This window comes from Erpetoichthys calabaricus, chromosome 14 (genome assembly GCF_900747795.2).
Source record: "Erpetoichthys calabaricus chromosome 14, fErpCal1.3, whole genome shotgun sequence".
NCBI classification, from domain to species: domain Eukaryota; kingdom Metazoa; phylum Chordata; class Cladistia; order Polypteriformes; family Polypteridae; genus Erpetoichthys; species Erpetoichthys calabaricus.
The window spans coordinates 6,051,556-6,195,734 of record NC_041407.2 but is presented as its reverse complement, the minus strand read 5'-3'; the positions used below and the strand labels follow the sequence as shown (position 1 = coordinate 6,195,734).

Sequence of the window (144,179 nt, the reverse complement as noted above, 5' to 3'; positions counted from 1 at the left end):
CAACAGAATCGAGCGCGTCGGCAAAACGAAACCTCCGAGGAGAGAGAAACTCGCTTAGCTGCTGATAGACAACAAACTTGAGTGCGTCAGCAAAACAAAACAGCTGAGAAAGATTACCTCGCTTACCTGCTGATATACAACGGAATCGAGCATGTCGGCAAAACGAAACCTCCGAGGAGAGAGAAACTTGCTTAGCCGCTGATAGACAACGAAGTTGAGGGCGTCGGCAAAACAAAACAGCTGAGAAAGATTACCTCGCTTAGCTGCTGATATACAACAGAATCGAGCGCGTCGGCAAAACGAAACCTCCGAGGAGAGAGAAACTCGCTTAGCTGCTGATAGACAACAAACTTGAGTGCGTCAGCAAAACAAAACAGCTGAGAAAGATTACCTCACTTAGCTGCTGATATACAACGGAATCGAGCATGTCGGCAAAACTAAACCTCCGAGGAGAGAGAAACTCGCTTAGCCGCTGATACACAACAAAGTTGAGCGTGTCGGCAGGACGAAACAGCTGAGAAAGATTACCTCGCTTAGCTGCCGATATACAACCGAATCGAGCGCATCGGCAAAACAAAACCTCCAAGGAGAGAGAAACTCGCTTAGCTACTAATGCACAACCGATGCGATTGATTGAAGTGCCAGGGCTTCTAGAAAATATTGAAATTGTCAGAAGAAAAATTGAAATGTAGAGATGTTGGGTAATTGAAAGGAACTTCTCTGGGCATCTCTCTCCTCTCTCCTAGGAGGATTTGTTTTGCATATGTGCTTACATCGCTTGTGCATTAGCAGCAGGAGGAAATGTAAAAGGGATACTGTTTTGCCGATGTTAGTGGCTAATCGACTTTGTCTTTCTTTGGAGGCTTCGTTTTGCTGACGTGCTGTGGCCTCGCTTGTGCTTTAGCGGCTAAGCGAGTTTTCTGTTTCCTCGGAGGCGGAGCTCTTACCCTGACACCACCTCTCAATTGTGAATTTCCCATTGGGATTAATAAAGTATCTATCTATCTAACTATCTAACTATCTAACTATCTATCTAACTATCTATCTAACTAACTAACTAACTACCTAACTAACTAACTAACTTCCGGGCCGGACAGACACACACACACACTTCCACGCGTAGGCATTTATATATAAGATTGTATTCTTAAAATTGGCAATCTCTATGTATTAGATAAGTATTATAACCACATGAGAAAAGTAAGACACTGTATTTTATTAAGCATTAAGAAGAGTTAAGATTAAAAAGATGTATGCCTACATATTTTTAATATTCTATATGACACAGAAGCCATCAATAGTTCAAAGCCAAAGGTTAGACGTGCAGGAGAACTGGAAGGGATGGGCCCCTCGCTTAGAGAGAGGGAATGTGACCTCTTTGACTGTAAATAAAGGTCGCAAGTGCCGAGCTAATAGGGGAGTAAGGATAGGCCTTGTCAAACAGAAATGACGGACAGAGAGGAGTTTGACACCCCCTCAGCTGAGAAATATTAGTAGAATTAGAGGCAAAATTAGGGCAGTGAAATGATAGAAGTCAGATGAGGATGAATAATGGCTTATGTGATAAGAATTGTAATAAATGTAAGAGAGGCCTATGGCTGCTCCCTCAGTCCATTTGAATTGAAGTCTGTATGTGCACTATACCATAAATCTTGATTCTGCTGCCTGTCCCGAGACTCCGAGTGTCTTTTTTGGGCCTGAGGGTGCCTGTGCTGCCTAATCGGCTTCAACACGAACAACATGCACTTTAACTAGCAATAGACATCAACAGAATGACGACAAATGATGCCAACGTACAGAATGCTGGAACATTCTGTCCACATCGGATCGATGCTTTAGTGTCACAGTCCACCAATTTCCTGGACAGCTGGAAGTATTAAGATGTATGAGTTAGGAGTTAAAAAGCTCATGCCTATATATTTTTATTACCCTGTATCAGCCACAGATCACCATTATTGCTCAAGTTAAAGTCTGGACGTGCAGGAGAGTTGAGAAGAGATGGGCCCCTTGATAAGAATGAGAATGTAAACTCTTGGGTTGTAAATAACTGGCGAGCACTGGGAAAGAAGGGGGGTACAGGTAGGGGTTGTTAGACAGCTATGATGGATAGCGAAGAGTTTGACACCCACCCAGCCGAGAGATAATGGTAGATTAATTAGAGGCAGGACTGGAGCAATGGAATGCTAGAAGTCAGATAAAGGAAGAATAATGGCTGAAATAAGACTTGTAATAAAAGTAAAAGGTGCCCATTGCTGGGGGCTCATTGTTCCCTCTTAAGGGAGTCTCTATGAGCGCCATACAATAAAGCGTAATTCTGATGTCTGTTCTCAAGTCTCCGAGTGCCTTCATTGGGGCTGAGGGCCCCCCAGCCATGTCAGCCTGCTTCAACACTATCCTTGCTCATAATTTACAATTCCAACCTCAAGGTGTTGCCTGTCATAAGGTTCTTATAATTCTTAGCTCATAATGATGCTAATATGATCAGGCTGTTACACTGTATGGTATTATTATAATAATATATGATGATGATAACGTTGCTATTTTTTCATTTAGACTCAACACCACGGTTGCCCCCCTCATCTTTGCTGATCAGTTCCTACAGCTTTCCACTTCGTTGCCCTCATCGTACATTTCCGGTCTTGGGGAGCATCTCACCGGCCTCAACCTTGACCTCAACTGGACCAAAGTTACGTTTTGGAATAGAGACATCAGTCCACATGTAAGTCTCCTAAAAACCGTTATTGAAGGGTAGAGGGCGGCTGAACAAGATCCTTGGGGGGAAAAAACATAAGTGATCACTGGAAGTGGGTGATCAATCGATTGATCAGGGTACTGGATGGAATTCTTCTTGCAATATAGATAAAAAAAAAAATAATAGAATCTTCCAGTGGAAATGAGTGGAAAATTGACAAAAAATTTGATGTTCAAAAAGTTTAAGCATTTTTATGTTTTCGTTGGAAATGATGAAGGCGGGAGGAGTAATAATTGGGCATTAAAACAGTTGGTATGGCGCTGGGAGAATTGCATCGCAAACGAAGGTGACCATGTAGAAAAGTGATATCATTTGTTTTTGAAATTCTTAATAAATAGAGTTATAAAAAAGTGCGGAAACATTTTGAATGCCCCTCGTATGTAAATGTAAAATTATTTTAAGGCCGATCACCAATTTCATGCCACTGGATTGGCCTTTTCTTTTTTTTTTCCCTTTTACAAAACATTTTACTCTAAGCTCCTGCATAATCAGGGACACAGAAGCCACATGTCCTATATTAAATTGTTAACTTTGGTATTTCTTTGATTAAAATATAAACCACTGGTGTTAACTGTTCGTTTTTTTTAGCAAAATTAAGTTCTGTAGGCTTAATGTTCAGTGAGCTAGTGTCATGCAAAAACTGGTTAATTTTATTTTAAATTTAATTTATTTAACTGGTTAATAAGTGCCTTACAGCTGACATGTAAACCACAGAAAGTAAATGGAGGGAATCCAGGTCAGTGTTGGAGTGGTGCTAAAAGCTTTGTCCGAGCAGTAGAACATGAGAAGGATGTCGTTACTTGTAGTAAAGAAAAAACAGTCTGCTCTTCTCATTTCTTCTATAGCTCCTCTGTTTTACGACACCAGTCCAGCCTTTCATTGATGTGGACCCCCAAGTACTTTTAGCAGTTCACTGATCTGTTGACGAATTAAAAAAAAAAAAAATTCAAATCACTCCTAAGTCCTGGCTTGCTTACTTTATGTTATTCTGATTCTTATGGAAGTACACTTTTATTTTTTTTAACATTTTAGAGGAATGCCAATTTGTACGGCTCCCACCCTTTTTACCTGGTCCAGGAAGGTGACGGCTTGGCTCACGGCGTATTTCTGCTCAATAGCAATGCGATGGGTAAGCCAGTTTTGTTTTGTTCCTGTTGGGTGTAATTTTATTTATTTTTTTATTATATAGACCTTTTGTTTGTGCTCCTTTGTGTATCCCATGTTTGCCTTTGATGTGCAGTTCGTCCCTTTGCCCCACTCCGTCTCTCAGTTTTGGCCCGTCACGTCTGACCCGAAGAGCCCTATGGAATCCACGTGACTCGCCACTCTTGGCTGAGCTTTCTACCTGCTTGTATTGTTCGTCTCTCTTTTGTGATGTCTCCTTTTTCTCGTTTGTTTTTTTTGACCTTTGGTTTTGTTTTCTGATATTGTTTTTTTGGTTTAATTTTTTTCGTATTTCCTAATACTTTATTTCTTTAGCACATCACCACATCTTTTTGAGTTTTTTTTTTTCTTTTGATATTTTTGCTTTTTGTCATTTTGAATTCCCGGAGTTACGTTTCTTTTTTTTTTTTGTGATTTTTGTCTGTTTAAAAAAAAAATTTGCACATTTGTTTATTGGTGTCACGGGGTACAGCAGGGGTGAGCAACATCTGGCCTGGAGGGCCACGGCGGCTGCAGGTTTTTGCCCCAACCCAATTTGCTTACTGAGAATCGGTTGCACTTCTTGCTCAAGCGGCAGTTTTCTGCTTCACTTCAGTCATCTCACTTGTTCAGATGCGCCACCCTTGACTGCTTAAACAGCTGCATTCACAGTTTTTTAATGGCTCCCTATTAGCAATAAGACGCAACTGACAAGGGAGCCAGAAGTTTTCCTGTCTATCTTGTTTCCATTTATGCTATTGTTGTGCTATAAGTTGTGTTTTAAAAAATGAAAACCATCTCTGTCCATGCTGCCATTTTCATGTTGTCCACAATATTATCTCCATCCATGCTAAATCAACTGAAGACACATATGACGTAGCTGCTCAGCTATACTAGGGATCCGCACATTTGGTGGAAGCGGGAAGAAGTGTCCTCCTGGAAGGGTTGGTTGTGGCGGTGTCCGTGGGATTTATTACAAAACTTTAGCGACCAGCAGATGATTGGCCTTTTGCGCATTTATGCAGAATTCATCCATCCATCCATCATCCAACCCGCTATATCCTAACTACAGAATTCACACTCTACAAAACACAATGTTTAGATGCATGCAGGTAAGCAACACAACAAGTGTCATGGAAAGCAGCTCCTCTGTGTTGGAGTGTGGTTTTCTTCCATGATGGGTGACAAATCAACAACAACATTTATTGCTAGAGCACATTTTCATACAAATGATGGAGCTCAAAGTGCTTTACATATTGACAAAAGAGAAAAAAGACAAAATAAATTAGAAAATAGAATTAGGGAACACTAATTAACATAGAATAAAAGTAAGGTCCGGTCTAGACGGCTGGAGATAAAAAATAAAATCTGCAGGGGTTCCAAGGCCACGAGACCACCCAGCCCCCTCTAGGCATTCTACCTAACATAAATGACCTCACAATCAGTCCTCATGGTATTCAGGGTTCACATGGAAGAACTTGATGATGACAGTCATGTGGACTTCTGGCCTTTAATCCACCAATGTAGGGACATCATGGTACTTTGATCAGGTGGTGGGGGTGCAGATCGCCTCCACAGAAAATCGGAAAAACAACAGAAGAGAGAATAGGGGTGAGTACGGATTACGGAGCCACCATGAATGATAATGATAATTAAATACAATACAATACAATTTATTTTTATGTATCCCAAAATCACACAAGAAGTGCCGCAACGGGCTTTAACAGGCCCTGCCTCTTGACAGCCTCCCAGCCTTGATTCACTAAGAAGACAATGAAAAACTCCCAAAAAAAACCCTTGTAGGAGAAAAAATGGAAGAAACCTTGGGAAAGGCAGTTTAAAAAGAGACCCCTCTCCAGGTAGGTTGGGCGTGCAGTGGGTGTCAAAAGAAGGGGGTCAGTACAGGGTGGTCCAGATCTAATTATGCAATTATGAATTCCACAGCTGAAACATTGCTTGGCCAGCCAATCCGATGAAAGGACCCTTCTACCCCACGATTCCTGTGATCCTCCATCAGGGATGACATTACCTTAGGCAGGCAAAACAACTTGGCAGGTGGGCCGTGGCACCAAGTGCCACGTTTGAGTACCGAGAAGAGAAACAGAGTAGGTGAGGGTTAGTATCAAATTGTAACTATCATGTTACTGATGTTTTAGTGCTAATGACTAACAACAGAGATGCAGTTTGTACAGTTAATCAGCAGCTCTAGTCAGGGTGTGCTAAACTGAAATAGTGAGTCTTCAGCCGGGATTTGAAAGCTGAGACCGAAGGGGCATCTCTTATAGTAGCAGGCAGACCATTCCACAGTTTAGGGGCCCTGTAACTAAAAGCTCGACCTCCCGCTGTTATTTTATTGATCATTGGAATCATAAGCAGACCAGCATCTTGAGATCTTAATGTGCGCTCAGGTTTGTAAGTCGTGATAAGTTCAGACAAGTAAGCAGGACCTTGGCCATTTAATGCTTTATATGTTAAAAGGAGGATTTTGAAATCTGTCCTAAACTTATCCGGGAGCCAATTAAATTAATTGAATATACAGAGCAACAGGATTAAACTAAAATGAAGCTATGAGAAAGCCATGTTAAAAAACATTAGTTTTTAGCATTGTTTTAAAGTGCTCCACTGTATTAACCTGGCGAATTTCTATCGGTAAACTCGTATTCCAGATTTTAGGTGCATAACAGCAGAAGGCCGCCTCACCACCTCTTTTAAGTTTAGCTCTCGGAATAATAAGCAGACCCTCATTTGAAGATCTGAGGTTACGATTTGGAGTGTAAGGTGAGAGCCATTCTATGATATAGGATGGAGCGCAGATTATTTAAGGCTTTGTAAACCATAAGCAGTATTTTAAAGTCGGTTCTAAATGACGCAGGTAACCAGTGTATTGACGCTAAGACTGGTGTGATGTGCTCGGATTTTCTTTTCCTAGTTAAGATTCTAGCAGCTCCATTCTGCACTCGTTGCAATCGATTGATGCCTTTTTTTTGGGTGGTCCTGAGAGGAGTGTGTTGCAGTAATCTAGTCAACTGAAAGCAAAAGTGTGAACTAATTTCTTACCATCTTGCAATGTTATAAGAGGTTGTGGAGACCAGCCCAGACACAGACAGGGGGACACCGATGGCTTAGTCACCAACACACGTTTACTCGCCATATGTACAATATTTACAGTTACCGCACACAACCCACTGTCCCTGCACCACACACCCTCAAGTCCAGGCCTCTCACAATGCCTCACTTGCCTTCCTTCACCGCCTCCAGTCCTGTTCCACCTGACTCCAGCTGACAAATGGAGAGAGGCGTCCCCTTTTATGTTGCCCCGGATATGCTCCAGGTGCCCTTTGATGAAGTTCCGCCAGCACCTTCGGGTGTGGTGGAAGTGCTGACATCCAGGGCTTCATAGGCATCTGGGCACACCCTGGCGGTGACACCGGGCCCATATAGGGTTGAGCTTACATGCTCTGTTCCCGTGGTCCCCATACCAACCAGGTCCGCTGCCCTCCCGTGGTCCAGAGGAGACGTAGTCCCTCTTCCAGTCCTTCCAGGCCACAAGGTCTAACTTTTGTTCTATTTCTTAAGTGAATAAATGCCGTCCTAGTAATCTGATTAATATGTAATTTACATTTCAGGTCAGAGTCAATAGCTACCCCTAAATTTTTTAATCATAATGAGCAGGATCCAATCACGGGAGGGCCACCTAATAAGCATCAACCAATCACAGCACGATTAGAGCCTGTCTTTTTAAAAGTCTTCTGTTTTCGCCTGTCCACAACTGAAACGATAAGCCAGCTTTTTCAAATACATACAGCTCTTAGGAGTTTAAAAATGGACAAAAGACAAAAATGGAGACTGTTGTCTGTTTTTTTTAATGAAAACATAGTAGTGTGGATGTAGCCTAAGGTGACCAATAAGATGATGATTGAGTACAATTTGTTTTTTAGTTTGCTTACGAATTAGTAACTCAGCCAGCACTGTTAAGTTAAATACCACAGTCTAGAAATCAAACTGTACAAATGAATATTTCTGTGCTGTTTTTATTTATTTTTTATTTTCCTAGATGTTATCCTTCAACCTGCTCCAGCACTGACATGGAGGACCATTGGAGGAGTGCTTGACTTCTACATCTTTTTGGGGCCAGACCCCCAAAGTGTGATCCGGCAGTACCTAGATGTTATTGGTAATCAGCCTACTGTTTAATCAAAATTGCTACCGAAAGGCAGGTTTTGGGGGGCTATAAAATCAGAGGTCTGGCAGATTTACGACATGACAAAGGTGGGAGATGAGACCAAGACCAAACGGAAGAAACTCAAAAGCAGATTTTTTTTTTTTTTTTATTCTTCTAGCTAGCTCGGAGAATACAACTTAAAGGTAGAGCAGCGTGGGCTCCCCTGAGTTTGTATACTTGAGCAGTCGCTTTAACACAATTTAAATAAAAAAACAAAAGGCCCTGAACACGTAATCGGCATTCTTCCAGACACACCACCCTCAAAAAATGCGAAACCTCGTTGGTGATTTTTTTTTTTTTATTGCTGTAAATATTCAGGGCACCGGCCTGCTTAGCTCTATGGCCGCTCGGATCCAAATTCCCACATTTATTTGAACCAGGCAGCTGATCACGCACTTTCTCTCCATGGGATTTTCTCCTGGCACTGCTTTCTTCAAAGACGTCTGTTAATTCATTCACGGTGAGTTGTGGTCTTGTACACGAGTGGGCTCTGTGATGGGCTGCTGCTCTCTCCAGGCTCTTCTTACCTTTCATCCCATAATGTCAGGATAGCCTCTGGCTCTACTGTGACCTGAAATTGGCTTTACTCTGTTAGGAAAACTGTTTCATTATCAGAAATACATTTTATTTCAAAGACTTCTATCCAGGAAAGTGTATTTTGAGCAATCTGTAGTACAAAATTACAGTTTTTCTTGATCTCATGAACCTTGCCCCCCATTTCCCATAGGTTCCGTTAATGTATTAACATTCACGCTTTTAACATTCGAGCCGTTTTTCTAGCAACGTTACCCCTGAGAAAGTTGACTGTACATATATATTTATACAATTCTTATGTATTTCTGTTGTAGGACAAAAGATTTCATTTAGTCTCGCCCAAAACATGGCGTAGCTTGAAACGTGATAAGTTGTGTACTGTACTTTGTTTCTAACTTTCCTATCGTGACCACAAGGGGGTGCCAATGAGCCCCAAACCTCAGACACAATGTCATCGCAACACAATTCTGAGTTCAAATAAAAGCTTTTTTTTATTTTAATACAAACTCCAGCCCAAATACTCAAAAACCAAACAGATGCTCTTCCTCCTTCTTCCTCCAGGTGAGGGTCGCCTGCTGCCTACCAGCTCTGACTCATCCAGGTGAGGCAGTTGGGCTCCTTTAAAGCCGGACCAAGGAATACTTCCAGTGCCACTGTGTGTCCTCTTGGTCAAGTGGAAACCAGGGAGGTCCCCCCCTATCCCTCTAACTGCACCCAGGGCCCATGACAGGGCTGCACTTATTAGATTCCAATTCCCACGTAGTGCAGCGGGTGTCCAAAATGGGACGCCTCAGGAGGACCACTGCCATGTGTCGTATTGGGGGGGGATGGAACTGCTCCTGGCCTCCATCTTCCACTGGTCCATCCTTTATGTTACTCCAACTGGGCAAGAAGCTGTTTCCTCATCCAGCCAGTGTGCCTGTCTGTTCTTCCACTGTGGCCTCCTGTCTGCGCGAGAAATCGTTGTCCAACCCGGCCCGAGATGCCTGTTGTTCTTCTCAGGCACTTGCTCTTCTAACTTTCCACAGTCTGTAGGATGATTTGACTTGTTAGCTGTCTTTCTTATCTGTGTCTGTATAAGCCTAGGAATTTCTTTGTAGAGTTTGAGTGACAAAAGTAGAATGGAGAGTTCACTTGCAACTCTCCAATGGATCTATCCATCCATCCATCCATTATCCAACCTGCTATATCCTAACTACAGGGTCACGGGGGTCTGCTGGAGCCGATCCCAGCCAACAAAGGGCACAAGGCAGGAAACAAACCCCGGGCAGGGTGCCAGCCCACCGCAGGGCACACACACACACCAAACATACATTAGGGACAATTTAGAATCGCCTGCATGTCTTTTAACAGTGGGAGGAAACCTGGGAGCACCCAGGAAGCGAACCCAGGTCTCCTAACTGCAAGGCAGCAGCGCTACCCACTGCGCCACCATGCCGCCCATGGATCTATTGAAGAAGTAGTGTGTGTGTGTATATATATGTATATTTTATATATATATATCTTATATATGTGTATATATATATATATATATATGTATATCTATGTTATATATTTGTATGTGTATTTATGTATATATATGTTATATATTATATATGTATATATATTAAAGCCAAATACTGAAGACACACTCATCACGAGATCTCTGGAACCATGAAGACTTGGGACTTGAAATTTGAAGTGTAGGTTACTCTTGGCCCATAGGTACTCGCTAAGAAACGGTTTTAAAAATTTCATTGTCCAAGCACGAAATTTCTTACCGTTTTTTTAGACCCATGTGTATGTCTGTCCACTTTTCACGAGAGAACTACTTAATGTATTTAGATCGTGTTTTCTTTTTTCTATAATTTTCTTGAACATTCCATTAATTTTATGACTTTCTCATTGTGCTAAGTATCATAGTTCGCTTGCGGTACCGATTTATTAAAGCAAATCCAAGAGACACTCATCGGGCTGCGGGATGGGGGGCGGGGCCCTCCTCACTCACGTGTCTGCCTCGGGGTGTAACCTTAACTCCGCTTAGTTAGCAAACGAGAGAACTACTTAATGGATTTAGATTGGGTTTTTCTCTAATTTGCTTGAACATTTGGGTTGATTCTGCGACTTCTCTCATTGCGCATATCATATCATAGTTCGCTTGCAGGAGTGATATATATTCGCGGCAATCCGAGGCAGAGGCTGCGGGCCGAGGGGAGGGGGATGAGTGACTTCAGGAGTGTGGGGACCCTCCTCACTGTCCTATTTCACTAATACGTGGGCGACGCTGTAGGGGATGGCTAGTATATAATATACAGTAATCCCTCGCTACTTCGCGGTTCACTTTTCGTGGATTCACGACTTCGCGGATTTTATATGTAAGCATATCTAAATATATAACGCGGATTTTTCGCTGCTTCGCGGGTTTCTGCGGACAATTGGTCTTTTTACTTCTGGTACATGCTTCATCAGTTGGTTTGCCCAGTTGATTTCATACAAGAGATGCCATTGGCGGATGGCTGAGAAGCTACCCAATCAGAGCACGCAGTTAAGTTCCTGTGTGCTGCTGATTGGCTCAGCGACGGAGTGCTGCATTAACCAGGAAGTCTCATCTCACTCATTCAGCATTAACATGCTACTGCTTCAGGGGCCGTGTCCAAGCGCCAACAGAAGATGCAAATGTTTGCAGAAAAGGTAAAAGTTTTGGATATGTTGAAGGAAGGGAACAGCTACACCGCTGCAGGACGCCATTACAGCATCAATGAGTCCACGATTCTTTTTATTTAAAAAGGAGGAAGAGCATATAAGGTCTACGGCCGCAGTGTCCTTTAACCAGGGCGCAAAACGAGTTGCAAGTGGACGTGATAAGGCAGTAGTCTGGATGGAATCTGCTTTAGGAATCTTTACAACAAGGTCGACGACGTCATGACCGCCTACAAGCTGCTCTTCGACCGGAAAAAGAATCAGCGGCAGCAACTGCCGATCACAATGTTTTTGCAGCCTCGCAAAAAAGAGCCAGTTCCTACTACTACTACGGATACACCTTTCGGAAACCGTGGAGGAGGTGCCCCAGGAAATGGCACCGCCGTCTGAAGAGACGTTAAATACAGTCATCGGCTGCGCAGTAAAAGTCATCATCACCTTCATCGTCATCATTTTTATTGCGCAGCATATTCATCACCATCATCACGTCATATACCCTGTATAGCTACGTGTACTTCGCTAAACAGTAAGTGTAAACTTATCTACCGATTTCATATTGCTTAGCAGTTGTCCCTGTTATTAATAGAGTAAAGGGTGGGTTGTAAACAATACGGGGAGGGTTTAAAAACGTCCAAATACACGTTAAATAATTAAATAAATATAGTGTCCCTACTTCGCGGAAATTCATTATCGCAGTCGGCCTTGGAACCTACAGTGGTGTGAAAAACTATTTGCCCCCTTTCTGATTTCTTATTCTTTTGCATGTTTGTCACACAAAATGTTTCTGATCATCAAACACATTTAACCATTAGTCAAATATAACACAAGTAAACACAAATTGCAGTTTGTAAATGGTGGTTTTTATTATTTAGGGAGAAAAAAAAATCCAAACTTACATGGCCCTGTGTGAAAAAGTAATTGCCCCCTGAACCTAATAACTGGTTGGGCCACCCTTAGCAGCAATAACTGCAGTCATGCGTTTGCGATAACTTGCAATGAGTCTTTTACAGCGCTCTGGAGGAATTTTGGCCCACTCATCTTTGCAAAATTGTTGTAATTCAGCTTTATTTGAGGGTTTTCTAGCATGAACCGCCTTTTTAAGGTCATGCCATAGCATCTCAATTGGATTCAGGTCAGGACTTTGACTAGGCCACTCCAAAGTCTTCATTTTGTTTTTCTTCAGCCATTCAGAGGTGGATTTGCTTGTGTGTTTTGGGTCATTGTCCTGTTGCAGCACCCAAGATCGCTTCAGCTTGAGTTGACGAACAGATGGCCGGACATTCTCCTTCAGGATTTTTTGGTAGACAGTAGAATTCATGGTTCCATCTATCACAGCAAGCCTTCCAGGTCCTGAAGCAGCAAAACAACCCCAGACCATCACACTACCACCACCATATTTTACTGTTGGTATGATGTTCTTTTTCTGAAATGCTGTGTTCCTTTTACGCCAGATGTAACGGGACATTTGCCTTCCAAAAAGTTCAATTTTTGACTCATCAGTCCACAAGGCATTTTCCCAAAAGTCTTGGCAATCATTGAGATGTTTCTTAGCAAAATTGAGACGAGCCATAATGTTCTTTTTGCTTAACAGTGGTTTGCGTCTTGGAAATCTGCCATGCAGGCCGTTTTTGCCCAGTCTCTTTCTTATGGTGGAGTCGTGAACACTGACCTTAATTGAGGCAAGTGAGGCCTGCAGTTCTTTAGACGTTGTCCTGGGGTCTTTTGTGACCTCTCGGATGAGTCGTCTCTGCGCTCTTGGGGTAATTTTGGTCGGCCGGCCACTCCTGGGAAGGTTCACCACTGTTCCATGTTTTTGCCATTTGTGGATAATGGCTCTCACTGTGGTTCGCTGGAGTCCCAAAGCTTTAGAAATGGCTTTATAACCTTTACCAGACTGATAGATCTCAATTACTTCTGTTCTCATTTGTTCCTGAATTTCTTTGGATCTTGGCATGATGTCTAGCTTTTGAGGTGCTTTTGGTCTACTTCTCTGTGTCAGGCAGCTCCTATTTAAGTGATTTCTTGATTGAAACAGGTGTGGCAGTAATCAGGCCTGGGGGTGGCTACGGAAATTGAACTCAGGTGTGATACACCACAGTTAGGTTATTTTTTAACAAGGGGGCAATTACTTTTTCACACAGGGCCATGTAGGTTTGGATTTTTTTTCTCCCTAAATAATAAAAACCATCATTTAAAAACTGCATTTTGTGTTTACTTGTGTTATATTTGACTAATGGTTAAATGTGTTTGATGATCAGAAACATTTTGTGTGACAAACATGCAAAAGAATAAGAAATCAGGAAGGGGGCAAATAGTTTTTCACACCACTGTATCTCCCGCGGTAAGTGAGGGATTACTGTATATCAAAGCATTTGCAGAATAACTTCAGAACATTTATTTAAAAGTAATTCATAATGGTAGCCATAGACTAACAAGGCAATACGGTTGGCGGCTAACCGAGTCAGAGCGCAGTTTGTGCCGAAGTTGAGGTACTTGCTGTCCTACCCAAGTTGTTTCCATTGACCAGAGGCAGACATCTGCTTTGTTGTGTTTGTGTTTATTACTTAAAAGTAGAACACTCTGAATTGTTTGGAAATGTCTGTTTCTGTATCTATCTTTCTTAGGGTACCCCCTGATGCCCCCTTATTGGGGTCTAGGCTTCCATCTGTGCCGGTGGGGTTATAATTCAACAGCAGTGACACGAAATGTTGTGAAAAACATGCAAAGAGCCAACTTCCCTCTGGTAGGTAAATATTTAAGGTGGTTATTGTTTTTAAAAGAATGTATATATTTATTCTTTTATATGTTACTTGTGTAGTATGTTGTGATGGCAGAGGAAAAAAATGAATCATGTTTTTATGCAGAAGAGAGACAACAAAGCTTCTGGTATAAGTACGGTGACCAATGCAAGACAACAGGAAACGGCAACATCCCTGATAAAATCTCACGTTACTTATGTCTCATTATTCAGTTGTAAACACTAACAGAATGTCAGGTGATATAGCGCTTTGACGTGTGGAGTACAAGTCACAAGAGGTTCTGCTCAAGCTTTATACAGGGTAACACACTGGTGAGGCCTCATCTGGAGTACCAAGTGCAGTTTTGGTCTCCAGGATATAAAAAGGACATAACAGCACTCAAGAAAGTCCAGAGGACAGCGATGAGGCTGACTCAGGGCTACAGGGGTGAGTTGTTAGGAAAGATTAAAAGAGCTGAGCCTTTACAGGACATTAAGAGGTAACCTGATTGAAGTGTTTAAAATTCTGAAGGGAATCATTCCAGTTGATAGAGACGATGACTTTAAAATGAGTTCATCAAGAACACTGGGACACAGTTGGAAACTTGTTTAGGGTGAATTTCGCACAAATGTTAGTAAGATTTTTTTTTCTTTCATGTGGACATGGAATAAGTGACCAAGTAGTGTGGTAGAAAGTAGAACTTTAGGGACGTTCAAAACTGGACTTGATGGTTTTTTGTTTTTTTTTTTAAGAAGAATTAAGTGGATCGGACTGGCGAACTTTGTTAGGCTGAATGGCCTGTTCTCGTCCAGACTGTGCTGTTCTAAAGTCATTCAGTTGTATGCTCACAGTGTTCCAAGCACATGTGTTTTTTTTTCTCTAAAATATTGTTAAATAAACCACTTCTGGAAAATGCTCTTGTTGAAAATTGAACGCACTCAAATGTGATCTAGTATTTGAATTGTAGGCCCGTTTTCATATCCACATTGGGAATACCTTGGCTCTAATACTCTGGAACTGTCATCATGTGTGCCATAAAAAGTATACATATATGCGTGTGTGGCGAGGACAATTTCTCACTGGAAAATAAGGTGGAATGATTAAGATGTCGCATCTGTTAAATGGTAATACCAGTGCATGCTGGCTTCTCTGCAGGATGTGCAATGGAATGACATTGACTACATGGACAGCAGGAGGGACTTCACCTACAACCAGGAGAACTTTGGGGATTACCCTCAGATGGTGAATGAATTCCATGGAGAAGGCTTGAAATATATCATGATCTTGGTGAGTCGGGTGTGGGGAAGCATACCGCCTGAATTCACCAGGATGTCATTTTTGGAACGTATTTAGCCATGAGTTCGGTTTAGGGGGATTTTTTGATGCGCAGGATGTAATGTTCTGTTTATCAACAGAAGGTGTGATCATTGTGATGCTCTAATGATTCTTAAAGACGACACCAAGGGAAGTAAGGGTACTGTAGCCGCCGAAGTATAAGGTGAGATCAAACACAGGTAAAACGCGTGCCGAAAGAAATCTCTCAGTCCAAACGTTCGTTTTAAAAATATTTAGTGAAAATTAAGAGCAAATAATCCACACAAGAATAAAGAAAAAAGTAGTTACACATGTAAAATAAAAGGCAAAAAAAAGGAAAAAATATATCTTCTCTAAATTTAGCTTTTCTTGAGAAACTTTACTTATTTCTATAAAGTGGAACCTCGGATCACGATTGTAATTTGTTCCAAAACTCTTGTCAACATCCGATTTGGTCGTGACCTGAAGTAATTTCCCCCATAGGATTGTATGTAAATACAATTACAGTAATCCCTCGCTATATCGCGCTTCGCCTTTCGCGGCTTCACTCCATCGCGGATTTTATATGTAAGCATATTTAAATAGATATCGCGGATTTTTCGCTGCTTTCGCGGGTTTCTGCGGACAATGGGTCTTTTAATTTGTGGTACATGCTTCCTCAGTTGGTTTGCCCAATTGATTTCATACAAGGGACGCTATTGGCAGATGGCTGAGAAGCTACCCAACTTACTTTTCTCTCTCTCTTGCGCTGACTTTCTCTGATCCTGACGTAGGGGGATTGAGCAGGGGGGCTGTTCGCACACCTAGACGATACGGACGCTCGTCTAAAAATGCTGAAAGATTATCTTCACGTTGCTATTTTTTGTGCAGCTGCTTCCTGAAACGACATGCTGCACGGTGCTTCGCATACTTAAAAGCACGAAGGGCACGTATTGATTTTTGTATCTGTCTCTCTATCTCTCTTTCTCTGCTCCTGACGGAGGGGGTGTGAGCTGCCGCCTTCAACAGCTTTGTGCCGCGGTGCTTCGCATACTTAAAAGCAAACAGCCCTATTGATTTGTTTGCTCCTTTGAAGAGGAAGATATGTTTGCATTCTTTTAATTGTGAGACTGAACTGTCATCTCTGTCTTGTCATGGAGCACAGTTTAAACTTTTGAAAAAGAGACAAATGTTTGTTTGCAGTGTTTGAATAACGTTCCTGTCTCTCTACAACCTCCTGTGTTTCTGCGCAAATCTGTAACCCAAGCATGACAATATAAAAATAACCATATAAACATATGGTTTCTACTTCGCGGATTTTCTTATTTCGCGGGTGGCTCTGGAATGCAACCCCCGCGATGGAGGAGGGATTACTGTAATCCGTTCCGGACCGTACGAGCTGTATATAAATATATATATACGCTTGCTCACGCTCTCTCACTCTCATGCGCTCTTTCTCTCTCTCGCTCGCTGCACAGGGAGAGACTGAACACGTGTGGAAATCATTGGCGCGTACAAACCGGAAGGAAAACTGGCTTGTTCGTCACCCAAATGTGTTGTCGTGAACAGATGCAAAAGTTTGGTGAACTTTTTGGTCGTAACCCAATTTGTATGTGGTCCAAGATGTTCGTGACCCGGGGTTCCACTGTACTTAAAAGTTCTTAATTTCTTCTTCTGTACACCTTAAGCATTCGGCTCTGCGCTTATATTACGAGTTACTTCAAACACTCAAAAGGCCCTTAGGACCTTAGGCACGGTTTAAAACCATATGCCCTCTACACCTTACACATGACAAGGCTGGTCACTAACTGAGGATAATGTTTAGTCAGAGCTGTTAGAAATGGCAAGAATATACCAATACAATTCTACTTATGAGGGTTATAGGAACCTCCCATAGATTATGCTTTGTCATCAGGTAAAACATTTATGAATCTTATGTAACTACTTACAGGTACTATATTTAATTATATTTATTAATTATTATAATCATTAATTATTATTTACATTAATTATTAATTAATGTATTATTTAATTATATTATTTCCTAAAGGTGCTACATTTAATTGATGAATCAGTCTTATTTGATTTATTTTAAGAGACTTCTAAAACAAAATTTATATTAAAAAAAAAAAATTGTTCTTATTTAAAATATATCAGGACCCTGGGATCAGCAGTTCAGGACCTCCAGGCTCCTACAAGCCCTTTGATGATGGTTTGAAGAGAGGCGTCTTCATCACGAACCAGACAGGACAACCACTGATTGGAAAGGCAGGTACTTTGGTAGACAGTATTTTTGGCTCATCTCTTTTTCCTCATTCTCTCTGAGTCCTTTTAGATGCTTTTTATTCAAGAGGGCCTTCTATCATAAAACGCCAGATTGGTGGAGTTCTGCTGAGATGGTGGTGCTTTGGACAGCTTCACCCATCTTAGCAGAGGACTTCTGATGCTCAGTTAGAGAGAAAACTGAGTTCTTGGTCTCCTGTCTGACTGAGGGCCTTCTTTCCCGGTTACTCCATTTGGCTGGATGGCCAACTTTAGGAAGAGTGCTGGTAGCTCCTAACCTCTTCCATTTCATAATTCTTGAGGCCACTGAGCTCCTGGGGTCACTCAAAACTTTAGAAATGGGTCAAACTCCTTGCCCTGATCTTGGCCTCACCACAATTTGATCACAGAAGCCTACAGAAAATTCGGAGGAATCCTGGTTTGGTTTTCATCCTGACTTGCAGTGTGAATTGTCGGACCGTCTATGCACGGGTTCTAAAATGATGTCCAGACAGTTCAGTTTTCCACTGGTGGACTCCAGTCAAGTTACCGAAACATCTCAAGGAGAATGAATGCAAACTGTAAAGGCGCTATATAAATGTTTTATTATTAAACAGGAGACAACATGAGCACAATTTGGATGGCCAAAGCAAAGGGTCTGTATGCTTAAAGGAATATATGAGAGAATACACTTTTTGATTTTTATAATTTGAAACCTTTCTGAAAACGTTTTCACTTTGTTGTTAGGAGATATTGAGTGTAGGTTAATGGGCAAAAATTGCATTTATTTATTTAAATCTGCAATGCAAAGTGTGTAGAAAGTGAAGAGGTCTGAATATTTTCTGAATCCACTGTATAATCTGCCTCATCACCAGTGTAATCGATTGCTTTTTACGGTCAACAATTTAAAGGTATTTTCTTGAGCAGCATGTGAGGGTCAAGTCTGAAGCACCCTTCATACCAGGGGGTCGCCAACTCCGGTCCTGGAGGACCACCGTGGCTGCAGGTTTTTATTCTAACCCTTTTTTTTTAATGAGTGTCGTGTTTGTGCTGCTAATTAACTTCTTGTGAATTCACTTTAACTGAATTGCTTGTTTAAGATTTGTTCCCCTGAATTTCTTCATTGTTCTTCTAAATTTTTTCACTTCTTTCCTCAAATGGCACCCAAACAGAAATGAAATTTGAAGTGAGGGAGCCAACAGAAGATCAACTAAGTGAGGGCCACAAATTCCAACCAATTTCACTCCAACCAGCTGCTTAATGAGGCTTGTGGTTAATTAAACCCGTTGTTTAATTCCATGGCTTGTTGCTGCTCTCGTGGTGCATTAGCAGACATTTCTGACCTTGCTGATTTTTCTCTTTTCTGTTAAAATGTTTTGAGGACCTGAGCAGATCGACATTTCTGAGACCTTCATCTTTCATTATTTTGAGATATTGTGTGATGGACACCAGTTGTTTTGGTTCATTTTGTATCTCATTATTGTTGGGCTGCTAATTAGGAAAAAGAAACAATAAAGGGGTATGAGTCTTCAAGAGCAAATCAATTAAAATTAGTTCAAAAGAAGTTAATTAGCAAAAACAGATCACTCATTAAGAAAAGGGTTAGAATGAAAACCTGCAGCCATGGTGGTCCTCCAGGACTGGAGTTGGCAACCCCTGCTTCATATCGCAAATTTCAACAAACCTGGACAAAGCCGAGAAGCAGATCCTAAGTGAATGGTGCTCCTAGTTTTTGCACTTTCTCGTTGCATGTGGTTCTGAAGGGTCATTTCTGGATATGATTTTTGTTTTCTGAGTTCACCATCCACTTTCTTTGCAGTTTCTTAGGGGGTGTGACTTCTCCCCCTACTGGTCACATCATATATATTAGTATATAATATTATTTTAATATACATAAATGATTTAGATAGGGATATAAGTAACAAGCTGGTTAAGTTTACAGATGATACTAAGATAGGTGGATTAGCAGATAATTTGGAATCCGTTATATCATCACAGAAGGACTTGGTTAGCACACAGGCTTGGGCAGATTTGTGGAAGATGAAATTTCCATCCATCCATCCATTTTCCAACCTGCTGAATCCGAACACAGGGTCACGGGAAGATGAAATTTAATGTCAGTAAATATAAAGAATTACACATAGGAAGTAAAAATGTTAGGTTTGAATACACAATGGCGGTCAGAAAATCGAGAGTACACCGTATGAGAAGGATTTAGGAGTCACAGTGGACTCTAAGCTATCGACTTCCCGACAGTGTTCAGAAGCCATTAAGAAGGCAAACAGAATGTTAGGTTATGTAGCGCCTTGACATGTGGAGTACAAGTCACAGGAGGTTCTGCTCTACCTTTATAATGCAATGGTGAGGCTTCATCTTGAGTACTGTGTGCAGTTTTGGTCTCCAGGCTACAAAAAGGACATAACAGCACTAGAGAAGGTCCAGAGAAGAGCAAGGAGGCTCATTCTGGGACTACAGGGGTTGAGTTATGAGGAAAGATTAAAAGAGCTGAGCCTTTACAGTTAAAGCAAAAGAAGATTAAGAGGAGACATGAAGTGTTTAAAATTATAAATGGAATTAGTCCAGTGGATCGAGACTGTTATTTTAAAATGACGGGAACACAGTTGGAAACTTGTTAAGGGTAAATTTTGCACAAACATTACGAAGTTTTTCTTTACACAAAGAACGATAGACACTTGGAATACGCGACCAAGTAGTGTGGTAGACAGTAAGACGTTGGGGACTTTCAAAACTCGACTTGATGTTTTTTTGGAAGAAATAAGTGGATAGGACTGGCGAGCTTTGTTGGGCTGAATGGCCTGTTCTCGTGTAGAGTGTTCTGATGTTTTAAAACATGTGTCGTATTTTTCACTCCATAGGACACACCTGACTATTAGACACACCTAGGTTTAGAGGAGGGAAACAAGACAAAAATATTCTGAACCAAATGGTGTATTAATATATTTAATAAAATATAGCAGAATAATATTTCAACCATGTAAATTCAACAGGGGCATTAAGAACCATCATCACCGTCATTAACAAATGAGCAGACTTTAAGGTTCAAGCACTCTTCTAGTTTTCTGGAAACCCCAAGAACTCCTCATCGCTAGTGTCAGAATTTATGAAGCTCCGTTTCTCACAATCAGTTTCCAGGAGTACGTACCTATCATCACGTGGCATAACTTGTCCAAAGCCACCAGGGGACGAAGCACGTTTAGACCAGTCCTCCCTGAAGTTGTATCTCCAGTCCAGTCCCATCTCTATTTGTAATGCCACAAAGCCGTTCATCTCGTCTTTTGTTGTGGGTTTCCACTTTGAAAAACAAGAGTGCGGTGCAAGCGTCGCCCGCGATTCAAACAATTGTTCTGCATACCTGTTTGTCTTGTCTGATAGTAGCCAAAAGGCAGCCTCAGGAAAGAACAGCCTGAAGTAGTCCAGCGGCTGGTAATCTGTTGAGTCCAACAGCAGGCCATGCTGTCTTGTGAAGTCCGGTAGCCAGTTTGGCTTCCACGGATCAATGTCGGGGTATTCTTCCCCCACAAATCTTGCCGTAGGTGCGTCAGCTGCCTGAATGCGCTCACCTGGGGTGGCATTGGCTGGTGTCCGATCAGCTGATGTCAGTTCCTCACTCTCTTGCTTGATCTCCTGATCACGCTCAACAAAATCAGATTCTGAAAAATCAGAGTCCGACTCGGCGATAATGCGCAAAACATCATCTGCCGAGTATTTTGTTTTCTGCACTCGCTTCGCTCCTCTCGTGAGACGTCGATGCCATCTCGCCTTTGCTTACATTTCGTAACTCACACGCACGCAAGGATTAGTTGCCGAGTCAATGAGTCTAACATTCCTCCAAGCGGAGAGGGAATGCCTGTGACGTAACGGTGAGTTTTGTCGCCATTAACAGCTGATTGTCGCCCTCTACCCCTGGATGTTGACTTTTGTCAGGTAATACACATCATGGTCTGTGACTCAATATTTGCTCCCTAAGACGCACAGACATTTCCGCCCTTCTTTCGGGGGAAATAAAGTGCGTCTTATGGAGTGAAAAATACGGTATATATATTCCAAATTATTATATTGTTTGATTAAATATTTGTGAGACAATCAGGGGAGACCAGTCCCCCAGGAACTCTAGTATAAGTATCTCTAGTAATGAATCCAAAGAATCAATTCACTTAAACAGGTAGATTGAAAGAATCGATTCATTAAATTAAGCAAAATGCTCACCACTAGCTCACAGTGATTCTTAAACTCTTTTCTTTCTCACGACCCGATCTTCAGTTGGGTTTAGGGGTCGGGGGGTTTACCCATTGCAGAATCGCCGCTGGCAGTCGATTGGTTTTAGTCTTCACATAAGACATTACAAACCATTGCGACCATTTATCATTGAATACAACAGTGAGTCATGGCCCTGCTGCCCTCTAAAACATCGGCTAGCATGGCCTGCATGTGTAAAAAGAAAAATTGTTTTTAGTAGAGTAGATGAATCAAGCAGTATACATTTTAAAAAATTATTTATTTATTTATTTATTTTTTTTTAAAGGTTTGGCCTGGTCCTACAGCCTTTCCAGATTTTACTAATCCTGAGACACAACGCTGGTGGACAGAAAATATCAAGGAGTTCCATGCTAAAGTGGCCTTTGACGGTCTCTGGATTGTAAGAGCACATTTCCTACTCACTTTTCAAGTTGTATCTGTCCTCGGATTTAAAGTTTGATGGGTTAACTGCAGGGTTATCGCCAATAATTTCAACCCTAACCCTAACCTAACCGTATTCTCATTTGAATGGCACGCCTGTGAGAGAGAGAACCTCAACTTAAACTTCAGTCACATAGCAAAACTGAATTGAATTGAAATGCAATGCATAACATATTTGAAGACATTTTAAAAAAATTGCAGTGCTAATTTTGCATTGATGCCTGCTTTAATGGTGCCTGGGGATGAAGGGGCATGGCTAATTTTTATCTGTATGACTGATGAACAAACCGAGGGTGACACAAAACTGATTGTTGGGGCACCAACTTTTAATTTATTTGTTTAAATAAAACAAAAACAGCACCGCGGGCACAACCAAAATAGGCTTTTGTAGCATCTTATCTTGCTTCTTTAAGTCTGGTAGTGAGCTCGGGTCCAAATGATTGCCATCCTTCTGCTGATGCCCGCTTTTAAGACATCTAGTGTAGAAGGTGTGTGGCCAACTTGGGGCATGGTAAGCGTGGCTAGGCTCCATCAATGGTGATCTTTGTCCAAACTGGAGTAGACGAAAGAGAAGACATACTAGCAACTGCACCCCATCTCATCCTAGAGTGGTAGTGGTTACCATAGTGGAGCTGGTAAGGTGGTCCCTACACTTGGCATGGCATCTGTTATGATCAATAGGGTAGAACTGCCTTTGCACTGAGTCAGCTGAAACAGTTTTGTTTGTGTGAGTAATTCTGCATGTACTTCAGTTGTGCATTTTTGTTTTTGGTTTTTCTCTCGCCCTTCCACAAATATCCAGTTTGAGGTGACTGGTGGCTCTAAATTGGCCCAAGCGAGTCAGAGTGGATGTGTGATGATTCCTATTTTGAACCCAGTGCTGCAGGGATAGGCTTTGGCACCCGGCAAACCTAAAATTGGGTTAAGTGGGTTTAACAAATGGTTGGAGGACAACTTTAGATTTTTTTGTAGGTGGCACAGTGGTGAGAGTTTTTCGAGAGGTTTACATACCTTGGCAGTGACATTCATGTCTCTGGTGACTCTTCCTATGAAGTCAGTAGACGGATTGGGAGAACATAGGGAGTCATGAGGTCGCTGGAAAGGGGTGTGTGGTGCTCCCAGTATCTAAAGACTTGGACCTTCGTCCTTTTGCATAAAGTCCTGGTGCTTCCTGTCTTGCTATATGGTTGCGAGACATGGACGCCATCCAGTGCCCTGAGATGAAGACTGGACTCCTTCATGTGTGTCTCTCCGGAGAACCCTTGGGTGCCACTGGTTTGACTTTATGTTGCTCATGGAGTCCCGAATGAGGCACATGACCTGCATTGTGAGGGAGTAACAGTGTCAGTTACGGCACTATGGCCGTGTGCCGTGATTCCCCGAGGGTGATCCGGCTCGTAAGATCCTCATTGTTGGGGACCAGGCCAAGAGGTCGCCCACGTAACACCTGGCTGCTGCAGATAGAGGGTCATTTCTGGAGGGTGGGACTGGACCACATGTCTGCCCGGGGGGTTGCCAACTGGGGGTCCCGAGTTGTTTCGTCATGTAGTGGGTGCGGCAACACCCAGTACCAGTGCATGCTCCCCGACTTGACTTGCACAGTGGTGCCACATTTGTATTCACAGCTTGTGCACTGCTGAGCCAACCAACTGAGGCTGGCACTGTATTAATAATTAAAATTAATATTTATTATAAGGAGCACTGTGGTCTTTTAGTTGGCATACTGCATATGACTAGATTTTCACTTAGTGTTTTTGTTTAATTTGTACCTGGCCTTAGTTTATGTGCAAACCGTCCAGTTTAAATGAGATACGTTTCTTGCTTTGTGACAAATGATGCGTGACTCTCTGTACTTCTCGATTCAGGATATGAATGAGCCTTCAAACTTCGTTACTGGATCATTAGATGGATGTCCCAATAATACTTTGGAAAACCCACCCTACGTTCCAGGTAAGGTTGTCAATGTTACTTAATGAAATATTCACATTTTTCTTTTTTTTGGTCATGGCACTGAAGTACGTGTTCATCCAAAATTGCTGCTTTGAAATAATTTGTTATTAAGGCTTGCAAGCAGAATCTCGGGGTTCTTGAATACCTCCTCATATTCAGGTTGTTTTCTAAACCACACCTTGGACAAAATGTAGAAAATCCATCTGGGAGAAGGTGTGGAGTACGGCCTGACTGGCTGAATCAGTGTGTCCCACAGACACACACACTTAGGAGGGCTCAAAATATACCTGAAATACGGAAATTTGTCAAAAATTCAAATTTGAAATTTCTGCCTCCTTTGATACCCCGTTACTACCTGTGTAAATGGAGAGTCCACACCTTTGTTACAACATTTTGAGAAAGTGTGCTTTGATTGGGGCCTTTGATTTATTGACGCCAGTTTCCTTTGCACACGATAAGTTAATCTATAAACGCTTGTGTTTCAGGTGTTGTTGGCGGAAGACTTGCATCTTCCACTCTTTGTGCTTCAAGCTCACAGCACCTGTCCTCCCACTACAACCTTCATAACCTGTACGGTCTAACAGAAGCCATCGTGACCCACAAGTGAGTAGCCCTTTGCCAGAACTTCCTCAATGAAAAAAGAGATCTGCAATTCCGTATGGTCATTCACGTATCTGGTTAGTTTGTTTTGTGCCATTCAGTAATATTGTCTTCCTCAATTTTAATTTCATTGTGCTGATAAGGTTTTTAGTCAGCAGTTCACAAAGTTCAAATTCTTCAACCATCCAACGACTTATTAGTCGCGTCTACGTGTGGTTCAATAACTTGATTTCTAAAATGCCCCGATTCCGGGTAGAGAAACCAAGTAGACGAGAGGTAGACCCGATTATCTGGCCATGTAAACCCTTAACCGGGTTACTGGCAAGGATTTTGTAGTCTGTGCGGGTCTGTCAGCCTGTGCATGTCACGCTTCCTTCTCCCGACAGAGAATATTGGTCTCAATATTTTCGAAATAGATAAATTTATGCTGATGAACTCAACGTTCAACGCTAATCTCAACAGCACACTCTCGAGAGCGGTAGGGTGACACGTTAAAAGTAACGCGAGTTATGTGGTCCAATTACAGTGTAAAGTAACGAGTCACCTAACGTAATACTCATCTTATACTAGATGGGGAGCTTTATTTCAGTTGCTTTTCTCCTTTCATAGGGTAATATTGATTGTAATATTATTCTGGTCTTGGTCATTTTGTATTAATATGTCATTTTTCAGTTGCTGAGACCTACATGTGTACTCGGAGCAGTTTTTCTAAACGTTTCTCCTGTGCTCTAATAGTATCCATTTATATTGAATTCCAACCCATGCACTCCGAAACCTGAGACCCCTGACTGTTGTTTAATCCTAAAACCTTCTCATTAAAGCAAATCACGGTCATCATTCTGATTTTTTTTTTCCCCCTTTCATTACAACACTTTAAAATGTCAAGTTGAAAGAGCCTCGTCACCCAATGCGCCTTCTCCCACATTTGGGCACCTAATGCCTAAAACAATGAGATTATAATTAAAAATATTCAGGCCACCTTTATTAGGAGAAAAAAAGGGAGGCCGTTTGGGCGGACCCTGACTTGATACTCTGACAATCCTCTTTGTGCCTGGAGGAGTCCACAGGTGTTTATTGTGAAGGCCGTGATATTAACAGTATCCTGCCACTGCCCGTTGGACACCTCCAAAATAATCCAACAAGTCCGCCTTCACCCTGCTGTCCTCTTGCCTGCTTTCTTGCTTGGCTCGATGTCCTTGCCCTGCTACTGTCCTCCTAACTAACCAACCGGTACTCCTTCTGATCTAAAACTGCTCAGCCTGTGCCTTTTGTGGCAGCAAGACACGTCACAATACATTTGCAACGCAGGACTGTAAGGTAATGAAGTGCGCGTACGCCTCAGTGGATTGTCTTCATTCATGAACATTTTTTCTGTTGTAGTGCTCTGATTGAAGCCACTGGCAAGCGGCCATTTGTCATCTCCCGATCTTCCTTCTCCAGTCATGGACGCTACGCTGGTCACTGGACCGGAGACGTGGAAAGCACATGGGAACAGCTCCGGTATACAGTGCCAGGTGGAGGCATAATTTTTACTACATCTTTTTTTTTTGAAAATGATGCTTATGATAAGAAATGCTGTTCATACATCGATGCGTTTTGCATTAATTTGAAGCTTGTGAGCTTGACTTGTTTTGATACCCACTGGCCGTGATTCCCACCCCTACGATTGTGAGCATAGCACAGAATGCCATTACGTTACCTGGTTGTGAGATTTTAAGTAATTATGTCGTCTTTTTCTAGGACAGGCCAGTGGGAAGTCAGAGCCTTCTAGGTATAGGGAGGAAAACAACAGTTGAGTGCTGTTTTGTCTTGGTAGAGTAATATTTTACTCTACTTTCCCCTTTTGTATTATTAATAAGTAGCTTTTGTCAGAACACCTCAGATCTCCCAGACTTACCACTGTTTATAAGGTATTATAGTATATACTTCTCCCCACCTTCCCTTCTACATTTATTACCTCAGGCAATTAGGTGTAGTAAAAGACAAGCAGGGGTTAAGTTACAATTTAAACAATGTATTATTGATAATATTCATAAATAATAACAATATGCAAAGTACATTTGAATACAGGGGGTCCTCGGGTTACAACATCTCGACATACGACGTTTCGAGTTTACAACGCTCACTCCCATAAAAACTTAAAAAAAAAAAATCGAGATGTGTTTCAGTTTACGCCGTTAGTGTCGTACTTACAGACTACATGGCAAAGTGTTCCTTTTGTGTTGCTTTGTTTGCCGACTTTTTGGCCCTTATCATGGCTCCTAAATGAAAGTCATCAGAGTCTTCAGATGGTAGTGCTTCGAAGAAGAGGGAAAGCCATCACAATGGAAGTAAAATTAGACAGAGATCAGAAGGAATAATGGTAAGGAATTTTTTTTACACTCCTTTTTTGTCATTTTTTCTGTTACTACAGTACAATGTACAATACAGTACAGTCGACCCTTGATATACGACCGGCCTGACATGCGAACAACTTGATTTACGACCAAAATTTTTGTTTTGATTTACGACCAACATCTTGCGTTATGACCTGAATGCGGTCACGTGTATCCGCTTGCGTGATTGTAAACAAACAGCCGAGAGTGTTTGTAAGCGTCAGTCGGAGCCCAGATACATGTGTTTGTGGACGTAATTTCGGTCAGTGCAATGATTTATATAATTTTTTTTCAATAATTGCTAAGGAATGAAGAGAAGGTAACGAAGGTAAAGAAATCGATCACAATCGAAACGAAGAAAGAAATTGTGCGGAAATATGAGAGTGGTGTTCATGTGACCGATCTCGCTAATATGTACAGCATGTACACCATCTCAACAATTTTACAAAGAAAAGATTTGTATAAGGAGGCTCCTTCCAAACAATAACCACCGTCCATTTCACTCTCCTCCTCCATCCTTCCTGCAAGCCAAAGATGTCAACTTAAATGGTGAGTACAGTATGAAATTGTTGTTTCTGGTAGGCTAGGCACTTTTTATAACTTTTTGGTTAGTACATTAGAAAAATTATTGGTGTTTTGGTAAATTATGCACATTATACAACCCTTTTTTATTATGAAAAGGTTAAGTAAGTGTTGCTGTGGGAGGTTCGGAATGCATTATGGGTATTTCCATTATTTCTTATGGGAAAAATAGTCTTGACTTACAACCAACTTGAGTTATAACCAGCCCTCGCAAACGAATTGAGTTCGTAAGTCAAGGGTCCACTGTATATTTATGTCCTTTTCCTGTGGCTTAGTTGTGTTTTTATGTTCTAGATTATGATTTTGCAAATGTGTTAGGATAGGTAAGTGATTTAGGCTAGGGTGTGTTTCGACTTACACCAAAATTCAGGTTACATCACTGTTGTAGGAACGGAACTGTGTCGTAACCCGAGGACCCCCTGTATTGGCAACCATACAACCTGATAAATGGTGATGTGTAGTTTCAGGCGGCACAAGACTTGTTAGTTACTTTAAAATGTCTCTGGTTAAGGCATCATTTGTGGTCAGCTTTCTTCGGAACAGGCCGCATGCCTGTCTCAATATGGCTGCCGAGCTGTGCTCTCTATTGTGTTGTCTTTTTCAGTTCATGGTGTGATGGTCTTCATCAGTTTAGCAAGAGAGGGAGAATGAGGGAGTGAGTAAATTTATAAATTCTCTGTCCACCCCCTACAGCCAACAGGATGTCATGGTACTTAAAAGTTTTTTGATACAAGCCAATTCCAAACAGCCATACTTCAGACCAATGGGGGGATAGAACATCTTAACACCTGCTATCCCCCAAGACCATTTGTTTAAGGTAAAGTTTGGCAGTTAGGCAGCCTGACATTGTGTGGGAGTTGAGAGACGTCAGAGAAACATTTACCAAACTTGTTTTAGGCACTTCCCCCTGCCGTAAAATTCAAAGAGACTCGGTCCTGGGGGGTTGTAAACATGAATGCTTCTCACTAATGTAACACTAATATCACATTTGCTTTGCCTAAGTTGCAAATAAAGACATACAAAGTATTTATCCATTTTTTTGCACAATTTCAAATCACAACAAGTGCACCACAGGGAGCATTCCCATAAACACTAACCCACACCCAAGTCAGCCTCATGGAGCGCCTTTAGACTGTGGAGAAAACATAAATAAACCCAGAAAGAACATGACAGTTATATCCAGAAGATTGATTGGCATGTTCATGGCTGCTCCAAGATTCTTGACTTTTTGTAACAACCAAGTATTGTCTCAGCTCTGTTTTCAGTTTCAATCCTGGCGCACGTTTACACTTTCTTCATCCGCCGGGGTGTTGATCTTCGATAATAAAACCTTTTTGTTTATTTAGCATCAGAAGGAAGGCAGGAACCAATGCTGGACATGGCATCAGTCCACTGCAATGCCACTCTCACGTGGCCGCACAGGGCCAGTTTAGAAGCACCAGTAACGTTACCCTGCTCATCTTTGAGATGTGGAAGACCTCAGAAGCTGCACAGACATTTAAAGAAAGTGCAAACTCAACGCAGGATGGGACTGATTGAACCATCCTTGGGGTGGATGCACTAATCACTGCACCATCATGCCACCCTGATGTAAAACAACAGTAAAGGAAACATCTACTTGGAACAAAATGGAGTGATAAGTTATAAACCTCGTTCTCATCACATTGGTTTTTCACACTCATGTAGTGTCTTTGTCAGTTTTCTCCCCCCCACCCAATACTTTAATTAGTAATAGGGTGATTGAGTGTGGCATTGTGCATGAGAGTCATCTGCAGCCTTGTCCACGGTGGATTCGTGTTTATCAGCAGGTGCTTCCTGGGTAGCCTCCACGTCCCATAAACTGCAGGCTTGAGACTGGCACATTATTTCGTGTCAGTCTGATGTGTTGGGTTTAATTGTTGATTCAAAATTGACCCCCCGTGTGTGTGAATCAGCCATGCAGTGGGCCATCACCTGGTGCTGATGGTTACTGTTACAGCGGGAAGCAGCAAAATTTTTAAAGTGGTACTTAGTACCGAGGGTGTTGTACCATGTTAGCCATTGTGAATGTAGTGAGAAGTCAGGCAAAATGACACCTTTTATTATAAAGTGGTACTTATATCAGCATTATGTTAAAGTCGGTACCAGCAGTTAATGCTCCCATACCAGCACCTCATGCTCTGAACTCCTTTTGGGGGTCAACTTCCCTTATCCGACTCTCCAACCTGTCCTGCTCTATTAAGCAATATTTGAAATTAAGTATGTTCTAAACTCCAAGGATAAGCCCCTTCACGCTCTCTATTATAATATGCATATACGGTGGACCCTTGACTTACGAACTCAATTCATTCGCGAGGGCTGGTTGTAACTCAAGTTGGTTGTAAGTCAAGACTATTTTTCCCATAAGAAATAATAGAAATACCCATAATGCATTCCGAACCTCCCACAGCAACACTTACTTAACCTTTTCATAATAAAAAAAGGATTGTATAATGTGCATAATTTACCAAAAACACCAATAGTTTTTCTAATGTACTAACCAAAAAGTTATAAAAAGTGCCTGGCCTACCAGAAACAACAATGTCATACTGTACTCACCATTTAAGTTGACATCTTTGGCTTGCAGGAAGGGAGGAGGAGGAGAACGAAATGGAAGGTGGTTATTGTTTGAAAGGAGAGCCCCCTTATAAAAATCTTTTCTTTGTCGGGATGGTGGATTTCAACATGCTGTACATATTAGCGAGATCAGTCACACGAACGCCACTCTCATATTTCCGCACAATTTCCTTCTTCGTTTCGATTGTGATTGCTTTCTTTACCTTCGTTACCTTCTCTTCCTTCTTTAGCTTCTTTTCAAGCTTTTTTGGGGCCATTTTGATAGCAATTATCGAAATACATTATATAAATCACTGCACTGACCGAAATTACAGGTGCTGGTCATAAAATTAGAATATCATGACAAAGTTGGTTTAGGTTTAGGTTTCTTTATTTAGTCATGTTTACACAAGAAAACATGAAATTTGCCTTCTCAGTTGCATCTAATAACAGGTAACAGACAGAATGAAGTAAAACAGACAAATAGAAATAAGAAAGGCAGTTAGATAAAACATTTACACCAAAAAAAAAAAAAAAAAGGTAACAGGATATATATCAAAACCTTAAACATTATCTCCGATATTTCTTATTGAAAAGTTGTATGGCACTAGGAAGAAAGGAGTTTCTGGAGAAATTTGTGTGGGTTTTCAAAGCAACTATCCTTCCTGATTTACTGAAGTTTAGTTCTACATGTAATGGATGTCTGTCATCAGTTGAGATGATTTCCAGTTTCTTTAGCACTGCCCTCTGACACGCACTAGTCAAATCATCTACATCAGCCCCAATAGCTTTAGCTGCATACTTCGTAATCTGCTGGATTTTTTTTGAGTTTTGGTTTGTCAGACTATTAAACCAGGCAATGAAACTGAAAGTGATCATGGACTGGATCAGACTACGATAGAAGGACAACATGAGGTCCTTGTCTACTTTAAATAGTTTGAGTTTATGGAGGAGAAATAAAAAATTAGATTTATTTCAGTAATTCCATTCAAAAAGTGAAACTTGTATATTAGATTCATTCATTACACACAGACTGATGTATTTCAAATGTTTATTTCTTTTAATGTTGATGATTATAACTGACAACTAATGAAAGTCCCAAATTCAGTATCTCGGAAAATTAGAATATTGTGAAAAGGTTCAATATTGAAGACACCTGGTGCCACACTCTAATCAGCTCATTAACTCAAAAGCCTTTAAATGGTCTCTCAGTCGAGTTCTGTAGGCTACACAATCATGGGGAAGACTGCTGACTTGACAGTTGTCCAAAAGACGACCATTGACACCTTGCACAAGGAGGGCAAGACACAAAAGGTCATTGGTAAAGAGGCTGGCTATTCACAGAGCTCTGTGTCCAAGCACATTAAGAGAGAGGTGAAGGGAAGGACAAGATGTGGTAGAAAAAAGTGTACAAGCAATAGGGATAATCGCACCCTGGAGAGGATTGTGAAACAAAACCCATTCAAAAATGTGGGGGAGATTCACAAAGAGTGGACTGCAGCTGGAGTCAGTGCTTCAAGAACCACCAGGCACAGACGTATGCAAGACATGGGCTTCAGCTGTCACATTCCTTGTGTCAAGCCACTCTTGAACAAGAGACAGCGTCAGAAGCGTCTCGCCTTTGGACTGCTGCTGAGTGGTCCAAAGTTATGTTCTCTGATGAAAGTCAATTTTGCATTTCCTTTGGAAATCAAGGTCCCAGAGTCTGGAGGAAGAGAGGAGAGGCACAGAATCCACGTTGCGTGAGGTCCAGTGTAAAGTTTCCACAGTCAGTGATGATTTGGGGTGCCATGTCATCTGCTGGTGTTGGTCCATTGTGTTTTCTGAGGTCCAAGGTCAACGCAGCCGTCTACCAGGAAGTTTTAGAGCACTTCATGCTTCCTGCTGCTGACGAACTTTATGGAGATGCAGATTTCATTTTCCAACAGGACCTGGCACCTGCACACAGTGCCAAAGCTACCAGTACCTGGTTTAAGGACCATGGTATCCCTGTTCTTGATTGGCCAGCAAACTCGCCTGACCTTAACCCAACAGAAAATCTATGGGGTATTGTGAAGAGGAAGATGCAATACGCCAGACCCAACAATTCAGAAGAGCTGAAGGCCACTATCAGAGCAACATGGGCTCTCATAACACCTGGGCAGTGCCACAGACTGATCGACTCCATGCCACGCCGCATTGCTGCAGTAATCCAGGGCAAAGGAGCCCCAACTAAATATTGAGTGCTGTACACGCTCATACTTTTCATGTGCATACCTTTGAGTTGGCCAACATTTCTAAAAATCCTTTTTTTGCATTGGTCTTAATTGATATTATAATTTTCCGAGATACTGAATTTGGGACTTTCATTAGTTGTCAGTTATAATCATCAACATTAAAAGAAATAAACATTTCAAATACATCAGTCTGTGTGTAATGAATGAATCTAATATACAAGTTTCACTTTTTGAATGGAATTACTGAAATAAATCAACTTTGTCGTGATATTCTAATTTTATGACCAGCACCTCCTATACATCCACAGACACACGTATCTGGGCTCCGACTGACGCTTTTGAACGCTCTCGGCTGTTTGTTTACAGTCGCACAAGCGGATACACGTGACCGCATTCGGGTCGTAATTTAAAACAAAAATTTTGGTTGTAAACCAAGTTGTTCGCATGTCAGGCTGGTCGTATATCGAGGGTCGACTGTACTGTATCAGCTCTCTTGAAGCTCCAAGCTGCCACCATTTTCCTTTGTTCTACAGTGTGTATGTCGGCGTGCAGAAAACTCTTGAGGGAGAAAACTCAATTGAGACATTATGAGCCTTGCCAGGCACCCTGACAGAACTGAAGGATAGTCTAGCAGTCAGGTTGCAGCTGACTTTGGGCGATCGTGTATTTAGGTTCAGGGGGGACAAATCAACTGGGATCCATGGGAGTGACAGGACAGAGTTATCCATAATTATTTGCTTTGGTATCATTTTTGCTACCATTACTGAGGTTCCAAAGGTGGTATTGGTGCCGAAAGTCAAAAGTTTAGTCTATTTCTCTCCTCCCAACCCTGAGTTGAATTAAAGAAGTTTAAAACTGGATGTGTTGAGTATTTTGATCAAGGATCAATGCGCTGCATTATTAGTTTTTGTGTTCTTAGCTATGAAAAGCCTAGGCCTGAAACGACATTACAAGGACACCATTTATTTTGTTAGAGAGGCCTCTTGCCCGCCTGTCCTTCTTACTTGCTTTGTTTCGAGTTTCTGCGGGTTGAGCTGTGACACATGGTCTTCATGCTTTCTGAGGAAGCAAGCGGGGCAAACTTTGTTTTGAGAAATGAAGGTGCGGAGCTTCTTACTGACAGAAGACGAAACAAGCTGCAAGCAAGGCCTTTGCCTGTGTGAGTAAAGGGCAAGCTTTTAAGCTAGCGTATGAAACATATAAGCAATTAAATGGCATTTAGAAGCATTACAACAACAACAACATTTATTTCTAGAGCACATTTACATACAAATAATGGAGCTCAAAGTGCTTTACATGATGGAGAAAGAAAAAAAGACCAAATAAATAAGAATTAAAATAAGGGAACACTAATTAACATAGAGTAAAAGTAAGGTCAGATGGCCAGGGAGGACAGAAAAAACAAAAAAAAACTCCAGACAGCTGAAGAAAAAAGTAAAATCTGCAAGGGGTCCGAGGCCACAAGACCACCCAGCCCCCTCTAGGCATTCTGCCTAACATAAATGACCTCAATCAGTCCTCATGGTATTCAGGATTCACATGGAAGAACTTGATGATGACGGTCATGTGGACTTCTGGCCTTTAATCCATCAATGTAGGGACAGCACGGTGCTTTGATCAGGTGGTGGTGGTGGTGCAGATCGCCACCACAGTAAACGGGGGAAAAAGAACAGAAGAGAAAGTAGGGGTTGGTACGAATTTTGGAGCCACCATGAATGGTAATGATAATTAATTGAATATATAGAGCATCAGGATTCAACTAATATGAAGCTATGAGAATGCCATGTTAAAATAATGGGTTTTTAGCAGTTTTTTTTTAAAGTGCTCCACTGTATTAGCCTGACGAATTCCTCCTCCTCCTCCTCCTTCTTCTTCTTTTGGCTGCTCCCGTTAGGGGTCACCACAGCAGATTATCTTCTTCCATATCTTTCTGTCCTCTGCATCTTGTTCTGTCACACCCATCACCTGCATGTCCTCTCTCACCACATCCATAAGCCTCTTCTTAGGCCTTCCTCTTTTCCTCTTCCCTGGCAGCTCTTTCCTTAGCTCCCTTCTCCCAATATACCCAGCATCTCTCCTCTGCACATGTCCAAACCAACGCCATCTTGCCTCTCTGACTTTGTCTCCCAACCATCCAACTTGAGCCGACCCTCTAATGTCCTCATTTCTAATCCTGTCCATCCTCGTCACACACAGGGCGAATCTTAGCATCTTTAACTCCGCCACCTCCAGCTCTGTCTCCTGGTCAGTGCCACCGCCTCCAACCCATATAACATAGCTGGTCTCACTACCGTCTTGTAGACCTTCCCTTTCACTCTTGCTGATACCCGTCTGTCACATATCACTCCTGACACTCTTCTCCACCCATTCCACCCTGCCTGCACTCTCTTCTTCACCTCTCTTCCACAATCCCCATTACTCTGTACTGTTGATCCCAAGTATTTAAACTCATCCACTTTCGCCAACTCTACTCCCTGCATCCTCACCATTCCACTGTCCTCCCTCTCATTTGCACACATGTATTCTGCCTTGGTGGTCCTACTGACCTTCATTCCTCTTCTCTCTAGAGCATATCTCCACCTCTCCAGGGTCTTTTCAACCTGCTCCCTACTATCACTACAGATCACAATGTCATCAGCAAACATCACAGACCACGGGGACTCCTGTCTAATCTCGTCTGTCGGCCTGTCCATCACCATTGCAAATAAGAAAGGGCTCAGAGCTGACCCCTGTTGTAATCCCACCTCCAACTTGAATGCATCTGTCACTCCTACCACAGACCTCACCACGGTCACACTTCCCTCGTACATTTCCTGTACCACTTTTATGTACTTCTCTGCCACTCCCGACTTCCTCATACAATACCACAACTCCTCTCGAGGCATCCTGTCATATGCTTTCTCCAGGTCCACAAAGACGCAATGCAACTCCTTCTGGCCTTCTCTATACTTCTCCATCAACACCCTCAGAGCAAAGCATCTGTGGTGCTCTTTCTTGGCATGAAACCATACTATTGGTAAGCTATTCCAGATTTTAGGTGCATAACAGCAGATGGCTGCCTCACCACTTCTTTTAAGTTTAGTTCTTGGAATTCTAAGCAGACACTCATTTGAAGATCTAAGGTTACGATTTGGAGTGTAAGGTGTAAGACATTCCAAAATATAAGATGGAGTGAGATTATTTAATGCTTTGTAAACCATAAGCAGTAATTTAAAGTCGGTTCTAAATGACACAGGTAACCAGTGTAGTGATGCTAAGACTGGTGTGATACAGTGGCGTAGCAAGGTCTGGTGGCACCCGGTGCGGAGTTTAAACTTGTTACCCCCATATCCACCAAAATATAAAATGAAATTTATTGAGAAAGCAATTTTTTTTATTCAATTGGTTAAGTAAAGAGGGCATAAAGTTAATTATTTTGTAAACAATTTTTTATGAATAATAAAAAAAGTATGACAGAAGCAACAGGGTTTGTCCCTTGTGAAGTCCTAATCGCCTCCGTCAATGCAGTGGAGTAGGTGGTCCCCATTCAGTTTTGACTTCACAAAACAGACATTTTTCTACGCCCGCAAGTGTCGAGTGGGGGGATTGAGAGGAAAGCTGACATTTTACTTCCAGTACCGAAAATCCCGAAATACTGGTAACCGTAGTCATATTTTAAAATTTTTCAGTTTTTTTTTGTACTTTTCTAGCACTGGTGTACCACTTGACCCTAATTTCAAAATACCCAAATATTGACAAAAAGAGGTTACGAGAGGACACACCACATACTAACCTGTATCCTTTGCTCAAGCTGCGTATGCTCGAAACATTTTCAGCGTAGATCTCCTGAAATTCGTAACCAAATGTCTTCTGATGACTCAGTAAATTAAAACGTGGAACTTAATTAAAGTTGGTTTTCTTATGCTCTGACTTGATTTTGAGATGTTTAGCTCATTCAGTTCAAACTACCCTAACCCTAATTTTATTTTTCCCTCCTACAGCAATTCTACTCTTTAATATGTTTGGGGTCCCCCTTGTTGGCGCAGATATATGTGGGTTTTTGGGTAACACCTCTGAAGAGCTCTGTGTGCGTTGGATGCAATTAGGTGCCTTCTACCCCTTCATGAGAAACCACAATGACAAGCCCAATACGGTAAGGCAGTGTTGCAAGTTTCAGGCTCTACCTACCTTTAGGTCTATAAGGTTGTTCTACTGTGGACAGGCCATTTTTCTGTTATTTTAATCCAAAGCCGCTGATCCAGGTTCAGCTTCATGTCCAAAGAGCCTCATTGGTAACTAAGGCTACTTTCACACTCTGCCCAAAGTAATTACATTCCAATTTTTGGCTCCTCTCTGATTTTTTTTTTTGTTTGACTGTTCAAATTAATTTTGAAGGCAAGCCAAGTCCAATATGAATATATTGAGATCTCTAACCGGAATGTGCCCTACACGTGCAAATTTAATAAAAACGAATTTGTCAGACAGATGACATTTTAGACTGGTATAAACACCAACAGCAAGCCGGCCACCCCAGTACTTCACATAGCATTTCTGTGTAGGACATCTGCAAATATATCCGCTCATGATGGCAAGGAGGAGAAGTAGAAAACGAAAAATTGTAGCTGCTGGTTTGGGCAAAGGTATCACTGCAGTATCTGCATGTGGAAAGCTGTAGACCAGGGGTCTCCAACACGTCACTCGTGAACTACTGGTAGCTCGCAACCCCTTTCCAAGTAGCTCGCCAAAGGGTTAATGAATCCTACATAAATCTGAAAACTTGAGTAGTCAAATTAGGGGTGGGCGATCTTTCCAAAAAATCGTATCACGGCCCTTTTAACACAAAATCACGATCCACAGTCTGAATTGCAATATGGCATATACACTTAAGAGAATATCCGGACTCAAACTCATCAAGACCTAAGTAACTCTTTATTTTCAAATATCAAACAAAGTTTAAGTCAATTGTTCTCTCGTTCGCTAGCTAAGCGGAGTTAAGGAACACACCCCGAAGCTGGCGAATGAGTGAGGAAAGCCTCTTCCCTCACCCCGTTGCATGTTTCTCGGACTCGCGCAAATAAATCAGTACCGCAAGCGAACTATGATACATAGCGAAATGAGAGAAGTCGCAAAATCAACCAGAATGTTCAAGCAAATTATAGAAAAAAAAATGATCTAAATCCGTTAAGTAGTTCTCGCATGAAAAGCGGACAGACAGACAGACAGTAATGCTACTGTGATCTTTCGGATTCATACAGAAATCCTAGAAAATTTCTTTGTCCATGATTTGCTGATAAATTTCTTGTAAAGTGCGATACTTTTGGACGTATGGATTTGTATCCATTATTGTCTGTATAATTTCTATTACGTCGGATTGTTTAACTCTTTCTATTCTATGTTGCATCGCTTCTCTGTGATCATAAATATAAACCTGACCAAATTTTGTTTTTTTTCTAAATTAAACTTGTCGTAGCTGTAATTGTTGCGGGAACACAGATTCTCATAGCGTATGGTCCATTATCGTGTAAATCAACGTTTTGTGCATTGAATGATGCTAATGCAAAATGATTATTGTAGATGAGTATATTTTGCCCGTAGTGTTTGTGGATTTCACTTTCAGCAAACAACAAATCTTTGAATTCTTGCAGATAGGCCTCTTCATTGTGAGCCAACACTACTTTTCCCTGATGGCAACACTAATTAGACGATCTACAAGTCTCCGACTTAAACTTTAAAGCCTTATAATATCTACATACTTCCAACCTATCACCTATGTCCATATATTCGATCTCTTTTTGCTGTTCCGTTATATCACCGAGTAATAATTTCCGTTTGTTTGCACGAATGCGATCTGTACTTTTTTTTTTTTTTTGACACCTTCGAATTTTAGTACTGTCATATTTTTGAACTTGCTCTGCGTGTGTATCGCACCAAGGTTTTTTGTGAGCCTGTCGAATTCCACTGCTTTCATAATCTCTGCATGTGTATGGCGCTAACGTTTTTGTACGTCTTTATGAAGTTCTACTGTGTCTTTCATTCTTTGTCTTTTATTTCTGACCCCGTTTGGACCTGCAAGGTTTTCAGTTCCACTTGTTCTGGGCTTATTATTACTTTCCTTGCCTTGGTCAGCGCCTCACAGGAACATGCTTCCAATGGATGTCAGTATGACGTGACTTGACGGTGGCGCGGGAAGTGAAAGTGTCTCTACCTCTCTGAAGTGTCTGTCTTCAGAAGATCACGTCTCGTCTCTCTTTATAATAGAGAGATATACAGTAATCCCTCCTCTATCGCAGGGGTTGCGTTCCAGACACCCCCCCCCCCCAAAAAAAAAGGTGAAAATCCGTGAAGTAGAAACCATATGTTTATATGGTTATTTTTATATTGTCATGCTTAGGTCACAGATTTGCACAGAAACACAGGAGGTTGTAGAGAGACAGGAATTTTATTCAAACACTGCAAACAAACATTTGTCTCTTTTTCAAAAGTTTAAACTGTGCTCCATGACAAGACGGAGATGACAGTTCCGTCTCACAATTAAAAGAATGCAAACATATCTTCCTCTTCAAAGGAGTGCGCGTCAGGAGCAGAGAATGTCAGAGAGAGAGAGAAAAGCAAACAAATCAATAGGGCTGTTTGGCTTTTAAGTATGCGAAGCACCGCCGGACAAAGCAGCTGCAAGGATGTACAATGTAAAGGTAGTCTTTCAGCATTTTTTAGAGGAGCGTCCGTCAGGAGCAGAGAATGTCAGAGAGAGAGAGGGAGAGAGAAAAACAAACAATCAAAAATCAATACGTGCCCTTCGAGCTTTTAAGTATGCGAAGCACAATGCGGGAAGCATATCACTTGACAAAGCAGCCATATGTAAGCCCAGCAAGGAACAGAGCAATGTGAAGGTAATCTTTCAACTTTTTTTGAGGAGCGGCCGTATCCTCTAGGGGTGCGAAAAGCCCCCGTGCTCACAATATATTTGAGGAGTTTTATTTAATACGTAATACGCGCTGTGGTTGGGTAGCTTCTCAGCCATCTGCCAATAGCGTCCCTTGTATGAAATCAACTGGACAAACCAACTGAGGAAGCATGTACCAGAAATTTAAAGACCCATTGTCACAGAAATCCGCAAACCAGCAAAAAATCCACGATATATATTTAAATATGCTTACGTATAAAATCCGCGATGGAGTGAAGCCGCGAAAGTCAAAGCGCGATATAGCGAGGGATTACTGTATTAGTAAACCTTCAAAATAATGTGCAGTTAAAGTCTCAACCGCATTCGCAGCATTTCTGGAGCTTAGCAGAGCCAGATAACTATAAGAATTTTCACCAAGCAGCTCTGAAAATGTCTGCTTTGTTTGGGTCTCCATACCTCTGTGAGTCTGACGTGAATGTCATGAAATCAAAGTTCAGAATAAGACTGACAGACGGACATTTAAATGTCTCCATAAGAGTGAACCTGAGTGGCTCCACTCCACCAGACACCTCGGTGCCAGTCATCTGACAAACTAAACAACACATCACACCTGCAACTGGACATGTGAATAAAGTGACACAGTGACATGTGACAAAATGATAAATGAATAAGTCATATCTGTGTATTTGGAATTGTTTTGTTTTAGCAGCATTCGTGATTTAATTCAATAGTGTGAGATACACTAGAAAATGCATACAGACGTACACAATGCACTTGCAGGTGAACAAAATATTTTTTGTGATGTTTTAATGCAAAATGTGAGTTATGGACACCAACATTTTGTAAAATGTTCAGGAAAAATAAGCTTTTTCAGTTTGTTTAGGTTGAAATAAGCTATGAGAAATAAACGTTAGAAAACATGAGGAGCTCTTGGCCATTTTCATTTTGTAAAAGTAGCTCTCAGGGGGGAAAAAATGTTGGAGACCCCTGCTGTAGACAGTGTAAGGGGAGCTAGGACTGGTGGGGAAGAGATGTTGGAGGGATTCAATACCCATCCGTGACTGTTGTATTGAATGTTGGAGACATTTGATTACTTACGTCAACATCTGTTCACAAGGCTGTCTCAAGAAAATCTGCACTTATGTTGCACAATCACAACTCGCATAGCAGTTGGGTGGTAGCGGATGGCACCAAAATGCTTATGTCTGCCAGCTCACTATCTTTAAATTGGCACTCTGGCTCCATACTCCAGTCTGTCTTTTCAACGCAGAGATATGCTAAAATCGCAAGTGTAAATTTCCTTTATACTGGGGAAAAAGGGTGCTAAGAATGGAGCTGCCAGGGAAGAGGAAAAGAGGAAGGCCTAAGAGAAGGTTTATGGATGTGGTGAGAGGGGACATGAAGGTGATGGGTGTAACAGAACAAGAAGGACAAGACAAGAAGAGATGGAACAAGATGATCCACTGTGGTGACCCCTAACGGGAGCAGCCGAATTAGAAGTAGAAGCACCAAGTGTAAATTTCCAGACAATTCCGAATCAAGCATTCATACTCGGGTCACATTCAAGTCACACAAGTTGTTATCGAATTCAGTACTACATACAAAGAGGGTCTCAATCCGAGCTGAAACGTTTTGTTTCCATGCGTTTTCTTTTTGCTGTTCACACTTGCATACAAGGATCAGATCTGCGTCACATGTGAGTGAGTTTCGGTTTGAACGTACAATTCCTGCCATTTCTGATTTAATTTTCTTTTTCCCTCCCACAGCCACAAGAGCCATATGTTTTCAGCAAGAAGTCTCAAGAAGCCATGAGAAACGCACTTGTACTCCGCTACTCTCTGCTGCCGTACTTGTACACCCTGTTCCACCAGGCCCATGTCCGAGGCGAGACGGTGGCTCGACCGCTCTTCTTCGAGTAAGAAAATCCGACGGGCACCATGCTTTGTTGTCCAGCGTCTTGGGTTTGTTGAAGACACTTTTGTTGGGTGAACTTAAGTGTCAGCATTGGAAGCATTTTAAACAATGCGGAAATGAACAGCATCAAGTTTAATTATTTGAAAATGGAACTGCCATAATGGCTGTGATTAGTCCACATGTTCTTGTACGCTCAAAAATAAGGTCACGGGATAATACGAACCGCCTTAGCTCAGTCGACCGTAAATCGGCGCATGACTGTTTACTCCATGGTATGGACCCCATCCTAACAGTCAAGCATGGCAATGCAGCTGTCATGTTTTGGGGGGACTCTACTGCATGAAGACCCCAATGACTTGTCACACGGACCAAATCTTGTTGTGTGTCAAAAGATTTTTCCGGGTAACCGGATGCCGTCCATTCATGAGCCAAGACTGAGACACGACTGTGTTAATCAGTGATGTGAAACACACAAGACTTGATTAAGAACAGTTTTTCAACTCTTTCAGGGCGAATGTCGACTTCTGTCAAAATTCGGGGACAGAGGACAGTAATCCGCTGTAAACGGCGACAAAACTCGCCGTTAAGTTTTAGTTCAACTCTCTTTGCTAGAAGGAAAGTTAGCTTCGTTGATTTGACCTCGGATGCCCTGCGTGTTGTCACAGGAACGACAACAAGTCATTGAAAAGGTTTGGGGCAGCCACCCATATAATATTTCCTGGCTGCAAAATTGATTAAACAGAACAGACATGTTCACACGACTGAGTCCAAAACAGAACTGATTTGCTGCCTTAAAATGGCAGCCTTTAAATGCAAGGATAAGAAGCGATGTCATCAGGGCCTGAACCAGAAGTGACGTCATTGGCTGTCCTAGAACCAGGCGGGATTTTCCAAGAATGGTCTGTAAGGAATTGAGAGAGAGAGAGAATTAGTGCACTCTGCCGCCCCCTGGTCAGGCGTGGAATTACTATTATTCAGGCCCTTTAGTTGTCTCCTAATCGCACATGTGTGACAGTGTGCATGAGTTGAGAAGAGCAGACAACATCTAAAATGGCATCGACACCTGGCAAGAGACTCGAGCAGATATGCAAAGCAAAATATTCTGTGGATGACATTTTGCATATTATCGCTGAATCGAACCCTGACTTGTGGGACTCTGATTTTGATTTAAGTGATCTAGAGATGGAGATCGAAAACGAAAGTGAGGTACTGGCATCAGCTGGTTGCTCCCAGATCGATTTGTGGTGTTTAACATGTTTGTGTAGTTAATGTGCCTACGGCAGCGTTCGCCTGGGAGGACCGTCACTTACGATGACAAAGATGTACAAACCAGATTGTGTCGCACTGAGACTGCCACCGCTGTGCTGAGACAGCCAGCCCACCCCGCAGTCCTGTTGCCCGTTGAGCCGCCAGAATAGGCAAACTGGCGGCAACAGCAGGCAGCAACAGATGTTTTCTGTTGATTTATGCGTAAAACAATTGCTTTGTGTGCTTTTCTTTTTTGGAAAAATTATTCAGCCCTCAAAGAGTTAAAATGACCAGCTCAAATTCTAAACCACCCTGGGATGTTGCAGCAGGACCTGAAGAGAGAGACGTTCATGTTCAAAAAGCAAACACATGAGGTTCAAACTGCTCTCCGAGAACGAATGAACCCCTCATTGATGGTTATCATTGAACATGAAAGTAGCAGTAGAGGCCAAAGTGAGGAAACTGAACGTGTGTGTAATAATAATACATTTAATTTATATGGTGTACAATGAGGGATGACAGACTGATCAAGAGAGCAATGTTTGGAAGAGCTGAAGGAACATGGAAAAGAGGAAGACAGAAAAGAAGATGGTTGGGTGATATCCACAAATGGACTACGATGGATATCCAAAGTGCAGTCCACTGGGCTGACGAGAGGAAAGAAGCCTCTCACCATTGACCCCAACAATTCATAGGACCATGTTGTTCAACGAAGAAGACGATGACAATGGTTATTGCTGGAAGTCCGGAGGGATAATTGACTTTCTTCTTTTAATGTAATTAGATTAACAAACAAATTTTTGAAGTATAGACTTCCTTTAATCAAATATTAGTTTTTACTTGAAGATCTGATAACATTCACAGTGAAAAATGAGTAATGCCGGGGCAAATCCTTTTCCATGGCGCGCTGTATGCTCATTCTCTAATACAGACTCTAAAGGCTGGGATTAACTTTAACAGATGAGGTGAGGTGTTGGGTGCTCCCTGGCCATAAATATAAATTGTAAGGTCCATATTAAGCTCTGTGACAGACCCCAACGTTTCGTTTCAGGTTCCCTGCCGATTCAAATGCCAGAACTGTGGACCAGCAGTTTATGTGGGGTGACGCCCTATTGATCAGTCCGGCGATGGAGCCTAATGTCACAGAGATCGCCGCCTACTTTCCTCCCGCTACGTGGTACAGCTTTTACGACGTGAGTATTGCGTCTCTCTCTCTCTTGAGTCTGTGTGGGTTTCTGGAGTATCTTTTTCGTGAATCACTCAGGTCTTTTCTAGAGCAGTGGTTCTCAAATGGTGGTCTGCAAGCTGACTGTCATCAGGGCAATGTAGCTTTTAAATCAGTCAGGTATTTTCATCTATTATGTGCTTAATTAAGCATTCATTTGTAACGATTACGTCTACTGACCAACATACTTAGATACATCAGGCATGGGTCGGAGCTACCGCCATGAAGCACACCATCTAATTCTCTTGCGGATGGTAACAGCATCTATATATATTTAATTCACTAAACCGACAGAACAAGCAAGACAACCATTGGATACGCAGACATAGCCACACCCGCCAACTCACAGAGACCCGCCCACCAACGCTAAGACCATGGGCTACGACGACAACTCATAGAGCCACGCCCAGCAACTCTTAAGAATTCATTAAGTCCATGGCAAGCAAGACGCACGCAAGACTGAGCCCCGCCCACCAACAATTCACTAAGCAGCCGACCATGGCACACGCACAACAGAGCCATGCCCGCCAACCATTCAAGCGAGAGTGAAAGCATTTGCCAAGAATGTTTTCATTAATCAAGAATGAAAGTCGGAGGTTCGAAGACAGTCACATACCGTCGTAGTTCTGACCATAAACGATGCCGACTGGTGATCTGGCGGCGTTATTCCCATGACCCGCCGGGCAGCCAACCGGGTAACCAAAGTCTTTGGGTTCTGGGGGGTGTAAGGGTGCAAAGCTGAAACTTAAAGGAATTGACGGAAGGGCACCACCAGGTGTGGAGCCTTTCGCTTAATTTGACTCCACATGGGAAACCTCACCCGGCCCGGACACGGAGAGGATTGACAGATTGATGGCTCTTTCTCGATTCTGTGGGTGGTGGTGTTTGGCCGTTCTTAGTTGGTAGAGCGATTTGTCTGGTTAATTCCGAAAACGAATGAGACTCCCGCCTGCTAAATAGTTACACGACCCAGGAGCGGTCGGCGTCCAACTTCTTAGAGGGACAAGTGGCTTTCAGCCATGTGAGATTGAGCATTAACAGGTCTGTGATGCCCTTAGATGTCCGGGGCTGCATGCGCGCTACACTGAATTGATCAATGTGTGTCTACCCGGTGCTGAGAGGACGGAGGGGGCGGAATGGGCATCCTTCCCCTCTACCCCGTTCCGCCCTGAGCGCCGTCCAGCCCCGTCCCTTGCTCTGTGAGGAGGAGGCGCGACGGTGGTTCTCCAGTTTTCAGTCACGGACAATTGTATGTTGGTTCGTAGCGTGCATTGTTGCAATGTTACTTTTCTTGGTGGTTTATTAAATTACGGATTTTTCAAATGTTCATTTGTTTCCATGTGCTTAAAAATCATTTAAAAAGCGGCGTGATTATGCGGCGTATGCTACGCCGCGGGTTGGCTAGTTTGCTTTAATCTTCTTGCTCTGCTCCCATTTGTTTGTTATGGTTGTCACCCCTCTGTCTCTCCTCCACTCTGTCTATCTTGCACTTCTTCCATTTTTCGATGTCTTTTCAGTCCAGCTGATCTCAGTCACTGTGCAGGACTTTCTTCTAAACTCGCTTTGATGTTGGCCTGGAGAGCCTGTGTCTGGTCAAGACGGACATTTAACTCCATGCCGCTAGTGATGTGTGCATCAGTGATGACAGGCTGCCTGTTAACTGATCTTCATGGCTAAGCACTTATCATGGATCACTCCCTGAAATGTGAGACTTGGAAATGAATTTTGAACATGAAGGCATTTTCAAAATAAATTTGCCAAATTTATTGTACAAATGGCAACACAGAATTAAGCCTGCAGATGGCTGTCTGGCTCGAAGGGTCTGCTGTTAGGTTTGATTAATCGAGGTGGTTCTTGATCCAAAACACTTCTGAGTGCCACTGATAGTGGTAAAGACATCCTGGGGACCCTTGAGAGAACTGTTATTTCTCTGTACCTTTTTACTTATCAATGTATTTTTTTCACTTTGGTATATCCAGTAGAATCCCGTAACCACGGTTTCAGTTATCCACAGTTTACTGTGGCACAAAAATATTAAACGGAAAATTCCAGAAATTAACAGGTGTCCCAAACCCACAGGGGTGTTGTGCCTCTGTGTCTTGCGTTATTTTCACCACATTGAAACATCAGGTACAGTGTACACCAGTCAAGTCCAACTTATTTCTTCACATATGTTCTATATGTGCATTTGCCATGCGAAATTGTGCTCTAAAGTTAATCGCTTTGTATTCATTAAAAGGAAAAACAACAATCTTACCCACACTGGCGCTTTACATTGTAGGTTATGGGGCACAGAAAGAAAAGCTTTAAAACTCAACAAATGTGTTTGTTTTTCAAGCCAAGACAGTTTGTCGAGTATTCAACTGCATCTTGCGATTATACACGCGTTATTTAATGGTTTGTACGGGTCACTTTTGAACAAAATAACACTAATATTGTGAGATTCTGCCATTTTAAGAGAATCCCAGCCGTTTGCGGTAGCTCAGCAGTTAGACTTCCTATGTAACAACCTTTCACCTCAATGGGCTGTATAGTTTCTTCTCGAAAGACTAAATCACAGTAAAATTTTTATGTCACGTGGTTGGCTATCGTATTTATGCTAGAGACTTCACACAATCGAATAGAAAATGTATCCTTACCACGAGAAACACGGTACCAGGAATATCAATAAAATGATTATTGTGAATTTCCCATTGGGATTAATAAAGTATCTATCTATCTATCTATCTATCTATCTATCTATCTATCTATCTATCTATCTATCTATCTATCTATCTATCTATCTATCTATCTAATCCTGCCTACTATACCAGATTCTATCTATCTATCTAATCCTGCCTACTATACCAAATTCTATCTATCTGTCTATCTATTATATAGTGCCTTTCATATCTATCTATCTATCTATCTATCTATCTATCTATCTATCTATCTATCTATCTATCTATCTATCTATCTCCAGATCCCTTTTGCTGCCGCAGACATGCGGCAGAAACGCAGAAGGCGGGGATCAATACTCGACAAACTGTCTTGGCTTCAAAACTTGACGTATTTTGGAAGTTTTGAAGCTTTTCCTCTGTGTTCTATACTGTCCACTGTAATTCACCATAGAGCAGTGAAAAAAAAATATTTTTTTTAATTTATAGAAAGAGATTAACTTTAGAACACAATTTTGCATAGCAAATGTAAATATAGTATATTTGTGAAAAAATAACTTATTTTATACCGTATAAACTGGTTTATACCGTCCCTTACGTGTCCACACGGCAAAACTCAAACAGGTTTTTCTGCTACGTGTGCTGCGCACGAAATGCACCAATTGTTTATTTCTGGAATGTTCTATCTATCTATCTATCTATCTGTAGATATAGAGATTTAAATAAAGCCAACGTCCGTCTGTCCACTTTCCACGAGAGAACTACTTAACGGATTTAGGTCAGTTTTTTTTTTTCTTTCTATAATTTGCTTGAACATTCTGGATGATTTTGCGACTTCCCTCATTGCGCTGAGTATCATAGTTCGCTTGCAGGAGCGATTTATTCACACAAATCCGAGACAGAGAGAGGCTGCGGGCCGAGGGGAGGGGCAAGCGAGACATCAGGAGTGGGGACTTGGGCGGGGCCCACCTCACTCACGTGCCAGCCTCCGTTCGAATCGCTGTACCTGTGGCCATGTGTTTCAGCGCACCTTGCATCTGCTTAGCTAGCGATACCTGTTTTGTTTATTGATTTTTAAAGTTTGTCCCGTTTCACTACTACACGGGCGGAGCCGCGAGGGACGGCTAGTTTAATGTAGCTTCAGAACATAATTATGCGTGGCAAATGTATACTTCGGTTTGAAAAATGTCAAACTTATCTTTTGATAGGCTAATTTTTGTTTTGTGTTCTTTTCTTTTTCCAGGGCTCCTCCATCGTCAGTAAAGGACAGTACCTTCTGTTGCCTGCCCCTTTTGAATGCATCAACGTTCACATACGAGGAGGACACATTATACCACAGCAGGTACAGCAGTAGTGCACGGGCACATGTTAGTGTTTGCCTTTGCTTCCCAAAGAATTTTATATCAGACAGATAGAGTGGCTTGGTGGCTCATGTGCTGGACGGCAGACTCATTACCACCATGTGCTCCAGAAGCAAAAAAAAACATTAATAATAATAATTTGATCATTTAACCTGCTTTGTGTTAATGCGTCTTCCAAATACTTAATGAACAACATGAGCAATAATGAGGTAACCTGGTGGAGCAGTGGTTAGGGCTTTTGCCTCACAATTCCACTATGGGGGCTACAAACAAGTCTCTTCCTCCAGGTGTTTCATTATGCTGCCCTCACCCAAAACTTCAGTTAGGTTAGCTTAGGTCTATAAAGCAGCCCCATATCTCCACAACTTGTACTCCCATGACCTGCAGAATACTGTTATCTCTGGTTGGGCCACTCAGGAAAACCCAAACTTGCCCTGAAGCCACTCGTGCATTGTCTTAGCTGTAGGCTTTGTGTCATTGTTGGGCTGAAAGGTTGAACCATCTCCCCAGTCTGGAACTGGTTTTCTTCAAGGACCTCTCTGCATTCGGCTACATTGATCTTTCTGTCAATTCTGACCAGTCTTCCCTGTCCATGATGCTGCTCTCACCATGCTTGACTGGCATCCAAACCTGCGCTCTCAGAGTTCCTTGAATGGAATTTGGCAAACTGCACACTGGAAGTGGCCTCTCTGCTGAGATTGCAAGAACCTGATGACTTCCAAAACTCTTAGATTGACCATTGGGTTCTTGTTCACCTCCCTGAACCAAGGCCCTTCTTGCCTGGTTATTCACTTCCCATGAATCCTGTAAACAGCAAATAAAATTCTAAACAATGCCTTGTGAGGCTCAGTGTAGGCCGATGGAAGGAGCTTGTGTCACTACAACTTCATGACATGATTGAATGTCAGCCACAAATTGACCTATCAGTCAAACGTGGCTTTCAGTAAACAAAGAGTGTAAGTTTTTCCTTTTTCCTACAGATGGCCTCCTCTTCTGGCCCACTCCAGGCTTCCAAAACATGTTGTGAATTAACGAGTGCCCACCGTAAGGTCCACATCTAAGTCTCCTCATAATCCCCAGGGACAAGTCTATAAGAGGGGGAACACCAGCACTTGGATAACATGGACCAAGACCAGCGGTGGCCACTTACTGTCGAAGGCAGTGGATTCAAACAAAGAAGTGCCTGCCATCTTCAGTTGATGCTCGTTATAAATCTGTCATGACAGCCGCGACCGTTCCTGTGTGAAAGATCACAAAAGCCACATTGAATATTATGTTGCATTTATTGTAGAATGACTGTCAGCCAAAACACCGTAAAGTCAGTTATTTCTTTTTCTATGCTGAAGGTGTTACACAATGTCTTCTTAACATCGGACCCCCATTTATGTCATGTCTCTCACTTGTGAGCAGGTCGCTTAACCGTGTCTCTTCTGTATAAGACCTTGCTCTTGAATCTCGTGGAGACGTAACATTCACGGGTGGACTGTTTTTTGTTTTTTTTTTTTTTTGCAGGCTGCCAGCTTGACAACCACTCAGTCCCGCTTCAATGCATTCTCCCTGACGGTGGCGCTGTCTAGAGATGGTGCGGCTCGAGGAGAGCTGTTTTGGGATGACGGCGATAACCTGAACACGTTTGAGACTGACGACTACTCTCATATTCTCTTCCTTTCGAATAAGGTCAGTGTCACCCATTGGATTATGAGAAAGCGAGGCTTGAATGTATGAAAGTGCTAGAGCTTCTCTGAAACAAAACGACAAGTCGAAGCAGACAATGTGGTGTAGAGCACTGGGTGATGGACGTTACTGCTGAAAACTTAAGAACGATCAATCCCTTTAACCAACTTTCTGTGCGATCCGGTGCTAGAATCGCCATGTGTACAGAGTACAATGAAATTCTTACATGTGTGTCATGTGACCACTCTCTGGTTGTGAGAGAATAATAATAATTTACATTTATACAGTAATCCCTCACTTATCGTGGGAGATAGGTTCCAAGGCCAACCGCGATAACTGAATTTCCGCGAAGTAGGGACACCATATTTATTTAATTATTTAACGTGTATTTGGACGTTTTTAAACCCTCCCTGTATTGTTTACAACCCACCCTTTACTCTATTAATAACAGGGACAACTGCTAAGCAATATGAAATCGGTAGATAAGTTTACACTTACTGTATAGCGAAGTACACGTAGCTATATATGATGTGATGATTGTGATGAATATGCTGCGCAGTAAAAATGATGACGATGAAGGTGATAATCCCCTGAATGCAGTAGCAAGAGCACGTTAATGCTGAATGAGTGAGATGAGACTTCCTGGTTAATGCAGCACTCCGTCGCTGAGCCAATCAGCAGCACACAGGAACTTAACTGCGTGCTCTGATTGGGTAGCTTCTCAGCCATCCGCCAATAGCATCTCTTGTATGAAATCAACTGGGCAAACCAACTGAGGAAGCAAATACCAGAAATAAAAAGACCCATTGTCCGCAGAAACCCGCAAAGCAGCGAAAAATCCGCGTTATATATTTAGATATGCTTACATATAAAATCCGCGAAGTCGTGAATCCGCGAAAAGTGAACCGCGAAGTAGCGAGGGATTACTGTAGAGTGCTTTTCTCACTACTGAGTGCTGTACAGAGTGAGTGTGGAGCCACTTCAACCACCACCAATGTGCAGCATCCACCTGGATGATGTGACGGCAGCCATTTTGAGCCAATATGCTTGCCATGCATGAGCTATTACTGTAGGTGGTGAAGTGGTGAGAGTAGCTAATTAGAAATGGGGTGATTAGGGGGCCAGAATGACTAGCCTGTTCATCGGGATACCCCCTACTCTTTACGCGGTACACCCCAGGGATCTTTTCTGACCACAGAGAGTCAGGACCTCAGTTTTAGATCTCATCCCAAAAGACAACACTAGTTTTTACAGCACACATCCACACGCAGACCACAAGGTAAGCGCCCCCTGCTGGCCTCTCCAGCACTTCTTGCAGCAGCAACCCAAGCTTTTCCAAGATGGTCTTCCATCCAAGTACTGGCTGGGCCTGAACAGGCTTAGCTTCAGGTGGGTGACTTGTTCTGAGGTACATGTGGTTTGGCTGCTGTCTATGTTTGAACCCACAACTGAACTTTAGGAATGCCAGTACACCTTGCAGCACAAGAGAACAGAATAAGAGGTTTCGTTGGTGTTAACAGACTTACAAAGGCTTCTCTAATAACCAGTTAGCAAGTAAACAGGACTAATTAAGGATAAGCTAAGGGAGTTGACCATAAGAACGCTGAAGAAATGGCTGCTGAAAATGGTGCTTTGCAGCCATATGTGAATAATAAATTAAAAATCAATCATTTCAAGCAGCAATAGTTATCATCCATACTAGTAATGCCTTAACTATATTTTTAAAATCACTTTAATGATAGCTAGATAATAAAAGGTATAACCTGAACATTTTTGGGTGACCCCAAACTTTAGATCGGTAGTGTACATTTGACTACAGTGTTACATCACAACTCAATATCAGTAATATATCTTATTTATATAGTGCCTTTCCCATGCTCAAGGTGGAGAATTTGGGTAGCTTTGTTTTATTCCCCCCCAATTGTCCAATGTAGAGCTCCAGATCTACAGGACATTCACGTGAAACTGCTGAGAAACTTGTGTGTTGATGCGGGTCGGCTCCTTGCTCCCCCTTTAGCTTTGGGTGCCTCTTGAACCCAACGCCGTTGATAGTCATGACCAGGATGAGCTGGCAGAGAGCCGGGAGGAAGCCCCTCAAGGGAGCAGACAGGCAGTGTGGCTGCAAAGGAAGGAGAGGCTCAGTGAGGCGTCCTGCGTGGAGCCATGGGCCGCAGGGGCGCGAGCCTGGTAGCGGGAGTCGGTGCCCTGCTGGAATCCCGAGACACCAAAAGACGGCAACAGGGTCCCGAGCCTGGGAACAGCGTCGCAAGTGGGCCAAACTGCCAGATTGGCGCCTCCTTCACTGCAAGGACCCATTTAGGGTTGAGCTAAGGAGACATCTGTTTTTAGAGGAGTGCACCAGGGCTCATACTTTTAAAGACAGCTTCCTGCATGTTTTTAAGCTCGTTTTCATGGATTTAATTATTGGATTTTCACCTCCACATCACCTTTATTTTATTGGATTATTTATTTATTTGTTGCACTGCACTCTGGGACATTGTCTGACTGACTGTTTTTAATAAAAGCACGTGGCACCTTTATGCACCTGCCCCTTGCTATGTTGGTGTTTTGTCCTCATTTGCGTGGCTCATCCCTCAGAAACGTCATCAGCGGTGGTGGGTTGAACAGGTCCTCGGTGGGACCCTGTAGCGTGGGCCGACCCGCACTGTCACAAACTGCTGTCTGGGTTTAAATCATTTTTTCCACAACATTTTTCATGGAGAAGAGAACACCCGGTGCTTTGCAGGTATTGAAAGTTTTTTTCCATATTGACTTAAAATGAACAATGGCAGGTTGACTTGGTTGTGGTCACCGAACCCCATAGTTCATGCGAAAAGATAATTTCCACTTGGAGATTAAAAAGAGAATATCAAATCAAAAATCAAAATGACTGGCATACTAAGTATGCAGAGATTGTTCTATTTATTGTGTCACAACTTTCATGGAAAAATGGCACCCCCTAGTGCTCTACAGGAGTAGTACCACAGTATTTACACAATGTTAACAATGGCAGGTTATGTGATTTTTGGCATGGTCATAAAGAGTATCATGTGTTTATTTTTAGATAGATAGACTTTATTAATCCCAAGGGGAAATTCACATACTCCAGCAGCAGCATACTAATAAAAAACAATATCAAATTAAAGAGTGATAACAATGCAGGTATAACAGACAGTAACTGTGTATAATGTTAACGTTTACCCCCCCCCCCCCCCGGGTGGAACTGAAGAGTCGCATAGTGTAGGGGAGGAACGATCTCCTCAGTCTGTCAGTGGAGCAGGACGGTGACAGCAGTCTGTCGCTGAAGCTGCTCCTCTGTCTGGAGATGATCCTGTTCAGTGAATGCAGTGGATTCTCCATGATTGACAGAAGTCTGCTCAGCGCCCGTCGCTCTGCCATGGATGTCAAACTGTCCAGCTCCATGCCTACAATAGAGCCAGCCTTCCTCACCAGTTTGTCCAGGCGTGAGGCGTCCCTCTTCTTTATGTTGCCTCCCCAGCACACCACCGCGTAGAAGAGGGCACTCGCCACAACCGTCTGAGAGAACATCTGCAGCATCTTATTGCAGATGTTGAAGGACGCCAGCCTTCTAAGGAAGTATAGTCGGCTCTGTCCTCTCTTGCACAGAGCATCAGTATTGGCAGTCCAGTCTAATTTATCATCCAGCTGCACTCCCAGGTATTTATAGGTCTGCACACAGTCACCTCTGATGATCACGGGGTCCAGGAGGGGCCTGGGCCTCCTAAAATCCACCATCAGCTCCTTGGTTTTGCTGGTGTTCAGGTATAGGTGGTTTGAGTCGCACCATTTAACAAAGTCATTGATTAGGTCCCTATACTCCTCCTCCTGCCCACTCCTGATGCATCCCACGATAGCAGTGTCGTCAGCGAACTTTTCCACGTGGCAGGACTCCGAGTTGTATTGGAAGTTCGATGTATATAGGCTGTACAGGACCGGAGAAAGTACAGTGCCCTGCGGCGCTCCTGTGTTGCTGACCCCAATGTCAGACCTGCAGTTCCCGAGACACACATACTGAGGTCTGTCTGTAAGATAGTCCACGATCCATGCCACCAGGTATGAATCTACTCCCATCTCTGTCAGCTTGTCCCTAAGGAGCAGAGGTTGGATGGTGTTGAAGGCACTAGAGAAGTCCAGAAACATAATTCTTACAGCACCACTGCCTCTGTCCAAGTGGGAGAGGGATCGGTGTAGCATGTAGATGATGGCATCCTCCACTCCCACCTTCTCCTGGTATGCGAACTGCCGAGGGCGTGGCGGACCTGTGGCCTCAGGTTGTGAAACAGCAGCCGCTCCATGGTCTTCATCACTTGTGACGTCAGGGCGACAGGCCTGAAGTCCTTCAGCTCACCATGACGTGATACCTTTGGGACTGGGGTGATGAAAGATGTTTTCCAAAGACCTCGGGACCTGTTCCAGGCTCAGGTTGAAGATGCGCTGTAGAGGACTCCCCAGCTCCAACGCACACAAGCCTTCAGCAGTTATATGTATATAATGCCTAAACAGCCCCAGTTAGGTTCATATTCATCATGCCACATTACTCACTCCTGGTCACACACGTGAAGTTATAGCGGTGCTACGTCTTAAATGTATTCTGTGCTGAGTCGCATCTTTTGTAGCATTGTCCTGTTTAAATGGTTTGTGTGTCTGTGTAAACATTGTCCCCTGGAAGCAAAGAGTGGGGGGGGAAGGGTAACACCGTGGGACTGTCGTCCCTCGTGATAGTTTGTCCCGTCAATCCCATCATTTGCATTCGGGTCATTTACTATTTAAACAGGAGGACGAAAAGTAGGAAAAAAATCCCATTTACTACACGTGACACTGCATTGCAGAGTGAAGAGAGAGCACCGATCGAATCGCCTACACCTTCCCCTGCTTGCCTCTTACAACGCCAGACGTGACAACTTCACCATTACAATGCAAAAATCCCGGGGTTCCGGATTACGGCGAGACACTGAGGATAAGAACGATGAGACTGTTTTTTGTCATTTGGCAGAGGAGCAATCCATCATTTTCATCCCGTGTATAATTGCCGTAGGACACTTTTCCAGCTGAACAAGGTTCACAATCACTATTCATTCTCAGTTTAATTTTCTGGACTTTTATGTGCGTTTTGTGTCTTATTAGTAATAGTAATATTATTACTATATTCTCACTACCAGAGAGTGGAGACATGACACACATGTCAGAATTTCATTGTACTCTGTACACATCATTACCACCATGATCATAATGTTTCATGCCCGGCCAGTACTTGGATGGAAGACCATCTTGAAAAAACTTTGTGCTGGAAGAGGTGTTGGTGAAGCCAGCAGAGGGGGTGCTTACCCTGTGGTCTGAGGGTGGATCCCAATGCCCCAGGACAGTGACGGGGACACCATACTGTAAAAATGACACCATCCTTTGGATGAGACATAAAAGATCCCTGGGCATCCTTTGTAAAGAGTAGGGTGTCTCCCGAGGTCCTGGCTAAATTGTCCACCACAGCTTGGTCATTCTGGCCCCCTAATCATCCCTTGTTTCTGATTGGCTAAATATGTACCCCTTCACCACCTAACAGTTAATATGTGGTGAGCATACTGGCACAAAATGGCCACAGTCACGTCATCCAGGTGGTGGTTGAAGTTCTCCCCACTCACTGTATAAAACATTTTGAGTACCTTGAAAAGCGCTATATAAATGAATTATTTATTATTCCAAGTGAATCTCCCTTTTGAGTTCGGCCGTTCGCCACTCACACAAATGCTTGACAGCCCTGCTGTTTCACTTTCTGCCATTTCAGAACATGCTGGTAAGTGAGCCTCTGAAGTTGAACAGCGCCATTGATGGCCTTACCTTGCAGCAGGTGAGGATATTTGGGGTCCCTTCTCCTCCAAAGAGGGTGGTTGTGAATCAGCAGTCCACAGCAGACTTCTCCTACCGTTCCGACACCAAGGTGAGAATTAAACGTTCATTCAGCAATTTTAAAAAGCAAGAAAAAGCCACCTTTGTCTTATTTAACCAGGAGATCTTTTGCAGGGTTTGTGTGGAATGCAGTGAGATGGAGAAAAAGGGCAAATGTAGTAGGAGGTCCTTGCTAGGGTCATCCTCAGTGGGATCCGTAATCACATGCTCAACTACCAGTGACTTGAGCAGTCTGGTTTGACGCCTAAGAAATCGACCATTGACCGCATCCTGGCACTGAGGGTTCTCATGGAGCACAAACACGAATATCGGCAGAGGTTTTTGCAGCCTTTTGTCGATTTTCATAAAGTGTTTGACTCAGTTGATCGAGCGGCCCTGTGGGACATCCTGAGGGTTCTCAGTATCCCCTCAAGGTTGTTGGATATCATGACTGGCCTGTGCACTGGTACTGTGAATGCTGTGCAGAGTGGAGGCAGACCCTCTGTGTTTTTCCCCCATTGATTCTGGGGTCCGTCAGCGGTGTGTTGTGCTCCTACTCTGTTAAGTGCTCGTATGGACTGGGTGTTGGTCGTGGGGTCCAGCAGCTGTGGGGCATCTGTTGGTGAGGAGAGATTCACAGATCTTGACTTGGCTGACGATGTGGTGATCTTCGTGGAGTCGACGGAGGCTCTGATGGGGGCTCTCGAGAGACGGAGTGAGGGGTCTGAGTGTCTGGGCATGTGAGGGTCCTGATAAAAACCAAAGAGCCAGGCCTTTAATGACATCATGGGCACGGCCATCAGCAGTATGTCTGTCCGTGGAGAGTGTCGACCTCATCGAGAGGTTTACTTACCATTCATGTGACTCTGGTGACTCTTCCTATGAAGTCAGTAGATGGATTGGGAGAGCATGGGGGGGTCATGAGGTCGCTGGAAAGGGGTGTGTGGCGCTCCCGATATCTATGCAAAAGATCCAAGTCTTTAGAGTCTTGGTGCTCCCTGTTTGTGAGACATGGACGCTATTAGTGACCTGAGATGAAGGCTGGACCCCTTCATGTGAGTCTCTTCGGAGAATCCTTGGGTCCTGCTGGTTTGACTTTGTGTTGTTCATGGAGTCCCGAATAAGGCACATGACCTGCATTGTGAGGGAGTGTCAAGTACGGCACTACGGCCATGTGGCACCATTACCCGAGGGTGATGCAGCTCATTGTTGAGGACCCGAGTGGCTGGACCAGGCCAAGGGGACGCCCACGTAACACCTGGGTCATTTCCGGATGGTGGGGACTGGACTGCATGTCAGCCTGGGGGGTTGCCAACCAGTATCCTGAGCTGTTTCGTTGTGTGGTGGATACAGCAATTCGCCATATCTGTCTGTGCTCCAAAACCTGACCTGACTGTAGTAGGAGGTGCAGGTGATGACCAAAAAGATCTAAACGCTTAGCAAAAAAAGTGACAGAGTTGGTCTCCATGTGAAGTTTGTAAAGGTGCAGTGAGCTCAGCCACAATCTTTGTGTGCCACCCCCCCCTTTTTTTCCTCCCCCATTTTTTTGTGGTGCTTAAGTCATGTGACAAGTCGGTTTCTCATGTCCAGAACGTTTTCTTGTATGCATTGCACTTCCAGGTGAACCACCCGATGGTTCTTCACTCTCCTAAGCCCCCTGCGACTTATATGTTTGATTTTTGGTCGGGGGAGATGAACAGACTGGTTGGACTGATTCGCTGGGTACGTCCGACTACACAATAGATGGTCACGGTAGCGCGCTGTGACTCGGCAAGTCTGCAACTGAAAATCGCTGATGAAAGTCGTGTAATTTGACATGGCCTTCAGCCATCACGACTTTTATGATTCTGAGCCGTCACGCTCATTGGCTTGTGCTCTGTTCCTGATTCCCAGCAACATGGTGGGCTGGATCTTCCAGGATGAAAGCAAACCTGAGTACGTAGTCGCCCAACAGTTTGAAGAATGTGATATTCAAGCATTGAGCAGCTCTCAGGGGTGGAAGTGTAGTGTGGTCAGGTGCATCTTTAGCTGATCGATGTTCTTGTGAATGGATGGATAGATGAATGAAGTGTTAGACACTGATGCGAAATTTCAGATGTCGGCAGACTGCTGCATACAAGCAGCTCTGGGGCCTCCACTCCCTACAGAATGACTTCAGGTGGGATTTCCAACTTTCTGGCCACCACACACATTCTTAATGGAGCTCTCCTTTGACCTACAGTGTGACAGCACGTCTTCCTCACATTGTCCACCTTGTGTTCCCGTGTCAATGTCCTGTTGTTCTTCCGATTTCCCTAACGATTTGTGGTACCATTTGTGGTGATGGTGTCACGCTTGTCAAAGTGGACATTGCAGTTTGGCTTTGATATGTTTGGCCCGGTGAGTCAGTTAGAGAAGGCTGCTCAGAAAAGAGCCGTTCACATGAAAGATTTTTCATTTTCTCTTACTTTGCAGGTCCTGGCTTTGCCAAGTCTCAGTCTGCTGATGAGTGACGCCTTTGAAATACAGTGGCTGTAATGAAAGAACAGGGACAACGGGGGAAACAAAAGGGAGAAGCTGTTCTTCACTGTGCTAATAATCCAAAAGACTGCAGGCAGTCGTGTCGGACTTTCATCTTGGTGATCTGAAAGACAACAACTGCAAAAGCGTAAGAATTGACTGATTTCTTATCAAAATTCCAATTGTGGACATCTTCAGGGATTGGAGTTTTCATCATTTTGATCGATTAAATGGCATCCAAGGTAAAAACTTGTGGCCTAATTCTTGTCCTCATGTCGTGTATATACTGTACATGTGCGTGTGCTGAAACGTGGGTCTGCACAAACACAGTTCAACATCTGGTTTTCCTAGCGACCCGAGTAAGTCGCTTCACCTGTCAGTGCTCACAGTCGAGAAGTGTGGATACAAGCCTAGGAATGGAGGGGGTTAACTATGAAAGGCAACGTTCTGATTCAGTCCCTCCCTGTGACTCCCTGCGTGATGTTCAGAGCCACTTCAGCCTGCCCAGACTGAGAAAGTGAGGAAATGGTTATGGAGCTGGAAAGTGAAGTATAAAATCAGGAAAGTGCTGCTGCAACCTGCTAGAGCCCTTCCTGTGACCCTAACAAGCCATTTTGCCTGTTACTGCTCTTATTGAAGTTTAGACAAAACATATTTGTGTATGTACGGTATATCTGTCTCTGTATGTGTATACGTGTATATATGTGTGTGTGTATATATAAATATATATAATATGTGTGTGTGTGTTTATATATACAGTTAGGTCCATAAATATTTGGACAGAGACGACTTTTTTCTAATTTTGGTTCTGTACATTACCATAATGAATTTTAAATGAAACAACTCTGACGCAGTTGAAGTGCAGACTTTCAGCTTTAATTCAGTGGGGTGAACAAAACGATTGCATAAAAATGTGAGGCAACTAAAGCATTTTTTGAACACAATCCCTTCATTTCAGGGGCTCAAAAGTAATTGGACAAATGAAATAACTGGAAATCAAATGTTCATTTCTAATACTTGGTTGAAAACCTTTGCTGGCAATGACAGCCTGAAGTCTTGAACTCTTGGACATCACCAGATGTTGGGTTTCCTCCTTTTAATGCTCTGCCAGGCCTTCACTGCAGCGGCTTTCAGTTACTGTTTGTTTGTGGGCCTTTCTGTCTGAAGTTTAGTCTTCAACAAGTGAAATGCCTGCTCAGTTGGGTTAAGATCAGGTGACTGACTTGGCCATTCAAGAATTTTCCACTTCTTTGCTTTAATAAACTCCTGGGTTGCTTTGGCTGTATGTTTTGGGTCATTGTCCATCTGTATCATGAATCAATGTGACTGCTGTATTTAGCTGGATTTGAGCAGACAGTATGTCTCTGAACACCTCAGAATTTATTCAGCTGCTTCTGTCCTGTGTCACATCATCAATAAACACGAGTGTCCCAGTGCCACTGGCAGCCATGCACGCCCAAGCTATCACACTGCCTCCCTCCACCGTGTTTTACAGATGATGTGCTATGCTTTGGATAATGAGCTGTTCCATGCCTTCTCCATACTTTCATCTTGCCATCATTCTGGTAGAGGTTGATCTTGGTTTCATCTGTCCAAAGAATGTTTTTCCAGAACTGTGCTGGCTTTTTTAGATGTTCTTTAGCAAAGTCCAATCTCGCCTTTCTATTCTTGAGGCTTAGGAGTGGCTTGCACCTTGCAGTGCACCCTCTGTATTTACTTTCATGCAGTCTTCTCTTTATGGTAGACTTGGATATCGATACACCCGCCTACCCCCTGGAGAGTGTTGTTCACTTGGTGGGCTGTTGTGAAGGGGTTTCTCTTCACCATGGAAATGAGTCTGTGATCATCCACCACTGTTGTCTTCCGTGGACGTCCAGGTCTTTTTGCGTTGCTGAGTTCACCAGTGCTTGCTTTCTTTCTCAGGATGGACCAAACTGTAGATTTTGCCACTCGTAATATTGTAGCAATTTCTCGGATGGGTTTTTCTGTTTTCGCAGCTTAAGGATGGCTTCTGTCACCTGCATGGAGAGCTCCTTTGACTGCATGTTGTCTGTTCACAGCAAAATCTTCCACATGCAAGCACCACACCTCAAATCAACTCCAGGCCTTTTATCTGCTTCATTGATAAGGACATAACGACGGACTTGTCCACACCTGCCCATGAAATAGCCAAAGAGTCAATTGTCCAATTACTTTTGAGCCCCGGAAATTAAGGGATTGTGTTCAAAAAATGCTTTAGTTGCCTCACATTTTAATGCAATCGTTTTGTTCACCCCACTGAATTAAAGCTGAAAGTCTGCACTTCAACTGCATCGGAGTTGTTTCATTTAAAATTCATTGTGGTAATGTACAGAACCAAAATTAGAAAAAAGTTGTCTCTGTCCAAATATTTATGGACCTAACTGTATGTATGTATGTGTGTGTGTGTGTATATATATATATATATATATATATATATATATTGTGACACAGACTACGAATGCCATGAATATATATATATATATATATATATGTATAAATAAATAATATAAATATGGTTGAAATAGTTCACTGTCAAATAATGCAAAGAGTACGCGACACGTGTTTCGCCCTAATTCTGGGCTCATCAGACATACACACTCACTGCACCCTGTCTCGGGGAATCGAACCTCAGACGTCAGCGGCGAAGCGTTTTACGTTGCGCCACGGCGTGTGGTTCGTTTATTTGACACCATGTTGATCGGATTGTGATTCAGACTACGAATGCCATGAATGTAATTACCCCGATCTACATGCTGTCAAATAAACAAACCACACACATCTCTGTTTTATCGGTGTTTAAAGACAAGTAGTTCTCATCCATCCACTCCTTTAATTCACTAACACAACTAATTAGAGACAACATCGGAGAAACTTCATTTGATCTAAAAGAAATGTATAACTGGGTGTCATCTGCGTACGAGTGATGTTTCCTAATGAGAGATCCCAGTGGAAGCCTGTAAAGTGAAAACAGTAAAGGTCCCAGTACTGAGCCCTGCGGGACACCATATTGAACGTCTGTGTATAATGATGGAGTCCTGTCAGCACATTTCTGTACCTATTGGAATCGATTTGATAAATAAGAACTAAACCAAGCGTCAACATTTTGAAAGACCCACGTGCACCCAAGTGTAGAAGATCCAGCCATCACCACGCCACACGTCATGACAAAAGCCAAGCCGTCAAGTCTGAGGCACCCACAATTAGAATGTGGTGAGGCAACGATCAGAGCAAGCAGGTCAAGAGCCATTTCTTAAGCCTTTAAGTGTTCCCGGGATCTCAGGGGCCTTCTTCCCTGCCACTGCCCACTGTGGCGCCACCTTGTTCAACAATGCAGTGGAGCGTCTGTGTTCATTCGACTTTGGCTTCAACTAGACTAGCGGCAGAGCGCGGCGCTGTGCCTGCTCAAACTACCCATAAGCCATAGCGTTCGTGTTGTATTGCATCAGCTTCTATCCGTTGCAGTTAACACACATTGTCTTTAGTTTTCGATTTACCGTCACATTCAAGTTCAAAGTTTGTCATGTACACAATAAGGGAACACGTTTCCCTGTACAATGAGATTCTTTCTTTGTTGTCCACACCAAATGACAAAACCAATGTATAAAGATAAACATATTAATAAGTAGCAGATAGATAATAAGTAACAGAGGCAGCATAAAGTATAAAAACAGAATAGAAATATAAAGTGTAATGTGCAGGTAGGTGTGTGATGGACAAGTCCAATACAGTTGTGTGAGGTCGATAGAATGAGGTGGACTATGGTTATAAACTCAGTCAGTTATTTAGGAGTCTAATGGCCTTGGGAAAGAAAGAGTTCTTTGGCCTTGGACGTCCTGCATTTCATACGTCTGTACCTCCTGCCTGAGGGTAGAAGTGTGAACAGTTCGTGTTGGGGGTCCCTGAGGATCGAGGCAGTTCTCCTGCGGACTCTGCAGTTGTAGATGCTCTGCAGAGAGGGCAGTGGGGTCCTGGAGATCTTCTCGGCAGTCTTTACCACTCTCCGCAGGCGTTTGCAGTCCATAGCAGTAGTGTTGCCGTACCACACGGTGATGCAGCTGGTCAAGATGCTCTCAACAATGCAGTTGTAAAAGTTGCCAAGGATCTTAGTCGACATACCAAACTTCCCTCAGCCTCCTCAGAAAGTACAGCCGCTGTTGAGCCCTCTTGACCAAGTGAGGTCCTCACTGATGTAGACGCCCAGTTTGTTGTTTGTTAAATAATACTCTTAAGTTAGAAAAGCATATAGCAAATACATTACACAGGTGTCCACTGGAACCTTCAGAATGTTAAATTACGCTGTGATTTAGGATTTTGTCTGCACTGCCCGCTCCTAATTTGTGTTCACCTTTTACCCTTTCATCGTTCTCAACCAGGCCACGTCAGGTAACTCGGCTAGTAAATCATAAAGCAATGATCTGGAAAAATGTTGTTGCTGGTTTACAATGATAAATAGACCAGAATGAAGGATTTGTGAAGACCACCCAACAGAGACAAGGGCAGAATGATGCAGTTGGCACACCCGTGGCGAGCAGGCTGGCAGCAGCAATAACCGACTCTTCCACCCTGCTGCCCATCTCCGGTCAGTGCTAAAGAAACAAAATTGGAAAGCTTAAGATTGGGATGCCAGAGTTCAAGGCGGATTGTGGTGGGCGTTTGTTGCCCCTTTGATTTTTATTTTCTTCTTTCTAATTTTAGTATCCTGCAGAGCAAAAGGCAACTCCCTTGATCTCTGCTCTTCCTTCCTCTCAGTCAAATGTTTCACCGTTCATGTTTGAATTCTCCGTCTGTTCTCTTGAAGGTCGGTGATCTTTGAGGTGGCTCTGCCCGGTGGCCTCTTTGATTGCTGCTGTTTTAAAAGGCTCTTGAAAATCCTCAGAGTGCCATCGCACTTCAATGGGCAGCATCCTCCCACGAGGGACGAGGTTCTACCAGAGGAAATTTCACAGGACAGCACTACTGCATGGCACCTCCCGGTGGGATCATTTCTTGGATTTGTAACAACACACTGACCTCTCCCCAGCTCGGCTAGAAATGGCATTTTGTAGTCGCGTCATTCTTAGTGAAACGCAGTTCCTGCCTCATGTGAAGTCTCATTTTGGAGCACATGAGAGAACATTTGCTTTTTTGGTTTGTTTGAGTTTGTGTTTTTTTTTTGTATGAAGCTAGCAAAAAATAAGCTGGAACCTCCTAATTCTCACAGAACTCCAGACCCTTAAATGCTTGTTGGCAGAATAAATGAGAAGGCGTAATGTGACAAAATGGTAACGCCCGCCGACCGCACACGGACACAATGAAATGCATGATTTGTGAGTGCTGGGATGCTAAACGTGTCCAAGGTTTATTGTAAGAAGAAATAAACCACACGACGGCTAATGCAAAACAGAGAGCCGGTCAAAAACCAAAAAACGGCTCAAGACCTTAATCGCAAATCAGGAGCAAAAATGAAGTTGAAACCAGAAAAGGACTCGACGTTAATTGATTAAACGTTAATCGATTTGAGAGTGAAATTAAATGAAAAACCAAGAAAGGTCTCAAAATGTTCATCTTAATTCAGAAGCAAAATAAATTTGAAACCAAAAAGGGGCTCGAGATGTTAATCGTAATTAGAAAACAAAATGAAGTTGAAACCAAAATAGGGGCTCAAGATGTTAATTGTAAATTGGAAGTGAAAGGAAATTGATCCCTAAAAGGACTTAAGACGTCAATCATAAATCAGGAACAAAATGAAGTTGACACCAGAAAAGGGCTCGACGTTGGTCATAAATTGGGAGCAAAAATGAAGCTGAAATCATAAAGGGGCTCAAGGTGTTAATCATAAGTTGGAAACAAGATGAAGTTGAAACCAAAATAGGGGCTCAAGATGTTAATTAAACTGCAGGATTAAAATTAAGCTGAACCCAAAAAGAACTCAATGTTAATTGATTAAACATTAATCGATTTGAGAGCGAAATTAAATCAAAACCAAAAAAAGATCTCAAAATGTTCATCGTAAATCAGAAGCAAAATGAATTTGAAACCAAAAAGAGCTCAAAATGTTAATCGTAATTAGAAAACAAAATGAAAACGCTTTTATTTTACGACTGATGTATGACAGACTTAGTTTTTACTTTTTAGTACACTTTTTAATTTCAATACAAGTGTGGTTTTTAAAAAGTATTTTATATATATATATGTATATTCAACTTTTTAGTCTTGGGTTTGTGTTAGTTCTAGCCGTTACTAGCGCCATCTATTGGTGAAATCTTGAACTATTCTTCATTCTTCTTATGTAAGATGGATTAATGGATCAATTAGTGAAACTGATTGTTGATTCATGTATTGCCATTGGAAGTGAGTAAGTGTGCACAATTTCAAGTTATTAGGACAATAGGAAGTGGGTTAAATATCGATTACAAGATCTGTACCAGACGACAAACAGGTCAATGTCAATTTATTTATATAGGACAACATAGGAATGCTGTGGCCAAAGTGCTTTACAATAATAGAATAAAAGAAAAAACAAAAACAAACAAAATAACATAAATAGAAATAAAAATATATGAACATAAATTGTCCTCACAGGTGGCACAGTGGTAGTGCTGCTGCTTTGCAGTAAGGAGACTGTGGAAGATTGTGGGTTCGCTTCCCGGTTCCTCCCTGTGTGGATAGCGCTTTGAGTACTGAGAAAAGCGCTATATAAATGTAATGAATTATTATTATTATTAAATAAAAATAAAATAAATAATAAATAGAAATGATGTTATATAACCACAATGAGGAAACCATCAGTATTACTGAAGGTCGCGGAATGCAAGTGAATAGAAATGAGTTTTTAATCTCGTTTTAAACAGTTCAATTGTAGACGACTCCTTTTATGTGATGAGGTAAAGAGTCCCACAGGCGAGGCTGCCAAAGCCGTCTGTCTGTCCCCTTGGTTTTACACTTGTCTCTGGTTGTCCCTCGTACCAGCTGACCAGAAGATCTAAGCACTCTGGATGGCTGGTGTAAAACACACAGTTCAGATAAATAGGCAGGAGCAAGGCCATGTAAAGATTTAAAAACTAGCAGCAAGATATTAAAATCAATTCGAAAACTGACAGGCGGCCAGTGTAAAGAAGCTAGAATAGGAGAAACAGAATCAGACTTTCTTGCCCCAACCAGAAAGCGAGCGGCAGCATTTTTGGACCAACTGTAACCTGCGTATCGGGGATTTGCTAATCCCAGAGTACAGCGAGTTGCAATAATCGAGGTGAGAAAAAATAAAAGTATGAGTAACTTTTTCAAGATCCCTAGAAGATAAAAAAAAGGCTTGATCTTACCTAATAGACGAAGCTGCAAGGTGACGTTAAAATAAAGCGTGTTAAAAAAAAATAAAAATAAAAAGGACTCGAGATGTTAATTGTGCCTCAGGAACAAAGAGACGTTGAAACCAAAGTCGGGCCCAAGACTTTAATCCATCCATCCGTTATCCAACCCGCTATATCCTAACTACAGGGTCACGGGGGTCTGCTGGAGCCAATCCCAGCCAACACCGGGCGCTAGGCAGGAAACAAACCTCCGGGCAGGGCGCCAGCCCACCGCAGGGCACACACACACACACACACTAGGGATAATTTAGGATCACCAATGCACCTGACCTGCATGTCTTTGGACTGTGGGAGGAAACCGGAGCGCCCGACTTTAATCGTAAATCGAAAGTAAAGCGAAGTCTCAACTGCAAAAGGGCTCAAAAAAAGGGAGCACAACCAGATTGAAACTAGAACCCCAAACGTAGCCCTAGCAGCTCCGTGATAAAGAAACTCCGGAGAGGGATGATGCAGGCTGGGAATGTTACGTTTAAATATCCTCGGCTCCATGTTGTCAACCTCGAGATGATTGCAGTCATGTGGCCCCTCCAAACAAAACAAGACGTGATCCAAAATGAAAGTTAGTCCAAACATTTCAAAGTAAAAATAATACATAATGGAATCGTTACGTGCAACAACCTAAAAAACACACACACGTGGTGCACTCTGTTAATGAGGGGCAGCAGGGGTTCGGGTCGCTGAAGTCTCAGCCTGTGCCCACCTGCCTTTCATCTTGGTGGGCTGCCTACATTACCGGTAACCGGACCCGCTTTGCTCGGGGAGCTTCATTGTCACATATTCTCAGCTTTCCTTCACACACAGACCCGCTAAGTCGAAATCGGGGTCACCAACGTTAAACATCAACCCGTAAACACCTAGCGGGCGTAATGGTGACAAACAAAAAGACCAACCTGAAGAACTTCTGTCCAACAAAACGTCTGGAGGACGTATGATGGAATATCGCAATACTTGCGTCTCGTGATATCTCGAGATCTGATGGTCATTATCGGACCACCTAAACCCGATTGTGCCCTTCCATTTGACCCATGCGGAGGGGTGGGGCTTGAACCCTGGGCTGTGAAGCTGTGAGGTGGCAGTGGTAACCATTTTGCCACCCTACATCTAAACATAGTAAAAAAAAAAAAAAAAGATCTAAGCCAGCTAGTGAGATACAAGTGGCACGTGCACACTCCATGCAGTCAGTGCCAAGGCTGGCATTCAAACGCAGGTGGCAGCAGAGCTAACCTTTCACCCACTGAATATAAACGTTCAGATTTGCGAGAGAACCCCAAAGATAATGTGAAGACTTAATACAGCTAGTGCCCTAAAGTGGGAAACTGTGGGGTGGCATCATTAGCCACTGTGCCATGATGATGCCCTCCACTTCAGGACTTTTTTTTTTTTTTTTTGTAAATAATAATGTTTACCCATTTTCCACCCACCATCTTTTTGAGCCTCTTCCTAGTCAAGGTGGCATGAAAGTAGATGACCATGAGGGGGCGCCAGTCTGTTATTGGGCCAGTTTTTGAGTTTGCCAAGCAGCCTAACTTAGCAAACTTAGGAACACCCTTCACCCACCCCCTATGTCACAGGCTGGAGATGGAAGTGGGGTCTGGGTGCAGTGAACCTGTGCCCCCCTCGTCTGCTCTTGTTTTGTCAGACGAGCTAGAAGCTGAGGAATGTGTTACCCACGCCCACCCAATTTGCGACGCACTCGCCCATTGTCCTCGGGCAATTTTTGTTTCTAATGGCAGTGCCATATATAGTTTCAGGGCACGGATTAACAATGCCGTCTCTGTTCGCCGCAGTTAATTTTAGATATGGAAGCACAATGCAGAGACGGAGAAGGAGCTTTTGAATTGGCTGCTGAGGTGCCAGGGGACGCACACTGGCATGGGACAAAGCAACATTTTCCTCGATCTGGTGCTCCATTAGGACGGAAATTCCCTGTTCGGCAGCCTCACAAACATCGAGTCCCATCAGTCCCCCTTGGGGGGGAGTTTGCTTGGTCACACAGAATCTGCACATTGGTTGTAGTAAGGCACGGTGGGCACTTAGTTGGCAAGACTTACTGGGATAGCACCTCCAAATTTGAATGTCTGGCCTGGCATAGCAAAATTCCATAGACGGAACCACAAAAAGAGGCCTTTTGGCTGGCACTGAAAGTGTCTACTTAAGCAAGAGAGTATGCCAGCGGGTGAAAGTTAGCCTTGCAGGACTTTTAGGTTGGTATAAAAGGGACTCGCCATGCAGTCCATCGAGAATGAAACATTTCTGGTAAACTATAGGGTCCACGCAGAGTGGATATGCATTGGCATAATGAATGCCCGCACAAACCGAAACATCTAACTGAAGGTAATTTCACCGGCATAGTGAATGCCCACGCGACAAATTATACCTGCAAGAAGGGCATTTGCATTGCCATGATGAAGATCAAGATAATCCAGTACTTCAGAAAGTGGGCAGTTGCATTGGCATGATGAATGTCGACACAGATCAGCATGTCTTAAAGACTGCAGTGCATTGGCGTGATGAATTCCCACAAAAATCAGTACAGCTTGAAGAAGGCATGGCATCACTATCCGTTCATGCACATCATGTCTCTAAGAAGGCATTACATTGGCATCGTGAATGCCCATCCACATATTTGTAAAAGAAAACAGTACATATAGAAGAACACTGTTTCATTGGCATCACAAATACCCATTCAGATCATAGCTCTAAATAAAGCAGTTGCATTGGCATCATGAATACCCACACAAAGTGGCATATCTAGCAGCAGGCGGTTGCGAGTGATGTTGCCCCTATTATTGGAGTCTTGCAGTTGCCCCTACCCGCGCGTGTCCGACAGGGTAAATAATAATAAAAATCAGCCGCTGCTACTGGGCCACAATTTAGGTCCGCTGCAGTGGGCTCAAGAGGACCGGGGGGGGGGGCGCTAGAACAGGACTGCGCTCATTAAAGGCGTGCCCATTGTGTGCCACTGGTCCATTCATTGCCTTTATTGTGGAATCCGAACCATGCAGGTGGTTTTAATAATTTCCAGATCGTGTGGGGGTGTGCCGGGTTGGGGGGTGTCACTGTCACTGTAAATGCACGTCACCGGCCCTGCACACGCTGCTGAGCAGGTTTTCTGGGTTTGTGCAAACATTTCAAGTATGCTGTACTTATTATCTGTGACGTCAGCACTCTGGTATCCCAAATTATTCTCTGATGTCAGCAAACCGGCATGTAGCTGAGACTTGGGTTCTGCACGAGGCGAACTGAGCCGGGCATTCAAGTGCGCAAATCTCGCGATGTCTAGAAGCAAATCCTGCTCGAAAGCGCCGACGCTGCTCCTCACCAAAGTCCGGGGCTTTCTGAACAACAATAGCTCGCCTCGTCCATAAATCTGTTTATGTCAATCTATGTAAATTGTGCCTTTTACGTGTGTCAGATACTGAACTTCACGCCTGCTTCATGTAGCGCCATTCAAAACTGTCCATAATGATAATATGTTTGGCTGAGGACTTTACTTAAGGAGACTGACCAGAAGAACAGCTTAAGGACACTGCAGGGACAAGTGGGACACCGACAGGCTAAGTGATTCACTCAGGGTCACACACACAGGCCAATTCAGCAAATGAACGGGCAGCCTTGTGGATTTTAGTCCAGTGCCTTAGATAGATAGATAGATAGATAGATAGATAGATAGATAGATAGATAGATAGATAAATAATACGGTGTAGTGACTATCTATCTATCTATCTATCTATCTATCTATCTATTATATAGTGCCTTTTGTATCTATCTATCTATAGTGCTCCATTTATCTAATTATATAGTGCCTTTCGCATCTATCTATTCTCCCTTTGTTTGTCTTATTTTATATAGTGCCTTTCGCATCTATCTATAGTGCTCCATCTATCTATTATATAGTGCCTTTTGCATCTATCTATCTATATTCCCTTTGTTTGTCTTATTTTATATAGTGCCTTTTGCATCTATCTATCTATAGTGCTCCAATTATCTAAATATATAGTGTCTTTCGCATCTATCTGTCACAGAGTGCCTTATCTATTTTCCCTTTGTTTGTCTTTTTATTTTATATAGTGCCTTTCGCATCTATCTATTTTCCCTTTGTTTGTCTTTTTATTTTATATAGTGTTTTTGCATCTATCTATCTATAGTGCTCCATCTATCTATTATATAGTGCCTTTCGCATCTATCTATCTATAGTGCTCCATTTATCTAATTATATAGTGCCTTTCGTATCTATCTATCTATCTATCACAGAGTGCCTTATCTATTTTCCCTTTGTTTGTCTTTTTATTTTATATAGTGCCTTTCACATCTCTCTATCTATAGTGCTCCATTTATCTAATTATATAGTGGTTTTCGCATCTATTTTCCCTTTGTCTTTTTATTTTATATAGTGCCTTTCGCATCTATCAATAGTGCTCCATCTATCTATCTATCTGTCTGTCTGTCTGTCTAGCTCGAGCATGGCCTGCCATGGACTGACCGTTGGTTCCTGCCTTGCACCAATATCTGCCAGGGTAGGCTGTGCCCTCCTCGCCCACAGATTCCAGTAAGGAGGTTTGAGACGGTGAGAAACTGCAATACAAATGCGAAGCGCGTTCCGGAGGCTCACACAGTGGTGAGCAGCACGCAGCCCTTCTTACTATTTTTATATAGCGCCATTCCAACATGTCCAGTCATTTACATATTTGAATTTTGAGAGACACGGCCATGGGAAGTGAAGGTCAAGCAGAAAATGAAAAAGGCTGAGCCTGCAGCTTGTGTTATGCAGTCTTATGTAGTGCCTTTCTGAAGTGATCGCTACCTCTGGGTGTTTTACACGTCCAGGTTTTGAGATCACCGCCCGCGTGTCTGTAGACTGTAAGTGCTGTCATCACACAGAGAGCTAATGGTGGGGTATGCAGGTTGATTAAACGCTGTGGTGACACTGAGGTGTTTGCTCCTCTAGTCCACAAATGAGCAGGTCAACCTCTTCTGCGAGTTATTTATGGTGGGAGACTGAAAGGGGCGGGGAGGGCTGGTGGTGCCACTATGGCTCTGCTGATTGGCCAGCTTAATTGTGGCCGGGGGTGGAGGAGGTGACTGTGCAGTCTTCATGTTCTTCTCCTGTGTCCCCATCATCTTTCATCCCATGGGCCCACAAACGAGCTTTTGCCTCCCCCATTTCAAAAGCCTCGTTCCACCACTGGTGCAAATGGTGCTGCGTTTAACCTCAGGTGAGTGGTGTGAGGTGGAGCAGGTGGTTTGAAAGTAGAGGTGGAGCTACACAGAAGAAACCCAAGAAGATCGGGCAGTGGTAGCCAACCTATCTGGTACCCACCGGTAACGTCTGACTATTAAAAATCCCTGTCCCCCATCTCCCACCCCAATCCCAGTCATTCACTACTTTTCTCAACCCCATGTGACACAAGAGCTGGCAGCACAAGTCAGGAGCCAACCACGCCAGTCTATCAGAATGATAAAAATGTAACTGGAATATCCAGAGTGTTTGTAAGGAGCGTGCCAGTGCGCCCATTCATTAAATATTAAATCAGAATGAGCCTTTGGTGCCCGGAGCGCCCCGAGGTTTGCGGCCTCTAACATTCCTCAGATTCAGTCTCAATCCACTTCGGTGCCCTGATTGGCAGAAGGGGCCGTGTGCCAAAGCCCCGAGGGACTGTTTACATGGTTCACGATGAAATGTCTCCTCCCTGTTGGTGCAGATTCCCGTAAAATGAGTTCCAATGGCATTCTTTGGAGCGGTCGTACCTGTTGGACCACTTCGAGCGCCTCGCGAACGCCGCAAAGTTTTTAGTCAGCGCAGGGCACCTGGAGAGCCGCACTCGCTTCTCTAGAAGAGTCCGAACGCCATCGGCCGGTAAGCTGGGCACTTCAGGTAGGACTGGCGGGGGTTAGGGGGGCGCAAGGGGTCCGAGGGACATCAAAATGGAGAAGACCTCGCGGCTCCCGTTACTGGCGCTAAAGCAGGAATCTCGCGGCACTCTGATGCACGCGTTTATCACATTCTGCAGTTACCTTGGCTCCCTGTATGCTATCGCACGGCATTCTGACAGGCGACATAGTGGCGCAGTGGTTAGCGCTGTGTGTCGCCTGCGTGCGGGTGTCACCATCAGCCGGTGTTCTCGTAAGGTTATCGTACTACACTCCAGTTTCCAAAAGACGTGCGTGGTGATTGAACTTTCGGACCGGCGTTCCTGCCAGGGTTACTTTCTGCCTCCCCCTGCTGCGGTCGTGATTGGCCCCACACCCGCGGTCCTGACCCAGATTAGGCGACTCCGAGAATGCTGCGTCATCGCTTTGCATCAAGCATTTACATTTCACTTTTCTTTATTTATTTATTTTGCTTTATTAAAGTGCTGCCTGGTGCTCCGCCTACTCAAGCGTCCCAACTATGATCGCGAGATCGTGTTGCTTGTCTTTCGAAGAAAAACAAAAAAAGTTTGTTTTTTTGCAGTTGGATGTGCAAGTTTTCATATTTTCTTTCACAAATAGCTTGATGTATCTGCTTACTGTATCCTTATGCTTTTTACAATCAGTCCTTTCAGTTTTTTTATTTACAAGGTTATCATTTTAAAAAATGTCACCACTTTAATGCTTGATATCAGTGAGTTCATAACACACCGCGGTCGTTCTCAACTTTAGTGTGTTGGCGCTCCCCGAGTTCCTAGGCAGACGCTTCCCGAGTCCTGAGATACCCGCTGAGGTGTCTCCCTGCTGTTAATCACTATACTCTTAATTTATCCGGATTCTGTTTGCTTTTGTATACCCTTATGTTTGTACTTAATCTGCCTGTTATTGTTGGATCAATTCTATCATTTGATTATTGCGTTATGCAAGCGGATTAGAAAATTGGTTTCTGTTTTTCTGTGACGCAAGACCTTGCTAACCAATGAGAAGTAAGATGTGTGGACACTGGGGCCTGTGAGCCAATCAGTATGAGGCTCCGACCTTCAGACCATGCCGTACAACACACGCATTCACGTTTATGGTAGCGTTTAGCTTGGCGTTGGTTTCCTGATCTGCGACTTGATTGTTTTTCTCCTTTTTGTAGATCACGTAGTGGGCGATTATAGACATGAAAGGCACAATAAAGACACTATCTATCTATCTATCTATCTATCTATCTATCTATCTATCTATCTATCTATCTATCTATCTATCTATCTATCTATCTATCTATCTATCTATCTATCGTGCCTTTCAACTATCAGTTAATTTCCATATTTAATCTGTTTTCCATATTGTGTTCCCTGTGTATCTCCATATTTTATATTGTTCCCATTGTATCTATTTTATACAGTGCCTTTCACATCTGTCTATTATATTATCTTTTTATTGTTTCATATTTTATGTAGCGTGCCTTTCACATCTATCTATTGTGTGATGCCTTTTGTACCTATATATTATATTAAATATATATTGCATGAAGCTCACCATATAGCTATTATACATTGCCATTCATAGCTGTTTGTTACATTTCATATAGTGCTTTTCCTGTATGTCTGTCTCCATATTTTATATTCTACCAGTTATATGTATCTTTCTCTATTTTGTATGTACTCACTTTCACATCTGTCTATTGTATGGTGCCTTTTATATACATATATCCATTTATTATATAGTACCTTTCATATTTATCTGCCTATTATATAGTGCGTTTCATGTTTCTATCTATTATCATACATCAAGTGGTTTTCCTTCTATCTTTCATATTTTATATTCTGCCCTTTGTATATATTTTTCCCCATATATTGTATAGTGCCATTCCCTTCTATACCTTGTGGTAGATTGGGGCCGCTGTCATCCCCTTGAACCCTCAGACAATGCGTCAGACACCAGATAAAAGTCCAAATTATTATTTATTATAATAATAGTGTGCACCTCCCCTCCACAATACTCCAATAAATCAATAACAATTGCAATAACCAATAACAAATCCTCCACTCCTCCCAGGAACTCTGTTGCACTCCCTCCCAACTCCAACTCAGCCTGCTGGGGTTTCCCACAGTCCTTTTAAAGTCTATGACCCGGAAGTGTTTCTTCTCTGGGTCAACACCACATCTTCTTTTGTTAATTGTCCTGGAAGTACTGTGGGCTTCCGTTCACCTGACTCCGAAGCACTTCCAGGGTGCCATAATCGTAAAAAGCCCCCAGGTTCTTGGTGAGCTCCCCCTGGCGGCACCCACGGCACCAACAGGGCTGAAGAGACGGACTCCATGTCCCATGCTGCCTTGCAGGAATCCCAGGAACCATTTCCATCCAGGGGAGCTGCCATTTAGCGTCCCGGGGGATGTAATGCCCTACAAAGGCTGTCTTCTTTTGTTGCGGGACGTCCCGGCCGGACTGAAACGCTGGCTGTCCCTCACAACCTGTATATCTATTGTGTGGTTACTTTCATTCCATTCTCCTATATAGTGCCTTTCACATATATCTGTCTATCTATCTCTTAGATAGTGCCTGTCACCTATGTGTTATGTACTGCATTTTACATCTAGATAGATAGATACTTTATTAATCCCAAGGGGAAATTCACATACTCCAGCAGCACCTTACTGATACAAAAAACAATATTAAATTAAAGATTGATAATAATGCAGGTAAAAACAGACAATAACTTTATATAATGTTAACGTTTCTGTCTATTATATTAGTGTTTATTAGTGTTTGTACCTCTCCATTGTGAAGGGTTTTTCAGCTCTCTCTGTCTTATAGTGCCTTTGACATCTCTTTATGTTTCTCATATAGCGCCTTTCACCTCCATCTCTAACTGTGTCAGCTGGTCTCTCTGTGTATTTTGTGAATGCCTGATCGCTTCTCTACTTCCTTTCTTGAAATCTCGTTTGTGTTTCACGTGTGCTTGAATTGCATTTTACTTTTCTTTCTTTCTTTCTTTCTTTCTTTCTTTCTTTCTTTCTTTCTTTCTTTCTTTCTTTCTTTCTTTCTTTCTTCTGGTGGTCTCTCCTGTCCTTTCCAGGGTGTCTTTCTTGTCTCCCGTATCGAGTTGCCCTTTGTGCTCTTCATTTCTGTAAATTCCTCTGCGCCTCCTCTGGCGTTTTTATTTTTTATTTTTTTTCCTGCTCATTTCCTGGAGCTCAGTGTTGACTTGGTCATTGAGGCCAGCTGAGTTTGAGTGGCACGTTGATGGTTTCTTTGTATGTTGCTGACAGAGTCCTGGCAGGCAGATGCCATCTTACTGCATTACTTTGCCCTTCACCGCATCTCAGGGATGCCCGTCCAGCAGAACCCACTTAGGGTCTCGATTTGGCACGCTGCCCTTGAACACGTCAGCCTGGCCTGACTGAGCTTCACTGTACATGATTATTTTTTTTCATGTGTCTGTTATACTTTTGATTTTTTATTTTGTTAATATTGTTGTGTTTATTTATTATTTGTTATCTATGTGATGTGCTTCTATGTGCTCTTGTGTTTCTTATACTTTGTGGTTAGAACCCCAGGAGAATATATGGGGTGGCTGCTGCCAGACCACACAGTGTGAGGATACACAATTTGTTGAGGACAAACATGGTGGCAGCGGTGGGATTTCAGTCTGATCAAGTGGTTTGGCTCAAACTGACAGAGCTCAGCTCGGCCCTTTGCTTTCAGATCCGGCAGATGTGATTGTTTTTAAGGTGAAGACGGACGTCTTGACCACCAGTGCTGACGTTCAATGAGATCTCTCACCATCCGTGGCGGAGGACATCAGCCTGCAGGTTTGCACTTACTAGGTAGCTCGCCTTGATCACCTCGAGAAGCTCCCTCTTATTAGTGAGTGAAGGCACATTTATAAAGCACAAACCGTCCCACCACCTCTCCTCTGTGTCCCCCTTGCCCTCCCGCATCTCCCAGTGGATGTGTGACTGTGTCCATCTTGCCAGCCTCCCACAGGTGCCATCTTCTCGTCTTTGATGTTTTATCCGGAGGTTAGCTGAGTGCACAGCTGCCCTCAGGTGACTGCGTGCCGCAGGGTTTCCCCCTGTAAATTCCATGACGTTTGCAGTTAACACTTTAACTCATTTCCTGGTTGAAGCACATTTAGCGCACTAGGCTATGGGGGTATGTATTAGACTTTGACTGCTGGCGAGGGGTCTCCCTCGGTGCCCAGAGTGCGCCCCTTTAGTCACATAAATGGTGCCTCTCTGTGTGCATATCCTTTGGTGTCCAGAGCAGGTGCCCCTTAACTTTCATAAATGGTGCCTTTAATGGATTGACTGTTTCAGGTTGAAATCACTATTTTGAATTTTTTGGTGTGGGCGCCCCGTGACACCTTAAGCATTTGCTCATGTCACCCATACCTATATCCACCACTGGTTTAACTGTTTAAGGACAGTCAAAGAAAATGCATTGCATTTACATTTCAACAGATGGTGCATTACAAACATTAACACTGAGTTTATAAATCCCATACCAAATGGCACATAACAGCCATATGCATTTGTATTTGACATTTCAACAGATGGTGCATCAAAAACATTTGTTGTAATAAAATGCATTGTATGTGCATTTCAACAGATGGCACATCACAAATATTAACACTGCTTTTATTAATCCCATAGCAAGTGTCATGTAACAGAGGCATACACATTGTATTTACATTTCAACAGATGGTGCATCACAAATATTAACACTGATTTTATAAATCTCATAAGAATGCCAAGTAAAAGAGACATATGCATTGCACTTGTCATTCCAACAGATGGCGCATCACAAATAACACTGATTTTATAAATTCCATACCAAATGGCACATGACAAAAACATATGCATTGTATTTGGCATTCCAATAGATGGTGCATCACAAACATTTGTAGTAACAAAATGCATTGCATTTGCATTTCAACAGATGGCACATCACAAACATTAACACTGCTTTTATTAATCCCATAGCAAGTGTCATGTAACAGAGGCATACGCATTGTATTTACATTTCAACAGATGGTGCATCACAAATATTAACACTGATTTTATAAATCTTATAAGAATACCAAGTAAAAGAGACATATGTATTGCATTTGTCATTCCAACAGATGGTACATCACAAACATTTGTATTAATGAAATGCATTGCATTTACATTTCAACAGATGGCACATCACAAACATTAACACTGCTTTTATAAATCTCATAGCAAGTGGCACATAACAGAGACATATGCGTTGCATTTGACATTCCAACAGATGGTGTATCACAAACGTGTAGTAATAAAATGCATTGCATTTACATTTCAACAGATGGTGCATCACAAAAATTACCACTGATTTTATAAATCTCATAAAAATGCCAAATAAAAGAAAAATATGCATTAATAATAATAATTCTTTGCATTTATATAGCGCTTTTCTCACTACTCAAAGCGCTTAGCAATTGCAGGTTAAGGGCCTTGCTCAAGGGCCCAACAGAGCAGAGTCCCTTTTGGCATTTTACGGGATTTCGAACCGACAACCTTCCGATTCCCAGTGCAGATCCCTAGCCTCAGAGCCACCACTCCGCATTGCATTTGTCATTCCATCAGATGGTGCATCACAAACATTTGTATTAATAAAACGCATTGTATTTGCATTTCAGCAGATGGCACATCACAAACTCCCTTACCAAAGACGATATAACAGAGACATATGCATTGCAGTTGCCATTCCAACAGAAGGCACCTTATTGTGTGAATGGCTCATTTCTCCTCATTTTCTTTACCTGTTTGTTGCTTTTGTTCTACTGCATTGCTGCCTTTTGTGTGAATTTGCTGTCAACGGTTTAAGGACATTTTAATGGTAATTAACATGAAATTCCCATGCCCACTCCTTTCATATAAAGATGTGGCGCTGCCCCCGCGGGTGCCCATGCAGTTATATAACACGATGGCCGGGGATTCCCTCGTCACCGGCCGCTGAACTCGCTCCTGTTATTTTTGGATCTTTTCCTTCTCCTATTTTTAGTTCTGCATGACGTCATCTCACTGGAACAAGCAGGGCAGTGGAATGGCCGGCCACCTGGAGGCAGATTACCAAGATAGGCTCGGCTCTTTGCATTTAACGTTTGTCACATTCCATTCGTAAACGACAGACAGGCAGACAGATCTCATGTACAGAAAAATAAATGAGACCTAAAGAGAAAGAAGCGCGCGGACTGGAAAGAAATTTAAATAAATAAATAAACTCCTGAACTAGGATTACCTGTACGCAGTACTTGAAGTGTCGTCACATCACTGGCGGCGCTGTTTACGGCGCGATGTTTGACTAGTATTTGACCAAAGTGGGGGCTTTATGGGGGGTTCGGCATCGCGCCGTGACGATACAACAACATTCGATCGGGTGGAGGAACTTGGAACGCCGCTACCGACCCTCTGAGCCGACACGGGACGGGGTGCCGGTACTGCGTATCGGTGAGTATCCGACAGCATAAAGCCTCATTTAAGATGGGACAGGCAGACGAAAGGAACTCAACCATCAGCACTCACGCAGTGTCCTGTTACATACTGCAGCCTAACAAAAAAGGCGCTTTAAGGGTACAAAGACATTCCATCTGAAATACAGAATATGTAATGAACTGAACTACATTAAGTGGGACAAGTGTCAGGTACAGCGTGTGGATACACGTGTGTCCTCATGTATACGAAATGGGCTACGAAAAATCACCATGAACTGCTTCTGTGACCCCACACAAGTCCAGGAGCACAATGAAGAAATGTGGACACAACTAACGGAAAAAAGGGATTGGAGGGGATAGGACTTGTATGAAAGGCGCTATAGAAAATTAGAAAGATCAAACTGTACCATACTGTCACAGTGTGAGCCTCAGAGTGACCTGAGCCTGTCAGACATCTACATATAGAAGTACTGAGACAATTAATCATAGGTGACTGGTAAAAAGGAATGTACGCAGGAGGAGCTGAATGGTGTTATGTAATAGATAGAAAGGAAAGGCGCTATATAACTGATAAATAGAGCAGAAAGGTGAGAGGTAGATACGTGTGAAAGGCCCAATATATAATATATATATATATATATATATATAACAGATCAAAAGAGCTGAAGGAGAGCTAGATAGATAGATAGATAGATAGATAGATAGATAGATAGATAGATGGTCATATACAGTGCAATATAAAAGGCACTATAAAACATATAGACAGATATACCATAAAATAGATTTAAACTGCTAAATAGCTATAAAGTGCACTATAAAATGAATATGAAATGCTGGATTGATATTCTATTGAGCTATTATATAGTGCTTTTTATTTTTAAGTATCTGTTATAAAGCACCTTTCATTTTTATCTATAACTTGTTGTTTTGCTGTTATGTAGAAAGTGCAGTATTTATATAGCACCTTTCAGTTCTTCAGTTTAATCTGTTTATCTATTTATGATATCGTGTCTTTCATAGGTTTCCATCTGTTATACAGTGTCTGTCAACTCTACCTATTATCCATTGCTATTCCTATCTATCTATCTATCTATCTATCTATCTATCTATCTATCTATCTATCTATCTATCTATCTATCTATTATATAGTGCCTTTCATATCTATCTATCTATCTATCTATCTATCTATCTATCTATCTATCTATTATATAGTGCCTTTCATATCTATCTATCTATCTATCTATCTATCTATCTATCTATCTATCTATCTATCTATCTATCTATCTATTATATAGTGCCTTTCATATCTATCTATCTATCTATCTATCTATCTATCTATCTATCTATTATATAGTGCCTTTCATATCTATCTATCTAATCCTGCCTACTATACCAAAATCTATCTATCTATCTATCTATCTATCTATCTATCTATCTATCTATCTATCTATTATATAGTGCCTTTCATATCTATCTATCTGTCTATCTATCTATTATATAGTGCCTTTCATATCTATCTATCTAATCCTGCCTACTATACCAAAATCAATCAATCTATCTATCATATAGTATAGAAACTGGCGGCCTGTGTCACTGCTGTGTGCAGACTATAAGATTTTTTCTAAAGTGTTGACCAACAGACTCCGGACTGTCCTGACTAATGTGGTGCATCCAGATCAGAGTTACTGTGTGCCTGACAGAACTATTTTTAACAATATTTTTTTAATTCGGGATATTTTGGCTTCCTCAGAGCTTCTTAATTTTAAAGTTGGCTTACTTTCCTTAGATCAAGAGAAAGCTTTTGATCAGGTCAGTCATTCCTACTTGTGGGACGTGATGAGGGCTTTTGGTTTTTGGGGAGAAATTTGTTAAGAATATTCAATTACTTTATAGTGACATTTCTAGTGTAGTGAAAGTCAATGGTGGCTTGTGTGCGCCTTTTACTGTTCAAAGAGGAGTTCGACATGCAGGGCTGCTCTCTTTCTGGACTGCTGTATGCATTGGCATTGGAGCCATTTTTGAAGGAGCTGCGCAGAGTGCTGACTGGTTTGTCTATCCCGGAGTACACAGTGGAGCCATTTAAAGTTACGGCTCATGCGGATGACATTGTGGTTCTCATCAGGAATCAGGAGGATGTGGATAAGCTGACGGCTTGTCAAAGAACTTATGAAAAAATGTCATCGGCTAAAATAAATTGGGCCAAAAGCAGTGCTCTGCTGGTGGGAGACTGGGCCGGACTGAGTTCACCTCAGCTTGAGGGCGTCTGCAGTGGAGCACTGGAGGATTATTATACCTAGGAGTCTATCTTGGCAATGGACAATTTGTACGTAAGAACTGGGAGGGATTATTTCAAAAGGTTCAAGCTCGACTGGCGAAATGGTGTTGGATCCTCCCCCAGGTGTCTTATAGGGGCAGGATGCTGGTTGTTAATAACCTGGTGACCTCCAGCCTGTGGCAAAAGTGCATCTGTTTGGAGCCCCCATCACAGCTGATTAAGCAGGTACAGGAGGCCATTGTGAACTTCTTTTGGGACGGTATGCACTGGCTGAGACGGAGTGTGCTGGAATTACCACTGGATGAAGGGGGTCAAGGACTTATGGATGTTGAGGGTCGAGTGGCTGCTTTCCGTCTACAAACAGTACAACACCTGTTATATTCACATGAGCAGCACCCGTGGACTTGTTTAGCTCAGTTTTTTCTTGACCAGGTTGGACAGATGAGATTGGGGAAGAACATAGTGCTGTGTGAAGTGGACAAGATCGATACCTCACAGTTGCCGGCCTTTTATAAATGTTTATTAAGTGCTTGGTCTTTACTGACGGTCACAAGGGATGTTGATAATACTTCCTTGTTTTGGGTACTGGAGGAACCATTGCTATTTAATCCTCATGTCAGCTGCTCTTGGGAATGACGTCATTTTGCTCACAATTTTGTAAGGTGCCATGTTACGAAAATCCGTCATTTACTTGATTTGGACAGATTTGTGTGGAAGGACACAACAAGGATAGCAGAGGAGACAGGAGTGCACTCTCTGCGATTATTAGGAAAGTTCTTAAATAGACTGAGAACTTCATTGCCCAAGAGCTACTTAACACAAATAGAAGATCTGTTTGATACAAAGATCTGCCCTTCCAGTGACTGTGGCTTTCCTATAATTGTGGTGTCCCCGGCAGGTGAGTGGACAGACAATAAAACAAATGGCTTACTGGCCATAAGTAACCTGATGAACTTACCACTGCAGTTTGTGACTGGAAAGCAGCTGTAGATAATGTGTGTGACAGTCAAACATCAGACTCAGCTGAAGACGCTTCCTGACACACCGTGGAGAGACAAGCTTACTGTGCCAGAGGGAGCAAAGCCGGCCTGGAGGTCGCTGTACAGGCCACCATTGGCTCATCGGGTGGGGGATCTGCAGTGGAGGCTGTTGCATGGCATTTTAGCGGTCAACTCCTTTTTAGCAATAATTAGTCCTGGGGTTACTGGTAAGTGTCCCTTTTGTGGTGCGAGGGAAACCGTGTTTCATTGTTTTCTGTTTTCTATGAGACTTCAGCCTCTTTTCAGTGTGATCAGACATCTAATTGTTAGATTGGGTATTGAATACAACGAGGTGGGCTTTCTGTTTGGGTGGAAGGTAACAAAACGAACAGGAAATAACGTCAACCTGGTGAACTTCATCATAGGTCAAGCAAAACTGACGATATGGAAAACCTGCAGAAATAACATCAGTGGGACTGGGCTTCAGGATACCATTGGGTTCTTCAAAAAGTTATGTAAGAGTAGAATCTTAGTGGAGTTTAATTTTTATAAATGTACAAAGAATTTGGAAAAGTTTAGGGATGTTTGGTGTGTAAATAGTGTGCTCTGTGAATGTGAGGATGATGAGTTACACTTGATGTTATCATTTTTTCCCACATATGCTAAATTAAAGTGTGTTAGGACAGCTTTAACTGGAAATGTTTCTTCATTTGTTATATTGAATAAGATTATTTTTATTATTCTGTATATAGGTTTTTTTTGTCTGTTGGGTGATATTATATGCTGTTTTTAACAATTATATAAATAAATGTTGTTTTTAAATCCTGCCTACTATACTAGATTCTATCTATCTATCTAATCCTGCCTACTATACCAAATTCTATCTATCTGTCTATCTATTATATAGTGCCTTTCATATATATCTATCTATCTATCTAATCCTGCCTACTATACCAGATTCTATCTATCTATCTAATCCTGCCTACTATACCAAATTCTATCTATCTGTCTATCTATTATATAGTGCCTTTCATATCTATCTATCTATCTATCTATCTATCTATCTATCTACAGTGGTGTGAAAAACTATTTGCCCCCTTCCTGATTTCTTATTCTTTTGCATGTTTGTCACACAAAATGTTTCTGATCATCAAACACATTTAACCATTAGTCAAATATAACACAAGTAAACACAAAATGCAGTATTTAAATGATGGTGTTTATTATTTAGGGAGAAAAAAAATCCAAACCTACATGGCCCTGTGTGAAAAAGTAATTGCCCCCTTGTTAAAAAATAACCTAACTGTGGTGTACCACACCTGAGTTCAATTTCCGTAGCCACCCCCAGGCCTGATTACTGCCACACCTGTTTCAATCAAGAAATCACTTAAATAGGAGCTGCCTGACACAGAGAAGTAGACCAAAAGCACCTCAAAAGCTAGACATCATGCCAAGATCCAAAGAAATTCAGGAACAAATGAGAACAGAAGTAATTGAGATCTATCAGTCTGGTAAAGGTTATAAAGCCATTTCTAAAGCTTTGGGACTCCAGCGAACCACAGTGAGAGCCATTATCCACAAATGGCAAAAACATGGAACAGTGGTGAACCTTCCCAGGAGTGGCCGGCCGACCAAAATTACCCCAAGAGCGCAGAGACGACTCATCCGAGAGGTCACAAAAGACCCCAGGACAACGTCTAAAGAACTGCAGGCCTCACTTGCCTCAATTAAGGTCAGTGTTCACGACTCCACCATAAGAAAGAGACTGGGCAAAAACGGCCTGCATGGCAGATGTCCAAGACGCAAACCACTGTTAAGCAAAAAGAACATTAGGGCTCGTCTCAATTTTGCTAAGAAACATCTCAATGATTGCCAAGACTTTTGGGAAAATACCTTGTGGACTGATGAGTCAAAAGTTGAACTTTTTGGAAGGCAAATGTCCCGTTACATCTGGCGTAAAAGGAATACAGCATTTCAGAAAAAGAACATCATACCAACAGTAAAATATGGTGGTGGTAGTGTGATGGTCTGGGGTTGTTTTGCTGCTTCAGGACCTGGAAGGCTTGCTGTGATAGATGGAACCATGAATTCTACTGTCTACCAAAAAATCCTGAAGGAGAATGTCCGGCCATCTGTTCGTCAACTCAAGCTGAAGCGATCTTGGGTGCTGCAAACAGGACAATGACCCAAAACACACCAGCAAATCCACCTCTGAATGGCTGAAGAAAAACAAAATGAAGACTTTGGAGTGGCCTAGTCAAAGTCCTGACCTGAATCCAATTGAGATGCTATGGCATGACCTTAAAAAGGCGGTTCATGCTAGAAAACCCTCACATAAAGCTGAATTACAACAATTTTGCAAAGATGAGTGGGCCAAAATTCCTCCAGAGCGCTGTAAAAGACTCATTGCAAGTTATCGCAAACACTTGATTGCAGTTATTGCTGCTAAGGGTGGCCCAACCAGTTATTAGGTTCAGGGGCAATTACTTTTTCACACAGGGCCATGTAGGTTTGGATTTTTTTTTTCTCCCTAAATAATAAAAACCACCATTTACAAACTGCATTTTGTGTTTACTTGTGTTATATTTGACTAATGGTTAAATGTGTTTGATGATCAGAAACATTTTGTGTGACAAACATGCAAAAGAATAAGAAATCAGGAAGGGGGCAAATAGTTTTTCACACCACTGTATCTATCTATCTATTATATAGTGCCTTTCATATCTATCTATCTATCTATCTATCTATCTATTATATAGTGCCTTTCATATCTATCTATCTATCTATCTATCTATCTATCTATCTATCTATCTAATCCTGCCTACCAAATTCTATCTATCTATCTATCTATCTATCTATCTATCTATCTATCTATCTATCTATCTATCTATCTATCTATCTAATCCTGCCTACTATACCAAATTCTATCTATCTCTCTGTCTATCTATTATATAGTGCCTTTCATATCTATCTATCTATCTATCTATCTATCTATCTATCTATCTAATCCTGCCTACCAAATTCTATCTATCTATCTATCTATCTATCTATCTATCTATCTATCTATCTAATCCTGCCTACTATACCAAATTCTATCTATCTCTCTGTCTATTATATAGTGCCTTTCATATCTATCTATCTATCTATCTATCTATCTATCTATCTATCTATCTATACCAAATTCTATCTATTATACAGTGCCTTTCATATCTATCTAACCTTCATTCAGTCAAAAAAAAAAGATGACAAACTTTTTGAGAATGTTTGAAATTTTAAACCCAGAACTGAACCTTTCAACCCAAGTGAACAGAATCCCTCGCTTCATTGGCGCTGGTAGATTTCCGAAGGTTTCTTTTATAACTAATTGGCATTAACACGTAACTAATTAAGGACACGCTAAGGGAGTTGACCATTAGCTCACTGAAGGAATGGCCGTTCAAAATGGGGATTTGCATTCATAAGTGAATCATAAACCGAAAATCAGTCCTTTCATGCACTTAGTGAGACTAGTAAAGTCCTTGCTGTGTTTTTAAATCAATTTAATGGTATCTTGATAAAAAAAAGTGTCCATTTCCATTAAAGGCATTAAAATGTATGGGTGTGCCCAGCAGGCTTTTGGCTGCCTAACAGAGTATTCCACTGTGCAGCCCCTTTGGGTGGGCTCTGGTGGGCTGACGGGTGCTCACATATGTATGGAGAGAGGTTGTTGTTGTTTTTTGTTTGTTTCAAGTCCAGCGCTGTAGCCACTGAGCCACCCTGCCCGAAGAGACTAAAACACAACAAGTGAAAGTTGGCGCCAATATCTGATAAGGAAAAACTGGCATCCAATTGAGCGGGGAGTCCAAAGGTGGGCTTCATTTCACTCCTGATCGCCCGGCCGTAATGCCCTCCTCATACTGTAACTGCTGACGTGGGTTTTGCTCCTTCGCTGTGCTGATGGCAGTGAATGCGGTCCCCTCCGCCGCTGGCTCGTAGTTTCTGTGCTTATTTATTTCCTTGTTTTTTCCATTTTATTTCACACCTGGATGACTTCAGTTAGACTTTACATTCTTGTTTTTATACCCGCAGGCCTTGACGTGCTTTCCTGATCAAAGGCTGCATGTGCCCACCAGCGCCAGGCACGATCGGGAGACTATAAAAGCGCTGGCCGGGCTCTTTCAGTTGTTCGTGCTATGCTGACGGGACTGTCACCTCTTAAAACGCTTCGGAGCCTTGGGATGATCTGAGGTAAAGGCACGGTGAGTGTTGGCAGCACTTGGCACTGCCCACCACAGCCCTTCTAATGCACTCCACAGTGTGTGCCACTGTTCTGGGCTTTCATCCAAGTTAAAGGGTGACTCCAGAATATGTAAACTTCTGTGTTATTCTAATGTTTATTTATGTGGTTGGGGGGCGGGGGGGGGGGTTGTCATTATATTTGATTGGCATAGTGGTTTGTGAGCTTCCTTCTCAGATTCCGCCATGCCAGCTGGCATGTTCTCATCATGTTCATGTCGGTTCTTTTCCTCCAAGTCCTCAGGTTTCTTCCCACATCCCAATAACAAGCACATTAGGCTGGTTGGTGACTAAACTGTGCCAGTGTGCTCGAGAGAGTGCCATGTGGCAGACTGGCACCCATTCCACAATTAGATTCTGCTTTCAAGTTCATGGGTTGGCTTGCAACCCTTCTGATCCTGACTGGATTTAGAAACTGGATGGCTCAACAGAAGGATGGAGCCATTCATTTGAATTCAATGTGTAAAAACAGGGGTGGCACGGTGGTGCAGCAGTTACATAAAATGTCAGCAATGCTTTTTATGTATGGCAATTAACTTGAACTTGACGATGATTTTGTTCCATCCTCTCTGGTTTTCATTTTTCTTGCTGGTAGGTCAGGAGATCTCACCGTTTGAAGGCCCTCCTCGGCTACCCACCCATGTAAGCTTCACCACGTCTCCAGCTAGCCCAAATGAACTGATGACCCTGAGGGGCACAGCAAAGTCCTTGTGACGACGGCGCACACTGGGCATCGATCTGAAGACACGGGAGGACCAGGAAGTCACACAGGGCCACGTAAAACGTTCGAGCATCTGGCAGGTATGCCACCGAGCCTTCATCTCTGACCTCGTCCTCAGTCTCAACCGTGCCCACATGCCACCGGAGTTTAGGGGGTGACATCACGATGAAGGAATATCCGTCCGTTCTCCCATTTTTAGACCACTAGGGTCACAGAGAAGCTTGAGCCCATCGCCGCAGGCAAAGCAGGAACAAACCTCGGATGGGGCGCCAGGTCTGAACACACACACACACACACACACTCATGGGTCAGTTTTAACCAGTTTAGTCTGCACTTTGACGGGTGAAAGGGTGTGCGTGCCAATGAAATAGATAACTGACGAAACGTATTGTGTTATTTCACAAAGATGATGCCTGCTTGCTGCCAGTAACATCAGTGGCCGATCGTGAGGGAGAGGTGAAGGATGCACGTAGCCTGCAATCAAGTGATAAGAACTGAATGCCACGCCGCCGACCACAGCAGGCAATATTTTTGCGAAATAACGTGATTGTTTTTGTAAAATGATGCCATTCATTTCAACGGCGGGAATGAGCTTCCACACACATTTCCCTCCCATCCAACAGAAGCGAACATAGAATTTGCCTTTCTGTCACTTTCAATGTTGGAATTCCATTCGACAAATGAAAAATTGTGAGATGATGCTAATATCGGGCGCATCATTATTCTTCTACTCAAAGTCTAACTCAACCTCAATTTTCCCTAATTCACTTGGGACACCGCCCACCATAAAAAATGCAACAAATGCTGGAAATCTGAAGTTTCAAAAACAAAACGAGACGGCGAGACAACAAAAGATAAAAATACCGCCAGCCTCCCGGGGGGTCCCAGGGGGGGTCCCATTGTGTTGAGACATCTCTTATTTTGAACTCCTCCTCTTGCCAGGCATTTAAATCATGGCGGGCATCGACATGTCTGGGAAAGAACTGAAGGATCTGGAAGAGGATGACCTGTGGGAGATGATCGACAGCCACCGGCACAAGATAGTCATGGAGGTGCAGGCGTGCTTACTGATTCCTTACCTGCGACAAGCCAAAGTCCTCATCGACATCGACGAAGAAGAGATCTTATACAGCCTGCAGCTCCAACACCGCTGCATGAGAAACAGTAAGTGTCTCATTCTTTCGTTTTTGTTTTTAGTATTCAGGGCTGGCTACATGGCACCCCATCACGCCATTTCTTTTGAAAGTGTCGTGGATTAGGAGTCCCATAGCAGTTAAATCACAAAAAGTTTCAAAATCACTTCCAAAACTGCCCACTAGAGGGGGATATCGCTGTCAATCCCCGGCTTAGTCCTAAGGGCAAGCGACGAATCTGTGTACATGAAAAGATCTATCCATTTACAAAAAGCATCCCAGTCACCGTGGAACACCCACGCAATTCGATTTTACCTTTAACACAAGGCTATCTGAGCAAAAACAAATCCCGATCCGGAACCCAAAGACGAAATCAAAACGAAGAACGGAGCAGAAGGTCTGGAAATCACAAAACGTACAATAAGACGCAAATAAACGGACAAAATGAGCTGCCAGGCACTGTGGAAGACCCTCTGGGATTTATAGGGCAGAGGGCAGTCACTGGTGGTGATTGACAGGTGACTCCGCCTCTTAGGGAACCACCCACAAAACACAACACCTTTCTGTCCTTTCTGCACATTTAATAAAGTTTGATGATCGCTGATCAATAAATACAATTGATTCCAAAATAGGATATCGTTTTTATAAGATGGTAAAGGAAGGAGTCTTTTAAGACGGGGACGGGATTGTAGGTCACAACCAAAGGTTCACATATAAAGGAGTTGTTTACATACGTAAGAACTTGCACTTGATTAGGAAGTCTGAACAGGTACTCGATGATCTCCTCGATGGTCACCATGCAGTTCTCCAGGAACGAGAATCGTTAGACTGGTTCTCCGTGAAGTGATTCGTTCTCGAATCAAAGGAATGAGAATAGTGAGACTGATTTTCAGGTAGTGACTCGTTTGTGAATCAAATCAACTAACAAGAATATTGAGATTGGTTTTCAGGTAGTGTTTAATTTGCAAATCAGATGAGCGAGAATCGTTAAACTCTTTCTCAAGTAGTAATTAATTCGTGAATCAAATAAACAAAAACAGAGAGACTGATTGTTGGTTAGTGATTCATTTACGAATTAAATGAACGAGATTCCTTAGACTTGTTCTTGGGTAGTGACTTGTTCACAAATCAAATGATCGAGAATCGTTAGACTGTTTCTCACATAGTGAGTCGTTGACCAATGAAATGAATAAAAATTGTGAAGACTTATTCTTGGGTAGTGAGTGATTTGTTCACAAATCAAATGATCAAGAATCGTTAGACTGTTTCTCACATAGCAAGTCGTTGACAAATCAAATGAATAAGAATCGTAAGACTTATTCTTGGGTAGTGAGTAATTCATTTGCAAAATAAACGAGAATCGTTAGATTGATTCTCAAGTACTGATTCATTCATGAATCAAATGAACAAAAGCAGTAAGACTGATTGTTGGTCAGTGATTTGTTTTTGAATCAAACGAACGAGATTCCTTAGACTTCTACTTGCGTAGTGACTTGTTCACAAATCAAATGATCGAGAATCGTTAGACTGGTTCTCCGTGAAGTGATTTGTTCTCGAATCAAAGGAATGAGAGTAGTGAGACTGATTTTCAGGTAGTGACTCGTCTGTGAATCAAATCAACTAACAAGAATATTGAGATTGGTTTTCAGTAGTGTTTAATTTGCGAATCAGATGAGCGAGAATCGTTAAACTCTTTCTCAAGTAGTGATTCGTTCATGAATCAAATGAACAAAAATGCTGAGACTGATTGTTGGTCAGTGATTCATTTACAAATCAAACGAACGAGATTCCTTAGACTTCTTCTTGCCTAGTGACTTGTTCACAAATCAAATGATCGAGAATCATTAGACTGTCTCTCACATAGTGAGTCATCGACGAATCAAATGAATAAGAATTGTGAAGACTTATTCTTGGGTAGTGAGGGATTCGTTCGCAAAATCAAATCAACGAGAATCTTGAGATTGAGTTTCAGGTAGTGACTAATTTGCGAATCAAATGAACGAGAATCGTCGAAACTGTTTCTCACATAGTGAGTCGTTGATGCATCAGATGAATAATAATTGTAATGACTTTTTCACAAGTCAAATGATCGAGAATCGTTAGACTGTTTCTCACATTGTGAGTCGTTGACCAATGAAATGAATAAAAATTGTAAAGATTTATTCTTGGGTAGTGAGGGATTCATTCGCAAAATCAAATCAACGAGAATATTGAGATTGAGTTTCAGGAAGTGACTAATTTGTGAATCAAATGAACAAAAAGAGTAAGACTGATTGTTGGGTTAGTGATTCGTTGGTGAATCGAATGAACAAGATTCCTTAGACTTCTTCTTACGTAGTGACTTGTTCACAAATCAAATGATCGAGAATCATTAGACTGTTTCTCACATAGTGAGTCGTTGACCAATGAAATGAATAAAAATTGTTAAGATTTATTCTTGGGTAGTGAGCGATTCATTTGTAAATCAAATCAACGAGAATCGTTAGGCTGTTTCTCCAGTAGTGATTTGTTCATGAATCAAATGAACAAAAATGCTGAGACTGATTGTTGGTCAGTGATTCGTTTGCAAATCAAACGAACGAGATTCCTTAGACTTCTTCTTGCCTAGTGACTTGTTCACAAATCAAATGATCGAGAATCATTAGACTGTCTCGCACATAGTGAGTCGTCTACGAATCAAATGAATAAGAATTGTGAAGACTTATTCTTGGGTAGTGAGGGATTCATTCACAATTCAAATCAACGAGAATATTGAAATTGATTTTCAGTGACTAATTTGCGAATCAAATGAAAGAGAATCGTTAGACTGTTTCTCACATTGTGAGTCGTTGATGAATCAAATGAAGGAGAATCGTCAGACTTATTCTTGGGTAGTGAGTGATTTGTTCGCAATGAGAATAGTGTGCCTGATTTTCAGGTAGTGATTCATTCATGAATCAAATAAACGAGAATCATTAGACTGGTTCTCGGGTAGTGAGTCGTTGACGAATAAAATGAATAAGAATCTTTCGGCTTCTTCTTGAGTAGCGACTCGTTCGCAAATGAAATGAACAATATGTGATGTTCTAGCTGGTAAGACTGTCACTATTTCTTTCCTGCTCGCGTGTAACCATACTGATAATTCCGCCACCGGAGAAAATTTGAACTTCTGAAATATGGACCTGTAGGTGGTTGCCTACTTTGCCTCTGCCTAAGAACGGCCCTGGTGTCATCCTTCAGTTGAACGGTGGGGTCAAGGATGTCGTTTTCTGTTTTTGAGTGATTAAGCTTCAGCTTTATGTTGGGGTGGAGAGAGTTCTGAAAATGGAGGAGGTCCTTCTCACTGGTAGTCCAGGTGAGGAAGATGACATGTATGTCACGGAGAAAACAGAGTTGGTTTTGACATCAAATCCTCCTCCACTTTTGCCATAAACAGGTTCGCATAGTGAGGTGCAAACTCTTCACGTGACCTCAAGCCAGCTAATACAACACCTTTTGCTTGAACTCGGCCGTGAACGCGTTGATCCATAAATTTCAAATTTTCTATATAATAATAATAATAATGATAATACATTTTATGTATACAAGGTGCCTTTCTAAGCACTCAAGGACACCGAACTACTACTTCTTCTTTCGGCTGCTCCTGTTTGGGGTCGCCACAGCGGATCATCTTCTTCCATATTTTCCTGTCCTCATCATCTTGTTCTGTCACAACCATCACCTGCATGTCCTCTCTCACCACATCCATAAACCTTCTCTTAGGCCTTCCTCTTCTCCTCTTCCCTTGCAGTACTATCCTTAGCACCCTTCACTCATTATACTCAGCATCTCTCCTCTGCACAGGTCCAAACCAACGCAATCTCATCTCTCTGACTTTGTCTCCCAATAAATTAAAAAAAAACACATTATAAAGAAAAAACTTAAAACATCAGAAAATACAGAAAATATAAAAATTAAAACCAAACAAAGCCACTGTAATCATAGAGAAAAAGCCGTTTTAAACAGATGGGTTTTAAGTTTACATTTGAAGGTTGAAAATGATTCGATATTCCTAAGCTCTGTAGGTAGTGAGTTCCAGAATGGCTGAATGCTCCGCTCCCCATGGTGGTTAGACGGGCGAGGGGGACGGTCAGATGGATGGAGGAAGAGGATCTAAGGTTAGGGGAGGGAATGGCAACATGAAGAAGGTCGGACAGATATGGAGGGGCAAGGTTATGAATGGCCTTAAATGTTAACAGCAGAATTTTAAAATCAATTTGAAACTTAATCGGGAGCCAATGACGCTGACAAGTAGATGGCTTGGATTTGCAGATGAGATCTGAGATTTCTGAGGAAGTGGGAAGCAGTAAAGAGGAAAATAAGGGAATAGGTGAGTGTAGTTCAGAGGAAATTAGAGAGAGAAGCTGGACCGAGGTGCTGATGTATCCTTTGGATCTTCTCATTAAAAAAAAAAAATCCCACCCTGACGCATTTCTGCTCATCAACACCAAAGGGTTAATCAATTAGGTGAACCCCACATTCATTCCAATGTCTCTGTAATTCCAGGTCACATGCTCGATCTGCTAAAGACCCGGGGGAAAAACGGAGCCATAGCATTCCTAGAGAGTGTGATGATCCACTACCCCAGGCTGTACAGTCAGGTGACCGGCAAGGAGCCCATCATCGAGGCGGGAAGCTTCAGCGGTAAGTGCAGACCACCTGCAACACAACTTCAACTCCTCGTCCCCTCGACCCTCTAATTACAGTCATATGAAAAAGTTTGGGGAGCCCCTCTCAGCCTGCATAATAACTGACTCTCCTTTGAACAATAAAGATAACAGTGGTATGTCTTTCATTTCCTAGGAAGATCTGAGTTCTGTGGTGTTATCTGAAAAAAGATTTTTAGTGACGCAGTATTTAGTTGTATGAAATTAAATCAAATGTGCGCAAATGTGGGTCCCCTTGTCACTTTGCTGATTTGAATGCCTGTCACTGCTCAATGCTGATTGGTTGATGTGCTCATCAAGCCTTGAACTTCATAGACAGGTGTGTCCCATCATGAGATATAAAGGTATTTAAGGTGGTCAATTACAAGTTGTGCTTCCTTCCCTTTGACTCTCCTCTGAAGAGTGACAGCATGGGATCCTCAGAGCAACTCTCTAAAGATCTGAAAACAAAGATTGTTGAGTCTCCTGGTTTAGGGGAAGGCTACAAAAAGCCATCTCAGAGGTTTAAACTCTCAGTTTCAACTGTAAGGAATATAATCAGGAAATGGAAGGCCACAGGCACAGTTGCTGTTAAACCAGCAGGTCTGACAGGCCAAGAAAAATACAGGAGCGACATATGAGCAGGATTGTGAGAATGGTGACAGACAACCCACAGATCACCTCCAAAGACCTGCAAGAACATCTGGCTGCAGATGGTGTATCTGTACATCGTTCTACAATTCAGCACATCTGTATGGCAGGGTGATGAGAAAGAAGCCCTTTCTGCACTCACGTCACAAACAGAGTCGCTTGTTGTATGCAGACAAGTCAGATTCATTTTGGAACAAAGTGCTTTGGACTGATGAGACAAAAATGGAGTTATTTGGTCAGAACAAAAAGCGCTTTGCATGGTGGAAGACGAACACCACATTCCAAGAAAAACACCTGCTACCTACGGTCACATGTGGTGGAGGTCCCATCATGCTGTGTGGCGAGTTCAGGGACTGTGGCCCTTGTTAAAGTCGAGGGTCGGATGAATTCAACCCAATATCAACAAATTCTTCAGGATAATGTTCAAGTATCAGTCACAAAGTTGAAGTTACGCAGGGGTTGGATGTTCCAACAAGACAATGACCCAAAACACAGTTGGAAATCTACAAAGGCATTCATGCAGAGGGAGAAGTACAATATTCTGGAATGGCCATCACAGTCCCCTGATTTGAATATCATCAACAATCTATGGGATGATTTGAAGCAGGCTGTCCATCAAATTGAACTGAACTGGAGAGATTTGGTATGAAGAATGGTGAACAATACCTCCATCCAGAATCCAGACACTCGTCAAAGGCTGTAGGAGGACAGCGTCTAGAGGCTGTTAGATTTACAAAAGGAGGCTCAACTAAGTATTGATGTCACATCTCTGTTGGGGTGCACCTGTCTAATTTTGTTATGATGCATGTTGCATATTTTTTGTTAATCCAATAAAATTAATGTCCCTGCTGAAATCCTACTGTGTCCATAAGGCATGTCAGATATTACAAGGAAGTTGCTACTTTGAAAGCCCAGCCAATGAGAAACAAAAATCTAAAGAATTAAGAGGGGGTCCCAAACTTTTTCATATAATAATATGACTGTATAAGAGTGTTCACCGATGGAGAGTTGAGACAAATGTCTTAGACAACACTGGTCCATTTAGTTAATGTGGACCCCCCTACCCTACTCTCGTGGCAGGTCTCATTAAGATCTCCGAGTTGACCGAGTACCTGGTCAAAGCCATCAGCGGGATGCAGTCGGTGTTGAATCGGGAGAGGCACACGTCGTCAGAGCTGAGGAGGCGCTGCTTAGAGCTGAAGGCCCAGCTGTCCAAGGCCAGGGAGGCGCAGGACCTCGAGGCCGAGCTGAGCAACCTGCGCCGGGACTTCAACAACTGCTACCAGGAGATCCAGCGGCTCAAGGATGAGAAGTGCACGCTCTTCATGCGCTACACCCGCAGCATCGAGGAAAATTCCATCATGGCTTCGAGGTGTCGAGACCTGCAGCTGGAGGTAACGTAACTGGGTAGGGGTTTACATGGGCTTCTCATGATCCTCCAGGGTGCACCCAGTGAGAGCTGCTCGGAAGAGAAGAAGGAGCGGGCGCTGTTAGCAAAGCCCAGAGAGGTGCAGCTGGTGTGGGTGGCAGGAGTACGCGTGTCATCTGAAATCTCACCACGTGGACCTCCGGCCCCCAGATAAAGCTGGGTCACATACAGCAAGCTGAACATTTGCAGTTTGGCCACACATTCTTTTCTTTTCAGTATGAAAAAAACAGATAAATAACACTCAGCAGCGAGCACCTTGCCGATGGGACTTTGATTGTCAGGATATAAAAGCAGTGAGGACAGGACTTGGGAGCAGCGGCGTCCGGTGAGGTTCATGTCTGGTGACTCCTTCAGAGTCAGATTAACAAATTGATGAACCACAAGAGTAGCTCATACACTAATCAACTGGCGGCCTTCATGCACATCGACTGCTGGTTATGTTTCATATCTCATCAGCGCTCTTTACACACACAGACAGCTGAGGCGCAGATTTGACCGAGAAAGAGCGGCGAGAGAGCGGAGAGCGCATGTGCTCCTCACCCTCCACGTGTTCTAAATTTGCCGTTGCAATTCCACAATTCAAACTCATAAAATACAAATGAAAGTATAGAGAGGTGTACAAATAAAACGGGTTTCAATTTTGACTTTAATTGAGATATTTAGTTTAAAAGCTTTTAATTGTGATGCTTTAATCAATTTTAATACCGACTGTTCAACTAAAGGATAACAAGAAAAACAAAAGAATATTTAATTTAAGGTCAAAATTTAGTTTTTAAATACTGGATTAGAATATATCTATATTATATATATAATATAGAATGGATAAAGGCACTATAGATAGATAGGGAGAGAGAGTAAGGCACTATATAATAGATAGAGTGAGTAAATGGACTATATGATAGACAGAGTAAGGCACTATATAATAGATAATAATAATGCATTTTATTTATAGGGGCACTTTACATTAGCAGTAAATCTCAAAGTGCAACATAAAAAGTTTAAACAAAGGCAAGGCAAGATAAATACAGATTAAACATCAATAATTCTAGCATTCTTGTTAATAAGCTTTCCTAAATAGAAAATAGATAGATAGATAGACAGATAAAGTTAGCAAAGGCTCTATATGATAGATAGATAGACAGATAGAGTGAGTAAATGGACTATATGATAGATAGATAGAGTAAGGCACTATATAATAGATAGACAAAGTGAGCAAAGGCTCTATATGATAGATAGATTGAGTAAGGCACTATATAATAGATAGACAAATAAAGTGAGCAAAGGCTCTATATGATAGATAGATTGAGTAAGGCACTATATAATAGATAGATAGATAGATAGATAGACAGATAAAGTGAGCAAAGGCACTATATGAGAGATAGATAGACAGATAGAGTAAGGCACTATATAATAGATAATAATAATGCATTTTATTTATAGGGGCACTTTACATTAGCAGTAAATCTCAAAGTGCAACATAAAAAGTTTAAACAAAGGCAAGGCAAGATAAAAACAGAGATAAAACAACAATAATTATAGCATTCTTGTTAATAAGCTTTCCTAAATAGAAAATAGATAGATAGATAGACAGATAAAGTTAGCAAAGGCTCTATAAGATAGAGAGAGAGAGAGTAAGGCACTATATGATAGAGTGAGTAAATGGACTATATGATAGATAGATAGATAGATAGATAAATAGATAGATAGATAGAGTAAGGCACTATATAATAGATAGATAGACAGATAAAGTGAGCAAAGGCTCTATATAATAGATAGCTAGACAGAGTAAGGCACTATAAAATAGACAGAGTGAGTAAAGGGACTATATCAAGATAGATAGACATAGAGTCAGTAAAGGCACTATATGATAGATAGACAGATAGGGTAAGGCACTATATAACAGATGATAGATAGACAGAGTGAGTAAAGGCTCTATATGATTGATTGATCGATTGATTAATTGATTATTTTTCAAACTGTCACAGATCGCACATTAATAATCAGAAAAGCCTAGGAAACCACAAACATAGCTTTTTTATAATGTGTAGGCAAAAACATGGCAAGAAGTTAATGTGAGGCACCTGTAAAACCCACAAAGCCCACCAGGACCTTCACCAGTCTGTCAGTCAGTCTCCCAACTACCACCTGCAGGTGTTTCCCTGTACAGGCCTATACATGAGGCTCTGGCTTTAAAAGTTAAAAAACAAATGCAGTAACATCCTAAATTTCACAAGAAACAAAAATAATCTCCTTCAAGGGAGAGAACCCATACCACCTCTGGCTTGTAATGAGAATTTTTAGAAAAGGAGATTTTTTTTGAAAACAAAATGCTGAGAAGAGCAGAAAGGAGTTGCTGAAAACTGAATCCAAAGCTACCGAGTCTCAGCAGAGAGAAGTGGAGTCAAGGCAGGTTCAGAGAAGCAGCCAATCCAAATGCAGAGCAATACGTCCAGTCAGCTCCTGACCAAGTGAAGCCGAATCCTTCTCTTTTGGCTAAGATATAAAGCCAGTGGGCGGGCCTTGCAGCAGTGACATCAGGGTGACCCCGCCTCCTAGGACTCCACCCACAAAGAACAAGAAATGGCAGCCTGTTTAAAGAGATAAAACACAAATAACAAATGGTAAGAGAAACTGACAGAAAAATAAAACAAAAAAAGTAAAATTCTGAAAAATAATAACATTAACAGAAATGAACAGAACCCCTGGCTGTAACAAATCACAAGCTTGACTGAAGTTAAGCTCTAGATGTTCTCGTCGATTGAAGCACTTTTGACAGAGAATCCCTCAACAAGCCCAACAAAGCGCCGAGTGTTTGCACGTTTCTGTTCACACGACCCCGACGCCCGTTCTTCCCTCTGCCAGTTTCATGTTTTTTGTGTTTCTGTTTTTCCGCTCCTCGCCGTGTGACTTATACCCATTCATTAAATAAAAATTCAAAAGGCAGACCTGGGCATGATGCCAGTCAGAGTGTGAGTCACCGTCTGGTCCTGCTGAGGAGTTCCCTCGCACATTTTAAATGCTAGAATCGCTCACATGCGCTCCGGCAACCCAGGAAACGTCCTATTAAAATTATCGGCAGATGGGCTCGGCTCTTTTAGGTGTGCTCATGTTTTTCCCAATTCCTGAGCTCTCCAGTACAGGCGGTTTGTGCGGCTAAAAATGTTTTAGTGGAATCTGAGTAGGGGTGGCGCAGTGGGTCGCGCTGCTGCATCGCAGTTCCTCCCTGGGTACTCCGGTTTCCTCCCACAGTCCAAAGACATGCAGCTTAAGTGCATTGGTGATCCTAAATTGTCCCTAGTGTGTGTGTGTGTGTGTGTGCCCTGTGGTGGACTGGCGCCCTGCCCGGGATTTGTTTCCTTCCTTGCGCCCTGTGTTGGCTGGGATCGGCTCCAGCAGACCCCCGTGACCCTGTAGTTAGGATATAGCGGGTTGGATAATGGATGGATGGATGGAATCTGAGTAGCAATACCACTTGTGACCAATAGGGGGAACCCTGAAACAGGAGCTGGGCAGGACACAATCCTAAACTGAGTAAGGAAAGCCCCCAAAATTTCTAGAGGGCACTGTGGACATCCATGTGTGATGCAGGTGAGCTTCTTAACTATACTGGAAATAGCAGCCTGTGTGAAGCTCATCACCATCTTCCTGTATAGGTTGGAACACAAGTGCAATATTAACCGGGGCCACTAGAGGGAGCTCTAGGTGTGTGGCACAGTGGTGTATGCTGCTCCATCATGGATCCAGTAAATATGTGCCTGGAGTTTGCATGTCCTCCCCTTGAGGTCTCCTCCATGTGATCCAATTGTTCAACCACATCACCCATCGACTTGCATGTTAGGCTACCTGGCAAATTCAAGTCTGTCTTGAGGGTGCGTGTGTGCCCTGTGATGGCTGGTGCCCTGTGTAGGGCAGCTTGCTGCCAAAAGCTGCCAGGATAGGTTCATTACCCCCGCCCCCATGACCAAAAAATTGTATTAAGCAGGTTTTAAAATGATAAGCTTGTTTTATGATGTGCTAGCAGCATTGCAAGGGAATACAGTGCATCCGGAAAGTATTCACAGCGCATCACTTTTTCCACCTTTTGTTATGTTACAGCCTTATTCCAAAATGGATTAAATTCATTTTTTTCCTCAGAATTCTACAAACAACACCCCATAATGACAACGTGAAAAAAGATTACTTGTAGTTTTTGCAAATTTATTAAAAATAAAAAAAACTATATCTATGTATCTATTATATAGTGCCTTTCATATCTATCTATCTATCTATCTATCAATCATCTATTATATAGTGCCTTTCATATCTATCTATCTATCTATCTATCTTATATAGCGCCTTTCATATTTATCTATCTATTATATAGTGCCTTTCATATCTATCTATCTATCTATCTATTATATAGTGCCTTTCATATCTATCTATCTATCTTATATAGTGCCTTTCATATCTATCTATCTTATATAGTGCCTTTCATATCTATCTATCTATCTATTATATAGTGCCTTTCATATCTATCTATCTATCTACTATATGTGTGGAATGGGTTAATAAAGAAAGCAGAGGTTTATGGGTTTTTCAACTGGTGGCGCTGTTGTTGTTATTTCTTGACGTCCAACCCGTCATCCACACTGCCCCTCTATCAGTGTCTCTGCTCTTGTGAGTCAAGAATCTGGTTGGATTCTTTGTTGGGTTGTGTCCATGAATGCTGCCATGTCTGACTCATCCTCTGAATTCATGGTGGGCAATTCGTATGCAGTAAAGGCAACAAAGCAGGCGTGAAACAACACCCCTTTGATTCTCCTGTAAAAGCACATGATACTCCATTGTATATGACAGTAGATATGCAGCATTGTCACGTCAAGCTCTGGTTCTTTTGTCCGCAGATGGGGTTTCAGTCTATTCAGATGTTTCACTTGCTCTAAACCAGCAGGTGGCAGACTGTAGCACAGGTCCAGTTGGGGAGGACACACTGGTACAGCACACTGCCACACCCACCACATGACAGAACAGCTTGGGATCCCTCATGTTGCCAACACGCAGTCCAGTCCCACCCTCCAGAAATGACCCTCTATCTGCCACAGTCCGCTGTTAACATGGGTGTCCCCTTGGCCTGGTCCAGCTACTCGGGTCCTCAACAGTGAGGGTCCTGTGAGTCGGATCACCCTCGGGGTAATCGCACCACTTGGCCTTTGTGCCATAACTGACACCCCTTCACAATGAAGGTCATGTGCCTCATTCGGGACTCCATGAGCAACACAAAGTCAAACCAGCGGTCTGAAGAGACACACATGGAGGAGTCCAGTCTTCATCTCAGGTCACTGGATAGCGTCCATGTCTCGTACACAGGGAGCACCAGGACTCTAAAGACTTGGACCGTCGCCCTTCCGCAAAGATATCTGAAGCGCCACACACCCCTCTACAACTCATGAACCTCCATGATCTCCCAATCTATCTACTGACTTCATAGAAATAAAAAAAAAACTCACTGGGACCCCCAGGGTCAAGATATTGGATCCCAAAGCAGTCTGTCTTGTCTGTATGGTGCTAGAGGGCAAGTGTGCCACATTTGGTCCACGTTGGTCGAAGGGACTGTAATTGTGCAGGGAACAGACGGATGGACAGACGGACATCCTGAGAGACAGAAAGACGGTTGGCCAGGCCAGACAGACAGATGGATGGACAGCTGGACACACAGATGGTCATACAGACAGACAGATGGACAGACAGCCGGTCGGCCATACAGCTGGACAAACAGACGGATGGCGTGAGAGACAGACATACAGATGACGGGGGACAGACAGGCAGACGGCTGGTTGGACAGACAGACGGTTGGCCAGACAGACAGATGGTCAGACAGACATACAGCTGAACAGACAGACAGACAGACATACAGATGACGGGGGACAGACAGACGGTTGGCCAGACAGACAGCTGGACAGATGACATGACGGTCGGCCAGACAGACAGACAGCTAGTCAGACAGACATGCCCTCTCTTTTCTGTCTATATAGTTGTGCCATTTTCCTGATGTACCCTGCCATGGACTGACGTGTCCGAGGTGGGCCTTTGCTTTGTTGCCCGTCACAGAGCAGGTGGCCGACCACACAGTGATCCCGAGAGTGCTGGATTGTGACTAAACCCGCCTGGCTTTGTTTTCCAGGTACAACAGCTCAAGTACGAACTGAAGACGGCAAAGACGGAGACGGAGTTTGAGCGGCAGAAGTCGCTGAAACTGCAGAAGAAGGATGAGCTGCAGGAGCAGAAGGAGGAAGTTGAGAGGCTCAGATGCAGGCTGAAGGAGCTCGAGGAGTCTGCACTGGTGAGACTTTGACTTGGGTTGCCAAAGATGTCTTTCGGATTAATCGTAAAACAAACAGGTTGTCAAAACGGTAGACAGCCATCTTTACGGACAGGGAAATCTGCCTGAACTTCACATGTGTGGACAAAACTTCCTTGGTCCCCCAGGGGGAAAATTTGGCAATTAGGCGGGTGAAGGTCCAAAGTGTGTGGGAATGACAGCAAGCGTCTGGGAGGAGGACCACTTCGCTGCCCTTAATGAGTCAGTGCTTCAGACTTGGGCTTGGTCTTAACTGCCATTTTTAAGTCTCCCCAAATTTTTTAGGTGTAAGTTGGCATGGCGGGATCGCAGCACCAGGAAAGGCAAAAGGTGCCTGAGGTTACTTGGGCCAGTGACGCACACAGAACGGCTCGTGGCTCACAGCTCCGTACAATGAGGATGTCCTCTTTGTGTTCTTTAACGTTCAGGCCATTAAAGAGAACCCGGATCAAAGCCTGGGGAAGAGCGTGGAGACGAGGCAGGAACTGATGGTGCAGCTCCACTCCCTTCAGGAGTTCGTAGAGGAGGCCAAGACGGAGCACGAGCAGGTGAGCAGGAGCCGTCTTGTTGGTCCGCGTCAACGTCCAGCCTAGTCACTGACGTGGTTTATGACTAATAAAGTGTAATGGGTGGTCTCTTGGGGGCTAGCTACACAGGCCTCTGAACCCGTATCTCTAATGAGGATGCTCTATTATATTGCCTGTTCACCTCCCATTATAAGCACTACAAGTGTTTGCAATGCACCATCTGTTGGAAAGACAAATGCAATGCATTTTAGTACGACATTCCAATAGATGGTGCACTGCTGACATTAATGCCAAGGCCGGTGTTGATTATTTAGGTGTCAACCCACGAGCATCAAAATTAAAATGCTAACTTATTTCCTACCCAGAGTATAACCTCTGTGATGTTCTTTACATATACATAATCTATTTTACACAAGCTTGTTTTGAAAAATGAAAGAGCAAATCAATTGTCGTTTCAGTATTCTGAAGAAAAGGAAGCTGTGATTCTGGAGTGTCAGAAGCTGCGTCTGGACTGTGAGATGTACCAAGAGAAGCTGGCCTCATTTCAGATGCAGCTGCTGGACCTGCAGAAGGAGCGAGACCAGGTAGCCCCTGTCCACCCGTCTGTCTGTCTGGCGGCCTTCTCACTTTTCTTGCTAGGGGTCAGTAGCGCACGATGAACAGTCCAGTAGTATTTGCTCTCGTTTTCTGCCTAGGCATATCTCGCGCGGGACGAGGCGCAGTGCCACATTTCCCAGGGTCTGCTGGAGAAGGACTCGCTGCGGCTACAGCTGATGGAGTTGCAGGAGCAAAACTTTCGGTTGCGCAAACAGCTGGAGCAGCTGAACCAGAGGCAGGAGGTAAGTGAGGATGTTGAGTGTGCATGGGGCGGATCTACTATACAGGCGTTCTTTGTGCGGGTCCAGGGGTCCGGGATGGCAAGGGGCATGTTAAGCAATTCCCTCGCTAGATAAAGTGATTGAGTCTCCAAGGGGAACCCCGTTCGATGAAACGATCAAGTCTCCCCCCACCAAAATCTCCAAGGCGGAGCCTTCTAAACAAAATGATCAAGTCTCCGCCCATCACAGTCTCTAAGGCAGAGAGCCCTCTAAATCAAATAATGAAGTCTCCACCCACCAAAATCTCCAAGGCGGAGACCTCTAAACAAAACGATCAAGTCTCCGCCCACCACAGTCTGTAAAGCAGAGCCCTCTAAATGAAATGAGCAAGTCTCCGCCCACCAAAATTTTCAAGGCGGAGCCCACTAATCGAAATGATCGAGTCTCCGCCCACCACACTCTCTAACGCAGAGCCCTCTAAATGAAACAATCAAGACTCCACCCACCACAACCTCCAAGGAGGAGCCCTCTAAATTAAATGATCAAATCTCCGCCCACCACAGTCTCTAAGGCAGAGAGCCCTCTAAATGAAATAATGAAGTCTCCGCCCACCAAAATCTCCAAGGCGGAGCCCTCTAAACAAAATGATCAAGTCTCCGCCCACCACAGCCTCTAAGGCAGAGAGCCCTCTAAATGAAATAATGAAGTCACCGCCCACCAAAATCTCCAAAGCGGAGCCCTCTAAACAAAACGATCAAGTCTCCACCCACCACAGTCTGTAAAGCAGAGCCCTCTAAATGAAATGAGCAAGTCTCCGCCCACCAAAATCTTCAAGGCGGAGCCCACTAATCGAAATGATCAAGTCTCCGCCCACCACACTCTCTAACGCAGAGCCCTCTAAATGAAACAATGAAGACTCCACCCACCACAACCTCCAAGGAGGAGCCCATTTCCCACTAAATGAAATGATCGAGTCTTCCAGATCTCAAAGGCCCATCTTGATGAAAAAATCGAGTCTCAGTTAAGCTACACTTGTGTGAATTGTCAGAACAAGTGCCGACATCACACCATGGCGGGTTTTATTGGAGGCAACCCCTGCCCCTCAGCTGCTAACCCTTGTTGGAATGTGGCAATCCCAATTCAGGTGCTCTTATCACTGCACCTTGAATATATTATCTTTGAAATTCCTGTTTGTTATTTTGGTTCGCCTACACTATAGTCACTGTGAACTGCAGTACATTGATTTTATGAGTGTTAGGTATATCTACTATATAGCGCCCCCTGTGTGTGGACAGCTGCTTTAAGTGAAGAGCCTTACTAGCTCTGTACAAGTATATTTGACGGCTAAGCTACACCTGTGCCAATTGCCAAAGTGGGTGCCCACTCATCGTGCTGCTTTTTATAGCAGGTGTCCCCTCTCACCTTCTAACCTCTGTGGACATAAGGTGATCACCCACACCAGGTGTGCTTAATAATATACCTTGACCCAATCAAAGTAAAATAAATCCACCCTAATAAAAGAAGATGTGTCTGTGTGTCTATCCGGTTTCTCTTTCTCTGTCAAACCAACAGATGGTGCATCAGATTTTCAGTAATAAAACGCATTGTATCTTGTCATTTCAACAGATGGTGCATCACATTTTCAGTAATAAAACACATTTCATTTGTCATTCCAACAGAAGGTGCATCACATTTTCAGTAATAAAACACATTGCATTTGTCATTCCAACAGAAGGTGCATCACATTTTCAGTAATAAAATGCATTGTATTTGTCATTCCAACAGATGGTGCATCACAAACTGCTTTTACAAATCCCATAATCCAACAGGACATGTATAATTGTTTACTTCATAGTTCAGTTTTATGAGTTTTAAATGTTTGTTTTCAAATTGTATATTTCTGTGCTGACACAGCATACCAAAAAAATGGAAAATAGACATAAACCAGGGGGGCAAAAAACGAGACTGCAATGCAACGACCAAAATGAGATGCAAAGTGAGCCAAAAGCTGATCAGCTAAGTCAGGGGTCTCAAACCCACCATTTTCAGGCCAACCCATTTGTTAATGTGAAGCCCATTCTTGCTGTTGATGGAACTCATTATTACATTCTGTGGTGTCTTAGGGGTCTCATTCTACCACACCACACATTTCCAAAGCTGATGATTTTCTTCTTTTTTTCATGAGAGGACCATCCTGATGTTTTCTGGACCAGAGGACGTCAACTCTTCATAGGCCTTCACTTTTTCTTTTGCCACTTTATATTGAATCAGACACTGTGTGAAGGACACTCCATGGCATCACGAGAGCACATCACCTGCTGGCCTTTCAATCTCATTATTGTTTGGCTTGCTGGTTAAGCCACAAGAAACAATTAAGGGTCCTGAATCTTAAAAAAGCAAGTTGGGCTCACAAAGTCTGGTCACCTAGTGGCCACAATTGGTTACCAATTACGAAAATGGCAGAGGCACAAAAACATGCAGCCACTTCACCCGCGGCCCCCTGGGCTCTCAGTTTGACCCCCCAGCTCTACCTTTATTTTTGGCAGGTTTGACTTCTGGACTTGTCCCCTGTCATTGTGTTTTTCTGTTTCCTCCACAGTCTTCAGAGAGCAATGACAATCCAGCTAAAGGTGCAGAGTACAGGCGACCACCACTCAGGAGAATGCCGGCGGTCTGTCCCTCCTCTCCACAGAGCAGCATTGGCAGTTTTGAGGTCAGAATCAGATCTGCTGTGCACAATGGGTAGATAAATGGAGATATGCAAGGCACTATCTAACAGATAGATAATGCAAGGCAATATACTGTATAACAGATAGATAGATAATGAAAGGCACTATATAACAGATAGATAATGAAAGGCACTATGTATCTATCTAACAGATAGATAGATAATGAAATGCACTATATATCTATCTAACAGATAGATAATGAAAGGCACTATCTATCTATCTATCTATCTATCTAACAGATAGATAATGAAAGGCACTATATAACAGATAGATAGATAATGAAATGCACTATATATCTGTTATATAGTGCCTTTCATTATCTGTTATATAGTGCCTTTCATTATCTATCTATCTAACAGATAATAATGAAAGGTACTATATAACAGATAGATAGATAGATAGATAATGAAAGGCACTATATAACAGATAGATAGATAATGAAAAGCACTATCTACCTATCTGTTATATAGTGCCTTTTCTATCTATCTAACAATATAACAGATAGGTAGACAGACAGATTGCAAAGGCACTATATAGCAGACACATAGATAGACATGCCATGATATAATTTGTGTTTTAATGACAGTATTTTGTGTTTGCGGACTCATTGTACCCACTGAGCTGCCCACCATCCAGTTTTAACAAATGGCACACTCCTAAGTTCTGCGACAGGACACTCCCCATGAATTTTGCCATACTAAATTGTTTTAGTTTTTCTTTTGTTGCCCATTTTTCCCATAAGAATTTGCTTCTTAAGATTTGATTTGTGATCAAGATGGACTTTGCTGTGTGCTCAGTGGTGCCCTGTTGAGATTTTCGATCCTGAGGGTCCTGACGTCACCCCGTGGTGATCCCGGTGATTCTCAAATGACCCCTGGATGAATCTGGTAGTGGCCTAGTTTTGGTAAAGCCCTTCATCTTCATGAGCTGCAGGGCTGACGCCATTCAATGTTTCTTTTTTTGACGCAGAGTTTCACGTCACTAAACGAGCAGGACACGTACTCATTCAGCAGCTACCAGTCGTACCTGACGCGACCGCCAAGACAGGCTGATCAGGAGGATGAAGATCCTGTACTCTCGAGGTACGGGAATGTTGGGATTTGTGGGGATGACGGGTCCAGAGGGGCACTGTTTGTGCCAGTCGCTGCCTCATCAAGTGCTGACACACGTGCCTGCTGGGTTTCCTTCTTAAAGTCCATCGAGGACCTGGCAGGGTTTGGTTTCTTGTGTTTTTCTTTGTTATTACTGTGTTGTCATCTTGTCAGCCCTGTAATTGACTTTGTGATGATGCCCGCTCTCAACCACACTATATAAAACAAAGACCAGCAGGGTGGTGTAAAGAAGAAAGGGCAGCAGCAGAGCAGAATGAACAAGTCCTGTGTCCACAGCATTCCCTGAAACAGGGTAGCCTGCCTGGCACCAAAATCAAATCATCAGGTCCCTTGTAGTGCACTGGCACCGCCCGCCTGCCCTGTATGTGGCTCCTCTAAAGGGTATCCCTGTGGTGTGCATACCAATATGGCAACAGCAGCTCAAGCATTCCCTCTGAAGCTCTGTCCCACACCAGTGCTGGCCTTTCATTCATCCCTTCATGTTACCCACGGCCACGGCCTGCTGCCCTTTAGGTCTGATCTTTTCATTTATTCTGCTTGTTTCGTGGAGTTCGCCTCTCTTCATCTGGCACCTGAAAGCGGACCTCCACTTGTTTCTACTAACGTCTGCATTTTAAGTATTCTACATGAAAGTCACTGCATAAAATGCAGAGCGTATGACTGGAACTCATGGCTGATTTTTTGTTTTTCATAATAAAATCTTCCATACATTTGCCTCCCGGCCAAATGGAAGGTTTTAACCATCGTAGAAAAGTAAAGCAATAGACAGAGTATAAAAAAAATCCACCTTAATAAGAGGACAAGTGTCTGTGTGTCCATCCAGTTGCTATGTCATTGTGATTCCAAACATCGGTCACCAGGATACACCCTGCTCTTGGGGTCTTTGACGGCCACAGAGAGTCAGGACCTCCGTTTGTGGGGTCTTTGACCGCCAGAGAGAGTCAGGACCTCCGTTTGTGGGGTCTTTGACCGCCACAGAGAGTCAGGACCTCCATTTGTGGGGTCTTCTCCGACCACAGAGAGTCAGGATCTCCGTTTGTGGGGTCTCTCTGAACACAGAGAGTCAGGATCTCCGTTTGTGGGGTCTTCTCTGACCACAGAGAGTCAGGATCTCCGTTTGTGGGGTCTTCTCTGACCACAGAGAGTCAGGATCTCCGTTTGTGGGGTCTTCTCCGACCACAGAGAGTCAGGATCTCAGTTTGTGGGGTCTTCTCCGACCACAGAGAGTCAGGATCTCAGTTTGTGGGGTCTTCTCCGACCACAGAGAGTCAGGATCTCCGTTTGTGGGATCTTCTCTGACCACAGAGTCAGGATCTCCGTTTGTGGGGTCTTCTCCGACCACAGAGAGTCAGGATCTCCGTTTGTGGGGTCTTCTCTGACCACAGAGAGTCAGGATCTCCGTTTGTGGGGTCTTCTCTGACCACAGAGAGTCAGGATCTCCGTTTGTGGGGTCTTCTCCGACCACAGAGAGTCAGGATCTCCGTTTGTGGGGTCTTCTCCGACCACAGAGAGTCAGGATCTCCGTTTGTGGGGTCTTTGACGGCCACAGAGAGTCAGGATCTCCGTTTGTGGGGTTTTCTCTGACCACAGAGAGTCAGGATCTCCGTTTGTGGGGTCTTCTCCGACCACAGAGAGTCAGGATCTCCGTTTGTGGGGTCTTTGACGGCCACAGAGAGTCAGGATCTCCGTTTGTGGGGTTTTTGACGACCACAGAGAATCAGGATCTCCGTTTGTGGGGCCTTTGATGGCCACAGAGAGTCAGGATCTCCATTTGTGGGGTCTTCTCTGACCACAGAGAGTCAGGATCTCCGTTTGTGGGGTCTTTGACGACCACAGAGAATCAGGATCTCCGTTTGTGGGGCCTTTGATGGCCACAGAGAGTCAGGATCTCCATTTGTGGGGTCTTTGACGGCCACAGAGAGTCAGGATCTCCGTTTGTGGGGTCTTCTCCGACCACAGAGAGTCAGGATCTCCGTTTGTGGGGCCTTTGATGGCCACAGAGAGTCAGGATCTCCATTTGTGGGGTCTTTGACGGCCACAGAGAGTCAGGATCTCCGTTTGTGGGGTCTTCTCCGACCACAGAGAGTCAGGATCTCCGTTTGTGGGGTCTTTGACGGCCACAGAGAGTCAGGATCTCCGTTTGTGGGGTTTTTGACGGCCACAGAGAATCAGGATCTCCGTTTGTGGGGCCTTTGATGGCCACAGAGAGTCAGGATCTCCATTTGTGGGGTCTTCTCTGACCACAGAGAGTCAGGATCTCCGTTTGTGGGGTCTTCTCCGACCACAGAGAGTCAGGATCTCCGTTTGTGGGGTCTTCTCCGACCACAGAGAGTCAGGATCTCCGTTTGTGGGGTCTTTGACGGCCACAGAGAGTCAGGATCTCCGTTTGTGGGGTTTTCTCTGACCACAGAGAGTCAGGATCTCCGTTTGTGGGGTCTTCTCCGACCACAGAGAGTCAGGATCTCCGTTTGTGGGGTCTTTGACGGCCACAGAGAGTCAGGATCTCCGTTTGTGGGGTTTTTGACGACCACAGAGAATCAGGATCTCCGTTTGTGGGGCCTTTGATGGCCACAGAGAGTCAGGATCTCCATTTGTGGGGTCTTTGACGGCCACAGAGAGTCAGGATCTCCGTTTGTGGGGTCTTTGACGGCCACAGAGAGTCAGGATCTCCGTTTGTGGGGTCTTTGACGGCCACAGAGAGTCAGGATCTCCGTTTGTGGGGTCTTCTCTGACCACAGAGAGTCAGGATCTCCGTTTGTGGGGTCTTCTCCGACCACAGAGAGTCAGGATCTCCGTTTGTGGGGTCTTTGACGGCCACAGAGAGTCAGGATCTCCGTTTGTGGGGTTTTTGACAACCACAGAGAATCAGGATCTCCGTTTGTGGGGTCTTTGATGGCCACAGAGAGTCAGGATCTCCATTTGTGGGGTCTTTGATGGCCACAGAGAGTCAGGATCTCCGTTTGTGGGGTCTTTGACGGCCACAGAGAGTCAGGACCTCGGTTTTACGTTTCCAAAGGATGACGCCGTATTTACAGCCCCGTCACTGCCACTGCGGCATTGGGATCTATACACACACACAGACTACAGGGTTAGCACCCTCTGCTGGCCACACCACCACATCTGCCAGCAGCAACACAAGCTCTTCCCAGATGGCCTGCTTTCCAATTACTGGCCGGGCCTGAACACGTTTAGCTTCGGGGTGGTGGAGCTGTGCTGAAGTGCAGTTGGTACAGGAGAACATTCTAGTGCTCAGACCTCATGAGTCCATGGCTGACCAGTACCAAAGTGCAAAAGTCCCAATTGGGATCAATCGTGGTGGATTCCATGACCAAACAATGACCAATGTGGATCTTGTTGGATCGCTGAACAGGTACATTGCCATGTTCTCCCCTTAAAGATGCCAGAGGTCTTCTGATGACCAAATGTCCTTCCTAAAAATATCTGAATGGGTTTCGGTGGAGGTTTGCGTTAAGTCTTGGAGTCACGGTGATTCATCTTCCTTTTTATCTTCCTATCGTATTTTTCATTTCAGCTCTGCAACAGACTCCGGCAGTGAATTTGAAATGGTGCCTGAAGGTAACGTGTTCTCATTTTTTGCATCTACTTTCTCTGATACCATTCAGCCTGACTTATTACTTGCCACAGTGTCGTCCACCAAGATTCATCCGAGTTTGGACATTTGGATTGTTAGTGGTCCGCTGCAAACCTGCGACCTTTGGATTACATGGGCTCTCAGAAGCCACTCCTCACAGCGTGGGCTGATAGGGGACCACCAATCACACGGCATAGTCTGATGTCATGGCTTTGCAGCAGCTACCAAAGCACAAGGCTGGGACGAATCCTGGTGGGACCCCAAAACAAAATAATGACTTATGTAGAGCTCTTTTGATTGGTTAACTTATAAATTGTCACTTCTTCCTCTTAATGTCTTCTGGTGACCGACTCTCTTTTCTGTTACAATTTCAGTCAAATCTCCAGTGAAGCCTCAACCTCCATACTCCAGAGACAACAGCAATCCAGGAATAGGGTGGGTACTCGACCTTGTGAAATCCAAGTGCAATGTTGTTACGTATTGGTCCTCATTGGGAAAATTCATCAGACAGATATGCGTTTAAGTGCTGGTTGGATTTTGACCGGGTGGTCTTGAAGCTCAAGGAGATGCCATTTTTGATTTTGGGTTGGTGGCCTCTGACTCCAGCATAATCTTAAATCATATAATCGATGGGGTAACTCCCAAGGTGGATCTGCTGGACTTTAGTTTTGACCAAATGTAAAATAAAGGGAATCCTAGGTAAAATTTTGGGGGGGTCCAGAAAATAAACTATTACTGTTTAATAAGTCACACACTGGCCATTAGAAAGACTGTGAGAAAATATTCTAGCAAAGTGCAGAAAGCTCCTCACTGGCAGGATTGGACAGCGTGGTCTGTGAGAGCTTCACAGGATGGACAGGATAAGAGGCCCGACTGGCAGCACCCCACTGCAAAGGAAGGAGAGCACATCCATTACATCAGGAGAAATCGAGGAAGACAACAAGGATCTTCAGGGCAAATGAATAAACTGGAGCTCCACTCACCCAAGCATGACGGTGACGGCCAACACCACGCACAGCAAATGACACTGCAGGCGACGCTGGCATTTGAGGAGGCAGCCGGTAAGGCGTTTGCTTCTCCTGCTACACACTCTGATGGACTTCTACGTCTGGGCCTTCTTGCTTTTTCCGTCTACCCTGATTAGATTCAGCTTGTCATCTTCACTCAAGTCAATGGTGGACACCTTTGTGTGAAATCTCCAGTTTCTTCTTGGTCAAGTCTGTTGCATGGAGTGACCTTCCTTTTGAAAAACAACAATAGACTGACATGTTTCTTCAGAAAGTTGATTCATTTTGGCCATTTTTGGACCCAGAACTGCCTTGCAACCCAAGGAAAGACAATTAACTTTATTTAGTCAACAAAGTACCAGGAGTCAGTGGTACTAATGCGATTACAAAGGTTTCTCTAATAACCAGTTAGCTTCTCTTTAATTAATCAGATTTAAATGCTAAGAGACTTTACAATTAGGACACTGAAGGAATTACTGCTAAAAATGGGGCTTTGCTATCATATATGAATAATAAATTAAAAATCAGTCATTTCAAGCAGTAATAGCCATTTGAAACATTAGATAGATAGATAGATAGATAGATAGATAGATAGATAGATAGATAGATAGATAGATAGATAGATAGATAGATAGATAGATAGATAGATAGATAGATAGATAGATAGATACTTTATTAATCCCCAAGGGGAAATTCACAAGTAGTAAAAAGTGTCCAGAAAACAAGTCCACATAAAAGAATGTGGTAGGAATGATTAGATAGAGAAAAAGGTAGAAAGATAAAGAAGATAAAGTCCTACATGGAGCTGCTGGAAAGGCTGCCACTCACGGCGGCGCCTAACTAACTAGGATTAATAATGTCTTCTATTTTTAAATCAGTGGTACCTTGATTAAAAAAAATAAAAGATATCAATTTCTATCAGAAACACAAACATTTCTGGATGATTCCAAAGTTTTGAACGCTGGTGTATATGCGTGGGTATATACATATGGTGGCTGGAAAAGCAGATAAATTGAAATGCCAAGGACCATCCTGGTCACCCCTTTTGACATGAACAAAAAAAACAGTTGACAAACGGCTCAAACAAAACACGCAACGCATGAGTCAACTCACAAGGGCACGCGTTTGGGAGTTCTGTCCTTCACAAGTGTCAATTCGATATCTGACGCCATCTTCTGGGAAAGGAAGGGGCGTGGCTTTCTCTGGGAGGCGGGGCGGGGGACATCTGTTCTTGGCTGCGGAGGAGTAAGGAGAAGGTAATGTTTGCACCAGCAACCCCTCTTGTTCTGCAGATGAACTGCTTATCTCACCAAAGATAGGATGGTGGTGCACATGTGTGACAATATATATTTATTTTATATTATATATATATATATATGGTCACACATGTGCATCAGTGGTTCATCCTCCCGGATCTTCTGAGGTATGTACTTCCACCCCAGGTCAAAAGGGGTGCTGAAGTTAATCTTACCCTCTTTTGTTCCCTCCACATTGTCAAGAACACGCCCAGTAAGGGCAATTGACTCCGCCCCTTCCAGTCCTGTCGCTATATATTCTGTGGTTCCCAGAAGAAGGAGGAGTCACTCTTTAAGCGAACGCATCACTGCACTGCAACTTTGAAAGGCTTTACCAGCCAAGAAAGGTTCTGGAAGCAAGCACCCTGACTCTTTGTTTGTTTGGTGCCATCGAGCACACGTTTGGTTTGATCATTTATTTCAATTAAATGGAAACGACCGGGTTGGCGCTCCAACATTTCAACCTGTGGACCTGCAGTTCCTCCCAATGACAACAATATATACATATACTGTATATATAGGGGTGGGCAAAAGTAGGCTTACAGTTCTTCGTATGGAAAAAGACATGCAGGTTATGATTATTACAATAGCTTTATCAACTCTATAGCTTTATTAACTTTATAACTCAATAATACAAATAAATAATACAATAATTAATAAATAATAATACAAGAATAAACACTGTGTTTCACGTACTCACAACTGTAAACCTACTTTTGCCCACCATTGTAGGTGTGTATTTGTGTACACTTGGCAGTTTTATCTATAGATTTTCTTATCGATTGATTCGTCTGTTTCGGAATTATTAGCCATGTTACCTTCAGCGCCTACCTCCATATCCGTATGAGTCTAAACCTCTCTTGACCGCTGCTCATTCCTGCCTGCTTCTCAGACTCCGTCATTATTTTCAAGGCTCCTTTCTCTCCTCCGGTCCGCGTTGATATTTTCTGCCTTTGAAGACGAGTCTCAGCGTTCTTCCTATGCCTTTACTCCTCTTCGTGTGTCTCGCATCTTCTTTCGATTGCGTCACTGAAACCAAACTGACCAATCAGATTGCTTATAGGAACCAGACACACACACACACACTTAGCCTTAGCATTTTATTATTTAGTAAATCTCATTTGACAAGTCCATAGGGTTAGTTGATCGGTTGAATTATTGATTAAGCAGTTGTGTTCGTAATTTTTTTTAATGATTACCGTATATACTCATGTATAAGTCGGGTCTTGAAACTCGAAAAATCGATCATAAAATCAGAACCACCTGACTTATATGCCCGTTATATGCCTCCTCCAATGTCACTCCAGTTTCTCAGACGCATCGAATTTTGTTGCAGCAGCGTAGTTACCAATTTCTTTCGCTACTTCAATGATGTTTAATTTAAAACCAGCTTCATATTTTCTTCTGATCGAATGGTCCATCAGAGATGAGGGATGCTCTTATGATAAAGGTGTACAAGGGTGTGAGATCCGCGGGAGCACTTAAACGCAAGGATATACGCTAGTTGAATTATTGAGTTAAGGACTTTATGGGCTCCATCCATGTCACTTCCGACGCAAGCTTTATTCTTGTAGCTGCGTTTGTGGAGGGTGTGGACCACCGCAGTGCATACAGCCACCCTATCCTGACACAGATAGACAAGTTCCAGTCTAGCACCTCTCTTTGTCCTTCTGCCTCCACTCCTCCAGGCAAGCTTCATCCACCTCCTGCCAACTCTGGCTCTCCAAACGGAGTGAGATGGCTTCTTTAGATCTGGGAGTCTTCCAAGTGGCTCATTAATCAGACCAGGAATCCTCCCCCTTGGCGGCCCCCATGGAACCCAATAGGGCTGTGCCAAACCCCAACGCCCAAGCGTGCCCTGCGGGAATCCGTGGTGCCACAGCCACCCAGGAGAGCTGCCCTCTAGTGTCGACGGGGGAGGCGATGCCCTGCAGATTGCTCTCTCCTCCGGTCCTTCCCTTATCCCAGTGTCTCAGCTGAGTAAGGGCCCCGGCCATCCGCCACAAGGGTTTCCAAATAGTTCCAAATGAAGCTATCAGAAAGGCAACCAAGCAGTTAGCAAAAACCACCACACAGTCCAAGGGTCTTCGTTTGAAATGCTTTGGTGAAATTCAAAGCAAGCAGTTCACACAAAAAGAAAAAATAAAGAAGAAAGTTCTCGTCTGTGATATTCTGGTTAAAGCTTAAGCATCTGGGTTACATTTGTGTCTGTTATCGCATACACTAGCACCTACGTTCGACTTCCATACATAACGGTCAGAAAACTCTGTGGCCTTAATGCCTTTCTGTTTAGCAGTTTGTGTTTCTTTCTAGCTCTCTAACTTAGCAGAACATTAAGAACATTCCATTAAACTGTAAACAGAATCTTCCATTATCTATGTGAAGGCTACCTGCTCTTCATATTAGGCAAAAAACTTTGGTAAATGTCCTATTAAGGTTACCTTCACAGATGTGGCTCTTACAATTCTTCTTTCCTCCATGCAGGGTATTTCTATTCTCAAGGAAGCCAGCGACGCGGGTCCCCAGCCACGTAACCATCATCGCCTTCTCGGCCGACAAGCTACTGAGGCAGATTGAAATAGTTGGAGGCAACGAGTCCGGTATCTTTGTGCATTCGGTCACTCAGGGGTCCCACGCCGATCAAGTGGGACTGAAACCGGGCTCCCAGATCCTTGCCGTAAGTATAATCATTTTAACTTGTGTCCAGCTGGCTATGCTTTGAGCCCTGAGAATGAGCTACTGAAGGTCCAAGGAATGTAGAAGAGTAAAACTTAACAGATGACCACCACCCCGCACTTCCGGGGTTCAGATGTCACAAGGTTTTTTTTATTGTGCTTGCAATATTAATGCCACCATGGGCTCCTTAGCATTGCAAGAAAACTCCGTTCTTAATACAAACTGGAGAAGGCACCTCAGATTTAGAAGGAGGGTGTCACACTCAGATCCTGGAGGGCTGCAGGTTTCCATTCTGACCATTTTCTTAATTAGTAATACATTCCTGCTGTTAATAGAATGGACATCTTTTGTCATACAAGGTGTGACCAGTAGGGGGCGTTGCAGTACCAGAGACACAACCACAGCGACACAAGTCCCAGGTTCAAACACCATGGTGATTTTAGGAACCACCATACCTTAGAAAAGGTTTCTCACACGTTGGATAACCACAAATGTTCTTTTGCAATTGTGGTGAAGCTAAATCAAACTGAATTGAAATCTCTTCAAAGGTTGAATATGAACTCCAGAAGAAAACGATGAAGGCCGTCCTGCAGGAAGCCACCCTGGAAGAGGCCAGATGGGTACTGAAGCAGGTCCAGGGCTTCTGCTGGCTCTCCATTCGGCCCAACATGAAAGGTGAGGTTTGTGTTTGATGTGAGGGGAAACCTCCGAAGGCCCCGTTTTCATTCTCTTCCTCTTCCCTTTCTATTCTTGACACTTTAAAGAAGCCCTTCCACTCTTTTGGTGTTCTGTTATATTTGCAGTTAAATGTCTCTGCTGTGTTGAGGTAGTGGAGATGGCACAGGGTGTGGACAACTTCTTAATATCCTTACCAAATGGTATAGCAGGTGAAAAAGTGAGCTTTGGGGGTAATGGGGCACACATTTGAATTCCATTATCTAGCTGAAGCCAGTTCTGAGTGGAGATGGTGCGGCCCTGGCAGACGGAATTGCTTTAACATGCTAGACTGGCAGGAAAGAGCGCATGGCAGGGTCCCCTCTGAAGATTACATTTAAATGTATGTTTATTTGCTTGGCCCACACTTTTATCCACAGCGACTTGCAACAGAGATCAACATGAGGGAGTTAACATCAGACTGAACAAGTGTGATGGGACAAGGGGACAAAATTGGTCACCACAAGTGAACAGCTCAGAACAAAATACAATTCTTGGTTTACGAGAACCTAACAGCTAATATCAAATTTCCCAAACTAGAGTCTTTAGATGCTTCATGAACACACTGAGGGAGTCAGGAGCTCGAAAGGAGGTGGGCAACTCGTTCCACCAGCCAGGAGGTATATATGAAGATAATCCAGACGGAAATTTGACACCATGAAGGGTTGGACTTACCAGGCGCAATTACAGACCTGAGTGATTGAAAAGGAGCATAGGATCTCTGAAGTGTCAGGTGTTGATCCATTAATTAATCTTCTTCTTCCTCCTCTTCTTCTATATGGGGGTCAATGTGCCTGATCAACCTTCTCCAAACAGTTCGGTCCTGCACTTCCTCGCCAGTCAAGACCCTTTACCTTCAGACACCTTTTACTTTATATATCCACCACCGCTTTGCCTTTGCTTTCTCTTCCTCTGGACTTCCACTCCCATCAGTCTTTTGCCCAAATCTTCATTTTCTCTCCTCATCACACGTCCATGCCGCTTCAACCTACTTTCCGGCACTTTCTTAGTTATCTCTCCTACTTTTGTTGTACCTCTGATTATCTCGTTTCATATTCTGTACTTTTTTGTAACTCCACATATCCATCTCAACCTTCTCCTTTCTATCACATCCAACTACTTCTCCTGCTGTGCTCCCTTTTACTGCCCGCGTCTCAGCCACCATCTTAAAAACCTGACTGTTAACTTTTACTACAATTCTCCAGATACCTTCTTCTAATTGTTCCATCCACAGTTCACTCTGTGGGTTATCTCTGCATCTAATTCTCCATCTTGGGCTACCACTGATCCTAGATATTAAAACTTCTTCCCAGTCCATTCAGTAGATCTCCATGTAGGCTAACTTCTAAATTGTGATCATCCTTGAACCTCAGATATTCTGCCATCTTCTACCTATTTATTTCCAGTCCTCTGTCTTCCAAAGACATTCTCCTTTCTTCCAGCTTCCTCTCCATGTCCTCTTTTCTGGTGCTACACAACACCATGTCATCAGCAGAAAGTCTACACCAGGGGGATACCATGACTCAAAACATCCATAACCAGATGATGCCTCTATTAAGGATTTGAACATGTCTGCTGCTACAGGGAGCCAGTGTAGTATTCTGAAAAGAGGCATGACATGTGCCCACCTCACCTGAATCATCTGCAGTGGCTTGGTGAAACCTGCCAACAGAGAGTTGCAGTAGTCCACACGTGACATAACCAAAGCCTGGACCAGGAATGGTGCTGCCTACTCCATCCAATCTTGTAGAAATTGTATAGTCTGTTATGCAACTTACGGGTAGCGACCAAGGACCAGCTGTAGCTCTGGTCTTTCTGTGTTCACATGGTGTGTTCTACATGGTCCAATTCCTTCTCTTTACTCCTCCCCTTCCTTCTTTCTCACCTGCAGTTTATCAAAGTTTCCTCAGCAAGTTGGAAACGAAAGCGGTGACGTCAGGGGACTCGTTCTACATCCGCGTCAACATGGAAATGGAGATGGGAGTGGGGATGCGAGTCAAGTGCAATGACATCCTGCACATCACCGACACTGTGTTCCGGGGTGAGGGCCACTGGAAGGCCAGCCATGTCAACCCCTGCAACATGAGGGACCTCGACAGCGGAGCCATCCCTAACTACTACAGGTACTGCTGAGGTTTGCTCAGGTCTCCTTCCAGGCTGTACTGTGATTTTCATTTTCCCTTAAAAAAAAAAAAATCTCCTCCACTTGAGTATATGATCTTTCTTCTGACCCTTGGTACTGTACGTTGACATCTCACCGACGTCACTACTGACTTTTCGTGCAGTTGCATCCAGAAGCAGTGGTCGAAATTCACAAAAAATGGAACAGGAATGGGTGTGGTCAAGGAAGTAGTGGTTAGCTTAGCATCCATGTTCTATTTATGAGTCACCTTAAAAACACCATAACTGGACTTCATGTCCAGTTCATTCATCGACTTTCCTTCATCCATAGATGTAGTCTTTGATGTAGTTTTCCAATTCATTTCTAAAATGTTATGGTGTCTTTGTACATTTTTATTCATTTTATCGTTATGAGGGTGACTGTCCTCCTAATTGTAAGACGTAATGGGGGCATCACAACCCCCTCTCACATGGCTTCTAAATGGGCTAGTGATAACATCAAAATGGTGAGATAACATCGGGTATGAAGAACATCCTCTTTTCTTTTTTCAGAGCTCAGATGCTGCTAATAAAAGCGATTGAAGACATGGCCCTCCAGCTTTCACCTTCTAAGAAGGTAAGACCCACCGTTTCCAAAACAGACCCTGTCCCATTCCCAATCCTGTGGTGCAAGGTTGCCGATTCAGTCTGCAAAATGATGGATTTGTCACTTTCATAAGAAGAACTTGGCCATTCAGGGAAGAGTTTACTCATGCGCACTTACAAGGTCAAGGGCCTCCAAGAACATTAGAAAGATTTAGACAAGAGCAGCCCAGACAAAGCTCGCCGGTCCGATCCACTTAATTCCTCCAAAAAGAACAGTTTTGAAGTTCTGACAGTCCCAAAAGTCCTGCTGTGCACCACACGACTTGGTCACTTATTCCATGTGTCTATAAGAAGAAAAACGTCCTAATGTTTGTGTGAAATTCATCCTTAACAAGTTTCCGACTGTCCCCCTGTGTTCTTGATGAACTCATTTTAAAATAACAGTCTCGATCCATTGGACTGATTCCCTTCATAATTTTAAACTTATCAGTCAGGTCTCCTCTTAATCTTCTACTCATCTCCTGTAGCCCTGGAATGAGCCGAGTCTCTGGACATTTTCAAGTGCTGCTATGTCCTTTTTATATCCTGGAGACCAGAACTGCACACAGGACTCCAGATGAGCCCTCGCCAGTGTGTTATAAAGCTGAAGCAGAACCTCCTGTGACTTGTACTCCACACGTCAAGGCGCTATATAACCTGATATTCTGTTAGCCTTTTTAATGGCTTCTGAACACTGTCGGGAAGTTGATAGTGTCGTGTCCACTATGACTCCTAAATCCTTCTCATGAGGGGCACTCTCGATTTTCAGACTTCCCATTGTGTATTCAAACCTAACATTTTTACTTCCTACATGTAATACTTTACATTTACTGCTTTGAAACACAACACAATCCAAGGCTGCTATACTGAAATCCCAAAGCAACATCAAAAAGCAGAAGCACAGGGAAAAAACACAGAAACTCAACAAAACTCCATAGCGCATTCGAAATGAACCACCCGGAATTCTGGGAGACCCTCCAATTTATAGGGCAGTTCCTGGCGGTGATTGGCAGGCGCACCAAACACATGGAACATAGCCGAGGCACTGAAACGTAGACACAAGCAATGGCAAATAAACAGAAAAAATCTTAATACATACGAAAGAACCCAAGATGAACAAAGATTACATAAAACATGAATTGGAACCCCAAACAAGGGCTGAGTCATGACATCCAGGAACTGTGGGGGACCCTCTAGTTTTATAAGGAGGAGGGCAGTTCCTGGTGATTGGCCTCTTGAAGGGGCCACCCACAAAACACATGGAACATAAACAAAGGCACATGAAATACAGGAGATAATTAACAAAAGTCACATTAGCATAAACAAGTGGCTCAACAAAGAACAAAAGTGATATAAAACACAGATTTGAACCCAAGCCAGGGGAGGAACCCGGGGTCAAATATACCACTTGCAGTATGTTCTACAACATGATTGCCTCACCTACTTGACCACCAGGGGGTTCTGCAGCACCCCAAACCCCCAGACACAACCTCACAGACATAATAAAATGTTAACACAAATGCCTTCTACAAAAGTGACATAAACCAAATATAAATCTTCTCACTCTTTATTCTTCCTTCCTTTCACTCCTTTGGGCAAACTTCATCCTCTTCCACCTGACTCTGAGACGCGTGGATGAGATCGAGCGGCTCCTTTCATCTTGGGCCCTGGGAGTACTTTTGGTGCCAGGACATAGCCAAATGGAAGTACTTCCGGGTCAATTGGAAAAATCCCAAAATGAAGAGATTGTGAATCCCTTCAGTTCCCCATGGAACCCAAAAGGGCTTCCCCATGGGACTACAAGTACCAGCATGCTCTGCAATCATCCTTGTGGGAATCCTAAATCAAGGAAGCTGCCACCTAGTGCACTGGAGGAGAAAATAATCAGCACTCCTCATCATCAGTCCTTCCATTGCAGTGGCCTTCTGGCCAGGATGCCAGTCCCTGCCTGCTGTCTATTACACTTGTTCTTTCAAGCGGGCATATCATCATTAGTCACAAAATACGCCTTCCCCAACTTTTTTGGAATGTGTTGCATACCATAAAGCATTCCTTCAGATTAGTTAAAACATGATATGCCTCATCTTTATACTGCTTCTGTCTGAATACAAGTCCAAGTAAATGCACACATCGTTCCCTTTTTGTTTTTAATTACAATTTTCCATTCTGTCCCAACTTTTTTGGATCTGAACTTGCATATGGCCTGAGAGTGCCAAGCCTGCCTGCTCCCTAAGCAGAAGTAATTTGGCACAGGATGGAAAATTGCAGCCAGTGCATCCTTCCTGGACCCGAGTTTGAGATCCCTGCTGCACACACCAGTTTGCGGCCACATGACTAGTGGCTTGGGGGAGTGGCCTAACGATCAGGTGACCTGAAGGGGGTGTGGACAGAAAGTCAAAGGTTTGCTAATCTTGACAGCTTGAGCCGACATGACAGCCCTGTGGTGGATTATGGGAAATCTACCTGTACATCTTTCTCTGTTCCCATCTGACGCTGTCTGTTTATTTTTTACTAGCAGCTGGATAAAAAACTGAAGAGGAAGGTCGTCAGGATAGTGAGCACGGGGAGAACGCAAAGGATCCCACTTTGGTTATCCAACAGCCTTGAGGAAAACAGTGAAGAAAGCAATCCAAGTGAGTATAGTATGTGTAGATGCCACTACTTTATTGCCGTCACATTTGCTCTCATTGCTACTCTCCTGTGGCTTTAATGTTTCGGATGTCTTACTCCTTTTTTACGTTTATTTCATTTGGTTCACACTGCATTGTGTAAAAATGGCTTGCTATGACTGGGCCTATATGAGGTAAAGAGGAGCAGATGGAGAACATGGGACAATGAAAGCCGTCAACGAATCCCATAAGACTGCATTACTGTTTGCTAATACACAGCATGGTTCGTAGTAATAACGGCAAGTCCATTAATGGAAGATGGCAGTGTTAGAGAGGAAGGGGTGAAATTCAAAGCAGAACTAACATAATCAGCGTATTATGGTAAAAAGAAATTCAGAACAGGGACGAATGGATGAATTTTTACAAGGAATTAAGGAAAAGACTTCATATGGTGGTGACAGGCAATGTGCTGAGGAGAAACTGACTGAGGTGTTTTGGGCATGTAGAGTGAAAGGCAGAGGGTGACTGGGGTGGAGATGAGCATAGGATGGAGGCAGACAAAGGTGAGCTTGGAGGTCATGTCAGATGATATGAAATACATGGGTCCAGGAGCATAAAGAGTGAAGAAAAGGAGTATGGGAGAGCAAACAGCTACCCTGGGAAAACCAAAGACATGGCTGTAGCCATACCACATGCACTTCAGTAGAGGTCAACCACCTGGTACTAAGCGTGATCAGGCCGGGGCTGTACTTGGATGGGAGACCATCTAGGAAAAGCTTGGCTTGGAGGTGTTGGTGAAGCCCGCAGGGGGTGCTTACCCTGTGTTCTGAATGTGGACCCTAATGCGCAAGTGCAGTGAAGGGGATGCCGTGCTGTAAAAATGGTGTCGTCCTTTGGCTGAGATGTAAAACTGAGGTCCTGACTCTCTGTCGTCATAAAAGATCTCTGGGATCCTTCATAAAAAGTGTAGGGTGTATCCCGATGTCCTGGTTAAATTGCCCACCACGGCCTAGTCACTCTGGCCCCCTAATCATCCACTGTCTCTAACTGGCTCTCTCTCTATCTCACCCCTTCACCACCTAACAACTAACATGTGGCGAGTGCACTGGCGCAAAAATGGCTGCCGTCACATCATCCAGGAAGATGCTGCACATTAGTGGTGGCTGAAGTGGCTCCCCACTCACTGAAGTGCTTTGATTAGAAATAATGATGGCAGTTTAACAATCTGACATTCTGAAATCACAAAACACCGCTCCAGTGTTGTGATTTGCCACCAAAAATTTACAAGGAGTGGGAAACCACGTTGGAAAACCCTGGCCACTGTAGAAAGTCCATTCATGAAATGTATATAAAATGTAAAAAAAAAAAAAAAAAAAAAATCAATGAAAAATATGTCATATGCTAAGTCTGCATTTCAATTACTAGAAGTGGAAAAAGGGGTATGGAACAAAGACTAAAAGTAACTACAAAACTAATATGTAAAAAGGAACAAAAACTCATCGTGGCAATTTAGAAAAGTATAAGTCCGAAAAGCAAACTATAAAATAATAATCAAAAAATAACCAAACTAGTCCAAAATAGCAAATTACAAAAACCTAAATTCAAAAAGTACAGTACAATAACAACAATCCAAAAATAACCAAACCAGTCCAAAATCCAAAAATCAAAAAGAAAATAATGAAGCCGAAGATCAAAAAAGGCCAAGAATGGCAAAAACAATTTCTAAAACACAAAAAAAAGCAAAAACACAGAAAGCTTAATGCCACTCCATTAAACGCCTTGTCACATTCCACCACTTACCCTGCGATTTTCAGTTGCAGATCTCATTCACATCATCTTAGCGAGTTTGAGGCAGTTGATGGTCTCCTCTGTCGTGTAACGTGACATATCACTGCCAGACTCTGACTAGTCGGCGCCACTCCCCTCAAACAGGTTGGATGTCGTCTTCAGTCGTCTTTGTGTGCATGAGAGCTGACAGCCAATAAGCACTCAGCAAGGAGTACAAAGCATAGAATCCGGTGACAAGGAGTAAGGAACGTAGGAGTTTCGGAGCTCCCAAACAGGAGAGAAGCACGTCAGGGGTGAGCCTGTGATGCAACGGAAAAGTGAAACCATGTTGGAAAGTCATCGAATTTGACATCCCTTGTGATTTCCAGTTGTGTAAATTGACGTATTCAGGTAACAAGATCAGCAATTGCAACCATTAGTGTTGATATCCCCTCTGACTAGAAGTTGCGTAATGTAACATGGGCTTGGTGGGCATCAGAAAGGTCTTTAAAAAAGTCCAAGTGCTTTGTGATGTACAGTATTGAGAATTTTTGCCTTTCCAGTGCTTTATCTGCAAACTACGTTCTTCTCAGACACACAGGAGTCTACGATTACAATGCTCTTCTCATTTTGACTTTTTCTTAACTTTTTCCTACAGGTCAGGATGGCCAGTGGCCTTTACAGGGCTACTGTGTTACACTGATGCCATATACCTTGGTAACTGCCCACCGCCCACCAGCTCTACGCCCGGTCCTCATCTTGCCAAACATTATTTTCCAGATCATCTATGCCAAGCTGGAGAGGAACCCCATGTTCACGTTGTGCAAGCCTGGTAAGATCAGACTGTAGCTGCTAGGTGTTTAAGTTCCACAGCATGACGAGTATGAGAGACCAAGAGCCAAACACCTTGGCTAAAGTATGGCAGATTGCATTAGGCCACAAAGAAGCAATGAAAGTGAAGCCAAGTAACTCTTTCACTGGAACTGAAAAATCAGACTGTGGAGACCGGGGCATTAAACTTGGTGGCAGAATGGCATTAAACATAACGAGTGTACAAACCTGCCTTTCAAGTCACAATACACCTCAGAATAACAAGGAATAACAAGACAATAGCAAATGGGCGGAGGTACGGAGGGCCTTCTTACGAGGGAGAATCAAAAAGTAAAGGCAACTTACCCTTTAATGCCAGTAACTGTGAGCGGATGAACCTAACAGTTCAGTCACCTCGTCTCTCTGCAGTTCCATACACATCTTCTATCGTTCCACTAACTTCTTCATTCCTTGCGAGAAGCTGAATCCAGGTCTGCACCGTCATCAGAGTTGAACCTGCGTTCACACAGAGTCTATTTAAGTGGACTGAAGATGCAACAGTCACACGGTGCTGAATCAGGGCTGTAAGGGGGCGAAGTTGAAGACGTTCAAACCACATTTGTTGCATTTGCCTCCACCATTGCAGCCACTGCATGAGGATGTGCGTTTTTTTTTTTTTTGTCAGCGAATTGCTGGTTTCTGTTTCTCTCTCAGCATAGCACAGTACTTTGCACTGGTCACCGATTATCCATGTTGCTGAAAATGCGCCAGAAACAGACCCTTCATGTCACAAAAGAAGGCCATCAGGATTTTCTTGGTGGAGGGCTGTCGTTTGAATTTCTTCTTTCCTGGAGAAGAAGGGTGTTCTCCACAGCATGCATTGTCTCTTGCTTTCTGGCTCACGGTGATGGACCCATGTCTCGTCTCCGCCGACAATCTGCTCCAGAGCACTCCAATTTTGTTTGGGAATTAAGTCACAACCTCTGTGTGCTGTTGCTTGTGCAGATCAGTAAGCTGTTTGGGTTCCCATCTTGTGCAAACTTTGCGGTACTCCAAGTCCTTATGCACTGTGATGTGCAGATCCATAGTGGATATCCAAATCAGTCGTAATCCATCAATCTTCTCTGATGAAGGCATGCGCCACATCGATGTGGGCTCGCGTATGTTATGCTGATAGTCAACCAGCTGGAGCTTCATCGGTTACCCTTGTTCTTCTTTCTCCTTTAAACGTTTCCACCCATTCATAAACTTTTCATTGAGTCCTCCCGTTTTCACGTCCATACTGAGCCAACTTCAGCAGGTTTCACTCTGTCTGGCTAAAGAAATCTCACCACAGCGTGTTGTTCAACAGTGGTGCAATCCATGTTCATTTGACTTTGGCTTCAACTAGACTAACGACAGAGTAGTGATTCATGGGTTCAAACTACCTATAATCCACCAAGAATGAGTTGTATTTTGTCAACTTCTATCCACTGCAGTTACCGTGCAATTATAAAATTTCCCTGTTATACGCCATTTGTTACAGGATTTGTAAAAGCAGTGTTAATGTTTGCGATGCACCATCTGTTGGAATGACAAACACAATGCACATGATTTCTGTTTTATCCATATATTTCTTGTCCTGAATTTCTGTAAAGTTTTAAAACTTCCCACTGGAGACAATCTAATCTAAAAAGAGAGAATGCATGCATTCCTCATCAATTAGCCTTGACGTTTCATGTCTTCAGTAGTTCCCAAATACCTGCTGCTTAAGCAAAAACAGAGTATTTACACCATCAATCAGTTTTGTTAAAATCATACAAAGTTTTAGTGGCAGAGATTAAAGTTGCTAAGAACTTGATTTACTGTTGACATCTTTTGTTATTATTTCACAATTTGCTTTCTACTATCAATTTCAGAAAACCTGTCTGGAACAGACTATGCAGAGAGGCAAAAGGCAAAAGACATACTGGCTGTTAAGGGAATACACGGCTACTACAGCTGCTATACAAAACAAGCCGTGGAATCTGCCATCGCGAAGGTATGCCCATTAAGGTTTCAAATAAAATGCGTATGCTGGCAGAGGCGCCACTGCCTGACACGGCTCCTCACAGCATTCAGGCTAAGCAGAATTGCAGATCTGTGTTTGATTCCCATGTGTGCGGTTCCTACAGCCGATTCAGGTTGCACAGGCAGTCCAGCTCCTCCAGGACGGCACATCCCTACGAGGAAGGTCTCAAGAGCATGGAGGAGAGATATCAGGAGACAGGAGCTGGGAGAAGTGCGGGCCAGTCAGCGACATCAACGGCTGCAACCTGAATCAGCTGCAAGAACCGCCTCACGCTACCAGCAGTGACTGGGACACTAGCAAAACGCAAAACTAGAGAAGAGTCAGTGAGGATAAGGAGAGAGCAACTGTCTGTGGCCACCATTCCCTTTCAAGGGGTAGTCTTGCTGTTGCCTCTCTAGTGACCCTGTTGTCACTTTCGTTTGCTCCAAAGCAGGTGAAGTTGATTCACAATTGCTTCTGCTTCCTAACTGGACAGATGAACATCCCTGAAGCTTCAATAACGTGGTGTTAGATTAAGTGTTCCCTTCATTTTTTAAACAGTACATATCAGATTTCCACATATAAACACAGCATGCCAGAAACTATATTACAGAGAGAGATTGGAACCATAGGCTGATAGTGCTTTGTCACACTCACCACACGACAGTCCACCTGGATTGGGACCTGAGTGCAGTGGGTGACACCTCAGCATCACACTGGAACACTGAGGTCCCCCCCCCCACCCCAGCATAGTGGCTAGAGTGCCAATCCTGCCACCAACCCCCCCTATATTATGAACAAGCCATCCCCCGCGGCACTGCCCACGTAGTAGTGAAACAGGACAAACTGTAAAAATCAATAAACAAACAGGTATCTGTGTTAGCTAAGCAGAGGCAAGGTACACTCCAAAACGTCACGAGAGGTACAGCGACTCAAACGGAGGCTGGTGTGTGAGTGAGGAGGGCCCGCAGCCTCTGTCTCGGATTAGCGCAAATGTATCGCTCCTGCAAGCGAACTATGATACTTAGTGAGATGAGAGAAGTCACAGAATCAACCGGAATGTTCAAGCAAATTCTAGAAAAAAAAAACCTTATTGAAATCTGTCAAGTAGTTCTCTCATGAAAAGTGGACAGACAGATGTTGGATGGATATATATACAGTGCATCCAGAAAGTATTCACAGCGCTTCACTTTTTCCACATTTTGTTATGTTACAGCCTTATTCCAAAATGGATTAAATTCATTTTTTTTCCCTCAGAATTCTACACACAACACCCCATAATGACAACGTGAAAAAAGTTTACTTGATGTTTTTGCAAATTTATTAAAAATAAAAAAACTGAGAAATCCCATGTACATAAGTATTCACAGCCTTTGCTCAATACTTTGTCGATGCCCCTTTGGCAGCAATTCCAGCCTCAAGTCTTGTTGAATATGATGCCACAAGCTTGGCACACCTATCCTTGGCCAGTTTCACCCATTCCTCTTTGCAGCACCTCTCAAGCTCCATCAGGTTGGATGGGAAGCGTCGGTGCACAGCCATTTTAAGATCTCTCCAGAGATGTTCAATCAGATTCAAGTCTGGGCTCTGGCTGGGCCACTCAAGGACATTCACAGAGTTGTCCTGAAGCCACTCCTTTGATATCTTGGCTGTGTGCTTAGGGTCGTTGTCCTGCTGAAAGATGAACCGTCGCCCCAGTCTGAGGTCAAGAGCGCTCTGGAGCAGGTTTCCATCCAGGATGTCTCTGTACATTGCTGCAGTCATCTTTCCCTTTATCCTGACTAGTCTCCCATCCCCACAGTATGATGCTGCCACCACCATGCTTCACTGTAGGGATGGTATTGGCCTGGTTATGAGCGGTGCCAGGTTTCCTCCAAACGTGATGCCTGGCATTCACACCAAAGAGTTCAATCTTTGTCTCATCAGACCAGAGAATGTTCTTTCTCATGGTCTGAGAGTCCTTCAGGTGCCTTTTGGCAAACTCCAGGCGGGCTGCCATGTGCCTTTTACTAAGGAGTGGCTTCCGTCTGACCACTCTACCATACAGGCCTGATTGGTGGATTGCTGCAGAGATGGTTGTCCTTCTGGAAGGTTCTCCTCTCTCCACAGAGGACCTCTGGAGCTCTGATGGAGTGACCATCGGGTTCTTGGTCACCTCCCTGACTAAGGCCCTTTCCCCCGATCGCTCAGTTTAGATGGCTGGCCAGCTCTAGGAAGAGTCCTGGTGGTTTCGAACTTCTTCCACTTACGGATGATGGAGACCACTGTGCTCATTGGGACCTTCAAAGCAGCAGAAATTTTTCTGTAACCTTCCCCAGATTTGTGCCTCGAGACAGTCCTGTCTCAGAGGTCTACAGACAATTCCTTTGACTTCATGCTTGGTTTGTGCTCTAACATGAACTGTCAACTGTGGGACCTTCTATAGACAGGTGTGTGCCTTTCCAAATCATGTCCAACCAACTGAATTTACCACAGGTGGACTCCAATGAAGCTGTAGAAACAACTCAAGGATGATCAGGGGAAACAGGATGCACCTGAGCTCATTTTTCAGTTTCATGGCAAAGGCTGTGAATATACATGTGCTTTCTCAATTTTTTTATTTTTAATAAATTTGCAAAAATCTTAAGTTGACTTTTTTCACGTTGTCATTATGGGGTGTTGTGTGTAGAATTCTGAGGAAAAAATGAATTTAATCCATTTTGGAATAAGGCTGTAACATAACAAAATGTGGAAAAAGTGATGCGCTGTGAATACTTTCTGGATGCACTGTATATATATACTAGGGGGCTCTGTCCCCTACTCGCTTCACTAACAGTACAAGCAGGCATGCTATTGAGAATGAATGGGGGCGGCGAGGGCCGGTTCATCCATCACCAGCCCACCTCACAGTCACCTCCACTACAGTATGCTGTAGAATGAACATGGTGTGGCCAAAGGCGAGTAGTGAATTGCCCAACCCCAATTCAACAGGCAGCCATCCGAGGCACACTACAATGCTACTCCCACCGCCCCATTCAGCCACAACAGGGTCACCACTTGCAGCATTACGAGCTGTGTGTGCTGGGCGGGCAGTGAAACATCCAGTCAGGAGCAGCAGCTGCGGCGGCATAGTGGGCGGGCAGCGAACCATTGCACACGTGTGATAGCTGTGGCCCCAGTGACTATGGAACATGGGTCACCACTTGCCGCCGGGAGCTACCCGAGGGACACTACACTACGCAAGCAGCGAAATCGCCCCCCTCCAGCCACCGCTTGCAGCATCTCCAGGCCGAAGATGACGGAGTGGCAGTTACTGAGGCGCATGCCGGGTGTCTGTAACCTGGGGACTACCTATATATATATATATAAATATATATATATATATATATATATATATAAAAAAAAAGATGGTGGTGTATATCGCGGGTGGGGGGGTGGATTGTTGGTGAGCGAAGCGAGCATGGGGCAAAGCCCCCTAGTTTATCTATAAATATTAAAATTCTCTCATTGCTCTGCTTTAAAGCTCCTAACAGTGTAAGGAAATTAAAATTAAGCCCTTTGAAGCACTAAAATCAGTTTATTTCCAAATGTCATTCAAACTTAGGTGCCGGAGAAGGATAAATGAATTGCTGCTAATCTAACTTTGTAATTCTTTCAGAAAATGCACTCTCTACTTGATCTTGAGCTTGACAGTGTGAGTCATCTTCACAAAGCTGAAATCTTTCCTATTGTTGTTTTTGTTGGAACCTCGGAGAAGAATGCAAAACGACTTAAGTAAGTCTTTTTTTTTTTTAACAAATTTAAACCACTTGCATTTTATTTTGCCCCTGAAAGTGAAGATTCCCTGCGACTGAACTGGATTGGAAATTAATGGATTGCCAGTCTGGCCAAAATCATGTCCACGTTTTGCACAATCAGACCGTAGATGTTTTTGATACAGCATAATACAGTATAGAAAAACTGTATCAATTAAAGCACCCAACACAAAGCTTGTGGCATTTATGCAAATTAAAAAAAAACAAACAAATGACTTCAATGTCAGACTGTCCTCAGAAATTCCCAATAAACATTCTACCTTTAATACCACCGCTCAACTGTCAACCTCCATTTGTATTAAGCAGGTCAATACAGAAGAACTTCACTGCTGTCCACAAATTAACCTCTCTCCTGGTCTGCATTTTTACTAAATTACTAGCCATGACAAGTAATAGTATACATTAAAAACATTTGATATCTCTTTCCTTCAGTGCCTTTCCTCGAAATTCTCGTGTGTCTGCACCCATCTTCACCAGTCCTCCTGTTCTCTAGTGTTTTCCAATAGAATCTGCTTCTCAGACTCTTGTCCTTCCAAGACACCTTTCTCAACTTCAGTCCACTTTTATACTTCTCATCTTTGAAGGGGACTCTCAGCATACCTCCTATGCCTCTACTCCTCTTTATGCATCTCACACACTTCCTCTTTCACTCATGTAATCAAACCTAAACTGCCCAATCAGAGGAATTGGACACACACACAGATCTTAAGTGCAATAGATAGATAGATAGATAGATAGATAGATAGATAGATAGATAGATAGATAGATAGATAGATAGATCTTGGTATAGTAGGCAGGATAAGATAGATAGGAAACCAAGATCAATCGATTTATTGATCTATCACATATTTATTTAGACTACTCCACTTCACACGCCACATACTTTAGGAATTCACTTCAAGTTACTCTGCTCTAAAGAAATGTACTTCTCACTCTTCTGCCACATGTACTACATGGCCAAATGCTAACTCTTCCACACCACACCACCATCTTTTACTATAGTCAACTCCGTACTCACCTTAAGGCATTTTAACTTTCATACCAGCTTTCCATTTCAATGTCACGCTACATTTGGCTAGATGGTTGACATGGCCATCAGCATACAAATGCCTGTTCAGAACAGGGCCGTCTTAAACAGCATTATACGCCCCCGGGCAAAGCAGCACACTGGGGCCCCTACCAACACAACCACTCAGCAAATCACAACATACATAGATTAGCATGGGGCCCCTGGGCGACTGTCCAGTGTGCCCATGTGTTAAGAGGACTCTGGTTCAGACTAACTCCAACCAGCCTATCAGGGTAGTCTCTGACTCCATGCACATATGTAACTGAAAAAGCAAATTCAGAAAATAAATAGATATTTTAGTTATAATAGCAGGTTTTTAGAAAGAATTGTCTCAATTATTAATACTTTGTTATAAAATGTATGGAAATAATGTTTTACTATAAAATACAGCATGTATACAGAAAAAGATTAACTTAAAAGCAAGTGATGTCAGTTTTCCGCATTATTTTAGGCAAGAAATGGGACATGGTGGGTAAAGAACTACTGAATAAACAATGAGGTCACCAATTCAGTCCACTTGCACAGTGTGTGGCCCTTGGCTTGCCCGTCAACTCTGTGGACAGCTGCACAAACTTCTTGCTGGTGTTCACAATGTAAAGTACTAAGCAAACAAACTGCTAAAAAGTTTCCAAATTGTCATTTTTAGTCTAAAATGCAATGCTTTCCTATTTTACTAGGAGCAAACTGCAAAAGCATGGATACTCAGAGGACCAGCTGCTAGAAAGCTCAAGAACGACGGAAACACTTCTAGACAAACTGTCCTGCCTTTCCTCCATTGTGACTCCGGAGAGCTGGAGCACCACAGAATCTTTGGCAAACTGCATTGAAACTGCCGTGTCTGAGGAGCAAAAGAAAATCGTGTGGATTGAACAAGATATTCACTGATATTTAAACAAGATTATTTTACATTAGATAGGCATGAGGATTCATTCAAATTTTAATTTTTTTGCATTATTTACTGCTTAATTATTAACTTGACTTAAAGAGATCTTACAATGCACTGTCAGTAGGTTCAAATATTTTGTTTTTCCTTTCTTTCTAATGTTTCAAACAAAATGTCTTTTTAAACTCTGACCATGGGAGGCAGTGACTAGAGGACCCACACCCTTTCCGAAATGATCATTTTAGCCGCCGCTTATTACAACACTGCCTCAAGATGATCATTTGTAAATATGAGGTTTAATCTCTCAAATTGGGCATTCCATGTAATCAGACTACCACCAGCAAAGACAGAAATCAAACTATTATTTTTTTTTTTTTATAAAATGATTAATTCCTGTGTTTAATATACATGTGCACTATTTGCTAATATAAGAGTATTAAATATATTTATTAACATTTAAATTACAGTCATGTAATATTACCATTAATAGTAAGGTCTTTTTGGACCACATGCTGTACGTGGCTATTTAGCTATGTGTGTATATTTAAGGAAATTCTTCTATAGTCTACAGTAATATATTTTGAATATTCTATAATGTAGCATGAAAGACTACATGGAATCGTTCAGTCACAGACTAACTTGTACATTGTAAAATGAAATGTTCATTTATAACTTTAACCCATACAGTTGTAAAAGTTAACAACTCTGCAAAAATGTACTTAATAAAATACATCAACAATTTGTAACCTGCTTCTTTACAACAATAAAACACCTTGGAAAGTTACAAAGAGCAACTACTGTATGTAAGCCTTTCACTACACACAACAATTACAGTATATGTACTGAATGTTAATGCAATATAAAGATGGCACCTGAAGACACATCCATTCATTCATCTTCCTAAGTGCCTTACGGTGCATGAATGCATGTGCAACCAAAACATGCCTAATGTAATGAATTGTATTCTTATACAGAAAGAAAAACTTGATTTGATTATATACTGTATATTATATATCAGCTTTACCTCAGGACTACTCCCACCTCCTCTACTGCTCCTCTGCCAACATCTACATTGTCTACCTGCCTGGAGGAGATAGAGGCATGGATGAGGCTCAGTTTTCTTCAGTTGAACAGATCCAAAACAGAAGCCATCTTAGTTGGTACATCACATCATCTTCGCTCTTCTACCATCACCAGTATTACTTTCTCTGGCCAAAATATTCCTCTTTCCACATCTGTTACTAATTTGGGTGTTAGAATGGACTCCCAACTTACTTTTGACACCCACATCAAATATCTCTGTAAGTCATCTTTTTACCATCTCAAGAACATCGCCAAACTCCGCCCATTACTCACCCTGGCAGATGCAGAGAAGCTCGTCCATGCCTTTGTCTCTTCCAGGCTGGATTACTGTAATGCACTCCTCATTGGGATTCCTGGCAAGAGTATCCAGAGACTCCAGTATATTCAGAACAGCGCTGCCAGGATCCTGATGAGGGTGCGAAAGTATGATCACATCACCCCAATCCTGAAAACCCTTCACTGGCTCCCTGTTTCATTCAGAATAGAGTACAAGGTCTCCCTTCTTACCCATCAGTGCATTTATGGACATGCCCCTCTTTATCTACAGGAACTCCTTACCCCCCATAACTCCTTACGTTCCCGCCGCTCTGTACTCACTAACACTCTTCAAGTCCCCAGAACTAAGCTCAGCAGCATGGGTGACAGGGCGTTTTCATCGGTGGTGCCGAGGCTGTGGAATGCCCTCCCTGATTACCTGAGAGCCCCACAGTCGACTGAGGCCTTTAAGCGAAACCTAAAAACTCATCTTTTTAGAAAGCCATTTTGTTAAAGTATTTTATAGACTCTTCTGTTCTTTTTTATTTTATTATTCTATTTTTTACTCTGTAGCACTTTGGGATTGCTAAAATATAAAGTGCAATATAAATAAAATTTATTATTATTATTATTATTATTATATAAAAAATCTCAGAGAGAGATATATATCTTTTTTTAAAAAAAAAGATTTTTTTCAGGTCACGCCCTCCTCTGAACCAAATTCAACCACACCCACAGTCCTCTGACCTCTCATTCGTGTGAATGCTTTTGACAGACACACTTCCTGCTCTCTCAGCTCTTCTACATTTTAACGTTTTTCTCACTTTAAGTTCCCAATTAAAGAAGATGTATTATGTCCAAATCTTATTGAAGAATTTCATCACGAAGGGTTATCAACAGAAGAAATGAGTACACGGGCAATCCTAGCACCAAAAAACGATGAAGTCAAATGAATTAACGCCAAAAATGACAATCAGTTACATGGCAAATCGGTTAAATGCGTATCAATAGACTCTGCTAAAACAGTTGCTGGCGATCGTGTGGAACATGAAAACATCAGCTTACAATATCCCAAAGAATATCTACAACCGTTAACACCGTCCAGACTTCCCTCTCCCCGGCCACTTCTTCTAGCTCTTCCCGGGAGAATCCCAAGGCGTTCCCAGGCCAGCTGAGAGTCATAGTCCCTCCAGCGTGTCCTGGGTCTTCCCCGGGGCCTCCTCCCGGTCCCGGTAAGACGTGCCCGGAACACCTCACCAGGGAGGCGTCCAGGAGGCACCCTGATCAGATGCCCGAGCCACCTCATCTGACTCCTCTCGATGTGGAGGAGCAGCGGCTCTACTCTGAGCTTCTCACCCTATCTTTAAGGGAAAGCCCAGACACCCTACGGAGGAAACTCATTTCAGCCGCTTGTATTCGTGATCTCGTTCTTTCGGTCACTACCCATAGCTCATGACCATAGGTGAGGGTAGGAACATAGATCGACTGGTAAATTGAGAACTTTGCCTTGCGGCTCAGCTCCTTTTTCACCACGACAGACCGATGCAGAGCTCGCATCACTGCGGATGCCGCACCGATCCGCCTGTCGATCTCACGCTCCATTCTTCCCTCACTCGTGAACAAGATCCCGAGATACTTGAACTCCTCCACTTGGGGCAGGATCTTGCTCCCAACCCTGAGAGGGCATTCCACCCTTTTTTGGCTGAGGACCATGGTCTCGGATTTGGAGGTGCCGATTCCCATCTCAGCCGCTTCACACTCGGCTGCGAACCGATCCAGAGAGAGCTGAAGATCATGGCCTGATGAAGCAAACAGGACAACATCATCTGCAAAAAGCAGTTACCCAAACCTGAGTCCACCAAACCGGACCCCCTCAACGCCCTGGCCGCGCCTAGAAATTCTGTCCATAAAAGTTATGAACAGAATCGGTGACAAAGGGCAGATCGTGTTTTTTTTCTATAATTTGCTTGAACATTCCGGTTTTTTTTGCAACTTCTCTCATTGCACTAAGTATCATAGTTTGCTTGCAGTTCCGATTTATTCACGTGAATCCAAGAGAGAGGCTATGGGCCAAGGGGAGAGGGAAATGGGCAGGGCCATCCTAACTCACACGCCAGCCTCATTTGGAGTCGCTCTGATGTGGCATTGGCGAGAGGGTTTTGATCCCTTGCATTCCTCTAATTGCGACGGCCATGCCCTTTCAATTCAAGAGATTCCAGTTCCCGGTGAAGGTTTGCTCTGCAATGTCAATTAACAAGGCCCAGGGACAGACACTCGAGTTGGCAGGGCTTGATCTTAGCTCACCATGCTTCTCGCACGGTCAGCTTTACATCACTTTCTCCTGGGTTCCCCAAGAAACCTCTATGTCCTCGCCCCTGATAGCAAAACCAAAAATATATGTCAAGAGGCCCTCGGATATGAAAGCTATCAACATAAATTCTTCTCAGTACAAATTACATTTTTTAATTTTTTTTATTGATTTTTAAAGTTTGTCCCGTTTCATTACTACATGGCCGGAGCTAGTCCAGAACAAATGTATCATTTAAACCAAACAGTCAGTCAATTTGTTTATATTGAACATATTATATTTAAACTTGCTTTGATCAATATGAAATAATGTCAGTCATATTTCGACACCTGTTACATTATCTGTATTTTATTTTCATAGATAAAAGCACTTTGTAAATTTAAACTGATAGAAAATTAAATATGCAAAGCTGACAGTCTACGTTTCTCTTGCTATATACAATTAGAACCAGCAAAATACCCAAGTGTTTAAGATCAGTTGTACTATTTGTACAAATTTAAAAGCATTGTATAGAAAATGCCACTCCAGTTACCAAACCTGTAACATTAACTGTGCTGCAAGTAATGCATGGTATGACACCACAAAGCACAGGCCATCTCATGTCCTTGGCAAGTTTTTCTTGAGCCTTTTGAACTCCTTCCACTTCATGCTCTTACTCCTTGAACTTCCACTCCTGTCGGCACATGGGGCACTGCTGCTGGACCTGCTGGGAGTTGAGCCACTTCAAAATGCAGTGCATGTGAAAACAGTGGGAGCACTGGCCCCACACCAATGGGCAGTCATCTCCTGGTATTTTACCTTTAAAAGAAAAGAAATCAGAAATAATCACTTGGTTTAAGGAAGAATTTGGTCAACTACCTGAAAAGTAAACATCTGAATACATAAAAAGTCTTAAAAGGTAAAGCCACTCATTGTAGCAAAGGGATTTTTCAACGGGTCTTCAGGAGGAAAGAGGGAAGCATCTTTCAATAAAGTGTTGGAAGAGATCATGTGTTTTACTCAAGACCAGTGCTTCCCAAACTCGGTCCTGGGGACAACCTGTGGAGGAAGGTTTTTGTTCCAACCAACTTCTGTTTCTAATTGGACACCTAGCTCGATTAAGTGAGCTGTTATTTCCCAAGTTTTGTGTTTTGGAGTCAATGGAGAAAGTTTGGTAAATTTTTTATTTAAAAAAACAAAAAACTAAACACTTAAGGGGATAGTTTTCTTTTTTAAATAAAAAAAAACAAACTTAACAATTTTCAGCCTGATTTTCATTCTGTTTTTCCAGGTGCTCGGATTGTTTAATTTATTATCTACTACTAGCCATGCCCTGCGCCTCCGCCCACGTAGAAGTGAAACAGAACGGCCCTACCTGGCTCCCCACTCCTGACGTAACGCTTCCCCCCTCCCCTCGGACCGCAGCCTCGGTCTCAGATTAGCACAAATATATCGCTCCTGCAAGTGAACTATGATTTTTAGCACGATGAGAGAAGTCTCAAAATTAACCGTAATGTTCAAGTAAATTCTAGAAAAATAAAAAAACGATCGAAATCCGTTAAGTAGTTCTCTCGTTCGCTAGCTAAGCAGAAGTAAGGTAGGCCCCGAGGCCGATGCGTGAGCGAAGAGGGCCCCGCCCCTCTCCCTTGGATTCACGCAAATAAAAATGGTACCGCAAACGAACTATGATACTTAGCGCAATGAGAGAGGTCACAAAATCAACCGTAATGTTCATGCAAATTCTAGAAAAAAAAAAAAAAACGATCAAAATCCATTAAGTAGTTCTCTCGTTCGCTAGCTAAGCGGAAGTAAGATACGCCCAAGGCCGATGCGTGAGCGAAGAGGGCCCCGCTCCTCTCCCCGCTGTGTCTCTCTCTCAGATTTGTGCAAATAAAATGATACCGCAAGCAAACTATAATACTTAGCGCGATGAGAGAGGTCACAAAATCAACTGGAATGTTCAAGCAAATTCTAGAAAAAAAAAAAAAAAACAGATCTAAATCAGTTAAGTAATTCTCTCATGAAAAGTGGACAGATAGACGTTGGATTTTATTTATTTTATATATATATATATATATATATATATATATATATATATATAAATAAAGAGAGAGAAAAAGAGAGATTTAGTAAAGTTATTGCAGCCTTTCATCATTCAGTGTTGTTTATCTGGCTGTCAGTTCTGTTTGTTTTAATTATTACTAGGATACAATGAAGGATGCAAACTGCACAAAAAAAAAAAACGACAAAACAATAGGACTACAACAAAAGAGGCAAGCGTTTAAAGCAAAAGTAGAAATATGACTAAATGTCTTATAAATGTAAAACTCATACTGCAGTGCTTTTCTAACGGCAGAATAAGAGAAGGGACAAAAGACCATCCAAATAAATTAGATCAGTTATTATCACTAATTGTGAATTTGGCCGGAATAAAAACCTGCAGCCACAGTGGGTCCTCAGGACCGAATTTTGGAACCACTGCTCTAGACAATTCACAAACTCCAGAATGAATGGCAGCAATATGTGTAGGTCAGGGTACTCAAGAAAATAAATAACTAAAATACAAGAGGTGTAGCTAAAGTGACAGTCAAGTTCTCCTTTTTGATAACATCTTCCCTTTTTAATAGTTCAGTTACTTACCTCTCACATACAGAATTTTAAACGGGTCAATCAAGTCTTCTGTTTCTTTTTCTAAAAATATTGAACTTGGATCAAATTGTTCCTAAACATTGTGCTCTTGAATAAAACAAGCGGAATTAAACGAGCGCTCAATGACTAACCGGTAAAGGGTTTGGCTGTGCATTACTCTCCGATTGGTGCATTTGTGAACCAGTACAGGTATGCCAATATGACAGAAAGCACATTGTAAACTTTTAATGTTCTACAAGTTCAACCCTGATGCGATGAATTTTTCTCTCTGTCATATTTTATTCACAGGTCACAGTCCTATGTAACAATCAGACTGAATGGGGGATTTAGTTTTTCCTCAGACATAAAGCAACAAATTTATTACTGGCAGATGTAATAAATAAACTGCCATGTAAATAAATAGAACGTAGACCACTATCAACATTTATCTGAGCATCTCATTCAAACTTATATAACTTGCTTGGATTTATAATCACTGCAAAATTAAAAATATCTACAGATGCTAGAGTATGTGAATTTCTCCTTGGGGATTAATAAAGTATCTAGTCTATATCTATCTATCTATCTATCATTAGGTCACCACGGATGTTCCAGCTTTAGTTGTTGTATACTTACGAGATCACAGAAACAGGTGACTGCAATAAAACAGTACGCGACAGGAAAATTTAAAAGGTACGTCTTGTAATCAGCAAGCCAAACTCTATAAGATACACACCAAAGTGTTCAGCAAAACAAAACATCTGTTGTCCCGACACATCATCACTCTATAAAAAAAAAAAAAAATTCAGAGGAGATATCAATACTCACAGTCAGGACAGCAGCCATTGAAATGCATACGGCATATGCCACAGTTTTCATCATTGGCAACCCACAGCCAGGATGCTACTCCATTCCAGCGTTTTATTTTTACTTTCATTTCTTCAACCTTAAAGGGAAAGCATAAAAGTTTTGTTTTAGTTCAATGAAAATGTAACCCAAGATTAAGATTAACATATTGCACAGTAGTAGTTGATTACCCTATTGTTAACTCTCACATGCCAGTTATTTAAGTAATCTATTTAGTTATGGGAATTATTATTTATTAGTTATTACTAGGGTGCTTCGCTCACCAACCCCTTCCCCCCCACTACATGCTATTGTGAAGAGGGGGGCTGAACACACCCAAAGGAGATGAGGCCGCTCCTCTGAAAACCCCTCTTAAACGGTGATACAATGGGAAACAAATAGTGTTTTTTAACCTCCTCTTTGCTCGATCAGCTGCTGGATTGCTGCTGCTGCAATGCTGCGTGATCTGCATTTCGTGTGGCGCTTCAAACGTTTAAAAGCCTGTACAGCAGCTGTCCTTTTGTGTCACTGCCTTGTTTCCCTTGTCCCCCAGACATCCTCAAACACTCTGCGATCTCTTTTTGCTGTTCCGTTATTTCACTGAGTAATATTTTCCATTTGTTTGCGCTAATACGGTCTTTACTCTCATTTTTTTTGAGACTTTCGAATTTTCCTACTTCCATTATCTCTACCCTGCTCTGCATGTGTATCATGGGACTTGCTTCCAAAGGTTGTAAGTTTGACGTGACTTGTCCGTCTCGCAGGACGTGAAAGTGTCTCTCTTCAAAAGATCTCTCTTCCAAAGATCATGTCTCGTCGCAAGATTTTTTTTTTTTTTTTATAATAGAGAGACATATTTATAATTCTGTTAACAATTTTTGGTTTGGAAAGCAATACAACGCTCCAGAGATGTTTGATGTTTTAGGCATCTCAGGTTTCAACAATCAAACTAAGGGTTTAATAACGATCGTACTCAGGTGTCGTCCCCCTTGAAGATTTGTGCGGCTCGGTTTATTGACGATCGAGCATAAATCAAATAGAAACGTTATGGAGAACCTTTGTTTCTGCAATGGGGCGATAGAGGGGTGCTTGCCTCCCCTGTAGCTTCGACCCTTGCTTAAAATATAACCTAAATGCAGAGACCAATGCATATCCCCTTTCAGAGAGTGATCAAAAATGGCAAAAAAAACGCTAATCGTTAACCCGGTGGAGTTTTGCTTTTTATGTCGCTTAACGTGACAGGTTAGTCCAGGGGTTCTCAAATTCGGTCCTGGGGACCCACTCTGACTGTTTCTAATGTATACTATTACTTGTCATGGCTACTAATTAATAAAAACGCAGACCAGGAGGGAGGTTATTTTGTGGACTCCAGAGGAGTTCTTCTGTATTGACCTACGTAAAACAAATGGAGGTAACAGTTGAGGAGTGGTATTAAAGGTAGAATGTTTATAGGGCAGGGGGTCTCAAACTCGGTCATGGGGACCCACTGTGGCTGCGGGTATTTGCTCCAAACAGCTTCTGTTTTTAGATAGATAGATAGATAGATAGATAGATAGATAGATAGATAGATAGATAGATAGGATACTTTATTAATCCCAAGGGGAAATTCACATTTTAATTGGACTCCTGGGCTAATTAACTGTTATTTCCGGGATGCTGCATTTTGGGAACAATATAGCAACTGGAAAACTAAATTTGGTAAAAAAAAAAATATTAAAATGTACTAAGCAGTTATAAGGGAATAATGTATTTTTTTAACAATATTTTCATCTTGATTTTCATTCTGTTTTTCAGGGTGTTCTAATTGTTTATTTAATTAGTCCATTATTTTCTAATAAGTGGGTCCGACGCTAAAATAGTTGGAGCCTTTCACGATTCAGTGTTGTTTGCCTGGGTGTCTGCTCTGCTCATTTTTAATTGTATTTATTAAAATACAATGAAGGGAGCAAACTGCACAGAGAAAGGGCAAAATATAATGAAATCAACAAAAGAGAATTAAGCATTTAAATCAATAGCCAAAATTGAAGTATTTCTAAATGTCTTTTAAATGTAAAAATCATGCCTCTGTGCTTTCTTAATGTAGAATAAGAGAAGAGAAAAAGAAATACCAGCTAATTAATTGAGATTGGTGTTATCAGTTGTCACTATTTGTGACAGACAGTCATCAGCAAGAGTGAAAGGGAAGATCTACAGCAGTGGTCCTCAATCACGGTCCTGCAGGGTTTCGATTCCAGCCAGTGTCCTAATTAGAACTCAGTCCTTGCTGATAACGATAGTTGGTGTTTAACTCTACGCCTTGTTAGTGCTTTCATTTATCAAATACAAGTTTGAGTTACTTTGTAGATCAGAGGTCCTCAATTACAGTCCTGGAGGTCTGCTATGGCTGCAGGTTTTCACTCGAACCAATTTCTCAATTAGAACCCTTTAAATGTACTACTAAAGCAATATGTTTTTTGGGCTTAATTTTAGTTCTCTTGCCAATTACCATTTAGAACCCTTAATTGCCTATTTTAGATTTTAGAGGCTGCATTTAAGTTTTAATTGTTACCTGTTTTCTTAATCAGACATTAGTTAATAATGAGATGCAGATAACCGATAAACCAGCAGTTCTCCAGCTCACGTGCTTACCATGAAGTATCTGTGATTAAAAATGTTTAGAAATGAAAGAGGGGAATTGGAAGCACCATTAAGTTTAAATCTTTTCTGGTCCACAAAACACATGGATAATGTTCTCACAGTAGGAAACTCTACAGTGCAATTAAAATTTCTCTTGGATGAATGCAAGCATTAACAAGCCAAACACTTCAATACCAAGTTTCTTTATCAGCATGGACTGCTTTCTAATTAGGAAACTACTTGGAATAAAAACCTGCAGCCACTGCGGTCCTCCAGGACCATGATTGAGGACCCCTGATCTACAGGATCTATGTTATATGGGTTGGATATGGTGGCACTGACCAGAAAGCAGGAGACAGAGCTGGAGGAGTTAAAGATGTTAAGATTTGCACTGAAATGAGGACATTAGAGGGTCAACTCAGGTTGGCCGGTTTGGAGACAAAAGTTAGAGAGGCGAGATTGTGTTGGTTTGGACCTGTGCAGAGGAGAGATGCTGGGTATAATGAGTGAAGGATGCTAAGGATAGAGCTGCCAGATAAGAGAAGAACAGGAAGGCCTAAGAGAAAGTTTCTGGATGTAGTGAGAGGGGACATGTACAGTGGTGTGAAAAACTATTTGCCCCCTTCCTGATTTCTTATTCTTTTGCATGTTTGTCACACAAAATGTTTCTGATCATCAAACACATTTAACCATTAGTCAAATATAACACAAGTAAACACAAAATGCAGTTTTTAAATGATGGTTTTTTATTATTTAGGGAGAAAAAAAATCCAAACCTACATGGCCCTGTGTGAAAAAGTAATTGCCCCCTTGTTAAAAAATAACCTAACTGTGGTGTATCACACCTGAGTTCAATTTCCGTAGCCACCCCCAGGCCTGATTACTGCCACACCTGTTTCAATCAAGAAATCACTTAAATAGGAGCTGCCTGACACAGAGAAGTAGACCAAAAGCACCTCAAAAGCTAGACATCATGCCAAGATCCAAAGAAATTCAGGAACAAATGAGAACAAAAGTAATTGAGATCTATCAGTCTGGTAAAGGTTATAAAGCCATTTCTAAAGCTTTGGGACTCCAGCGAACCACAGTGAGAGCCATTACCCACAAATGGCAAAAACATGGAACAGTGGTGAACCTTCCCAGGAGTGGCCGGCCGACCAAAATTACCCCAAGAGCGCAGAGACGACTCATCCGAGAGGTCACAAAAGACCCCAGGACAACGTCTAAAGAACTGCAGGCCTCACTTGCCTCAATTAAGGTCAGTGTTCACGACTCCACCATAAGAAAGAGACTGGGCAAAAACGGCCTTCATGGCAGATTTCCAAGACGCAAACCACTGTTAAGCAAAAAGAACATTAGGGCTCGTCTCAATTTTGCTAAGAAACATCTCAATGATTGCCAAGACTTTTGGGAAAATACCTTGTGGACTGATGAGTCAAAAGTTGAACTTTTTGGAAGGCAAATGTCCCGTTACATCTGGCGGAAAAGGAACACAGCATTTCAGAAAAAGAACATCATACCAACAGTAAAATATGGTGGTGGTAGTGTGATGGTCTGGGGTTGTTTTGCTGCTTCAGGACCTGGAAGGCTTGCTGTGATAGATGGAACCATGAATTCTACTGTCTACCAAAAATCCTGAAGGAGAATGTCCGGCCATCTGTTCGTCAACTCAAGCTGAAGCGATCTTGGGTGCTGCAACAGGACAATGACCCAAAACACACCAGCAAATCCACCTCTGAATGGCTGAAGAAAAACAAAATGAAGACTTTGGAGTGGCCTAGTCAAAGTCCTGACCTGAATCCAATTGAGATGCTATGGCATGACCTTAAAAAGGCGGTTCATGCTAGAAAACCCTCAAATAAAGCTGAATTACAACAATTTTGCAAAGATGAGTGGGCCAAAATTCCTCCAGAGCGCTGTAAAAGACTCATTGCAAGTTATCGCAAACGCTTGATTGCAGTTATTGCTGCTAAGGGTGGCCCAACCAGTTATTAGGTTCAGGGGGCAATTACTTTTTCACACAGGGCCATGTAGGTTTGGATTTTTTTTTCTCCCTAAATAATAAAAAACACCATTTACAAACTGCATTTTGTGTTTACTTGTGTTATATTTGACTAATGGTTAAATGTGTTTGATGATCAGAAACATTTTGTGTGACAAACATGCAAAAGAATAAGAAATCAGGAAGGGGGCAAATAGTTTTTCACACCACTGTAGGTGATGGGTGTGACAGAGCAAGATGATGAGGGCAGGAAGATATGGAAACAAGATGATCCGCTGGGAAACCCCTAACGGAAAACAGAATCTGGTGAATCTTGAGAAAGCTACTCATGCTTTTTTTTTTTCTCGCCTCGATTACTGCAACTCGCTCTATTCTAGGATTAACAAATCTCTGACACACAGGTTACTGTTGGTCCAAAATGCTGCCGCTCGCTTTCTGGTTGGGGCACGAAAGTATGACTCTGTTTCTCCTATTTTAGCTTCTTTACACTGGCTGCCTGTCAGTTTTCGAATTGATTTTAAAATCTTGCTGCTAGTTTTTAAATCTTTACATGGGCTTGCTCCTGCCTATTTATCCAAATTGTGTGTTTTACACCAGCCATCCAGGGTGCTTAGATCTTCTGGTCAGTTGTCTCTGGTTGTCCCTCGTATCAAGTGTAAAACCAAGGGGGACAGACAGGGCCTTGGCAGCTGCTGCGCCTCACCTGTGGAACTCTTTACCTCATCACATAAAGGAGTCGTCTACAACTGAACTGTTTAAAACAAGATTAAAAACTCATTTCTATTCACTTGCATTCCGTGACTTTCAGTAATACTGATGGTTTCCTCTTTGTGATTATATAACATTACTTCTATTTATTATGTATCTTATTTTATGTTCATATAGTTTCTATTTATGATTTTATGTTAATTGTTGTATTCTATTATTGTAAAGCACTTTGGCCACAGCAATACTATGTTGTTTTAAATGTGCTATATAAATAAATTGACATTGAATAACAATTTACTGCGGTGGGTTGGCACCCTGCCCGGGATTGGTTCCTGCCTTGTGCCCTGTGTTGGCTGGGATTGGCTCCAGCAGACCCCCGTGACTCTGTGTTCGGATTCAGCGGGTTGGAAAATGGATGGATGGATAACAATTTACTTAATTAGCCCAAGAGTCCAATTAAAAACCACACCTGGTTTGAAGAAAAACCTGCAGCCACAGTGGGTTCCCCAGGACCGAGTTTGAGACCCCCTATGCTAGTCCACTGGTGCTGCCGCCTCAACTCCAGGGGACTGATTTCGAAGGCCAACCGATGGCGACGCCCATCCACCTGCGCTCACTTTAACGGAATCTTTTAATTTGGGATTCCTCGCACGTTTCCATCTTTCTATCGCATTTGAAAGACCTGACGCCTCTAAACTGTCGAAGCGTGAGGGTACGTGGGTGCGCCATTCAAAGAGGGTCCGCGTCGTCGGCTCGTCCAGCCTTTCTGTCGAGGCACCGGCTTCTCTCGAACCTGGAACTGAATACACGGACCTCACGGCAAATGGCATGGAAAACCCGCAATATATCAACATATATTACTAGGCGGAAATCGGACTTCATTATTTGGGCTTCCGGAGTATTCCTAGCTTTAAAAAAGACAGCACTATGTGCATGACGTATTAAAAATTCCAAGAGACACAAATCAATCCAAAAAAATACGCACTTACTGTTTAAGTCGTAAGCACTAAGCAGGCGGGAAGGTGACGAGCATCCCGCGCGACTGGCGCTTTTATTTTACGTCACAGCTTGGCGAGTCGCCAATGGCGACGCTTACGGGAAGATCAGCTGCAGATTGCAGCGCGGTATTTATTTACGAGCGGCGTTTACGTCTGGCATGTGTAACTTTAAATCTGTCACACATCCAACTCATGCAGAAATAGTTCCGTGCGGCAGTATTATCCAGATGATACTGTACATCATTCAAGAAGCAAATATTTCAGATTTCCTCTAAGTTCTGCAGAAAATCATTTTCGAGTTAAAAGGATATTTAACCCTTCTCGGGAACGTTTAAGACAACGATTTGACTTTGATTAAGAGAACTGTGATTTTTGTAACGATACTGAACAGTGCATTTCCAGTCTAAGTTCAG

At 42.8% G+C, this 144,179-nt stretch overlaps 3 protein-coding genes across 4 annotated transcripts in view; 2 read left to right on the top strand and 1 right to left on the bottom strand.

Annotated features, from left to right (window-relative positions):
* The window catches only part of gaa (alpha glucosidase), a 66,811-nt gene extending 8,577 nt beyond the window's left edge, over positions 1–58,234 (top strand). Inside the window, exons 4-20 of the mRNA XM_028818591.2 lie at positions 2,554–2,719; positions 3,785–3,881; positions 7,950–8,069; positions 13,955–14,073; positions 15,224–15,355; positions 17,519–17,629; positions 22,167–22,280; positions 24,187–24,271; positions 24,757–24,874; positions 26,252–26,385; positions 36,599–36,750; positions 41,268–41,416; positions 43,715–43,856; positions 47,789–47,887; positions 49,419–49,583; positions 55,381–55,533; positions 57,936–58,234. Of these exons, the coding sequence (XP_028674424.2) occupies positions 2,554–2,719; positions 3,785–3,881; positions 7,950–8,069; positions 13,955–14,073; positions 15,224–15,355; positions 17,519–17,629; positions 22,167–22,280; positions 24,187–24,271; positions 24,757–24,874; positions 26,252–26,385; positions 36,599–36,750; positions 41,268–41,416; positions 43,715–43,856; positions 47,789–47,887; positions 49,419–49,583; positions 55,381–55,533; positions 57,936–57,998 (2,119 nt within the window). The 3' untranslated portion in view covers positions 57,999–58,234. The remainder of the gene's footprint in view (positions 1–2,553; positions 2,720–3,784; positions 3,882–7,949; positions 8,070–13,954; positions 14,074–15,223; positions 15,356–17,518; positions 17,630–22,166; positions 22,281–24,186; positions 24,272–24,756; positions 24,875–26,251; positions 26,386–36,598; positions 36,751–41,267; positions 41,417–43,714; positions 43,857–47,788; positions 47,888–49,418; positions 49,584–55,380; positions 55,534–57,935) is intronic.
* Positions 58,235–84,865: 26,631 nt separating this feature from the next.
* Positions 84,866–131,084, top strand: card14 (caspase recruitment domain family, member 14). 2 transcript variants are annotated; one of them, XM_028818662.2, is made up of 23 exons: positions 84,866–84,937; positions 85,026–85,184; positions 85,828–86,033; positions 86,896–87,117; positions 91,611–91,748; positions 93,482–93,795; positions 99,991–100,149; positions 100,596–100,715; positions 101,153–101,278; positions 101,390–101,533; positions 104,112–104,225; positions 105,211–105,323; positions 108,886–108,929; positions 109,320–109,380; positions 113,732–113,924; positions 114,472–114,598; positions 116,529–116,760; positions 117,311–117,374; positions 119,898–120,015; positions 122,417–122,590; positions 124,467–124,588; positions 128,235–128,350; positions 130,138–131,084. In XM_028818662.2, the coding sequence occupies exons 4-23, from the start codon at positions 86,907–86,909 to the stop codon at positions 130,343–130,345; spliced, it is 2,898 nt and encodes a 965-aa protein (XP_028674495.2). In that variant the 5' UTR covers positions 84,866–84,937; positions 85,026–85,184; positions 85,828–86,033; positions 86,896–86,906; the 3' UTR covers positions 130,346–131,084. The 2 variants fall into 2 exon arrangements, with proteins under 2 accessions (XP_028674495.2, XP_028674492.2); XM_028818659.2 differs by having other exon boundaries at positions 85,026–85,195.
* A 3,237-nt stretch (positions 131,085–134,321) lies between these two features.
* On the bottom strand, positions 134,322–143,850 carry anapc11 (APC11 anaphase promoting complex subunit 11 homolog (yeast)). Its single transcript, XM_028818664.2, has 3 exons — positions 143,758–143,850; positions 137,425–137,542; positions 134,322–134,787 (listed from the first exon to the last, which is right to left on the bottom strand). The coding sequence occupies exons 2-3, from the start codon at positions 137,531–137,533 to the stop codon at positions 134,642–134,644; spliced, it is 255 nt and encodes an 84-aa protein (XP_028674497.1). The 5' UTR covers positions 137,534–137,542; positions 143,758–143,850; the 3' UTR covers positions 134,322–134,641.
* Positions 143,851–144,179: the final 329 nt, after the last annotated feature.

Excerpts from the sequence above, each read along its gene's own strand:
- card14 (XM_028818662.2), top strand. The coding sequence starts at position 86,907 with ATGGCGGGCATCGACATGTCTGGGAAAGAACTGAAGGATCTGGAAGAG. Across the intron at positions 113,925-114,471 it reads CGGGCTCCCAGATCCTTGCC|GTTGAATATGAACTCCAGAA; the intron begins GTAAGTATAATC and ends ATCTCTTCAAAG. Across the intron at positions 124,589-128,234 it reads TGGAATCTGCCATCGCGAAG|AAAATGCACTCTCTACTTGA; the intron begins GTATGCCCATTA and ends TAATTCTTTCAG.
- anapc11 (XM_028818664.2), bottom strand. The coding sequence starts at position 137,533 with ATGAAAGTAAAAATAAAACGCTGGAATGGAGTAGCATCCTGGCTGTGG. Across the intron at positions 134,788-137,424 it reads CAATGGCTGCTGTCCTGACT|GTAAAATACCAGGAGATGAC; the intron begins GTGAGTATTGAT and ends TTTCTTTTAAAG.